The sequence below is a fragment of the Anas acuta genome, chromosome 3 (assembly GCF_963932015.1).
Source record: "Anas acuta chromosome 3, bAnaAcu1.1, whole genome shotgun sequence".
NCBI lineage: Eukaryota > Metazoa > Chordata > Aves > Anseriformes > Anatidae > Anas > Anas acuta.
Genome location: NC_088981.1, coordinates 112,151,970 through 112,296,148, shown reverse-complemented (window position 1 = coordinate 112,296,148; position 144,179 = coordinate 112,151,970). Strand labels below are relative to the sequence as shown.

The window sequence follows — 144,179 nt, the reverse complement described above, 5'->3', positions numbered from 1 at the left end:
AGTTTGCTTCTGACAGTAGGCAAGGTCTTGGAGACATTAGTGTAGGATGAGATCACAAACCATCTGGAAAAATATGAACTGATAAAAGGAATTAGGATCATTTCTGGAGTGAAAGTCATGTCTGACAAACCTGGGGGAATTTTTGGAGACAAAACAGAGGGCATATGAGAGGTGACAGAGAGAGTTTTAAATGCCTTCTGTTTCATGAAGGTCCTTAGCACTTTGCCAGCCAGTGGATATGTGCATTGGAATGCTGCCTATGGAGCCCATCTTCACTAAATAAACAGAAGTCCTACACAGTGATTGAGAGTAGAGCAAAATGGCAAACGTGACAGATTAGAAGAAAAAGTTGTTCATGAAACTACTTAGTTTGACTATGCTGCTTCCTGTGTCTTGTTCCAGAATATTGCTCAGGTAGCAAAGCGTACAGAATAAAAATAGGGAGTAATAGTCAGAGACCTGGGTACTATAGAGACCAAAATTCAGTCACCTCAGTCTTTGTGTTGCTTGATGACAAATTCAGATACCTGTCTCCAAAAGGTGTACATAACAGAAAGCTACCTGTGGTTATTGCCTAGCTAATGGAGAGAGGGAAATACTTTTAATATCAACAGAGTACAACCCACTATTCTTAACTGAACATCTCTTGCCCTGAGAGTACAAAGAAGTAGAAACAAACATAGGTAATGACATCCGTGTGAATCTGGATCCATGTTCTCCTGCTGAATGTGGAGTCATGTGCCCAGATTTTATATAATAACAACATAATTCTGACAGTCTCCCCAAGACCCTGATCCTGGGCTCTAAGCAGCCTCAAGGGAGTTTCACTGGCCTACAAGAGTTTCCTGATCACAAAGTCAAGGCCAAGCGTAATAAGGTCTCCCTTTCCTCCATGAAGAAGCTAACCTAGTGTGCTTCTTGAAATATGAAACATTATGTTGCAAGGAGCATGATCTGATTGATGTTCCTGTTCTTTTTCTAACCTTTAGGCTCTAAAGTCTTTCTTTTTTTTTTTTTTTTTTTTTTTCTTCTGTCTCCTGCATTCCTGGCTCCACAATTGACCACATAAAAAGTTTTGTGGTGTTCTGGTCCAAACGTTGTACAAAATGTGAACTCATTACCCCTGGAGACAATATCTTCCACTTTCTACAGCTTTCAGACTCCTAGGAAAGAGATGCTTATTGACATATCCCTGTCATCACTGTCTCTAACTTTAAAGGCCTCTCTAGAAGACTTAAGTGGAAACAAAGTGGTATAGGCTTAGGAAAGTATAGGACTGATCACAGCAGGGTTTGACTGACATATCTAAGTGTCCAGAAAAAATCTGATGAAATTTAATGTTTTAATGAATTTAGGGGCCTGTATAATGAGCTGCCAAGGAAAGTACATGGACTGGTATGCTGTCTGTGACAAAAGTGGGATTTAAATGGACTGGATTTCATCCCAGGATGGCTAGTTCTGCCTTTCAGCTAGCCAGCTGTCTTGGTCTCAACCTTGGGTGAAAACAGCTATAAGAGCTTCATTTCTGGAATGAGGTTATTTGATTCTTTCCCAGATATTTCTTCTATGTGCTGCTTTGCATACCACGGACATGCCTTGAGTAGTGCATTAATTCTTGTACTTGTTCTCTGCATATTGCATGTAAGTATGGTATGCATTGGTCAGGTTCTAGTAAGACAAAGTGAAAATAGGTGTTCCTGAGGGTCTAATACACAAATCTTATGAAGGATGTTAATCATCCTGTGGACACACTCCATTTATAAGACTTTTTTTTACCTTATCTGCTCATTTCATTGTCTGTAATGTCACAAATTTATCTTTTCTTGTGGTTTTTCAATTACTTTCTTTACTTCTTCATGGTGGAAATAACACAACAGTCTCTGCTGCAAAGTGAAAATATTTCTACCCTCAGGATTATACAAAGAAAGTATAAAGGGCAGTTGAAAATTAAATTCTAATATTTTCTCTGAAGTAGCCTGAAAGGAATCTTGTGGATCATCAAATCCAGCCACATGCTACTTCAGCCTCCCACGTAACATAATCTGTTCATAAATTTAGTGTGTTCCTTCATAAAAGTGGTTAGGTTTCTTGCCATAACTACTCCTATGGGAAGGTTGCTTCAAAACCTCACTCTTCTGACAGTTTGAAACCATCTTCTAATGTCTATTGAAATTTATTCATGGCCAGTTACTACCCATTTGTCCTTATGCCAAAATTGTCCTGTACTTTAAATAGTCATATAATTTTTCTGCTCCTGTTCTGATAGTTAAAACAAACATCTAGTCTCATCTCTGAATTTCCACATTCCTAAGATGATCCCAGTTGTGTTTCTCTGCGCTATCCCTAAATCGGGTTCATCTTTCTTGGTCACAGGTGACATGAATTGTTTCTAGTGTTCCAGAAGTGAATAGTTCTGTGTCTGTGCAACAGTACTTACCAAGCCTACAGTTTCCAATCTGGTTCAACTGAGTGAAGACATATCAAAAAGTTTCTGATTTTAGCCAGGCTGGATTGTGTAATGAAAACAAGTCCCAATATGTTTTCACAGTACATTCAGCTCCGTCTAGATGACAGACAGCCTTAAGGGGCTGTAATAAAAGCTATCTTTTTCCATCAAGTTCTCATCAATCTACATTAGGATTTAAGTGCCTTTGTCTTTGATTTGACTAGAATGCAAATTGCATGTTTGCATCTGAACTGTTTAAGAGTTATGGCTCAGGGACACAAACAAGTTACTATACTTTAGCAAGCTACTATGTGCCAGCTGAGCTGCCACATTTGTCTGTATTTTTTGCAAATGTGACATAATGCAATACAGTTTAGCTCATAGTCAAAGAGGTTGAAGACATTCTGTATAAGATGTTGGATGCTGTGGGTGAGGATTGGAAGTCATCTCCACAGAATGACTAACTTTAATAAGCTCCAGACTAAGACACTCATATTTAGTGATCATGTCTATCCAAACTTCTGTTACAGTCAATGTGCATCTGGTCAGCCATGGAGAGATGTAATAGGTAATGTTGGTCCCTTGTTTGGGACCCATCTGGTCCCTTGTTTGCTAGTCAAGTGGTCTGTCTTAGAACCATCACAGAATGTCCTGAGGTGGAAGGGACCCACAAGGATTATCAAGTCTGACTCCTGGTCATTGAGTTCAACTCCTGGGACTCTAGTCAACAGAGAGGGTGACCTGAAAGTGAAATCATAATCACTTATCTTTACACGCCTGTGTTAGAATCTGACCCACAACTTGGAACAATGCAATAATTCTGACACATGTCCAAGTGTTTTGGGTGGAGTTGAAACTGGCATGTTTCAATGGTCAACTGCAGTGATAATTTTAAGTATTTTTAACATGCTGTGTCTAGACAGTGACTACAAGCAAAATACTGCCCTACTTTCTAGTGCTTTTTGAGACCAAGAGATTAAAAATGTTCTAAGACTTTGTGGTTACTGATACTGTATGCTGGATGGGGACTGTGGATACTATGAGATATCTACATGTAGGTGTCTGAATTCACACTCTAGTTAGAAGACACCGAGTTGACAAGGCCAGCACAGAAAATACTTCAGCTCTTACAGTGTATATATGTATTGTGTGATTCAGCATCTCAGTGCTACCTAAGGTATCCTAAAGTATCTCAGTTGTGATATCCTAAAGTATCTCAGCCTTTGGTCCAGCAGGTCCTGTGTCCTGTTCAGCAGCCCTTGCCTGCCTGCCCAGCTAACCGGGGCATTTCACAAGGTGGAGTAGATCTCCATTACCTATCACATAACCTTGGAAACCTACTTGTAGATGTCTGTACTTATTGTAACTTCAGCATTAATCCCAACCTTTGCATATACTCAGCCTCTATTGCAAACAGGCCATGCTCTGCTTTCATGTGAGTGATTGAGAGCTACACCCAGCCAGAACCTTTGGAATAAAACCCCAAAAAGATGAGACCTCTATGCTTCTCTTCACATCTAGAGGGAGGTTACTCTAAGGATAGATTCCTCTGTTGAGCAGTACTTTCATAAAACCATATATCCTTCATTATGCATAGTGGACTCTTATGCTTTCAGAGTTTCCAGTCATTACTTCATTGCCTTGCACCAAAGGATGGGGACTTACTGATGTTTCTTGCATCTCATATCAATTTCCAAGCAGGTTCTGTAAGTAAATGTTCTTTTTCTTTGCTGTCGTTGCAGTTCTTTGAAAGAGTTATCCAAAACTTTAATCAAGTCTTTATCCAAAGGCTTTAAATCAATAAGTCAGGTCACAGTTCAGAGTTGAGAAATGGTTTATATCTGCAATATGTTTTCTGTGTGCTTCTAACTAACCAAACTAACCAAACCAAACAAAAAAAAAAAAACACCATCACCAAAAACAAAAATTAACAAAGATTAAAAAAAAAAAAAAAAAAGAAAAGAAAACAACCAAACAACCACACAAAAATGTTGTCCTACCTTCCCACCATTTTCTACAAATTCTTATTTTCAAAATGGCTTGATTAGATTTCCTTGAAATATTGCAACACAAAAAAAATTGCTCCCCAGCTGAGAACCTTTTATATCAAGTTTCAGTCCTTCTGCTGTTGCATTTTAATTTTTTTATTTTTTTTTATTTTTGTTTCAGGAAAAGTTACAAAACCCTGAAAACAGGAGGGCTTATAATGAAAGTGCTGGCAGGGCCTTAGCTGTAGCATTTCCAGATGTGCTGTTGCAATTAGGGCTGGGCAAATAGATTTGGATAAAATGAGAAGTGACCCAAAGTCTTTGCTGAAGCCTTGAACTGAATCTGAAACTCTGGGGGGGTGAAAATATTTAATGTTTGGTTGACTTTTTCTCTTTCTCTCTCTCTCTCTTTTCTTTTTCCCTCTATATCCTATCTTGAGATGGAACTGAACATGAAGAATGTTTTTGTGACAAATAATTTCTGCTTCTAGTCATAGATAAACTGGGAAGTACAGAGCTATTCAAAATCAAACCTTGTTTCTTCTCCCACATTTCTAGTACTGATGTACTCATCTCCTTGTTTCAAACACCTTCAGATTTTGGAAGCTTTAGAGCAGCCTTCTAGCTTAACCAAAACTAAACTCTTGAATTTGCATAATTTCAGAGTTTGCATTCAGATTTGACTCTGATTTAAAGCTCTGCAGTGCAAGCTCATCTCACAGTAACTGAAGGATCTTATTATGGCTTCAGATAGGCATAAACACACATCCCACTTAAGGCGATAGGAATCCCAAGTAAATATCCACAGAAAGATGGTCTGATTTCTATATTTCCCATACTTTTGTACTTCCTGGTTTCAGTCTGGAAAGAAACTGATATCTTCCCACATGGTGCTGTGGGGTTACTGAAGTAGATTTGCTGTTTTGCGTTACATATGGACATGTAGCATAGGGACTCAAGAAAGGTAAGAGTAACCTGAAAGAGCATCACTTGCACATGTCCTTTGGGATAGAGGTTCCGTCTCTGATATGAGCTTTGCATATCAAGATTTGCAGAAAGCAAGAAAACAAAATTAATTCACATCAGGTGTGACAATAAAAGCTGGGGAAGGGCCAAGGGATCTTTAATCTTTGAAAACAAAGACGGTTCATTGTACCAGGGTTTATTTTTCCATGATGTCACCTTGACTTGTGTTTGAATGCACTGCTTAGATTTCCAGCAGGACTTCCACAGTGAGGAACACAAATCCCTGTGTGCTTTTGAGTTTTCTGAGTCTTGTGTGACGTTCTACTTTTGATATCCATTTTGAACCTAGATCTCAGCTAAGGTTTCCTATTTTCTTTTAACACCCTGGAACCCTTGCCTGCCATTACATAACTGTAAAACAACAACAACAACAAAAACAATGGCAAAAAAAGAATTATTGAGTAAGAGCTCAGCAAGAACTTCTGGGTGCTGAGGAAGTGATGTTTGTGCCCCCAGAGGTGGCACCTTTTCCCTGTCAGATGGTACTCAATCTAGTGTTATGGTATTGTGTTAACTGAGCACAGTAACTGACTTGAAAGAGTCGCAGCTCAAATGAGAGTTAAATTTGAAGATCGGCCTGCATGCAGTGAGCATTTCAGCTGGGGGGAAATTTAGGGGGAAGGCAGTAGGAACAATAGCAAATGGATGGGAATGGGAATTTCATTTACTCTGTGTTGCCTTTTACCTAGATTGACAAGGAAGTTTTTTCCCTTTTGGCAGATGCCCCTGAACAAAAGCCTGATATTCAAAGCCTGCCCTAAATGTAAAATACTCTCATTGTTTCTGTGTCATCTTCTCAGTTGTGAATATGAGAATATAAATGTGAGTGAGACCTGATACTGTCACACCCCTCTCTTGCCAGCACTTGCAATAGAGTGATTATGTGATATGTGCCTTACCATCAGTATCTCCTGAATCTGCCCTTCACAGTTACAGTTCACTAGCTTCCATCTCGTCATCTTCAAGGATGTCTCAACTTGGCAGCTCAGGTCCTCAGCGCTGGAAAGGGTGTTTTTGTTTCATTTTGTTGTTTGCTAGAGATGTTCTGCCTTGCAGAGCTGACAAAATTGTTGCACACTTCCAGATATGTAAAAAACACACAAATCCTCCGGGATTTACTTCTCAGCAGCGCTTATCAAACTAGGGAGAAAGCTGGATCTTTGGATTCCTGCCATTTTTAAGCTCTGAAGATTATTTCTGGTTACTGAAGTTTGACCTCTGCATTTTGAGCTGGAGCCTGTACTCCCTGGCCTAAATCTAAACCATTCTGTAGCGCAGCTGTGGTTTTCTTCCTGGGTCAGCAATGGCTTAAATCCATGCCCAGCTCAGTAAATTGGAAATGGCAGAAGAAGATTTTAGGGTGGTGTCCAGAGAGGAAGACAAATACATCAATCTCAGATAATTGCAGCTCTTTTAAAAAATTTTAGGATGTCTTGAACATGTGTTCATATATTCATGTATTTCACATATTAGGATAGAGATAAGGATACATGATTAAAATGGTTCCCTTCAGCTCTAAAAACGTGATGGTTTTCCAAAGGGTTTGAAAAATTGGCTAGCTATGTTTGAGGAGTGCTTTGGAAATCTCATGGGGGAAAAAAAAAAAAAAAAAAAAGAGTTATGTTTATTCAAGATATTAGAAAGAGACAGTATAAATACTTTGCAATATAAGCCTGAAAAATAGTCTGTGGGTAGCAATGCATATGCTACTTAAAATATATGTTGTTTATTCTCTTCCTCTTCCTCTTCCTCTTCCTCTTCCTCTTCCTCTTCCTCTTCCTCTTCCTCTTCCTCTTCCTCTTCCTCTTCCTCTTCCTTTTCCTTTTCCTTTTCCTTTTCCTTTTCCCCTTTCCTTTTCCCCTTTCCTTTTCCCCTTTCCTTTTCCCCTTTCCTTTTGCTTTCTCTTTCATTTCTTTTCTTTTTCATTTTTCTTCTTCTTTTTATTCTTTTTTCTTTTTCCTTCTCTTTTCCTTTTTCTTTTCCTTTTTCTCTCTTTTTGTTTGCTATCATCATCCATGTTGAATTACAATAAAAACCTGAATAATGACAATTTGTAGTCTGGTCATCTGTCCACCTTAAAAATCAAACACAAAACAGAATTAAATATAAAACTTTCTAGCTATTGTGAACATGTTGCAGAATTCAAGTATAATGAATAGAACCAGATCAGATCCTTAAAGAAAACAAATGTACATATTTTTGCAGTTTGACTGTGACTATTCCTAACTACTTTGTGACTATGAACAGCAGCATACCCTGTTTTCTGTAGTCCTGTCTATGTCATGTTTCTTTAGGTTTTTCATGAGAAGCTTGTATATGACAACTCAAAAACTCCGTTGAAATCTATGTATGACATACAGATTTTTAGCCAATTTTAAATGGATATTTAATTGGACTGTATTTTTTCTTGCAAATTTATCTCAGATATGTTTTACATTTTTCTGTGTTTTTATAAATTGAGATACATAATATTTTAGTTTCATTTTAATGAAACAGCATTAAGATTCCAGGAATTTTCCTGGGAGTCAATGCTGAGCCAAGTGATATACAAATGTCAAAGCCTTCTTTTTGCCCTGCCCCCCCCACCCTTTTTTTTTTTTCCAAAGATAGGCACTGAATTTGGTCTAGGTGTCTACAATCACTCTAGTGTTTCATGACTTAATGCGGATAAAAGCTAATAGCTGCTGTTGCACAATTTGCTAGTCTAGAATTTTCTGGAGTGAACTGGAAAAATTGTCTTGCCTATTATAACCGTGCTTAAATTTCATTTCTTGGGGACCATATACAAAATTATCTCTGTATAATAAAATAAAAATAAGAACAAGAGAGAACATTTCCAATGCTTTCTGCTCCTTTTGTACTTTATATGTATGTTATTTTCTTAATAGTGCTTGCTAGGTAGAAACATAATATCATCAAATAGTGATCTGACTTGTCCTTTCTCACAGGAAGAGAGATGAAGCCTAGAATAGGCTCTCAAAGTGCCTAAGTCCTATGCCTGCTTTTTATCCCAAAATAGTTGTATTGAACTGTTTTATTTGAAACAAAAGTGCTCAGCATTAATTTAATGGCCCTTGCTGAAGTCAGCTGCATCATCAGCAATGCTGAGTACATTCAAAGACTTGAATCTTGAGTTTGGTGTTTTTCTCTCTATATAATATATAGTTTCATATATATCATGTCAAAAAGTAGGATTTGTGTCTTTTTACCTATCTGGACTCATGACATTGGAATCTGTGGTCCATTTCCTACAGGCAAGATGATGCAGCCATCTTGTTCTGTACATACATGTATAGGAATTTAGTAACCTGGGTATGACCAGAGCGTGCCAGCTGATCTCAAAGATTATGCCCTGCCCATGTTTAGATGTTTTCTTAGTGTTGCTACTTAGTCAGGAGGTAATGTGGTGCCAGGTTTTTACTATTGCAGAACTATAGGGAGATGTCAAAGACTTTGAATTTTGATTTTGGCTAAACAAAGATGTTGTCCCAAAATGCATGATGGACATAATCATCACCTACTTTGGCCAAAGGACTCGTGGAATGACTTCTTTCAGTGTTACGCAGAGCTTTCACTTGCCCATTGTGGGCTGCCTGTCATCATGATGAGATGACTGCAGATTCAGGGAGGGATAGAATTCAAGTTAGGTGGAAAAATCACAGGACCACTGGTTTCATGGAACAGTGGTCATCAGCTGGAAGTTCAGTTGGCAACCAACTGCTAGCACTTTTACTGAGGGGTCAACACTGGAACTGATACTGTTGAATAACTTCTTATGGACTCATGATAGCACAAGAGAGCACCTCAGCAAGATCATGGATAACATCAAACAAGAGAAAGTTTTTACATGGAATAAACCCACAGAAAGATTTGGAGAAGTAATTTATTATTTTGTTGGAGTTTGGCTTTAAATAAACTTTGAATCTAAGGGATGGGAGCATTGTTCCACATTGTCTCTTTGTAGAAATCCTGAAGAACAGCTCAATAAAAAATAATATTATGTTTTAAATGGATCTTCAGGATTTGCTTGGTTATTTCATCACTGAATCAAAACATTTGTGATTGGGAATCACTGGGCTTTTGGAAATGGAGAAGCAGGAATGACATATTGCTGTCAATAGAACAAAGTTTCTTTAAAACAGTCCAGTGTAAAAATGAACTCTGAAACTGCTGCTCATTCTTTCTACTCCTGTTCACAATTGTTTTCCCTTGGACTGAGGATGAACTGATATATTTTACAGATATTTCTAAGGTATATGCATTTTTGTAACAGGAATTAGGCAATAAAAACTGTACTCTGGTGTATGGTTATATTTAATATTGCTATTTATGAAGCTTTTTTTTTTTTTTTTTTTTTTTTTAAGCGTGAAGAACATAATATACTTGTGAATGGAGTGCCAGCACATGTGGGACTATAGAGAGTGGAATTGTCAGTGGAAATCTCTCCTTATATAGAATCTGAAGGCCAGACTACTGTTGATCAAATAGCTTTTTGTATTTCTTACCATGCTAGTCAGATTGGTTGCAATCTTATTAACTCAGCAACTGCATTGCTGAAAGGGAAACATGATGAGGGCAAAACTTCAGATGGTTTCAAGGTGCTGGTGACTTTTACAAACTGCACAGGCACCTTTTAGTGGTTAAAGGACGTGTTTATTTCTTGCAGTATTGGTTTGATTAAAACTGTTCCTCTTGCAAATATTTAAAGGGTGACTTTAAAATGGTGACTGAACAGCTGCAGGTATAGAGCCAGTCAGGTCGTTTTAAGCTGCCTTTTCCAAGTCTGTTTGATGAAAACATTTTTTGTGTTTTTGTGTGTGCATACTTGCAATGTTTGCGGATGCATTTGTTAGGGTACCTACCACCACTTTCATATTTACTGGTCTTTATGGCCTTGTTTTTTGGTGCTTATAATACTGTCATACTTCACCTGATGGAACAAAAATATTGGAATTTCTTTTTTTAAACTTGAGAAAAATAGTTATGTTATTTCTGAGAGCATAGCTGAGAATGGGAGAAGGGAGAAGAGGTGGAAGGAGAAGGAGAAAATGCTGCTTTGTGTGTGAAATACAGGGATGACAAAGAGGCTACCACATAAAACTGAAAAGGGAACACAATCTGGGACTGAATGAAAAGACGAAGAGCAGATTAGTGCAAGAAACTTAGATATAGAGGATTGCTGAAGTCTAATGGGGGTCTGGGGTGGAGACAGATGAGTAGTGGAAATTCCAAGAGGAAAAGGAAAAGACATACAATAAAAGGTTCTGGGAGAGGACATTATGGGCCTCATTGACTGAGAAGATTTAGGGATCATAGATACCAGGACATCTAGGAGCACAGCTGTGAGGACTACCACGAGACTGGGACAATGAGTCCTGAGAGGAAGACAGGAATGGCCTGAGACTGTGACAAAAAATGCTGAGAGTGGAGAGACTGGAACTGTCTAGAGGAGATGAATGGGACAAGGAAAAGGGTGATAAAAGGGCAGACCTGGCATTGCCATAGAGGATATGGGTCTGCTGAGTGAACTTAGGATGCTGAGGCCCATGCATCCATTTGAGTATGTCTGGCAGGTACATATCAGCTCATTATTTGCTGATAACTCTTACAGCTTTCAGAAGTCCCTCAGGGCTACTCACAGCAAACAGAAAAACTACTTGAGTTTGAGTCTGGAATTCATTTAATCTGACATACAGCTCCACAATCTGAGTCAAATTCCTGCTATAGCCCTATGGGAGAGGAATAGGTGCTTGAAAGGCATTTGTTCATCCAGATATAATCAGCAGTCACCTTAATTCTTTCTCCTTCATAGGCTGTGACCTTTTCTGGGGCTCAGTGACAACTGTTGCTGCAGCCCATGAGGATGGTGCCAGAAGCCTGCCAATGCACTGATGGCAATATCTCCAGATGATTCTACATGATCAGATTTCTGCCCTGTATCTGACTGATAAATAGCTTTGGGAATTAAAGACAGCAGATTCCTAAGCTGAAAGACTTCAGGAATCCTTGAAATCACAAGTGCTGCTAGAATATAGCAGTCAAGTCAAGTCCCTGGTGACTGGAAAAAGGAAAACATCACTCCCATATTTAAAAGGAGTAGAAAGGAGGACCAGGGGAAGTACAGACCGGTGAGTCTCACTTCTATGCCTGGCAAGATCATGGAACAGATCCTTCTGGAAGCAATGTCAAGACTCATGCAAGACAAAGAGGGAATCTGAGAGCGACAGCACGGTTTCAGCAAGGACAAATGAGATGTTCATATTGCTGTCATTTGCTACATTTTCAGGTGCTGTGGATGACTTTAAGGATGCCAGTCAACAATGTCTTACAAAGGGGATGACAAATGCAAGTAATTCAGTCCATGGAACAATTGTGTGTGGCCCAAAAATACTTGAAAGAGTCTAACTGCTTAACAGACCCTGTGGATCTGCAGTGAATCCTACACAGTGCAGTGTCATGCAGAAGTACCAGATAGGGCAAAACACCATGAGAATGTGGTCACATTGACGAATCTCCTCAAAGGTACCAAGAAGAGCCAGGAACATAGACAGCATCAGCCAGCTCTTGGATCAGTGCTAAGTCCACTGGTTCACACTCAAATTTCTGTCCAAAACAACAAACCAAAGAATCATTCAGCTTGTTACACAAAGCCAACATTCCTCTTCTTTCTTTCTATCATGAAAGAAACTTCATAACTTCAGCAGTTAAGCCAAAAACATCAGCTGCAGCATCCTTAGCTTCTGAAACCTCCTGCTCCTCTCAGCAAAATGTCTTCACTGCCTGTAAAAATCCCATGTCCAAGGGCAGACTGGAAACATATGGCACAATCCTGTGTATGTATGAATTTACCACAAGAATAAAGATCACAAATAAGGCCAAGATGACTGTCTTATCCATTTGCATACCTTTCACTTGGAAACTTGCTGAAAGCTTCCCCAAATTTTCTGCCAGAACAGAAAAGATGCTTGGAACTGTATTAATGCATAGGAAGAGAGAGACCATGACCCAAAGGACTGCTAGTGTCAAGGAACCAGACAAATGGAGAAAAAAATGTTAACTCAGGAGTCCCTTTTATTTCCTCTCCTGCAAGCTGCCCCCTGCTCACTGTGTCCACATACTTTCCCTGCTAGTCTCTCTGTCCCTTGCCTTCGGCTGTGTGTTATTTGGGGCTAGGAGTATTTTTCTGCTAAGTGTTTTCACAGTTCTTGTCCTGGCAGCTCTCTAGTTTGGGTGTGAGGCTGCTAAAAACAGTAACAATACTATCAATAGTAATAATTATCCCATTTTCCAGTTTTGTATTTTAAGCTTGAAGTCATCTTTCTAGGCTCAGCTCATATTTGTGGGAGCTCAGTTATTTAATAAATAATAATAATAATTCCAGAAAAATTGGCCCTTCTCCTGTTTGCTTTGTGTAGACAATGATTAGGTCACAAATCACTTGGTCAGATAACCCGCTTGTTGAGTTCCAAGACAAAATCAAGACACTGTGAACATGTTATTGGGTTAAAAAATATTTCTGTCATGTGTTTGTAGTGACAGGTAAGCTAGATTTTATTTTTTATTTTTTCCAGTTCTCATACTGAAAACCTGAGGGTGGCCGTAGAAATCACCATCATTTCCAGCAGAGTCCTGTGCCTCCAGTTTCTGCAGAGAAACTCATTTGGCCAAGCTTCAAAAAGGAAAAGGGTGTGGGGAAAGGAAATAATAATTGCTACAGCTATCAATGTCTCTGCCATTTGCATGCTGGAACCACTCCAAATAACTTTGCTTCTTTTGGAAGTCGCTGTTTACTCCAGTTGCTTTGTACTGTGCTAATGGCTCCAATAAATTCAATGCTATTCCTACAGCTCAGGGTGGCTGTCATCTGAGTTTATGAATGTGAGATTTGTTTGGCTCTCCCCCCCATGAGTGATTGGGGTTAGAAAGTGTGATTATATTTGGGCAGAGGGAGAGAGATGCTGCTAGAAGGCAAACTGAACAGACATTGTGAATATTTATTTTTTTTAGATGGAAGGCAGTTGTATTTATGTGCAGTTGTAAAACAGAAAAGATATTGGGTTCTGGTGTAGGAATTATATACTAACTCTCAAAAATGTATACAGTGAGAGCTTATAATAGAAACTTATTCCAGCAGATTCATTTTTTTTTTCAACAAACACGTAGATTGGCATGTGGAGCATGCTGTGCTGAAGAGATCGAAGCTTGATTGTGGTTTCATATCTGGCATTCCTGAGTGAACAGAGAACTGTGCTCCTTATTCATAGTGTTTTGGACTGGGGGTAGGAGAGGGGACGCTGCCATGCAGAATGGTTCTTGGTTTTGCAGTGGGATGGGAAGCAAGAGGAGAAGAAAGTTCCGCTTTCCCTCATTTTAACTCCTCTGCTCTCTGTGGATCTTTTTTGGATGTGGCAGCATTGAGGTAAAACACAAGGAGAAAGTGGAGGATTTTGTCCTTCTAAATCACATTAAAGCAATTAGTTTGCTAAAAGAGAATTAATGAGTGTAATTCATTAAGATAAGACAGGAGCTGGCTCTTCTGTCTCTATGCGTTGTGTGGTCTTCCCATGAGCAATCAGGAATGGGATTTGGTAATCCATGCTGAAGGAGAGCATAGTGTTATATGTTTATAGCTTTCAGGTGAGCAAAGTGTTTTCAGCTTTTCAGTTTCTGCAAGGCTGAGGCCTTATTAAAGAGGTGGCACTTCCAATTTGTAGTCAAAAAACCTTTGCCTTGTCAATACCCTGCTGTAAGTGGCCTCTTGTGATAAAACACATAATCTGCCAACTGCCAAAGAGCCATGAAGACATGGTCTAAGTCAGGATGTCATTGCTATAAATATATAAAATCCTATTGTTATGTTAATTACTATCTCTTTCTCAGGATTAAGGAAAGAATATTGTCATGCCATGAAGTTCATCAACATAAAGATTTGGACAGGTTTTGGTGAGACATCATGTAGCACAACACTCTAAACAGACTGTGCTGGAAGTCCTAGATAAGGAACTGAGTTTTGAGACTTGCTCAGGGCTTCTTGATCTTTCAGTGGTGCTAAGCTCTCCCACTGCTGAAACTTCCCACTCTTAGTTTAAAGGGACTGATTGTGGTTGTAGCAAGTTTTAATGTTTTGCCCATTCAGATGAAATCTGATATGACTTTAGGCTCCACACTTTATTATTAGCTAAGGTTTTGGATGACAAGAAAAATCTCTTGCACTGAAAGTAGATGTCCTGATCTCATACCATTTTAACTTTTTTTTTTTTTTTTTTTTTTTAACATGATAAAATTGCTGGGGCTTTTAGGCTGGCATCAATTAATAATCTATGTTTTCCTATCCTTTCAATGACCTTATCTCAGCCCTGCTCATATTGCTTATAGAAGCAAATTGAAGATCCTTATTGGGATGTTACTCCAAAGTGTATGCAAAAAATATATATATATATTTGCTTTCCTTCTTCCTACTGGATTTGGTGAGTGATGTGCTGCTGAAGAAAAGCTGGCTAACACTATAAGCAAGGGACCTTGAGTACGTGCACAGCAAGACACCTGGGGAGGTATTTGGAAGATGAAGAAACTCAAGACAGAAAGGCCCAGAGCTGAACTGATGAATTTGATATATTCCAGTGATTTTCAGACAAGCTAAGATTCATCTTTTGCTGTAATACATGATGTCATCCTCAGTTCTACTTTCTACTCCAGATCTCAGATAAGATATTTTTCATTAAAGCTTTAGATTTAGATAGAAACTATATGTGCAACTGAAAGAAATTGAACACTGCCCCATTAATGGGATTCATATAATCTATCTACAGATTCCCATAGTGTAGCTCTGTCTATCTAACATAGCCACCTTAGATCACCTAAAAAAGAGTGGAAAAAAAGTGGCATACCTAGGAAGTGATTTTTGAAGCCTGTTTTATATCACTTTAGGCTGAGAGGACCAGAGCCTTGGAGGAATCAGTCCATTCCTGTGTCCAAGAAGGAGAGGCAGCCACCAGCTGTGTTGCAGGATCTGAGGAATCCCATCCTTTCTGTCAGGAGTCTCAACCCTTTTATAAAATGATTGCACTTCCCCTTAAAACCACCATGGTATTTTGCTACCATTCACACTCTGTGATGGCTTCAGACATTGGCCTTCTGAAAATCTGAAAACTATATATAAATTTAAGAGTAAATGTAGTCCAGGCCAACAGAAGCCCATTCGTGCTTGAGCTCCCATTGCTTTTTCACTCATAGCTACTTCTTCTCAATGTGAGGGAAAAAGCACTAAACTCCGCTGCAGTAGACTAAAGCCAAGGGCTTTTACAATCCTTTCAGTAGGAGACTTTAGTTAGAGAGTTTTTTCAAATTTTCTTAACCAAACCCAAGATGAATATGAACACTAAACCTTTCAGCTAGAAATATTTGAGTGATGTCTGGAAATATCTGAAGGATGCATTCAGTGCCCTAGATTAGCAATCAGCTAAAAGTATTCCTGGCTACTCTTAGTTTTATTCAGAACTTACTTAGCTTGGCCAGGTTCTGATGTAATCTATATTCAGATCAAAACAGTCAAGTTTGTGGGAATATCTCACAATACAATGGTGATTGTCATGTCTTATTTTTCTTAAAGAGTGCATTTCTTATTGTATAGTGTATCAAAATAGAGTGCTGTGTTTTAACTTAGCCCTCTGAAAGACAATATGGGGCTGTGTATCCAAAAACACAGAACTGACATATTTAAAGGGGTAAATGATATTGAGTATTCACAGAAAAAAAAACTACAGAAAAATTAAAGCAGTCTGCTTGAGTTTCCATTGAACATATGGATGCCAGATTGCAATGGTGAAAGCCTTCACATGATTTGAATACTTCGACTTTTCACAGTGGCCTAATTATGATTAAGAACTGCCCTCTGTAACAATGTGCAAATCAATAACTCGTTTCTCTACACAAAGAGGAGGAGAGCTCTTTAGGTTGCTTGGCTGGCCAATGATCAAGGACGTTGTTCTTGAGCACTGATTACCCTTCATGGTATGTTATTATTCATGGAAATATTGCTTCCCACTCTTTTAATGGTGACATCATGAAATTAGTGAAGACAAGCCCCCTTTCTCAGCAGGACAGGCGCCAGGATCGGATGCAGGCATGACTGACTGGTCCCAAGGCAGATGCTTTCTGGTTTCTAACTGCTGCTGGAAGGGGCTGTTGCAAAGGCTCGCTAGCAAGCTGGGATGGTGCAGGACTAATCTCAGCAGCCCACTGTAATCATACACTTCACTGTTCGCTGATCACAAACTTGCTTTCACCATCTTCAGAAAATGAATTTGTGAAAAACAGCCTCGCAAGGGAAGAATAAGTGGATGACCTGCAGTTTACTTGGCCTTATACTAAGTGGGAGTTTTAAATTCCCGGTTCTTTCTGGGAATTGAACCATAAGTAAACCATTACTGTCCCATGCAGAAATTATAGTTCAATTTGATAAGAAGGTTTAAACTGCATTTGGCCAAGTGGAGTTAGCAAATGTCTGGGTTGGGTCCAGACCATTAATGAATAAAGGTGAGAGAAAAGCTGAAAATAAATATAAGTGCTTGAGAGAGAAAATTTCAAAAGAAAGAGCATCCAAGATAGACTTGCAGACAAGAATAGGGAAGCTTCTGAAGGCTTAAATCTGGAATGATCACAGAAAGATAAAAATGCTCAGCTGTAGTTAATGAGAGAGAAACCTTCCCATCCAGCTAAGAGTCATATCACCTCTTTAGAAGGTGACTATGGAGGAGCTGAAGGCAATTACCTTACTAATTTTAGCAGCTCTGCTGTGTCCCTAAAGTTAGACAGGATGAATATGGTCTTTGGAACCATATTTGGATTACTTATTTCCAAAATCTCTTAGTAGCATATTTGAACTTCCAAGCTTTTACGTTTGTTTCTGTCTTTTGACTATGTAGTAAATGGTCTAAAAAGCATGGATTAGTCTGAGTTTGGGGCTAAGCCAGAAGCCTGCCAAGAGCCTGTAGCAGGATAGGAAGCTGTCTGGATAGAACCCCGATGGAGCTCTGGTGGATCTGATTATGAGGATTCCTGTAGGCTTGCAGTGTCCTGCAGAGTCACTCCCTTCATTTTTGAGATTGTTTCTGAGTGATGTGTCTGCATCTGTCTGTTTTCCACTGACCACCTTAAGAAGACAAGTTAGCTTTCAGGTTTTGTGCACTCAACACCATTCCCAAGTCCTGACTACCTGGCGCTGCACACACTCACTGCTCCTAAGCATTCCTAAGCATTGAGTATTTAGCCTATTTCATAAATGTTTTTTTTGTTTGTTTTTTTTTTCCCCCACAGTTTTTCTAATGAGGTACCAACTCGATATACAGATGGGTTAGTGCACTACTGCCTGAGCATGTAGCTGCATGGGCATCACTTGAATGAACAGAACTTTGCAGATTATGGGGAAATAAGATAACTTGGTGTGATAAACCCTAGCCAACTTTTGGGGGATAATTGATTTTACACTTTAACCCTGCCCCCAGCAACTCTCACTGTTATTTTCTCTGCATTTGCTGCTTGATTTCCTCTAATACCTCTTGTCACTGGGGCTATTGCAGTGACTCAGACCCCATAGTTTGCCCCAAGGACAGCTCCTAGTATCAAGCATCCTCTCAGGGGTGAGCAGCTCTGAAGAGCGAGTTGTGTCCAGCAAGCTGCTTCATACCTTCAGTCCCCAAATGGCTAGCTCAGCGCATTTGACCTTGAGCATCTGGCTATATATAAATATATATATATACACTCTAGACAGTTTGCTCTGTACTGCTTACAGTGCAGCTCCATTTAAGCTCTGTGTTTTAAATGCTTCCCAAGAGCCATGGTTTAAATTGAGTGGAGTTGACTACTTATATGAAAAGCCATCTTCTCCTGACTCCCATCCATATCCTGGCAAGTGTCTGCCAAAAATATTATTTCCACCCCCTCCTCTCATGAAATATGTATATAAAATGCCCCTTGAATGGTCCCTAAAAAATTCATAGTCCCTGACCACGTTATAGTAATGAGCATGGTGGAACGTAGCGGTGTAAAAGATGCTTTGTGACTCTGACAGAGATGATGCCCTATTCAGGAAATTAATATACAGGAGAAGTCTAAACATACAGGCAAGATTCATGTATATTATTCTGTAAGGGTTATTCATGTTCCTGGAAAGAGTGCTAGGGCTGTACTCATTTACAATATTTAGCGTGCTTGATAAATATTTGCAGTTCAAAGTTAGAGAATATATACATGTGTATGTATATACATGCATCGAAATATACGCATATTCTGCTATGAAGTAAGATATCTGAAACTGCAATTCTCCAGTCTTTTAATTGAAATCTCATTTAGTAATAAGAGACTGGTAGCCCTGTGGTCGATAAATGAGCATTTTCTTAACAAAAAAGTGACTGGGTTTGACTGAATTTAGAATTTATAAATATTTCTCACACACAAATAATAAATAAATAAACAAATAAATAAATAAATAAATAAAGGATAAAAAAATGTTCTGATTTTTCATTCTGGCTTTGCTGAGAACCTGGGGAAAATGTTTGTTTGGTATTTTTGTTTTGAAATACACAGATGATATCAGTATGAACTCTGTAACAGAGATTTTTGTTTAATCCCCAGCAACTCCACAGGGAACTGGGAAACTATCAATTATTCTTCCTATCAGCTTTCTGTCCCTAAAATAGAGATAATTGTGTTTCTTTCTGTAGGGAGCTGAACTGATATTCTTGTCTTATCATGATCTGATTTCTAAATTTTAAAAAGTTTTCAGCTTTCAGTAAAGGTCAAACTTGCCCTATTTACAATGAGGGAGATTGGGGATAAACTAAGGAAGTATTATCTGCTAAGGGGGCGTGGGGATAAATGACTCATTATTACAGTAGCACTTAGGAATCTTATCTGAGTTTGCAACCTGTTGGGGACAGCCCTGTACCTATGTATGTGTAACAGGAGACACTTGCTCCTCCAAAGAGCCTTGCAAGTTGTATGAATTCGAGAGGAAGGAAGTCTGCAATTTGTTTTTCTCATTTAAAAGGAGTACAGCAGCGCAGAGGTATCAGATGAATTGTTAGGCATCACACAGGCAGCGTAGGAAAGCCAGAACCTGAACCAACATCTCCCACCTCCCAGTATTGTGTTTGTCCCACAAGATCTCCTTTCCTTTCTGCTGGTGGAGCCTGTGTTCCAATTAAAGATGCGATTTTTCATTGAATTTGAGACCTGTCAAGGAATGGGAAGGAAAAACTTCTAAACAGAAAGCAAGGAGGCAGATGTGAAAAACATGAAGGGAAGCCTGTATGGCCCACGGGCTCGCCTCTTGCCTTAGTCACTATTATTAATACCTCCTTGCTGAGGGAATGGAAGAGTTATCAAATTTACATAGCGCTCAGTGGGAAGGAATCACCTTATCTGAAAGCCACTTCGTGCAGCTTGCTGAGCACCACGTCAGCACAACAATGTGTCAGACTTAATAAAACAAACAGAGAGGGTGTGAACATTTCCACTTTGCACTGGAGCTGCAGACAAGTGAATAAACACCCCTCTGTGCATGCGGGGGCTCGAATTCAGTGGGTGCTGCTCCAAAAGGCATCTGTCTCCTCCACTGGCAGGGACTTCTGAAAAAACAGCACGCAGCATCTCTGACTTCTGTAACCATTGCCCAGCGGCCAGCATGATATCAGAGCTCCAAGAGGCCAAATCAATGCCTGGCTCAACTCCCAAACCTTATTAAGGCTGACTAGAGCTGTTTGCATATCATTTTCCAGTGAAGTGATTTGAATTTGTGATTAGTTAAAATAAATTATTCTTTATTTTTTTTAAAAATCAGTCTAATAAAGCAGGGACTGTAGTTGTGAATAATTTAACTGATGAGTTCTGCGCTCGTTCTTGAATGATTTGCTTTGGGGAAATTCTGCCAGAAGTCAGCGGAGCTGCATTCACTTGCACCAGTAAGGAACCTAGCTCACATTTCTGTCTTTGGACCACTTTATCAGTTCATTTAGAAGCATTTAGGTAAAAAGGGGTTTGTTCAAATTAGTCAATTCCTTCTATCCATGCCTTTGGCAAAAGGCAGTGTTTCCAAATTTTAGGGATTTTTTTTTTTATCAATTTCCACCTTTTATTTATTTATCTTTTAAATTCGATTTCCATCTCTGCTGGATTTAAACTAAAAAAAATGCTTTGAATTTCCAACAAATTTCCCCTTTCAGAATGCCCAAATCATGATGCCTCTGAAAAGCAGGCCCTTAGTGACCTGCTACCATACTTGTTGTGCTGGCACACAGCTCTCTAATTCATGCACTGGCCCAGCTAGGTCCAGAAGAGGACAGCTTGCTTTTGGGCTTGGTTTCCCCACCATTTGAGACTGTCCCCATTGCCCAGGCTCCGAGTCGCAGCCCTGCAGCAGGGAATTGGCGTGCTCCGCGCGTTCTGGCTCCAGGCTTCTCCAAGCTTCCAGGCTCCCTGCTGTGGACCTGGGAGCTGAGCCCAGATTATATCTGTTCTTCCAGGCTCTTGGCTCCAGGAGAGGCTGTCTGGAAGTTTTGGCATCGTTCCCTGCCCTATAGCTACAGACCCTGCAATCCTAAAGACCTTGGCTTTGGGGAAATCTTCTTGGGGGGTCTATCCAGGGGCTGTCCTGCTTGGAAAGCCATCTGTGTGTATTTGATCTTGGTGGGTCTACCCAGGGGCTGTCCCACCTGGAAAGCTATTTGCATGCATTTGAATGGCTCTTTAGTGTTAGAAGAGCTAGTCAATGAAGTCTTGAGCTGTGTCTTGTAGGGGAGCACAGAGCACAGGTCCCCCTCTCTTTCTGTCTCTCACCCTATGTTCTCCATTGTGTTGTTTAAATGATAGCATGTTGGTCAGCGTTTTCTTTTGGGGGTGAGCTGGGTGGGTTTGAAACAGCAAAGACTAAGGTGGTAGATGAATCCTGGGGTCCCACTTACAAGGTGTGAGACTTCATACTCCCAAATGTATATTGCACCCCACTGTCCATTATGATCCAGGGATTTAGGTAGGAACCAGATTTTTGGAGAATCAGAATTATCCTGCAAAGGGATACACAATCTTCAGTCCTCCTAGACAGAGCTTCTGGGGAGAAAAACAGGATTTGTCTTGGATGACGTCTCATAAAACAAAGCACAGAGGAGAGGCAACTGGAGAATTCAGCCTGTGAATTGTAACTTCTGGTTCTGCCTGGCTGATCATCACCTTCCCATATAGGTATGTAAGCACCTAAGTTCACTTTGTGAAGTCCAGTCCCAGGATCAGTTTCCTAAGAATTTTGGCTCTGGCAAATGCTGGGAATTACCTTGTGGATCTCAGACTGGGATTTTGTGTGGAAAACAAATAAGACCCCTTTAATTCCCAATGGACTTCATGAGAGACAACTTCTTTCTCATCACACAGGCCAACCAATGTAATCCAAAAAATCCTCAAAGCTATAAGGCCACATCTAGCGACGTAAGTTCTCATTGTTTTTATTATGAAGTAGAATTCCACCACTAAACTAGCAAGACAACAGCTGATCTTTCATTCCTTTTTCTCAGCCACAAAGAAAGAAAGAAAAAAAAAAGGTAACTACTCCTCCACAGTTCTCTTCAGTGACTTGTTAGCTTCAATGTCTAGCCAGGGCTATCTGGATGTTGACTGAAGTGTTATTTTCCATAAGAAATACTTCCTTTCTATTTACTTTTAGAACAGTCTAGGAAATTAAATGCAAGACGTCACGCATTAATTTCAAATAGAGTCACTCAGCTCTCTGGAAAGTCAGAAAATGGAAACGCCAAATCACTATCAGCTCTAAGATTGCATCACTGTATGTAGCAGTACAGCTCTGAGGAGCTGCAATCAGACATTCACAAGTCAGTGTTTCTCTCAGACATCCCCTGATAGTCCTCACAAAAATGCTTTACTTCTAGATGGGATGGTACTGTTAATCTTTATTTCCTTCAGCAAGCAATATCGTAGCACAGGCTTATTCTGTCCTTGCTCCCCTTTACCTGTGGCTTTATTTCTTATGTGTATTTACTTGGTCAGTTTTTTTCTTGTTTTGGTGAATTGCACTGCAGGTGGACAAGGAACCACTGTGTTCCACTGAAGCCAAAAAAGCAAAGCCTGGTGAGTTCCATGAGTTCCATGAATGTGGACCTACTTTCAAAGTACTCTGCCAAATATGACATTCTCCAGCCCCTGCTGTCTCCGACATCAGGCAAAGCAGAGGTGTTCCTCCTCCACAATGGTGTGACTGTCTCGTAGGCAGAAACACAGAGTATCTAAGAAATGTGGAGGGCAAAAAGAGGATGGGGGGGGAAGATTTTCTTGCATTCGTAAAGAAGCAAATGGCAAAGAGCACTGGCTCTCTGCAGTCAGAAACTGCATTAAAATTGCATTTGGTGGTGGTTTTAGAAGCTGCATGCATGGCTTTGGGGATGGCTTTGGAGCTCTGTGGCAGTAGCCTACTTCCAGACACTTTCCTTGATTTGCCTTGCATTTCTACGAATACGAGGGAAGTTTCAGGAAAAGGGAGTGTCCCTTATTTAGCTGGGTGAAGCCTGGGGAGTTTGGGTTTTCCAGACTTCCCAAAGAAATCTTCACAAGGAAAAATATAACCCCAAGCCCCTGTGCAGTGAAGCCATGGCGCTGTTGAAATGCTGGTGGATGACTGGTTCAGACTTTCCAAGATGAGAGGACCCTCTCAGCACCTCTGAGGGCTGATGAATGGCAGGCCAGTCCCACTTGCTGAGGAGCCAACATGGAAAATCTGCAGGGGGGACGTGAGTGATGGGGTTTGCAGTTTGATGCTAGTTTGAATCACAGTCTGATGAGAAAGAGAGAAGGAACAGCCAATACAAACCATCCTCATCCTGTTCTCCCAGCAGTCTCTCCTCTAAAGCATTGCTCGGAGGTGAGCATACTGGAAATACTATTATTACTCAACTCCTGCTACTGTGAGACCGCCAGCGACTTGTGCAGAAAGAGCCAACTTAAATGACAATAAAGCAAAATCCTTGGCAGCTGTGAGTGTTTGCTTCTCAGTGTCTGAAAAGGGAAGCCTGGCCTGTGCTCCGTGCTCATGCTGTTTTGGAAACTTGAAGTTGTCCATAAGGCATCGTCTATGCAGAAGCCCTATCGCCAAGCAGCGGGAGATGTTGTCCTTAGCTGTGACAAATGATTGCCAGCAGTGATTTCGGGGAAGAAAGAGCAGCTTTCAGATGTACAACATCTAGCAAGCCAGGGAGCTAAGCTGAGCAGCGAGAGCCTGTAGCCATGCAAACACAGTGGTGCCACTGAGATGGGCCAGATCCTGAGAGCATTCACCACGCCACGTGGGTGGCAGGATTTGGCTTGATGTTAATGGTGTCACATGTCATTTCCAATATTACGGGGCCAACTCCTGCAGAGCTGCATTGCACTGGCTGGGACGGAGCGCTGTAATTAGGGAGTGTTTTCCGTACGGTCTGGGTTGCTCCCAATCTGGCTGATCCTACTGATGCAGCCCTCCTCACCCCACTGCGCTTCCCACATCTGAACAGAAAGGGTGATGAACACCTTCCTGTGAGCGCTCATTGTTTTTTCTGAATTAATTTGGGAAGGTCTGATCCAGTTTTCAGAGAAGTCTGGAGAGGCTTTCCGCTGATTTCAGTGGCTCTTGGAATGGTCCCTTATTGCATAAACTCAGATCTGCTATTTCACACTTCATTTCCTTCCATACCCTTGGGTGAAGATCATCAACTCCTGTTGATTTACTGCACTTGAACTTCTCAGGTTTCTCCATAACTCTTTTCTTTTTTTTTTGAAACTTGAAGTTTCTTTCAAGACCACATTCTGATTTCTCTATAAAAATTCTCGGAGAGCAGGAATTTCCCTATTATTTTTTATGGTTGAAGAATAATACACTAAAAGGAACAGGAAAAAAAAACCTTTAACTTCCCTGCTTCTATTGTCTCTAATCGCCTTCCTTTACCCAGTTTTGTTTCATGTTCTTGTAGATGTCACAAAGGTTTACCTGGAAACACCATACTTCTTCTGTGCATAAATATGAGGATACTCAAAATCAGATACTAATTACAGAAGTACCTGATGAACATTATTTCATAAATGTAATTCTTGATCACTGGCCAGAACCTGGAAACAGGAAGATGCAAAGGTCTCATAGTCTGATCTCATACTGGTCACCTAACTTCCTTCTGTTAAGCATAGATTCTTGTATAGCCTGTTATTATATATATTTATATATAACCTGTTCTTTCTCAGTATATTACATCCTGGATACAGAGTACCCCCTAGCTTGGATTCATTTAAAGCTACAATTACATCCTTTTTGCTGATTCAGAGGCAGCTATTTTTGTTCCTTTATGTGACTCTTACACTAAAAAGCTAATAGGGAATAGCATTTTCTTAGCTTGCATGCCTACTTCTGCAGAGATTCAGAACCAATGGCTTTTGCTCTTTCCAGGCTGGCAAAACAAACATAAAGATTGTCAGCTGCATTTTCCTCTTCCTGCAGTCAGTAAAATGTTTATTTTCCTTTCTGTTGTTTCTAATCAAACCCACTGGTGTTTCAAGAGTTGGGACACATAGCCCTGAATATCACACTGAGTGTGTAAGGTACATGGAAACTAAGAGTATCATTTATTCTATGGGACCACATTGGAAGGAACACTACTAGAAACAAGATGATGAGCACTACTAAACACCCTGCCTAGTGCATGTGTATTTGATAGATTATAACCGAATGTACTTGTGGTCTATGACCCTATAGTTGTTATGTGGCTTTTCAGACCAGTGTTAGTGGTATCACTGAAACACTAATTTTTGCCCATGTATCATCCTAACCTCAATGGTTTATAATGCTGTTGTTTTATCTTGAGGCATTGGTGAATGGGATTCCTTCACTGAGTGCAAGTCATTCTCTCTTTGAGCCTTGCTTCCATGTATTTATTATCGTTGTCACAGAAAAGGCTTTCTCCAAGATAAGCAGAATTACCAGCAAAGTTTGCACCTGTACTAGATCTCAATAAGTGATACTGCTGAAAAATATTTTCTCCCTCAGACTGACCCCTGTCATATTCCACCTACCTTAGGGACAACTCTGCCCACTTCTGGTGCAGCATCTGACCTCTGCACCATGAGACAGCAGGGCAGCAAGAAGGGGTAGCAGGTCACCTGGGCTTAGACTGTGCACACCACCTGCTGATGTTGATGCTTTAAGAACCATTCCCTCACAAAGCTGAGGGACATGCAGGAGGAGGAACAGTAAAGGAGAAGTCCTCAGCCTCCTTCTTTGTGTTTTTACATCTTGGTGTCACTGTCAGATAAAGCTGGATGCTGGAACAGATGGCAGGACAAAGTGGAGAGGAAGCTCCCTCCTTTGACTTCCTCATCATTCATGTGACCTTGATATCAGCTGAGGGCCAGCAGCCAAGAAATTATTTCCAACAGCTTCCCAAGCCCCTCTCAGCTGTATCGTACATCCTGCTTAAACCCAAAACCAAAAGCAAAGGTTTCACTGCCTGGGTAAGGAGCTGTTGCAGCATGGACTTAGTACTTGAACTGTCTAATTAGAGCTCAAGCCTGAGCTTGGGTGCAGGCTTGCTATACGGTTTAAGAATATACTTATATAAAAATCTTCATTGAAATATCACCAAGAAGTTCCCTACAGGGAAATGAGAACCTTCTCTATTCAACTTTTTGAGAAATTTATGCCATTTCTGGTGTTCTGTTGCTGTTTAAACACTGTGGATATTTTAGAGGTGATACAAAAAGATTTAAATACCAATAAATCATGTCTCCGTGCTGGTTCCTGAAAGCACAAACTGGCCCTGCAACCATGAAAAGCTGAGGAGACAGCTGCCATTCCAAGGAGCTACCCAAGCCAGCCACCCCTCTCCACCTCCTCCACAAAAGCCAAGTCTTGCTCTTCAGGTACAAGCAAGTGAAGCAGAGATGGCATCCACAGATGTGGTCAATGCTTGTGCTGGTGACTTATCTCCTTGAATCTGATGAAAAACCTTCAGGGCTTGGGTGTGGAAATCTGTGATTAGCTGACAGAGAATGTGGAATTCAAATCCAGCATCTGGATTTGAATCCTGGTAAGACTTTTGCTTGATTTCCTTCATTCATGCATATCCTGTTTGGATCCTAGGAAAGCCTCACTGGGATCTGGATGTCAAGACTGATGTGCATCTTGGTAAGGGCCTGTCCACACCTTTGATGCTGAGGAAGCTTTTCTCTGGATGCAGACTTTGAAGCTGTGCTTTGCTTTCATTTGAAACAGAACTTGGTGGTTCAGCTGCGGAGCAGAAGGGATCTGTGCTCCATGGCTGGTGGACAAGCTAACAGAGATGTGTTAACAGCTGCTAATGTGCTGCAGCTCTGATTTCAAGTTCGGAGCATTGTGTGTAAGAAAAAATAAAATAAAAAAATAAAATCAGACATTAACAGTTAATAACAAGAAAATATTTCACTGGTTTCTCTTTTGACATAATGGAGCAGCAGGCTTGGTGAACCAGGAAAGGGTCCATAATGCAACAACCTGAGGCTGACAAGGAGCAGAGAACAGATGAAAAAGCTCCTACTCAGTCCTTAATTTATAGCACATTTTATTATGTGACACGGATTTAATATGTGAGAATATAACTATCACAGTAACCATTACAGAGGCTCTGTACTGAAGGAAACAAAACTTGGAACTCACCTCAATCTTCGAGGCACCAAGACTGCATCCAGAACCTATTTCCTATTTTCTCCTCTCTGGGTCTAAACCACGTTCACTTCACTGTGGTGAGGTGGTGTAGGAAAACACTGTGACAGTTTTGTTGTGTTGCAGCTTGGTAAACCAGGCAAAGAGGATTTGAAACAGATGATTTGATATTCAATTAACCCCGACAGGACAACGGAAAGCAAGCACATCCACACATCACGAAGGTCAGTGGATATCATTTGTAACAGTGAAACACTGAGTCTCCTGGTCCAATGAAACAAAACAACAGCAACAACAAACCAGCAAAACAATATAACTGCATCCATCCCTGATCAGGGATGTTAGCCAGCAATAAGCAGAGAAATAATGTGTGAGACTTGGCCTTGCATCTGTATTTGCATTAGTGAGACTGTTACTGGGTTGCACATCTGGTGAACCTCAATGGAGGAATGGAAATAGGAAAGGTTCAGAGAAGATTTAAAGGAGTAATTCAGGGTCTGGGAAACACACCTAATAGTGAAGCTGCTTAGTTTGTCCAAGAGATAATTAGGGAGAGATTTAATCTCTGTCTGCAAGGACTGGTCTCATCCTGATATTCTGCCATTCATTGCCCTCAGTGTACTCCGTTACACTTCTCCACCAAGGCTGTAGCTGCACTTGGGAAGCCCTCCGAGACCTGCCCAGCAGAAATGGTTCAGCCTGCCACCCTGAGCTCTGGCATACAACACGGGTGACAGCTTCCCAGCTCACCTCCAGGGGCAGAAATTACTCCTGACTGCTTTGCCTTTTGTATTTGCCCCTTCTTGGCTGTGATGGTGAGTGACATTATGTCCAGGCTTTACTCTGGACATTACTTGCCCTGTGATGGCTGAGGCTGAGGGGTGCAATTCCGTACACCTCCCTATGTGCAGGAGTAAAGTGGAAAAGGCTTTCATGTAGAGAGCCACCAGGAACAATCCCATCTCTCAGCTGAAACCTGAGCCTGACTATGCAGTTTTTCCCTCCACCCACTATTTTGGGATATTTCTGTCGGTTGGTTTGGCTGCAGGCTCTGGTCTCAGCTCAAAGGTAGCATTTGCTGATGGTTGCTGCATCACCAGGAGCCAGTGCCACTTGCCTCTCAGATGACATTTGACTGTTGATGCCTTAGTTTGCAGGCCAGCATGTTTGCTCAGATGAAACTTAGGAGCCACAGCCCCAACCATGGCCTGTAGATGCTGCTTGGAAAAAAAGACAGCACTTTATAGAGTGTCTTCTAAGATTACTGCAAAATTGAGTGTCTTGAGCTGGTATCTGCAAGTGTTCAAGGCAAAAAGGTAAGACTTACCCGTTAGGTTTATATGCCCAAAGTTGTGATGGTTCCTGCATGATTCGATGCTTGGTGGCGTCCCACAAAGTGTCATCCAGCTCTTGCACAAAATGCAGAAATCACTGGGTGAAATTCAATGGTCTATGGTGTCCAACATTCAGACTACATGGTTTAAATATTTCATTCCTTCTGTTTTGCAAAACTGTGACTACTCTAAAAATAAAAACCTTGAACTTCCCCCTCTCCCATTCTGCAGCGAACACTTGGAAGGAGGAAGGAGGCTGGATCTGATTTGGATCTAGGAGGCAGGTTAGAAACAAAATAATAAGAAGCATTAAAGTGAAAACGAAGAGTAGCCAGATCGCTGAATTTTAAAAGAAAAACAAACACACAATAAAGCAATACCTCCAGTGCTTGGACCAGCTCCTACTCCAAACCACCTATCACATCTCATTAGAACAATGTTGAGCGCTTTGGAAAAGAGGTGCCTGCCTAGGATCCACTTTCAAAGAAAACTGCTGGGAGTTTACTTAGAGATGAAGAAAAAAAATTAGAGCTTTTATAAGAACCAGAGAGAGTAGAATTCCTCACTCCAAAGCAATTGTTATATTTTAAATATTCTATTAAAGAATCCATTTTCTTCTTTTTCCTTAAATGGATGGGGATAGGTTTCAACGTACATCTTGAACTGGGCTTTGCAGTGCTAGGATTTCCAGTGGCATTTGGTTTTGATAAACCTCCTTTTTTTTTTTTTTTTTTTTTCCTTTGCCTTGAAGCAGTTTGTTCTCTTGGCAAGAATACAGAGACTGGCAATTGTAACTCACTTGTTGTTGCCAGCAGTAAGGAAGGCTTGAGGTCCTCTTTTTCAGCTGCAGCACGTTTGGATATTTGGAACCAGAGCAGTGAAAAGAGGGGGGAAGGAGGAGGGAGAAGGAAGGGGAAAAAAAAAAAAAAAAAAAAAAAGCCCCTAAATCTGTTCTCTTCTCTACTGTAAATTACAACCCTGCTTTTTTAATTTCCTTTCCCAGCACAATGTTATTCATTCACTTCCAAAATAAACAGGGGGCTTAGAGAGTGAACAGCTTGGGAGAACAAACTGTCCTCTTTTTACAGTCTTTACCTGTCAAGAGCCTAATTAAACACATATACACTGATGGTGAGCAGGGTATAGTGGTCTTTGGGAAGCTTCCGCATCCCAAGGGCTGACACTAGGCTGATCCTGAACTCCGAGGTCTTGAGAGAACCAATAGGCTCTTGTTCACTTGAACCACTGAATAAGGCAGAAAACGTTATTTTTCTGTAAAGGATCTGGTTTTCAAACACAAAACCTTTGGGGCTGGACTGGAAGATACTGTAAAGAAAGACTTACCAGTTGGTAAACCTCTTGAGATCCCTGCTTTGGGATGATAGATATTTTTCCTCAAGAAAAATGAATTGGGAGATAGAAGTCCTTTATTAAAAAACAGACAACATAAAATCCTTTCTAAGTATATAAGTGTGTGTTTCCAGTTCCTGTTTGACACAGAAGGCCAGTCATCCCCAAAATAACCTTATGGATATACAAGAGCGGCACCACAGAGGGATGCGATTTCATGTTCCTCTTGTTCCTACTTCATAATTTCTTTTTCTTCAGTAGGACCCAGTATTTCCTTTAAGGAGGCTGTGTGGTCTAAATGGGAAGTTAAAATGGGACTTGCTTTGAACCGCTCCTCTCCTACCTATCTCCTGACCATAACACACTACCTGTAGAAGTACAATTCATCATGCAGGCAACTAATAATCAGGGTTACAGAGCAGACTGTTTGGAGGTGAGGGTCTTCAGCTCCATCTGCAACTCTGCTGCTGAGATCTCAACAATTTTGAACCCACTTTGCCTATCTTGACATGAAAGTACCATGGCCTGAAGTCTATCATTTTAAACCTGCAGTCAGTGTGGTTGGAGTAAATGGAAGGAAGAGTACTACTGGGCTTGAAAACGTATCCAGAATCTGCCAGGAGCTGTGGGTCTTGGTGTCCTCCAGTGTTAGCTATTGTCCCCAGCCTGGGGATGGCTCTGGGTAAATCACTTCTCCTGGTGAGTCCCTGGAGATGGGGCATGTGTGTCCCTGCCACAGGGGGTGCACCACACACAGCTGGGCTGTGGTAGCTGTTCCCTCAGCTTGTTATGCCAATGGCAACCTTATTGCTGATGGTGACAGGGTCTGGGACAGATCCACAGTGGACAAAAACGATGTGAGAGCCAGCTGTCCAAGTGTAAGAGGAGGGTGCCTCGAAAAATCTATTTTCAGTCTGAATGAAGGAAAAAAGAGCAAAAGGCTATCTTGTTTTTTCCATTTACTGTGGATACTGGGCGCAGCTGAATTTTTAAGGTCATTTTCTTGATGTTTTCTTTCTTTCTTCCATGTAAATGACCAGAGATTCTGGAAAAACTTTTAGATTTTTCCTGTTTACGTAAGTAGGTTGTTGTTGTTCTGTGTTTCTTTTTTGTATTTATATATAAATAATGCTGGAACACAAAATAATGACTGGTTTGTAGAAAAACCATCCGGAAGCTACTCTGTATCCAGACCCATAAAGCAAGAACCAAACAGGGTTGCTGGGTCAATTTCACAGGCAACAAAGTTAAAATGGGTGCAAGGAAATACTTCTGCTTAAAGCATATAATCACCCTGAGGAATTCCCCGCCACAGGAAATCATTGAGGCATAGAGTTGACGAAGGTCACAGAGATATTTTTAAAGGCTCGAATGTTTACATAAAAAAGCAACACATTATTTGTTTCTTCTCACTGGCCAAGAAGATGGGTCAAATATTACAGGGATTCAAACTCTATGCCCACCATGTAAAATCTATGGCCATAAGTCAGTGATTTAGGGTAAAATCTCTACAGTGCATTTCATGATGCACTAGTTAAAAAAAACAACTATGAGCCAAATCAAAATACATTAGTATCTGGAAATACACATTTTGGGGAACAACAAGTACAACTCTGCTCTGGAGTGATATAATGATATTACCATGCAGGCACACCAATTTGTATTAGAATTTGTAGTATTAAATTATTTTAATTTAACCTTAATTTTTCTCACTTGCCTTGTTGTTTGGTTACTAAATATTTTTCCCCCTCTTTGTCACTCATGGTGAAGGAACTTGAGGTCTTGATCTGATGAGGGATCTTGCACAGGGAAAGGGTTCAGATTGGGCTGGGTCCTGCAGTTTACACTGCAGTAAACACAGCCACAGATAACATCTGATTCATAGCTCTCAGGCTATGTAGCTATTTTTTCTGTCCAGATTGGACAGAACTTCAGTAATTCTGTAACTGGGAGATCTACAGTCAACAGCCCTGACCATTGCCTGCCACTAACAATTGCAGTGAGTGACTGGAAAGAGAGGTCTTTATGGAACTGGGGACAGCACATGTCTGAGCATTGTTATGAATCTACTACCATCTTTTAGCCACCTTCCTAGATAAACCTTCTCTCACCACGTCTAAAAATCCTGGTGGTTATGAGTAACTTGTTTGAATGTGAGAGCTCCCACCACTGCTACTGCCAGTGGTAGCAAAAGTGGATCTTTTAACAGACAAAACCTATCACAGAAAAAATAAAAACGGCAGGCAATCAAGGGCTTCAGTGGACTGGAGCCACTACTTGACATTCTCCTTCACCACACTTCTATTGGTACCTTACATTTCAGGAATTAATTTAGAAAACCCAAACAAGAGTATTCTCTCTCCTCAAGGATAAGTTGGCTGCAGTCCTGCATATCTTGTGGGCTGACCTGAGAGCATGGTCCACAGCCCACAAGACGTCTCATCCTCTTGATCTGTAACTGAATCAACTTCCCCACATGAAAGCATTTGCAAAGAAGACTGTGCTGCTGGGTTTATGGTGGGAGGTGTCCTTGGAGGATGAGAAGCAACAGCAGAAAGCCAAAAGTGAACCGGCCATGTGGCCAAGGTCCCAAGCAACCTCGTTGATGACTGCACCCATCCCACTACTTCTTGAACAGGTTGGGAATTCAGTTTCTCAAGTGGTGGTTCAAGTTTCAGAGAAAAGATATAGTCCTCTCTTTTACATCTCATTAGCTGCACAATAATTGATATGCCACGTAATACCTCCTCAAACTTTCCAAAATCTATTGATTCCTTGATGGAGCCTGATTAAGCAGAAATCTAATGCCATTAAACATAAAAAGCTGTACTCCTCTTCATTAGAATCCTTTTGTATCATGAGGAAGCTTTTGTGGTTCATGAGTTCAGGTTCTTGTACAGGTACAAAAACAGCTGGAAAAAAAATCAGTTGGAAAGGGCCTACTAAGATCAAGTCTAACTGCCTGACCACTTCAGGGCTACCCAAAAGTAAAAGCCTATTACTGATGGTGTTGTCCAAATGCCTGCTGAGCATTGCCTGTTCCAGTCTTTGACCACCCTCACAGTAAAGAAATTTTTCCTAATGCCCAGCCTGAGCCTCCCTGGTGCAGATTTGTGTTCCCAGAATCACGGTATCATCTAGGTTGGAAGAGACCTCCAAGATCATCTAGTCCAACCTCTGACCTAACACTAGCCTGTCCTCCACTAGACCATATCACTAAGCTCTACATCTAAACTTCTTTTAAAGACCTCCAGGGATGGTGACTCAACCACTTCCCTGGGCAGCCTATTCCAATGCCTAACAACCCTTTCAGTAAAGAAGTTGTTCCTAATATCCAACCTAAACCTCCCCTGTTGTTCCCTCATGGCTTGCCATTGGTGACCAGGGAGCAGAGGCCGGCACCTCCCTCTCCATTCCCCTCCTCAGGAAGCTTACCTCCCAGGCTGTGTCTCTGTCCAGCATTACTCCATCCCAGGTTCAGCACCTGGCATTCTCTTTTGTTGAACTTCATACCATTGCTGGTTGCCCTGTGCTCCAGTCTATCTCGATCCTTCTGCAAGGCCTCTCATTCTTCCATGGATTTAACAGGACCTCCCAGTTTAGTGTTATTGGCCCGCTTGCTAAGGATAAACTCCACTCCTGCATCCAGATCACTGATAAAAACATTGAACAGGATTGGCCCTTGAAGAGACTGGAGCAATACTGCTGATATCTGGCCACCAGCCAGATGTAGCCCCATTTGCTACAACCCTTTGAGCTTCACCGTTGTGCCAGTTCAGCACCCAGTGTAGCATGAACTTGTCTGCCTCACAGTAGGACAATTTGTCCAGAAGGATGCTGTGAGAGACAGTATCAAAAGCCTTACTAAAATCCAGAAAGACTACATCCACTGCCTTCCCTTCATCCACTGAGCAGGAGGAAATCAGATTGTGAAGGCAGAACTTTCCTTTGATGGACCCATTGCTGACTATGCCTAATAAGAGCTTCATTCTTTAGACGCCTTTCAACAGCACCCAGCACGGTCTTCTCCATAACTTTTCCAGGGACTGAGGTTAGACTAACAGGTCTGTAGCTCCCTGGGTCTTCTCTTGTGCTCGTTTTGTATGTCAGTATAGCATTGTCCATCTCACAGAAACCTGTCCAGACTCCCAAGATCTTTGGTAAATTGTTGAGAGGGGTCCAGCTGTAAGATCCACTAACTCCTTCAGCATTCTGAGGTCAATTCTGTAAGGCCACATGGACTTATGAACATTCAGATGATACAACTGGTCCCTTAAAATTTTGATGGCCACAAGTGATAAGTCACGGCTCCCTCAGTCATGGTCCTTCAACTCAGAGGACCAGGCAACTGAAGATCTATTATTGCTATTCAAAACTGAGGCAAGAAAGGCATTAAATGCCTCTGTCTTTTTCTCATCCCTTCTTTTTAGGTGACCATATTCATCAAATATCAGACCAATGTTTTTCTTAGACCTCCTCTTGCTGTTAACATACTGAAAAAAACTGTTTTTGTCTGAAACCACAGTGGCCAATATCAACTCAAGTTGAGCTTTGGCTTTTCTTGTTTTCTCCCTGCAGATGTGACTGCAGCTCTCCATGTGAAGCCTGACCTTGCTTCACATGAGTCATGGGACTCATCCCACCAGGTCTCACTACGTAGATGATATCATAGCTCTGGGAAAGGACTGAAGTTTCCAGTCTGTCCTGCTTGTTCCTCATGCTGCATGCATTAGTATACAAACATTTCAGATGTGCTCCAGAAGCCTAAATGTACTTTTATAAATGTATGTGTTATAAATGTACTTGTTAAATTTACCACTCTTCCTTTCTCATGTCCTCATGCTAAGTCTAGGTTTGCTCCAAAACAGGGCGAAAGGAGAGAAGCACATCACAATGACTTAAGAGATGAGCTAAATTTTTGCCTCTGAAGGCTTTCAGTCAATTGCGAGTGACACTTATTTAACCAAGACAAAAGTCCTGTGGCTTTGATTTTGTTGTCACACAGCAGCACAGCTCTGGAAAAGCTAAACAAGGGACTGCTTAAACTCAGATTATAACAGGTCCACTTTTTATCCCCTTGGAACAATAAATTGGCTTTAAAAATAAGACAATACCAAATGCTTATTACTCCTGTGGAGAATTAATGAAGCATGGCATTCAAACTATTGAGTGGTCAGACCATATGTTATTAGAAATCGTGGATGGTATCGTATATTGGTTACGGCTGTTATGCATTTGTGATTAAGGCTATGAAACTTAACCAATAAACACAGCTGAGAAATGAGCGTAAACAGTCAATCCATATGAGGCAAGCCAGCCACGTGTAGTAAATGTAGCAAAATGCAATTTAATGAGCCTTGTAGAGAAAACTTGTTACATCCAAGAAACTTTCCCACAAACTAATATTGCCTGAGACCAACTGCTTATCAAAATAATCCTTGGTCTGACTGGACAGTGATTCTATACATGCGGTGTAAGAGATGTCTGACATTAATAATCTCATCGCTCTTGGGATATTTACTGCCAGCAATATGTATCTTCCCTGCTACAGCTTGTAGGGCCAGGCATAGGTTGACTGCAAAAGAGATTATGGTGTTGGTCCAGCCACCTGAGTGACACCAGTCAAGACAGTTCTGTGCCTCAGTTTGCCCATCACCTTAGTGTGATGCTAATGTATCCAGCTCATACAGCTTCTCAGGTTTGTATTGAAAGGCTTTAATTAATATCTTAGTGTAGTGTAAGTCTGATCATTTCAGCTCCTGCATTTCCTCAGTGTCTTTAACACCATTTAGTAGAGAGCCAGCATGTAACTACTAATCATAATAAATTTCTTAGGCTCTTGGATGAATCATCTCTGAGTGTGTACAAAATGCTGCTGGAATTTTGGCCGACTATGGAATATCATTACATGGCTCACATCTACATATAATGCTGGCAAAAGCTGTGAAGCAGGTACCTCCACAGGGTATGGACCAGGGTCGACCCCTAGCCACCATAGTCCAAAAGTAGCATAGCTCATCTAGTGACAGCTCAACAAGCATTGTCCCCAAGTACAGCTTGGGCTCCCTGTTCTTCAGAAAACCATGTTAGCCAGGTTGCTGAACCTCAGTGAGAGCCATCCTTGGGTAATCAGGTGGACTGATTTGACAGAGAATCCTGATTTGCTCAGGACACTTTTGTGGATGTAAAAATAAAATAAAATAAAATAAACAAACAAACAGATCACAGAATCACAGAATCACAGAATTTCTAGGTTGGAAGAGACCTCAAGATCATCGAGTCCAACCTCTAACCTAACACTTAACAGTCCCCACTAAACCATATCCCTAAGCTCTACATCTAAACATCTTTTGAAGACTTCCAGGGATGGTGACTCCACCACCTCCCTGGGCAGCCTGTTCCAGTGCCTAACAACCCTTTCAGTAAAGAAATTCTTCCTAACATCTAACCTAAAACTCCCCTGGCGTAACTTTAGCCCATTCCCCCTCGTCCTGTCACCAGGCACATGGGAGAACAGGCCAACCCCCACCTCACTACAGCCTCCTTTAAGGTATCTGTATGTAGTTATTTGTCAGATCAATAAGACAGGTAGAAGTGTGTTAAGTTGTATTGAAACTTAAGCCAAAAGTCAGGTCTTTAAGAATTTTGGAAATTAGGTTACAATTTCCTGAACTGAAAATGAACTAGTGTAAGGCTGTCATGGGAAGGCCTGCTGAAATCCTCATTGCAGAAAAGCTAAATTCCTATTATATAAACCAGGCTTCTTCCAACCCCTTTTAGCTTTCACATGTTTATTATTCTTACTTGGTTTACAAGCTCCAAAAAAACTTGACATAGATTATTATACAGGACCAAACTCAACGCATCTTGAGATGGATTATTTCCTTCCTTCAGAGCTACAAGAAGTTTGGTGTTGATCACGGTTCAGTATCTTTTGACATGTCATTAAAAAAGCTTACTTTCTAACACAGTAAGACTTCAGTGTGGCAAAGCCTGAGCAACACAGACCTGTTTACATGCTGGCATCTCCAGTACTCTGACCTATAATGGAACTTGCTGTGCTGCCATGGCTTACACGCGATTTTGCTGTTTAGAAAGTGTTTATTTTGACTTACAATACCAGTATGTGTGTAGGTTCCAGAGGGGTGGCTTCATTCTCCACAAGAAACATGTGATGGGTAATACAAATTAAGAGAAAAGGGTTAAAAAAAATAAGTAGAAAATGCAAGGAAAAAAAAATAATAATAATTTAAAAAAAAAAATGTTGAGTGGGGTTTGACATGTTTGTTGTTGTTGTTGTTTAAAAAAAAAAAAAAATCTGAGGTAGAAAACCAATCATTTTTGGAGGGTTTGAAATAATATTTAGGCTGATGTGTGTCTCTGAGACATTATTCAGAACCTTCAGGGTTCCAGGCACTCAAGACAAATGGACTTGTCCTAGTCTGCCATTATTTCATGTAGAAAGTGGGGAACCAGTGTTTTTCCAAACTCCAAATCAGGCTATGACTCAGGTGCTGGTATCATTTGCTTTGAGTAGCAGGATTTAAGAAGATTGGTAATGACTCAACTCTTATAAGAAGTAAACTAAAAACCTCACCAGGGAAGAATTGCTATCAGCAATTGTTACAACATGCTAATACGATGTCATGGTTAACAGAGCCCAGTGAGAAGATGCTACGTAAAACCAGAGACAAGGTCATTACTCAGTGAGTCTGGAGCACAGATGGACCCCACAGATCAGCTGCATTAGGGTTACCGACCCACCAGAGGGAATTGGGTCCTGATCAAAAAAAAACAAAAAGCAAAAAACAAACAACAACAGTTTTCAATAAGATTATCCCCATCCGGAAAATGACCTTCCTGAAAACTTTATCTGAAGCTGTCCTACCAAAATCCAAACTGAGCTGAGCTCCAGTGGCACTACAGCATCTTACATGCAGTCGGATGGAAAGCTGCAAGCAGGACTCATTGCAAGTAACATAACTCTTCTGCTGCACTGTACTGAACTCAGCCTTCTGGATTATTCCATTTTCCAGTGAACAACAAATTATAATACAGCATGTGTTCTGTTTTTAAAGCAATTATGCTTAAATATACTTGTTCTTTAGTTTAATTTTCCTTCTGAAAGCACAGCAGTCATCTTCTATCAACAAATCCATTCCAGAATGTTTTTGCTAGCAACTGTTACTAAGAATTTTTTCATCCAAAGCAGAAGCTTGGGAGGGATATAATCAGCTCTCTAGCATGGCTAGAAACATTTGCCAGTAGCTCAAATATACACTGAAAAAAAATATATCTGTCTTTCAGATGTTAAAAAAAAATAAAAGCCATTGTAGCTTTGGGACATTGACCTCATCTGCTTCTCATCCTTGAAAAGTAGGAGTCGTTGCTGTCTAGCAGTGGGAAGGCTGCATTCAGGCAAGAAGCTCTCTGGTCTAAGCAATCAAAGACCACAAAGCAAGAGCAACCAGAAGAAACCCTACAACTGATATTATTTGTAGGGACATGATTGGGGTCCACCCACCCAAAAATATGCTTAAAAAAGATTTCCTCACAAAACAGAGATTGGCAGTTGATATCTTCTCCTGGATCCCTACTGCTGCTCAGAGGTTCCCAGCCAGCTGAAAGCACAGCTGGATCTGACCTTGAGGGCAGTTTTGGCTGTTTTGGCCAAGTAGCCTTAAGTCTGTATCCAGGAACAACAGCTGAGCATCTAAGAAAGTGGTTGGCAAACAATAAGACCCATGCCTAGTCCTTAGTGTGGACAGCATGTTCCATCTTATTTTGACTTTTAAGGCTTTAATGGTTATGCTGATCACTGGAAATGCTTGCTTCTTCCATGTTTTCTATCTTTTTCATGTTGCAGGCTATCAAGTGGGATAAACTCACTTGTGCTTGCTTGTTGCTGAGATTTTGTGCTTGTCACCCAACCTGTGGACTATACATGTCCCTGTTCCCTAACTTTCTATAAACAATAATGATTAGTCATCCTTTTCAAAGGTCCTGTTCTTATTGTGCTTGCTTGTCTACATGATTCATGAGTTTTGGAATGCTTTTGAGGTTTTCTCCAAGAGCTGTTTCAGGTGACGATGATGTTATCAGGAATAGCTGGAGAAATAAATGCCTTTCTACAGAAAAATTGGCAGGTAAGTGAATACGGAAATTATGTTCAAATAATTTAAGTTATATTTATCATACTCAAATCTAAACATATTGATTTATATTATGGCTTTGGCATCATAAACATTTGATAGGATTATTTATTAAAATTTCACTGCTCTTTTTTGGCGTTCCAAAACATCCTTCTAATGAAATACTTAAACACATGCATGCTACACAATTGGCTGCCTCATTTGGCTTAGCTCTTCAGCACAACTGGATTGGATGAATATTTGCACACCTTTCACAACACAACACTCCTGGGTGTAGACAGAATCAGGCTTCTGAGCTTAAGCTAGAAATGGACTTGGGCAATACTTCCAACACAGAATTTTACTGGGATCCTTCAAATTCCCGTGGCTGAGGGCTATGCACACTCACATGGGGCTTTTGGCAAAGCCTGTTGGGTCTTAAATCTCCACCAGAGAAGTTATACCAGTCTTGAAACTGTCACCCCACTCGGGTCCATGTGTCACACCAGAGGCAAATGAGAGCTCTCAGACTGATGGGCTGCTCCATGGTCCTCTCCTTAGGTTCTGTGTCAGGGTAAGTGGTGCTATGAGCACTGCTATTATATCTGGCTTTGTACCAATCACTGGTAGCAACGAGACTTTCTGATATTGCCATGTGTATCCTGTCATATCCCATAGCCCAGAACTTGACTGTTCTTCTGCTAGCTTGCCTACACTACCAAGAAGAAGCCCAAAAAACTACCCCTTCCTTCTGCAGAGTAGGACCTCATGGTCCTTGTGGACAACAAGTTGCCCATGAGCCAGCAATGTGCCCTTGTGGCCAAGAAGGCCAGTGGTATCCTGGGGTGCACTAGGCAAAGTGTTGCCAGCAGGTTGAGGGAGGTCATCCTGCTCCTCTACTCAGCCCTGGTGAGGCCACACCTGGAGTATTGTGTCCAGTTGTAGGCTCCCCAGTACAAAGGAGACATGGACACATTGGAGAGAGTGCCAGAAAAGGTGATGGAAGAGGTCATCTTGAATGCAATCACGCAATGTATGTGGGACAACCGGGGGATCAGGCCCAGTCCTGATACTCCCATAGCTTGGACCTCTCCAGAGGTCCCTTTCAACCTCAACCATTCTGTGACTCTGTGAAAAGTCAAGATGTGGTTTGAAAACCCTGTCTCAAGCAAGCAGAGAGTTGATCTGAGTAGGTAATGTCCCATTTTCCTGTTTCACTGTTAAGGAACAATGCATCTTTATACAGGTTTCCATAAAATTTGGGCTAATGTGATTTAGTTACCAAATCCTGAAAAAGATTCAGAGCTGGAAATCCCAGCTAGAATCTCTCAGACAACAGTGCCTTTCTTCATGAAGAACTAGGCATCTGGAAGCCCTGTGTCTTGCCCATCTTCCTATTTTCTACATGTTTTCATAGGCAGTTTTATGCTCTGCTTTGTGGCATTGAGTAACCCTGTTTATTCACCTACTCTGCTTACAGAGATGCTGAGTGTTTGATGCCTGGAACAACCCAAGTCTCCTTATATATCTAGTTTTAAGTGACTTCTCTGAGAGTAGGCAGAGAGTGAATGCAAGAGCCAGGAAAGGAAGCCAAGTTTCTTGTTTCATAAGCTCCTGAGTTAACCACTTCTGTTTCTGAGTCAAATATGGAGAAAAAAAAAAGGAAAGAAGAAAAAAAGCATAACAAAAGGGAGTGAGAAGGAAAGCTTTCAAAGAACCAAAACCAACATCAACCGTTCAGATTTCTTGAATGCCTTGTGGTGCCAAACATTTATGGCTTTGAGCATTGCTGAAATTCTCAAAGCTGGAAGATAATTTTCCCCACAAATTTTGTTACTGTAGAATCAAATTCTGCTTCCCTTACTCGTCTCAGTCAGCCCTGTATTTTCCCCAGAGACCAAGAGCCCTGTAGTTTTAAGGACACAGAAAATGGCCAAGTGGAGAAACTAACTTTTTTTTTTTTTCATTTCCTTTTTTGAAATAAATAAATAAACGGAGAAGCAGAGATCAGCAGATGAAACTCGCACTGCTTTCTAAGCTCTTTTTAATAAAATTTGCCTTCCCTTCTGATATAAACTTTTCCAGATATAAACTACCCATATATGACAGGACAAGCTAACACTGAATAAGAACCAGATATAGTGAGAAATTCTCCCCTCAGATCATTTTCCTGCCAGAAAAGGCAGGTTTGCTACTATCTGAATGTTTTATGGAGGTGCTTTGATTCTGGCAAATCTTTCAAGGGACCTAAGCAAGAGGTGTCACTGGAAATTTGTGTTATTTTCTGTTGGCTCAAAGCAATGCTTCTAACTTCTTCTCAGTGAAAGTCTTTAGGAAGTCTTGATGAGGACCTGTGAGCACAACATCCATGGTCTGAGGACCTTTCTGTAAAGAAATATGGTAGCAAGTGGAATCAGGTCCATATCTGATGAGGTGCTTTGGGATAAAAAATAAAAAAATAAAAAAAAATCTAAAAAATAGGATATTCAGATTTAATTTTTACTACAATTTAGTATGAATAAAAGTAGTTTCCATAGCTATTGCTACAATCAGAGTGTAAACCTTTTGAAACAGCCATCCACTCTATTTTCTGGGGAAAGAAAAATACATAAATGACTAAAACCAACAGCAGTGAAGAAGCAGAAGCTTCCTGGCTTCTGATCAGTGAGGGGAAAGAAGAAAGAAAAAAAAAAAAAAAAAAAGACAAAAAAAAAGTGGCTGCTGGGCTGCTGTAAAACACAAGGGAGAGGAAAAGTCCAGTAAAAAAGACAAAACAGAGCTAATGCGAAACAGTGCCCCAGCAGCACTCTGGGATGGAAGGTAAGAGGAGAAAATGGTAGAGCTGCAGAGAAGATTAGAAGAACTGAGAAACCCAAAGAAAACCATGGGGAATTGAATAAAAACAACAGTCTGCTTACAAAAGTAAACACAGGGGGAAGGGAAAATATGCAGAAGGAAAACAGATGCAAAATGAGACAGTGCTCAAGAGATAGAAGGATATGAAAAGATGAAAGCAGTCTAAATCATGAGGGAAACTTGAAGTTAAAAAAAAAAAAAAAAAAGGAACAACAACAACAACAAAAGGTGCCAGCAGCCAATCCCTTGGTGACCCTCATGTATTGAGATGCCTCTGCCTGTATGGGCCCTGCGGGGGCAGGTGGCATTTTATCTACATGGAGGGATTTATGTCCAGAAGCACATTGAACAACATGAAACACAGAAGTGTTGCTGCACTAAGGATTATTTTTACCATCTCCTTCCAGTTTGTGAGTTATGCAGATCTAAGATGGAGTGGGTGGAGAGGAACTCTGAAACCGGGTCAGGGTACCCATCTGAGATCTGTCTTGGAGCCTGGAGCATCCACTGACAGCCTGGACTACCACCAAGCACTTGAGCAGATCCTCCAAAGGGCTGCAGCTGCATGTCTCCTGCATGCTTGAAGCCAGAAGGTCTACAAAATCACGATTTCCAAGTGCAGCTTTGGTGAAGTGTAGGAGTGTGTCCTTTCTGCTGAATAAAAGTACAAAGATGATCTGCCATGGGAAAAAATAAAATAAAATAAAATAAAATAAAATAAAATAAAATAAAATAAAATAAAATAAAATAAAATAAAATAAAATAAAATAAAATAAAATAAAATAAAATAAAATAAAATAAATAAAATAATAAAGGAAAAAAATCTAGAGCTTGTATGACACCTGTTGGAAACCCACGATGGTTCAGAGCACTTCTGATGCAGAAGATTGTCTGATGTGAAGCAGTTTCTGCTAGCTTATGTTGAGAAAATAGGTGTCTTTTAATGGATTTTTTTTTTTTTTGGGGGGGGGGGGTAAAATATTTTGGTAGACCAGGTGCATTTTAACTTTGCTCTTGCAACTATTATTCACTGCATACCTTTGATGTGCTGACTCTCAGCCGTGTTGAGTTTCTCAAACTGCTATGAGTTTTGGGTCCTGAGCAACATGCTAATGAAGAAGCTAGCTCTGCTTTGAGCATGGAGTGATGAGGCAACCTCCTGTTTTCTCTTACAACATAGGTGACTCTGCGTTTCTCAATGGCTGCTTGCATCGCCTACTGCCAAATCCACCCAAATGTAAGAAAGGGCACCCCTGTTACATGAGCCCTGGTGAATATGAGCCAAGGTACCAAGCTTGTGTATATTTTCTTGCTGCTCCCATAAACTGATTTACAAATTTATCTCTGCAGAAGGGCTCTTGGACAGCTTGTGAGGCAGTGTAGTTGGAGTCCCAAACCCAGTTATTGTTTTGCTTTCTTGCACATCATTACACAATCCATAATTAAACTCAATGGGTGTATCTGCCAATGCACAGAAAACACAGATGCTCAAAAGAATTAAAAGGAGCGGGAAAACTCAAATATTTACAAGGAATTATTATCGTATTATAGGTAATTGTGCAAGGAGGTTTAAAATATTTCTCTCAGCTGCCTGTCTTCCTCCTCAGACAGCTCAGAGTTAGGTGAGTTAGTGCAAACTGACTTTCATTAACAATTTAAGGTAATGCTTGAGAGTGAGTAGGCAAATGTTTCCTCTGTCTCCCCTGCTGCCATACTGCAAACTGCATCCAAGAGAATAGGGGTGACAGGGTGTGAAAGCATCCAAGCAGAACTTCCCAACTTGTCCACCTGGCTGTGCAGGAATAGGAGAAAAGGGAGGCTGGTGTGACATGTAAAGGGAAGCAGCATACAGGGGCTGGGCTCTCCAGGCATTGTTTTGATGGTGAAGCAATTTGGCTTTGATTGTGGTCTCATTAGTGGTGACAGCCTGGCATGGCATTTGTCTGTGGTACAGAAGATCAGACTGGGAAGCTTTGAAGGGGCTCAGAACTGTGATTTCATGTGCAGTGATCCGGCCTTTGTGGAGCTGCCCTGTGGAACATGAGCTGGAAGACCAAGGGCATTTTGGGCACAGGGTCATTCAGATTGTGTCATCCTCTGAAGGGTACTTAAAGGGAAGGGAGGTCTTAGGGTTTCCTCTTTGATCTTTCTGCTGGGAAAGCATTCATGACAGGGCACAAAAAGCCTGAGAATTGGATCTTAAAATTATTGTTGATGGTCACCATGACAGGCTATGGTAGACACAGTAATGATCTGTGTCTATTTTGTCAGACTCTATGGCATGTTTCATTGACTTGTCTGCTTCAGAGTTGAGTTTCATGAGAATCATCTGAGACTCATTGACAACATTGGTTAAAAGAGCTAATGACTGAATGGGTCTGGGAGGCTAAAGATGCTCTCAGAGGGAGAGCTCAGAACTGTGGTTTTGGGTTAGTGATACTGCACTAGGTGCTGCTGCTTTTGTTATTCCCATCTACTGAAGAAGAGGAGGATTTACAGACCACACTCTTTATCTTTTTTCAATGTTCATCTCTCAAAGAACTTATGTGTCTTTCTCCAGTTCATTTGATTGACCTCAAGGACCACTCTGGCAGAGCGACAGCAGATACCATCAGCCAGAATTGGTGGTTCCTAGTGAGCCTGAGACGAAAAAAAACCCTTCTACAGTTGCTCACCTATATCCATTTGCTCTCACTATGCGATATCAAAACTAGCAGAAAAATGGTTGTACATGCCAGAAAAAAAAAAAAAAAAAAAAGAAAAGAAAAAAGAAAAAAAAAAAAGGCCTAGTACAATTTCCTTAAAAAAAAAAAATCCCCTTAGGACAAACCCTCAGAGACATATATAATTTCCTCACTCCGTAAAATTTCACTGCTTTGTCCTGAACCATAGAGTTTGCCAGGAGAATTTTGGAACAAAATTAAATCTTCTGTCCAAAAACAAGAGGGGTAAAATTCCATTTTTTCCTTTCTGTTTTGTTTAGAGGAAGGCCGCAAGTGGTTGCTTCTTGTCAGAACCAAACTTCCTCAAAGCCTAAGCCTCCTAGAAATGGAGTTTTGGATCCTTAAAGAACATCTTTCAAATCCAACAGCATCGGGATTTGGTATTTAGGTGTGGGCCTATTAACAAATTAGGACTGTACATGATGCTAGGTTGAAGATCCAAGCTTGTCCACATGTTCAGGGAGTGATCAGATCTGTGGTTTTGGTTTAGCTCCATCACTAGTTAAGAGGGAGGAAAAGTAGTTTGGACTTCACTGATAAAAGAAGCTCATGCATGAATCATTTTATACCGGTAATGTGTTAAATATACCGCAGCAGATTCATATGGCAAGGAAGTATTTTAAGCATTGCAGTGAGTTAACTGAAAGGAGCCATAGGAAATATATACCAGAAGTTAATTTTTTCCAGTTCTTTTTCAGCTCTGCACCCTGCCTGCGTTAGCTCTTGTGCAGGATGGCTTATTTTCACTTAGTACTGTTTTGGAATCATTATAAAACACAACTCGTGCACCGCAAGAACCCAGGGAGTCTCCTGGCTTATATTTTGCAGATGTCCATAATTTAATTGGACCAGCAGGTGACTAAGATTACAGGGTCACTTTATGAAGGCTATCAGCTTATGGCTGAACATGGGCAACTCACAATAACACATGGGGACTGCTGTACCCCCATTTGAGCCCTGCACTCAGCCATTTTCCAGCACGCAAGTTGTGGGTATTAGATGTTCTCTGCCTGAAATCTGTCTGTCGTGGCTGAGTTACAAACCCAAAGGTGCCTTCTAGCCCTAAAAATGTGTCAATCTAGTGAGGTGGTGGTTTTGTTTAAAGGTAAAGCAACCCAGGAAACTTTCAGGTCTGGATGCAGAGATTGGTGATTATGGAGTTTATCCCGACGTTTATTAGTTGTTAATGGCAGTGCTTCCAGAGAGTTAAGTACTTCTCAGGCAGCCCCACAGCATCTTTGGCCTGCAAGACCTGGTAGCTCAAGAACACACAAACAGTAAAGAAAACAGCAAAAATAAAAAGGGATTTTAAAATATGTGTGGATGTTTTTTTCCTTGACATTAAAGCACACTCAAGTCATTGTTAGTCAGATGGTAGGAGGTAGTTTCTTAGAGGTGGAAAGGTCCACGGGGAGGTGAGCTGCAGGCTGAGCTAGCTGAGTGCAATGAGGTCAGATGGAGCTGGGGCTTGGTGTTTCCAAGTGTAGTGAACATCAAAACCAACAAGGATATATCTAAAGTCTGGGCAAGAAGAATCATGCCCTGGGTGATGAGTCTGAGTGACAGCAGCAGAGGTTGTGGCTAAGAAGATCATCAGGGAAGAAAGGAATGGTCACTCAGGAAGTCACACTGAGAAGTGTAGTCTCTTAGAGATGCCAGTGGTACTGGCACCACCTGTGATGGCCAGTGATCCTGATCCCATGGGAATACAGCTTATTCCTCCCCACTACTAAGCAGAATCCTGAAAGTCTGAGTTCCCTTTGGGTGGTCCTTCCTAACAGTGTCTGGTGCTGAGGATGGAGGAAGGATTTGGATGTCTCTGTGCTCAGGCCAGGCTGATAAATGACATCCAAAGACAAATGAGCATTACACTGCAAAGTTCAGTTGCTCGAGCCCAGTGCTGACTTAACCAGCACAGGCTGAGTCATGTCTGAGCAGAGCATTTTGCTTGCCAAATTATTATCTTGACTGTTACCTCAGGAGCTGCCATATGACACAAAAAGGCTTTTCCTCTTCTTCCAGGAGAAGAATTTCTTCCAGCAGATAAGAGAAGCTCACTGTAGGGATTCTCAGTGTGGCTGAGACAAATAAATGAATGGGCAGGAAAAAAAAAAAATGCAGCTAGCCACATCACTGTGTCTTTCAATGTATATTTATTTAATTTCTGGTTTTCACCTAACTCCAGAAACTGAAAATTTAACTATTAACTCTTCATCTGCATGACCTTGGATAGGCTTTTTAACCTCTGTAGGCTTTCCAGTGTGTAAAGAAAAGGTACTAATGTTAAGTAAGCTCATTAATTGCAGAAAATCTCCCTATGGAAATAATTTGTAGACCAGAGAGAACTATATTATTGTTCAGTGTTGTCACCTATCACAAAGGACTGTGTAGAAATCTTTGCAAATATTAATATGTAATTTATTTTTGGTTATCTGAGATTTCAGAGTCATCTAACACCACATACCTCAGACCATAGCAGTGACACTGAAAGCAGAACTCTGGTCATCTGGATCCTAATACATAGGTTGCCATTCCCATCAAGGCTAATTTACCTAAAATTATTTAAGTTATTTGCAATCATTTATTTAAGATAAAGGAGACTGCTACCAATGCAGGTCCTTTGACAGACCTGTGAACACTTCAGGCTAATCCTGCCAGGTGCCCTACATGTTGATATACTCCTTTCATTTACTTTTATGAGAGGCTTACCCAAGCTGCTCTGAGAAGTGCCAGCAGCACAGGTGCTCATCTGATAAAGAGCCCTGCAAAAGCCCTCCTTCTAAGATGAACCCAAAACAAAACACAAAACAGTTGATAATCATAGATGTGCCAGCTTTGGTCCTAAATAACTGAATCACACAGGATCACAGAATGGTTGAGGTTGGAGGGCACCCCTGGGTGCCCCTATCCCCTTTTGGGGCAGCCTGTGCCAGGGCTCCGGCACCCCTGGGCCCAGCAGTGCTGCCTGAGGGGCAGGGGGAGCCGCCGGGGCTCCAGGCTGGGCCCGGGGCCTCTGGGCCTGGCCCTGGGCACCGCTGAGCAGAGCCCGGCTCCGGCCTCTCCGCACCTCCCTGCGGGTACTGACGGCCATGGGGGAGCTCCCCCGGAGCCTCCTCTGCTCCAGGCCCAGCAGCCCCAGCTCTCGCAGCCTCTCCTCACAGCACGGGGGCTCTGGGCCCGGCAGCACCTTGGTGGCCTTCCCCTGGACTCATTCCAGTAGTTCCATGTCCCTCTTGTACTGGGGAGCCCAGACCTGGACCCAGCACACCAGGTGCGGCCTCACCAGTGCTGAGGAAAGGGAAGGATCACTTCTCTTGACCTGCTGGTGATAGTTTGCCTCATGCAGCCAAAAATACCATTAGCCTTCTTAGCAGCAAGGATACACTGCTGGCTCATGTTCAACTTGGTGTCCACCAGGACCCCCAGATCCTTTTCCATTCATTAAGAAGGAAGTAATCTAAACACTGATGAGTCTGGTGTGGGACCTCTACACTAAACACAGCAGCAGCCCCAGAAGGGGTGGAAATGGCACCACTCGAAAGTTTTACAAGTGCTTGAGAGAGACAAGGGCTTGTAAGAGCCAGGCGAGACTCCTGGAAGCTAAAACAAAGCCGAGTGCAGCTCAAAAAGCACTCCCTGTGGACAGACCATCTTTTCAACACAGCCAGAGATTACCCATATGTCTTTAAATCCCATTGCACGCTACATGTTGCATTGATTGTGCGCAGCAGCTGAGCACTGAACAAATAAGCTGCCGCTGCTGTGCTGGGTTGGGGAACATCCTGGTGTTGCTATGACATTTCTCGTCAAGTTTTCAGCCTCAAATGGATCCCACATGGGGAAGAGCATCAGGCTCCATTGGCAAGCGGGAGATTTGGAGGCTGGAGCCCTCCGTGTCTCCTGCTCATGGAAACAAAACATCTTTTATGCTTCCTTCCGATCAGGACAAGTAAAATAAATCTTTGTGTGACCCAACCAGTCCCCTGCTATTATAACTGGCACCTGGAGGGCCACTAAAACATGGTACCACCACTGGTGAACAGGCACTCTCCTGTTCATCTTTTATTTTGGTTTGCTGGTGGCACGCTGGGAGTTTGCTACTTCGTTCTTAGCCTCCTACTGCCCAGGGACACTACCAGTAAAACCCCAAAATGATATTAAAAGAGGGAGGCTGGGCTTACTGCCAGCTGTTAATGAATGTGCCTGTGAGCATCACAAAGAATAGGACAATGTAACCGACCCAGCCTGCTTGCAAACCAGGCTCCGTTGTTCAAGAGGGCACAACAAGCAACTACAGGAGGCTAAATAAACCCCACTATTAGCTTCTGCAAGCTATGGAAAGCTTCCAGAAAGGTCCTTGGGACTCCCCTGTGCTCCGTGCTGCACAGAAAGGTTGGGTAGCTCTCCAGAGCAAATAGGAGGTGCCCAAACACAGCCAGTATGACACTAAAAGTACACACTTGCATTTTTAGGCTTTTAGGCACCCACTTTGAACACAATGAGTGAAAAGTGTATTTAAGGGGTCAAAGTGCAATTTCCCAGGTGTCCAGGCTGGGGTTGGCTTACATGACCCTGAAGATGAAGGGGTCTATGGTGGAGCAAAGAGTGGGGGTCCAAGCCTTTGGCTGCCACTTCGAGACCTCCCTCCCTCTGTCTGGAGTCCGTCTTGCACTATGCAGAAGTGGCGGCGGCTGCAGCCCACTGGGGCTTGTTCCCTACCTTGAACCACAGCCTCAAGGCGCAGCGAGGAGATGAATTTGGCCATGCCCTGCAAACCAGCTGCTTTTCTGGGCCTGCTGCCTCTTCTGCTGGAAAACGAGAGGCGCAGCGGGGGGGAGGGAGGCTCCAGCTGGGAAGGTGGGGAGGGCGAGAGGAAAACCGGGAGGGAAGTGCCTGAGCAATTTCACAGCACAGGCAGCGTATGAAGTTGCTTCGGTTCGTGGTCTGCACTCTAGGGTTTGTCTGTGGGAAGCCTGCAGGGGTGTTGCAACCTGCCAGTGCCAATAAACATCACCACAAGACCAGAGGAGCTCAGGGCCTGCAATATGAAAGGCAAAGAGAGGAAAATTAGAAGGAAAAATATGAAGTTAATAAAAATCCTTTATCCAATCAGACTCTAAAGAGAGTACAGTCATGGGCTGGAAGCAGCAGCCGAGCGCTCCGAGCCCTCACTTTGCTTAATTACCTAATAGCTTGCAGAACCCCTTCAGCTTTATGAGTTGCACATTTCTTCGCAGCTGCCCTGCCTCGCAGGAGCCATGCTAGTGCTGGGGGAGTGCCTCTGCCCATGCCCCCTGCCGGGCTGCAGTGCGACAGGGCTCCATGGCCCAGATGCTCTAGACCTTAAGGTTTGAAACAGCTAAGGCCCTTTGAGTAAAAACTCTTTCTTATTGAGTGTATAATTTGGCTGCTAAGGGGAAGAAAGCCCTCCCTCCCTGCTGTTTGCACAGAGTGTCCTCTGGGTGGTTTATCTGAGCTTGTAGTCCCAGGACAGAGGGTTGATGATTTCACAGAGATCAGAAATTGTGCCTGTGGCTGCCCAAGGGCTGGCAAGGGCTTTGCTTTGGCTTCCCTGCCCTGCTATTACTACAGGAAACCCCCTTTCCATTTCAGCTCCTGTCTCCCACAGGGAGCAGCTCACAGAGCAGGAGGTAGGTGGGATGCTGGAATATTTCAGCACTGGCGGGTGCACCTGGCAGGGCTGGAGTTGGATATGGACATCAGAGGCACACAGTTGCAGTTGATGTGGGGAGCACCTTGGACCCTGGGCTGACACAATAAATCTTCTGTGCAGCTGAAGGTCAGGATGATGTTGAGATTAATAAAGTTTCTATCTCTGTTAGGCTGATGAGGACTGATGGGTTGTGTTGTATTCCCCTGTGTCATGGGATTCTCACTGCTTCCTAGGTGTTTTGTCCTCTGGTAAAAGATGTTTTTGATGCACTTATCTCTCCATCTCAGTCATGCTGTTAATTTTTTTGTTGGTCATCCTCTATGCTGAAAAGCCTTGTGTTCCTGATGGTGTCCTTGGGCGAATATGGTAAGCTGAGACAAAGTTTTGAGACCTTTCAGAGCTGAACTGTGTGGGACAACAACCCACATACCCCATGCCAGTTCTGCCAAACAACTCTCTTTGTCCCTATACGGCAGCCAAACTGAAGGCACAGGTAGTTCACAGCTCCTCTGCTTGTCCTAGCACTGGGTTCTGCTGATAGCAAGGGCACAGCAGAGGTCGTGCAGGCAAAAAAAAAAAAAAAAAAAAAAAAAAAAAGCCAAGCTCTGCCTTTAACAAGTTATGAGAAGTTGGGTAGAGCTCCCCGTGCTGATAAAGGACTGTTTGATACCTGCTGTCACAGCATGTCCCAGAATGCCCACAGAATTAACCGTGCTTGAAGAGTTCTCTAATCAACACAAGGTTATTGACCAGGAGCCCATGACCAGAGCTCTGTGGCTATGATTAACAGCTTGCTCAGTAGGGCAAAACTTAAAGGCACCACTGGTGCACTTGTCCTCAAAGCTGGGCAATTAATTCTGGGCTTTGTTCCTAACCCTTTCTTTTGGGGGGAAGGATGTGTGCCCGGCTAGCTATGCAAACACACGATGGCTTTTTCAGAGCTCTTAGAGCCAGAGGGCAGCAGATATGACTGACGTGCAGGGATAAACGCTGACCATCTGGGAGGAGCTGATGGCTTATTTTGCAGCTGAGCACCATTAACTCCACCTGGTCATTAATCCCCAGGAAATTGAATCATACCACAGAGCTGGAGAATAGAGGAGTTGAGCAGGCCCTGTGATATCTTATCTGACCTCCTGCAATGTGCCAACATCAGGAATCGTCTGTTCCAACATCTTTGGTGTTACAATCTTAAAAAAAAAAATGGAGAAGAGGTGGAAAATGAAAAGAAGAAAACAAAAACACGTGTTGAACAAGAACTGTGGTGTTGTTCATTCAATTCATTCCCCCACTCTGCTTGCAAGTAGGTGCTATGTGACCAAACAGGGAGACTTCTTTTAGCACAAATCCTCTCAGTGAAAAATTGGGCTTGTGCATCTAATTTCTGTTTCTGCCTTAAAAAAGTCTTTCTGCTCTCCACCTACGATACGTTATTGCCCAAAGGTGATAGGCCCTGTGGTTATGGGCTTGTGCCAGCCATGTGTCTGCAGGGTGCCTGCACCAGCCATAGCTGTATGTTCCCACACCTCTGAGGTGATGATGGTTGAGCAGTTGGTTGCCTCTTCTCCTTGGCAATTGTAGTTGAGCACACGACTGCAGACATGTGATTGCAGTTTGGCAAGGCTTGCCTCTGCTGTCCTGCCTCTGCTTTGGCATCCTCCCACTCAAAAAACAATGCAAAAGGTAAGTGCAGTTCTTCCTTAGACACCTGGATAATCAAAGGATTTCAAAACACCCCTACCAGTTGTGGATGCTGCCTTATCCCCATTGTAGAAAAGCCTTCACCTGGCTTTTGGGGTGTTTCCCAAGTACCTGGGCCTTAAGTATGAGGTGCATCATGTACAACCAGCACACCAAGATGCTGCTTGCTGAGCACTGCCATGACCCTGAAGTGTTGTGCTTGCCCAGAGAGCCCAGTACAAGATAATGAGCTGATATTTCTTCTGTGGGTGAACCCCACTATGTAGTCTTCCCATAGGGAAAAAAAAAAAAAAGGTTATGTTTCAAAAACAGACCCAGAATTTTTGTTCTAATTGGAAGAAAAATGGCAAAAACTCAAATTAATATTGTTCCTTTGGTGGATATATGGAAAAAGTTCACACAAATGCCTTTTTTTTTTTTGTTTTTCTCCCCTGCATTTCCCGGCTCCATTTTCCTCACCTGTTCTGATTTGGGCTCATAGTGAAATCATTTTATCACACATGGAAAATATAAATAAAATTAGCATTTTTTCATACTAATTTCATGCATATTTTTTGAAGTAGAAGCTCTGTGGCTTCCATTTAATCCCAAAGTCAATTTTAAAAGGAACATAGTCAAATGAAAAACTTCAGCATTCAAAAAGAAACTGAAAAAATCAAAATGACCTGGGAATAATAAAATATAATAAAATAGGGATCTCTTTTCTGTAAGTATTAAACACAGAGAGAAAAATGTTCTAATTTCCCCAGACTGTGTTGTGTAGAAAACTTAATGTTATGGGAAGAAAAGGCTATTCATGGTTTTCTCTGTTGCAGACAAGGATGATGTTAGATACTTGCTTAAGTAAAGGTAAAATAAATAGTTTATTCACAGATGGGTTTTTGATTCAGTCCAAACATTTAAGCTCAAGCTGCAACTGATAGAGGCTATGTAAACCTGGATTTTTCATGGTCTTAGTGCACATTTTGATTCTTGTTCCTATTTTTCCAAAACATCTCAAAGGCCCACACTGGGCACTTCGGAAAACCTGCCCGTTGTCTAATTGGGGTCTGAGCCCTTTTGAAAATGTATCTCCAGCTGGGAGAGCTGACCACTTCTGTGAATCTGGAAAAGGTTTTCAAAGGGAATTGGATGTCAAGTTTTGAAAACAGCAGTAGGCATTTAAATACAACTGAATGTTTGGCTTTAGGTGCTCTGAGGAGAAAAACCCTTTCTTCTGTTCATTTAGTCTTTTTTCTTTTTTTTTTTTTTTCTTTGGTGTCCTCTTAGATTGTAAATCATTCTGCGTACAAGCTGTCTTTACCATGCAAGTGCGCATCAGAGCCCTGCCTTTAGTTAGAACAGCTAACCATTGCCAGAAATACTTTTAAAAAACATTGATAATCATCCCTTTCATGTCTATAAATAATGAAGGATGCAGGATTCAGACATAAATTGACTTTAATCTTAATTAGCCCTATTTGCGTAGTTTGGAGCCAGGCAGTATTGCAGAAGATAACACTTGTGCGTGCTGCTTAATGAAAATAAAACCTGGAGAGTGAGTTGGAAATGAACTTGGTTGCATGGCCTGAAACTAGGTTCAGTGTTGGGTCTGACACTCATGACTTCAGCAGGGCTGCATGGATGAGCAACAAGTGCTGGTTCAGGATGCAGCGAGTGCTGGGCTGAGTTTTTGGATGAGCTGACCACGTGCGAGGGTTTCTGGAGACGGGGGATTTGCAAGCTCCAGACACATCTCAGCCGCCGCATAGGGCCGGTCCATCTGCGGCACGGTGTACGCTTACGTGGAGCCGGTGGAGCTGGCTGCCAGCTCTCAGCAGACAGATCAAACCAGCACCAAGCTCGATTAGTATCTGAAGGCCGGATGAAATTCCCTGACGTTACCCCTTAAAAGTTTCAGGTGGGGGATAAAGAAAAATCTTGTAACTCGAAACCTTCTGATGTCCAAATTGTTATGTTACATAGGAAATCTCCTTCTTTCTTACAGCCCCTGGTGGACTTTCACTGATGAGTGACTGGGCCATCTGTTTAATTTCACCATTAACATATGTGTCGTGCAGTTAGAAACGCTTCCCTCCCGGCGCTGTCCGGCTGCCCGTATCTGAAGTGTAGCTGATTTTGGTCCAAAAACCACAGCAGGGTGTGTAATTAATAAGGGTAATGTTGTGATATGATAAGTGCCGCAGTTTAGTGTGTGGTTGAGCCTATTGTTAACCCCAGAGCTGTTAATTTCAGACTAATGTTTTAAGCTGATTTACATGAGAGATAAGCAAATTCGTCTGCATTACAGCAATAAGACTACTTAGCACTTATCCAGCTGCAGATCTTAAAGCACTTTATAAACATTAATGAATTAAACTCTGTTCAGCGAGGCTGCAAACAAAGATGCAGTGTTATAGCCACATTGCTAAAAACATAATCCAAAAGCAGGGAAGAGAAAACACTGTTTAAATGACACAAGCTGAGAGCAACAGCCTCTGTTTTTTATTTCCAGTTGTAGAAAACCTATTTTGGGGTTCGGTCCTTCTTTTGGCACCTGAGGCTAAACTTCCTATAGCTTTGGCTGTTCAACAGAAGGTTTCTCTTAATTGCTTCATAGTGAAATACGCAGTTACTGAAAGTCAGTGCTCGAAACATACTGCAATAAGTTAGCAAGAGGGAACGGGTGAGATTTTCCCATTGTGTTCCAGTCTAGAATAGAAAAATGTCTTGTATGTCCCATTTATCTCTGTCTGCATCTTCTCTGTCTCTACTCGACAACAGCATGAAAAAGTCTACATTTTTGCAGCAGGCAGTAGGGGTCTGTTCCAGCTCTGTGTAATCAGCTCACAGAGTCCCAGTGTTTTGCGGTGGCTCTGGATCAGACCCCAAGGAAAAATGTTCCTTCCTTATTCAAAGCTCGGTAGCCCCGCGGTAAGCTAGCCAAACCCAGGCCCACATATCCCATGTGTCAAAGATGTTTTAGCTGCCCTATAGGAACAAAAACACTGATTAAACAGGACTTGCCCCTGTAGATTTTACAGTGTGTGTTGGTGCCCTGCAGGCATTCTTTCATGGGATGATGGGCAGTCCTCAGTGCGGCGGCTTTAATTGTTGTGATGGGGTTTCCTAGCAGGAATGAGGTTTCTGTTAGATGTGATTACGGTTGCTTGTGCTAGGTATTTGACTATGCAGCAGAAACGGCAAATAGGAAGTGTGAAGTCCCAGCGACCTGCAAATCAAATATACCCACAGCCAGAGGGAGCCCGTGCATGGGGGAGCATGCAAGGAGATGGACAAGGGGAAAGAGAGGAGCTGCAGGTGCAGTCCCTCCACACATGGAGAACAATCTGAGGAAGATTCAGGACAGATTTATAATGAGCTCCTTGCCCTGCATTGGTGGCATTCATCTTTTAGGTACTAACTTAAGTGGCAGTGTTTCCTAAGGCTTGGGTGACCTACAGTTGCCATCTCTGGCCACCAGCATCACATAATTGGTGGTTTTAACACACTCTGTCTTCATTTACACATCAGACTGGGCTTGTGCTCTCCTGTGAGCTCTGAGGATGGGTCCTGTCACATGCAGCACTGAGTCAGGAGCTGCATCCTCTGGTCATGCCCCAAAGGCCATCACTGTGCAAAGCTTTTCCTTCATGTGGTGTTGGCAAGGGTCTAATTAGCACAAGGGCATATTAATTTACATCAGAAAGTCTTCAGGCAAGTCTACTATCATTTTGTTCTAGTTATTGAGAAGGGAGCAGCCAAGCTGGTAAAATCTTACTGAAGAGGCTGACCACCCTGTGCAATGGGGCCCATAACACTGCAATCCTTGTTTTCCTCAAATACAGGATGTGTAGGTCCTTCGCTGGAGAACACACTCATACCAGTGTTGTTTTTTTGCTCTTAGTCAGCATAAGTTCTGCAGAAATCCCAATTCTTGTTGGCTGAGGGTCTTGAGGGCGTCAATCATGATTCATGTTTGCATGGAGCACCGTCAGTGAAAGCACAGGACACTTCCAGCTCCAGGTTTTTAATTGCTAATGTTAACAAACAAGATGTCTTATTGATCTTTGTAAAGAGGTAGGGACCCACAAGGAAGAGGAGAGCTGCATTTATCTGGCTGGCATTCCCTGATACTTGAGCTGGGGCACACATCGTAAGCCTTTTGCTCACAGACAGAAAGTAATGAATAACAGGAACATTCCTCCTTCAGCTCATCTGAAAAAAAAAAAAAAAGAAAAAAAAAAAAAAGTGTGCCAAGAAAACTCCTATCTAGGGCCTCCTAGACACTTTCCCAGTGCCAAAGGATGATCTTTAAACATCTGTTACAACTCTGCAGATGAAAGGCTCCCAAGCACATTAGTTTGCATGTTCAGTCATCCTATCTCCGAGGGGAATGCGCTCATCGGCTGACAGAGCTATCTGCAGGATGTGCTCATTCGTGCTGCATCCAGGTACTTGGCAAGCGAAGCGGGTGACGATGTTCTTGGCATCACACCTGCCTTGTGTAATCAGCCGGGGCGGCAATTTCCACGTTGCTATCTCCCCCTGCCCGGGGAGGAGAGCTGCTGCGAGCTCACAGCTGGAGCTGGCCAAGCCAGCAGCTCGGGAGGAAGGATTTCGTCTCCCACGTTCAAGGCAGAGCTGTGAAAAGACTTGCGCTCATCAGGTTTTCCTCTCTGGCTAGACTGAAGTAGCTTGGCAGATGGTCTTCAGCTTCTAAAATGTGTTCTCCTGCCCTGGGAGGGGTGGAGGTGACTTGCAGGAGGTGACACGCAGCCAGGACACCGTCCTTGCCCCACCAAGTGCATTTGTAGCTTTCCTGATTGGTGTCAGAGCAGCCTCAAAAAGCATTAAGGCACTGCCAGGAGCTGAGTCCAGCTGTTATCATCTGTTGGTTTGCTCTGAGTGGGAAACCCACCTTCACATGTTGTGGTTCCTTGTGACATCAATCCCCATCACCTGTTAAAGGGGCATTAAGTGTCGTAAGAGGCCAAATAGTCACACAAATCCTTTCATATCTCAGCCTGGAAACGGTGTTGCTCACAGCAACTGAGTACGGAGCCCTGGGACCCACTGGATATCTCCAGCCTCTGCTTGTTGTGTAAATGCTACAGTGTTATGGTAGCAGAGGCATCCTTTCATCTGCCACCAGGATATCAACATATGTCATAACAAGTTTCCTAACCATACTTTTATACTAAATATGGTAGAAATGATCCCAGAAAAGTCTTTTTTTTTTTTTTTTCTGAAATTCTGCTTCTTGGTATTTGCCCAGCCAGAAATGTTTGCCATATGCAAAGCCTCCCTGGCCAGCTCTTTCAGGTGAGGAGGCACCAACAAAATAGGGCTGCTGAGATGCCCTGGGGTCTGTGTCACATGCACTGTATGGGCTGCTGCAGGGAAAGTTAACATTCCAACCAGACCCAGTACAACGTTCAAGCTGTGCTTTCTCTTACATAAAGCTCTTCAGACAGCTCTCTCTGCTCCTATCTCTTCTCTCTTCATAGATTTATTTCAAAGATAGTGTTTGGACCATTCATAGGCCAAAGTCCACTCTTCAGTTCAGTCCCCTGCCATACATAGTAATGAGTCCCCCTTAAGCCTGGATTTAAGAATTGTTGTGTGGTGTGGGTAATTATCTGCTCAAAAGCAGGCAGAGACCAAGGCTTGGTTTCATGCAGCACACTGGGGAAATGCCACATGAGCAACAGTTTTTGCTCACCAGCAATAGGGTTACACCAGCAATAATGGTTTAGGGTTACAGCTACTTGCTTGGAAATGAAAAAACATTGCTTCTTGGGCCAAATGCTGATCTGTTTCTGCATGGTCATGGGACTATCTACTTCAGAACAAGGAGGTGCAGAGATGGGGCAAAACTCAATCCTAAATCTTACGAGAGCTTCAATTGTTCTCTCTCTTTTTCCTGTCTCACCCCATTTAATTCAACTCCTGCTTTCCAAATTTGCAATAGCAAGTTATTTTATATCTGTAGACACAAATCCAAATCCTGATCCCATTAAAGTTAGTGGCAGAACTTCCAATAACTTTAGCTGAACCAGGACTTGGCTCACTGTGAAGAAAATGTTGTTCTAAAGGCAATATGTACTGCCACACAGATTCAGACACCCATAAATCCATCAGGGCAATGAGTACTTCCATCTGCCACCCAGCATTTGGAGCCGGGTGTGTTAACAATATGAGCTAGAGAGTGAAAGTTACCAGCAAACGCATTTCTGCAACCATTTCTCCCGCTCTTATTAATGAGTTGTGTTTTTTTTTTTTTTTCATTTACTGGCAGAAGGATAAAGAACAACTTCCAGAGCCCAGTGGTTTACGTCTAGGTCAAGCTTCTGGGACAGGAGCTTGGATACCAGGGTTATGAACACCTTAAAAATGCTGCAGCTAGACCTCTTTTAAAGAGGTTGGTTTGGGTCTCTGGGTAGCTGAGCTCATTTCCGAGCTCTGCCACCGACCTCCTGTGTGTCCTAGGGCAAATTGTCTGATCTCACTGTGCTTTGGTTCCTCCACTGCAGCATTCCTCACTTCCATCCTTTGTCTGCCTGTGCAAGCTATTGGATAGGGCTGTAACACACGTAATAACTGTAATAGTGACATCAATAATGACAATCTGATATATACCCTGCATCAAATCTCAGCCACCCGCATCTGGCCAGCTGCATGCTGGCAGGGCTTACACAGCCAAGCTGCGCACACACAGGAAGCCTTTAGCTGGGGAGAAAAACAATAAAAAAAGAAAAAAAGGAAGAAAAAAAAAAACTTTCCCTTTCCCAGTGAGTAATTTTAAGGACTAGACGGGTACCAAAGCCAGAGTGAAACCTGGAGGCAATTTCGCCAGCATTCGAAAATGAGTTTCATTCAAGTCCATAAACGTGTTTGAAAAGTCTGTTTTAACAGAGGCCAGCGTGCCCTGGGGTGACTCTCTTTAAAGCGCTTTGTTTGGCTAATAACGATTTGTAAATGCTGTCTGTCGGAAGTGCCGCTGCCACTATCTTGGAAACGTCTCAGCTGGGAAACACAGGTACCTTGTGTTACACACGTGCTTCAAGTGTTTTCCCTTGCAATAATGTCTGTTAGGGCTGCGAGCCTGCATGGCCACAGCTGCCGGGGCAAAACGATGCTCTGCTGGGTGAGCACGGACTCAGACAAGATTTGGCCATCCCTTCCTCCGGTGGCACATGGGAGGCCTCCAAGGGGAGCAGGTGACACTAAGCAGGAGCCTGGGGAGACAAACATCTTGAGAAGCTCATCAGATCATTTCTCAGGGAGGGCTTTTTGTCCCTGGGAGACCCCTGCTGGAACCACAGCAGGAAGGTGCTGTTGTGTGAGCCCGTTTGCCAGAGGAAGGACCCAACTCATGGCATGGGCAGTTTCCCTCTGGGATGGCGAACAACACTTACAGGTATGCCCTGAGCAAAGCAAAAAGGCCAAAACCACCAATCCTCACACTAATTGTCCAAGAAAGGATAAAAATTGGTTATTTCAAAGTCTATATCTGTATTTTGTGTCTGTATGTATTATGAGTTAAGACCCCCGAGCGCCTTTAAGAAACAGCCGGAGTTGTACCTGCTGCAGATATTTCTCACGTATGAAGCCATGCTCACTGCTACTTACCTTTAAAAGCCCACAATTTGTTTTGTCTACAAGCTCTGCTTCAAGCCTCAGGGTCCTTTCGGAGGATCCGGCCTCATCTTCCAGGGATCCGCGGCACTATTTCCGCCCCTCAAATCTACTCCAGCAGCTTCAGTTGGGATAAGATTACAACGGCCATCAATCCCGCCCTCGTACTTCAGAGCACAAGCTAATCACCATGGAGGGGAAGGAAGCAATTTTCTTCACACTTTATTACGGCCCGACCACGTACGTTACGGGCCTGGGTGCTGCTCTTTGTTTGGCTTCCTCACGGAGCATCCGTCATCGGCCGCTGACGGAAAGCCTGACGGAAAGCCAGGCTGGACAGACCACCGCGATGTCTGGGCGGGATTCACCCGGCCTGACTGCAAGTGTCTGAAGCTTGGCTAATGCCAGATATCCTTCTCGAGTCGGTGGAGGGGGTCAGGGGATGATTCATCCCATGCTAAGATAGGTGTCCCGGGCAGCTGAGATAAATCACCCTGCGGAGGCCCCAGCTCTTTGCGTTGGCCGTAGGTGGAGCCCTTATGTGAGATATTTAACTTTTAGATGGCCAAAGTGGAACGGGGTGCCTCCCTCCTGCCTTGGCCATGATTCTTGTACCCCTGCTCCTCTGCAGGATCCTTTCCTCAGACAGATGAACTACTGGAAGTTGTGCTTCTACTTAATAAAAAGCTGCACCGAGCACGCTGCCTCTTAGCAGATTGATGCCAGGACACTAGCACAATATGAATGAGAAAAGATAATATTAATAATTGCTATTTTGGAATAGGGAGGGTGAGTGCACACTGGAAGGGGCTTGCAAGATGTGCTGTCCCGAAGTGATTGCTGACTGACATGGGGCGAAAGAGGGGGAGAAGTTTTATTAATTATTGTGCTTAAACCTGAGTGAAATGGCAAACATTGCTGCTTTTAAAACCTCCCAGCTGTTCCTTCCTTTGTTCTAGTGACTGCTTGGAAGTTTGAGCAGTGATAAAAGCAAGGACTCTTAAAGCAGTTTGCAAAGTTGTAGGAGACTTTAAACAGCTGGTATGATAAAACGCCCACATTTCCCCTGACAAATGTAAGCTCCACCGGTAGCTTTTAGAGAAGGGTTTCATACCAGAGCCATTAAAAAAAAATGGTTAAGTGTAGAGGTGACGTCCTGGGTTTTCCCAGCTCAGTGAGGATATATCTAACCAGCCATTATCACACAGGTGCACGTATATCATTCAACATCAGACATCAAGGAAAAATAATCGCCTGGAGCGAGAGAGTAAAGTTCAATGAAAGTTTGAAAGCATTACACACCAGCACTCCTGGAAGTATAATCAGGCACTGAAAAAAAATGAGTCTCGTGCTTTTGTTTGGTTGATGAGTTTGGGTTTGCTGGCTGCATCAAATGAGATCTCATACAAATCTGTCTTCATTAGACTTCTTCTAAAAACAATTGTACATTTCCTGGAAGCTCATTAACAGGGGAGCATTGCCAGGCTCTCGTTCATAATGGCCTTGATTCAGCAAAGTACTTACACACGTGCTCTGGGCCCAATGATTTATAACAGGGGGTCTACAATTCTCCCAAACTTTTTCTACATTGTAGATAATACGAAGTCCAACTTCCATTTGTATTTTCAGTGAAAATTCTGTCAAATCCTCTTATCTTTGATCTGATCACTTTTATGTAACGTGTTTAATTTCTGTCTAACTATTATTCTAATAGTGAGCATAAAGCCATGCTGCACTTAAAATTGTTGGGGACTCCACCTCTGCATCTGCTGATTCCTCCTTGTGTCTGCTGGAATACTTCAAATTCTACTGCAGGATGGAAGGTGTGCACGGGGACATCTCTGTCATTGCCCTGGGTTGTTCTACCCAGCCAAAAATTCAACACAAACACTTGAGTTAATTAACTCTTAGTCTAAATGTCTCTTTTCCCACCAGTAATATACATTTCTTGCATTTTTTTTTCTCCTGCATTCCTCTGCTGTAAGCTGTTGCCTGTGTTGAACATTCAACTATCTTAGGCATTGCATTGAGCCTGCCTCCTGAAATGCATTGCAGGATAGCTGCAGACCTGGAAGGGCATTGAGTTAGGTCATTCTGAACTTCCCCAAGTTATGTAGTATGTTCTGACATCAGACAGTTTCAAAGTACAGTGGCTTTTCCCTGGTTTGCTGTTTGTGTTTTTGTTTTTGTTTTTGTTTTTTTTTTCTCAAATGAGTTGTAGTAGAGATGTTGAAGGTGTTGTAGAATGGCAAAGTTATGAGTAGCGCAGGTCGTTAAGCTCTGCTGGATGTCCTGCTTCAAAACATCAAAAGCCTCCAAAGATTGCTCAGGGTTCTTCTGGTTTTGATCATCCAACTCAAGCACCTCAGTAGAAGAAAGATTTTCAGAAAGCTGTAAGTTCCTGCCTTTGCAAACCCTCCACTTGGTTGGGCAGTCATCTCTCCTTCTTCTCTGCATGAATATCTCACTTCTTTCAGCTCTCAGGTCTAGGGGATGGCTCCTCAGTGGAATGGACTGCATCACACGAAAAGAGAGCTGTCTCTCCACCCTAACCCATTGAGAGGTCATCTCACCCCCATGAGGTCATCCAGACCCTGAATGGCAGCAGGACTGCTCCCAGCTCTGGCCAGCACTGGAATGGCTGTAAGCAAAATATTAACGTGTTCACCAACATCTTATCTGTCTTCCCCTATTGCATCTTCCTTATCAGAATAGATTTGCTGTTCCCTACTGAAATGTCATCCAACTTTGGTCTTCTAGTGGAAGACCTTATCTTAACCACTCCTAAGGGAACAGTCTCTACTGATGCCACGCCCAATTTATTGCTACTTCACTGTTCCTAGTACTGCAGACTGATAACCCCAATTGTGATTTAATCCTCACTGCATATTAGGTGCTGTATAAACATGTAGGCAGAAGCTACATGTTTTTTTCCCTCCGAAATTTCTATAATCTAGAGAGAGGAAATGAGGAGGTGCAATGATTTGCAAGGCAGTCAAGGGAGCTCCTGCCAAGCCAGGAGGAAAACTCTGATCTCCTGGCTTTTGGATTTGAACTTGACCTCGCCACATCTCAGTGCCCAGTCGTGAAGCTTTGATTGTGCTGGGGACCACATGAGTTACCAGCTAGAGATTTCCCACTGAAATTCTGCGGGAGGCAAATTGCTCCTTGCGTGATGCATAGTCCAATTACAGAAAATGTTTTATGCTGCCAATCTTGTAAAGTATCATCACTGGCAGCAGGGCAACCAGCTTCAGAATGGGTGGATTGTGCTTCCAAAAGCTAATTAAAATCATTAGCAACACTCTCAGATCGGTTGCCAGAAGCTATCCTTCATGACAGTAACCTCATATCCCCCCTTGGCTGCTTGGGTACATTTAAGAGTTACTCTGAAGTTTATTATCTACCTTTTTAAAAATAATTCATGGTTATTTCATGGTAAGTAAGGGGAGACATCTTAAAATGATTATGTATACCCAGATAAGCAATAAAAATCACGGAGGTCAAGAAAGAGAGGGCCTACTTTGGATGTTACAAATGCTCTGTATCTGCTGCTAGGTTCCAGCCCAGAATGTCTGCCAAATCCCCTGAAGTCAGATATCTTTGTGCTTTCTGCCTGCTGCAAGTGGTAGCCACATCACTGCTCAATGGGAAGGGGCAGGAAGGATGAAAGGGCAATTTTCAAGTAGAAAATAGTTCTCATTTGCATCTCCATGCACAATGTCACCATTTAGGAATTTTATTTTTTTTTCCCTGAGTTTCTGATTTTCTCATTCTCTGCTTTTCCCAGCTTCGTATCCTTTGGAAATGGGTAGAAATGGGATCTTTGTGCAGGCTAGTGGATGTGTATTTGGGATATGGATTAAAACTTTGGCATGGATTTATACTGCTTACCTGAATACTTGTGTTAAGAGTCCAGCTGCTCTGAGTCCCTGGACAGGGGAGGGTGACTCAGTTCACTGAATATAGTCTATGACCCTCAATAAATCAAAGCAGTACTGCTCCCCTCTGAACCCTTACTGCTCTTGTCTCTTTAGAGTCTATTTTAATGGCCTGTACTCTATCGTATAGAGCATTCCCCTGGTACTGACATCAAGCACTTTGAGATTTGCAAGCCACATTACACCTGCAACGTGCTGGGTGAACCCTGCAAGAGGTGCAGTCGTTTTGGATCTGCTGAGAGCTGCTTGCTGCGAGCACGTTTGGCAGTGAAATTCAGTGGCCAAAACAAAGGATTTGGGGCTACTGTGAGCTATTCTTTGTGCAGCTGATTGCTTTCATAGCTGAGGAAATTTACACTGGAAACATGGTTCTAATCATTAAGTTCGTTTGGATATTTATTATGGAGTGTTGGTTTAGTTCTGTAATGATAAATTAATTCCAGTTTTTCTTCTAGTCTGTTTGCAGAAAATTAACTCTTACTGGGAGAATCATTTCTGTTCTGCTTTCCAATCTCATTAACTCTAGTGCTTTCTATTAAAAGTATTTATCCATCTATGAAAAAGCACAGGATTCCAGTGGTTTCTGCATATTTTATATATTATATTCTATTTCATATATATGTTTATCAAACTAGTGAATATGAATCTATGAATCCAAAGTGATTAAACCATGACCGAAGTTGCTTAATGACCCTCTGGTTGTGCTCTGACTTTTTAGGTGGGCTGTTTTGTCAGGCCTTGTGCAGCTCTCCCAGAATCACAGTCCTCTTATTCTGCTACCCTTGAGCAAAAATCACAGTTTCCATTAGCAATGATTAGTAGCAACTAATCTTGCTGAAGAACCGATGTTGGCTGAGCACAGCCTGGGCTGTAGGAGGGTGCCCAGGTGAGGAGGAGAAGACCCACAGGACTATTTGGCCACAAACAGAGGCTGATTTATGGAGGTGCTGACACTAGTCAGCATCTCAGGGTGCACAGCATCCTCCTGGGCACGAAGCCCCAGCAAGCTGGACCCCATTTCTCTCTTCAAACTGCAGTGCTTGCTGGCTGTCAGCACTGGCCATCGTTGTGACACTTGCTGCAGGGTGTGGGTCTTGCTGACGGGTTCCTGATTGAGATTTTTTGGCTTTCCTTTCCCCTGTCTCCTTGTGCAGGAGGCTGTTGGCAAGGCTCTTCTGGTCTCACAGGGGTGGCTTCTCCGTGCTGAGGAAGCACTTCCAGTGCCTACAAGAATGTTACTCTAGGCCTGAATCCAGTGACCTTTATTGAACTTCTGCTCTGTTAGGAGAATAAGGATAGAAATAGGAGGAGAGGGGATTTAAAACCATTTGAAGGAATGCTTTTCCCATATGGTGCCATGGGAGGGGAAGGAGAGAACCAAAACCTACCCTGCTTTAGGGCCACATATTAATTAGTCTTTGGCTAGAGGCTCAGCTCTGCTGGTACTCTGTTGGTATGCAAAGAGCAATCTTGAGGGAACCTCCTCCATCTGCAGTAACCTGCAGTTATTTTGGTATTTAGAGTGCCCTTAGGAAGGTGAAGGGAATCCAAAGCTGTCCTTACCCAAGAAGGAGGAATTCATTCAAGTGATTGTCTTTGATTAAAGGGTTAACCCACTTTGCTCCCTGGCCTGCCGTTCAGACCTGCTTCCTCTACCTGAAGGTCTATTCTCTGAGTGTTTCACACACTCAGGACCATCACCAGGAACTTGGAAGATGGGGCTCCCTCACAGCCAGCTCAGTCTGTGAGCATCTCTCCTGCATATCAGTGCTGGTGATTTCAGCCCAGCAAAGAGCTGCTGTGGATGCTTTGACTCAAATAGGATCATAGAAACAATGTTCTCTATGGCTGGCTCCTACAGTGAACATTTCCAACGGTGATGGAAAGGGATGGGCCAGATCCTGCCTCTGTCTGAGGAGATGTAACCTCTCTCTCCCATCCGGCCAGCTACAGAATAAAACACTCCTTCTTGGTCTTTGGACCTCTGCAAGATACTTGGGCACGGGAGGAAAACGGGTATAAGAATGCTTTTTGTTGCATCCTCATCTGGGAGAGGGGCACCCTTAGTCTCTGCTGCCCAGGCAGATTAGGTACTGCAAGTTACATTCCTTGGCTGTAAAATGAAATTAGCTCAAGAACCTAGTTGGGAGGGTCGGACTGCCTCCTGCCCGACTGTGGGCTACTTGGCTGCAAGCAGGAGCTACTTGCTGGACTAGAGGTGTCTAAAACCATGTGTGAGTGCTGATTGCCACCGTGAAGTTTGCCCCAAAGGCTGATCAGTTGTCATTTAGTCGGGATCCCTATCTGCTTGTTGGAACACAAGGTTTTGGAGGCAGTGTCTGAGACAGCAGGACAAAAAATATAAAAATTAATGCAATTCCATGGCTTTAACTGGGTTTCTGCTCTCCTGGAATCTGCTCAAACTCTTTGAAGTACCCAGTTCACCCCAAATATGCCCAGAAACAGAAAGAAAGATTTTGCAAGCCTTATTCCTGCCATGCACCATGCACAAAGGCTGTACCTGCAGTGGCTGAGCCACACCACCCAGTGAGAGCCAGCCCTGCAGCCATCCTGGAGGGAAGCAGCAATCCAGCTACATTCATCAGCTCCTGGTGAAAAAATACAGCAGCTCTGTGCATCGTTCACCTAGTGGCAGGCTGTTTTCAAAAGTTTTACAGCTTTTTTTTTTTTTTTTTTTTTTTTTTTTTGTAGTAGGAAGCGTCCTTTGAGCGAACATAAGACCATTTGATGTTACAATAAACCATTCTGTTGGCTCAAATCAAAGATGAGGCACCGAGGTGTTGTAAAAATCTTTGAGTCAACGAAAGACAGCTGGTTGAATCATTTCCCAGATTTTCATATGACTCATAAATTTGTTACATAGTGAGGAAATTCCCTGAAAGCTTTTTGGCAGGCACCACCAGTCTGACCAGTAGCTAAGAAACACATAACCTTCCAGTTATAGGGGGGTGGTGGTGGTGGGGAAACAAAGAAGGCTCTGCCTTCAGATTTAAGTGTGGGGTCAGTTTAAAATGTGTTCTTGCCACCAAAGCCAGCATCCTTCAGCACAAAGAAGCGGGAAGATTTAAGGAATATCTTCTCAGTTGTAATGCATTTGTCCCAAAGATTCTGCCTCCTCCCTCTCTCTGCTTCCACCTACAGACAGGGGTGCACACATGCACAAAGACATGCATGGGCAGGCTCTGTGGTGGTGACCTGGTGGTATAGATACATGAATATCAATCCGACTCACAAAATTAGCTCCTGTCCCTGTTAACCAAGAACATGACAGAGCTCATCTGGTTTCCTTTCTTGACCAGTAGCCCAAATCCTGTCTTATTTAGCCGTGTAGCTAATGGCAAAATTGTAAATGCTTCTATCACCAAGAGCCACATTTATTTGTATAGTCAGTGGTGAGAACCCTGGAAAACCTCTGAAGAGAAAAGTCCATCTGCGCTTGTCTTTCTTCAAATACCTTCAAAGTCTCTCGTGTCACCACTGACTATCGGAAGGGAGGAATGACTTCCTCCAAGAGAACCAAGTCATTAGACATCTACAATTTTGGCATAGACTGAGGTCTCACTGAAGTGGACCTCAGCTCCCTCATGTAGTCTCTCCAGTTTGAAGTGTGAATAAGACGCAGAGACCTTCTGCTTTAATATGATTATTGGGCCTAAATCTTTCCTGGCATCTCAGAGACCTTTTCTGAGCCTGGAGTTGTCTCCACTACCCCAGAAAAATGGAGCATTATCCCCAAAACTCCTCCAGTTTCAGTCATCCCTGGTGCAGACATCTGCATCTGAGCTACTCATTTACCTCTTCTTCATAGCCAAAGGAGAGGAGGGACATGTTCCTCTCATCCCAAGTTAGGAAAGATGAAGCTCCACCCTGAAGTGGCTTTCCATGTCCCTGGCATTGTATGGATAAGCTCACAACAAATTATTTTCATGTCCCCATGATAGATCAAGTATCAAACACAACAATGAACATGTTGAAAACTGTGACATGAAATACCAGGACCTCTATCATAAGACACTACCAGGCAGCTTTGGGTTGCTCTGTTAGGTCTCCAAACTTTGTGCTTAGCTATCTTTTGAGAAACCATGAGGGAGGACATCTGTGGGGCTTGGTGTGCCAACCTCTTGGTGGAAGACCACCTCGTGCTGCGGATATGGGTGTCTCAGGAAGCAGCAGAGAAGTCACGGTGGTTTTGTGTGTTGGGGGTCGGTCATCTCACCATGGTTCCCCACCCCAGGGACCATGGGAGGGCTCCATGCACCACCAGAAGCAATGGGGTTGCTTCAGAGGGCATGAAGATGATGAGGGACACCTTGCAGAGACTAGGGGACCGCCAGAGAGATGTGGGCTCCAGTATGGGAACCGTGGAGCTTGGATAATTTTAAATAGTGCTTCGGAGGCTCTGTGAGTTGGCAATCTGCCCCCAAGGAGTTTGCACGTGTTTAATTAATTAATTAGGTAATTCAGCAGCCCCAGACAACCAAGTGTAAGACAGGCAGAGGCAGGCACATGGACATTTAATGTAACATTGCTCCGGCTCCCCAAATCCTGCCCTGTGTAAACAAGCTGAAGGAAACACAAATGCCATTTTGTTTCTTCTCTGTGAAAAACACTTGCAAACTCTGACCAGCAAGAATGGATTGCATTTCAGGCACTTGTTTATTCACCCGAAGCTCAAAAGATTTAAGAGTTTAAATAAAATGTCTGAATGAGGCTCCGTGGATGTGAGCCTCTGAAATGCTCTTTTTAAGAGACAGACGTCTGACGCCTCGGAGAAGCCTGTCAGTGGCAGGGAGGGCTTTAGTGGCTTCAGTCGTGTTCAATTAAAGCTGATCAGGGCCTCGGACTGGTTAACAACACGGAAAATCATGCCCAGCACAGCCCTCCAAAACATTTCTCTGTGCCACATATTTGTCACAGCTTTAGCTTCAAGTTGCAGCCTGAAATACATAGCCAATCGCCAGGTTTAGGAGTAAAAATGTTCCTAGGAATTCAGAAACTTTACCAAACCGTTATACTGACTGCTTTCCAGATTCACTGTTTTGTTTTTTTTTTTCTCTCTCTTTCTTTTGGTTGCTTTAATTTAGTAGAGGAAGTGAAGGCAAATAGTTTAATCATAACCATCCCTAGGGGCAATTTAGAATCATTTTCTCATTAGTGCATATAATATGCAGTATAAGTAATGTTCAATCAGATGGCTGCTACAAAGGCCTGTGCAGACACTCCAATGAAATGCACTCCAGTGCTATGAATAGCTGAATGAGAATAATCTTGTCTTTTTGCATCTAGCCTCTTTGTTGGTGGGTGAATTGGATTTTTTCTTTCTCTTCTTCTCCCTCTCCTCCACCCCCTCTTTTTTTTTTTTTTTGGTGGGGGTGGAAGATCAACCTTTGTTCCAAATATAAGTAAAATCAAATTATAAAAGTGGAGAGACTGCAAGACTATTTAGACTCCAGGGAATTTGAGCCAAAGGCAGGAAGCATTTGAAGGGGGATAAGAAAATAAAAACACAAGAGAACAGGAAATACGTGCTCCATAAAAATGAGTTAATTGGGAGACATGTCACACATCCACAAGAAGGGTCCAACAGGAGAACTTGAGGATATTCTGAGGGAGGAAAGAGCTTCAAAAGCTCCTCCTCCCCCCAGATCTATTCAGCCTATGAAGCAACCCAACTTCATCATACCACCTGGTGTGGGTCAGGCTTTCCACTGGATCATGGAAATGACCCCAGTTAAAAAGCAAGCCCTGAAGAACCAGGGTGGTGGTTGCACATCCCTCCTGCAAAGCTGACACAACATGGGATTACAGTCCAAGTCTGTAGATGGGTAGGTAAGCAACATCAAAATGCCTAGCAGTTGGGTGGCCAGGAGGCTCCATGATCACCCCATTGCTCCTATCGTCAGGGACAGGCTGCTCAGTGACAGCTACATCCCATAACCGGGGGCTCGTTGACCATACTGGCCATAATGGCAAGCCCAAAGAGCACTGCCTTTGATTTCAGCTGAGGAAAGTAAATATTTTGCTCTTTCTAGAGGAAGTTAGCAGGATTCCCGGTTGTGTGTCTCTCGCTTCATTTCCCGTTAGGCTTCATTTGGTGCTCAGGGTGGTACCTGCTGGCTTTGATGGACCCTTTCTGGCAGAAGGGCAAGCTCTGGGTTTTCCTACTTTCCAGCTGGCTCCAGGGCGGTGGCTGGGATTAGATGTTGTCTCTTGGATATCAAAGTCTTTGCATAAAAATATGTGGCTTCATAGTGCCTTCACTGGCCTGTTTTTTATAGGCTGGAAGAGACACAAGTACTGCTCCCAGCATCCACAGAGATCAAAGGTATGAAATAGGACTCCATAGCAAGGGGTTTTGCAGATCATTTTTCAGGAGCATTCAATGACGGTTTGAACCTCCCAAGTTTCACTTAATTCTTCATAACTGAATAAAACCAAAAATTCAAAGTGAAACTCAACCCAGAAATCCACGTTCAGCTTGGTTTTGGATGGAAACCAAAGGAAATCATTTAATCCCAACATGGTTTCCACCAGAAGCTCGGTATTGGTCTGGGTTTGGTTGAAACTCAGCTTTTGCTTCCCTTTGCTGAACAGTTCATGTAAACTATGGGCTAAGAAGAAACAAATTCGGGAAATACTTGTGTATTTTCCTTTAACGGTTTTTAAAAATATCTTTTGAATTCTATCAAACACATCAGTTCCATGAATCTCCAGGAAATACATCAGTCCAAATGCTCTATAAATTGAAAGTAAGAGAAATTTATCACTGTCTTCCACACAAATACAGATATCCTAGCACTGGAAGAACTAGGAACATGTAGCCTGCAAACTTGCCCTATAGGAAGAGAAAAAAAGGCAGCTCCAAAGTATATTCTGTCTAGATAGACAACAATGTAATGCCTAGACAATGTGATAAACTAATTTTTCCTCTCATTTTTCCAATGTCTGGAGGAAGCAAAAGCACCACTCTTACTGCTACAGCAGGCTTGGAGGATGTTTTCTGGACTCGTAAAAATGAGGGGCTTATACCAATGTCCTGTTGTGTAAGAGGCTCTGCGTGGTTAAAGACAAATCTAGCTATTGTCTTATCTCGTGGGTCATTGCAAGAAAAACTATTAAATATGATGGGACCATTCAGACAGTGTGCTAATAGTGACTAGTGGGTATTGAAAATAGAAGTTTCTTATTTTAGGATATATAAATCCCATGAGAGACTGTCATACTATGGCAAGTTTACTAGACAGGCTTGTCTAGCTCATATCCTCTAGACCATGAGAACATGATGTTTCATAGCAAAGGACAGAAAACCATAATTTATACTTATGGGATGAGCAGTCCTGTGCAGAAGTATTTTGTTAAGCCAGCAATTAGGGGTTGCCTGAACTCTGAAGTATTTGCTGCTTTGAGCTCATGGATGAATTGGTTTCGGTAGGTCTGCAATGCTACTGTAAATCAGTATTTCCCTTTAGGCATGTTGGCTGACAAAAATACTTGTTGCCAGAGTTCGGGGTATGATTGTTACCCCATCGGGAGTGCTCGGCATCTGCAAGCTGTGCGCAAGGCAAACTCACACCTTGGAGGGATTTCATGGAAATTTCATGCTCACTGACTTTTGGGTTGTTTCTCCTCATATTCCTCATTAATATATTCCCCGCTAATAAATCCTTTCGTTGCTCAACCAGCTCTGTAGAAGACAAAAGTACTGCTGGGGGAATGTTTGATTGCAACATTTTTTCTGTAAAAATAATTATAAGCCTATAAATTTGGAAGGAACTTGGCAGAGTTAAAGACTCCACAGGGATTGGGTGCTTCCTCGTTGGAGCCTCTTGAAACGACTCGGATTAATTTTGCCTTTGCAGTGGTTTGATTAGCTCTTGTTTCAAATGTGGTTGAGCTTCAAAACAGATTTCTGTCTGTGCAGCTAACCTGTGTAATAGCACTTGTTGCTCCGTTTCGCATAATTTGATGTATTAAGTACAGTACATAAGCATATTTTAAAGACATGACATTAAAAAAAAAAAAAAAAAGATTAAAAATGTAGCCATGCACACATGATGTTGTTGTGCTTCTCTCCTCTGACTGTTTGCAAGAACATGATGTGTTTTGGCCAGGCCATTGTCAAAACATACGCAGATTAATTACCATGGCCATTTGTTCTGTTACAAAAAAAAAAAAAAAAAAGATAAAAATAACTCATGAGTCATGACAACAGCGAATATTGTGGAGCCAAATCCTGCATCCTGTTTGCCATTTTCTAGCCTCAGCAGAGGAGAAAAGATGTGATTTTGAGAAATGATCTGGTGCTAACTATAGTACCTCTGCAGTGTTTACACAGCGAGGGAAGTCGATGTCTGGCATTGCCACGACATAACGACAGCAGAGATGGTTTGGGAGGAAGGTGTCCTGCGATGGGGTGCTGGATGGGGCTTGGAGGGCTCTGTACATCAATAGATATGGCTGCAGGGCAGACACGTAACCTTAAAATACTTCAGGACTCAGAAATGAAGGGAAAGCCATGGCTTTGCATGTCCTTCAGCACATCCTTGGCATTTATTAGAGTGTGGTCATTGGGTGTTGACCATGTGTTTAGGTGCTATGTGATGAGGACCTTCAGTCTTAAGGCGAACTTTGGACATGTTTCCCCATGAGGTAAGATAAATAAATAAAATAAAATAATAAATTAAATTAAATTAAATTAAATAACACAAATAAAAATTTTCTTGCCCATTTGCTGGTAGAACCTGACCCATTCAGAGCCTGCTGCCCTTGTGTCACCTCAACGGCATGGACTTCACCTCTGAAGCATTTCCAGGGCTATAGATGAACATCTTTGCAAGAAACCACTGTAGCTTCCCAAGGAATTTTGTCACCACCTTCCATGCAGTCTTAGAGCTTCAAATCCACCAGTGGTGCTGCCCACAGAAATACCTCAACGCTGCAGAAATGTCACAGAAACATCAGCCGATGGTTCCTCCTGCCACAGGCCCCTTATGCTGATGCAGAAGGAGGGACACAACGGTGGTCCTGCAGCTTAGTCCCAGGGGGATGGCTCCCTGGTGAGTAGTGGGCTTGCCAAAACTTGGCTCTGGGAGTACAAACGAGCCCCACCTTCCCTTCTGCCTTCCACAAGAGAACAACAACTTGCTAAATCAGCTCCACGTCTTGGAATATGCTGTGAATGAAGATTTGTGTGCATGGAAGAAGAAATCAGTCAAATCTCAGGTACGGTGCACTAAGCCAATGTGCTGATAATACTGGCAGCAAAGGGAGCATTTAAAAATGCAGGCTAGACAAGCTTGACACAACCTAAAACCTTTAAACTGTGCTGGAAAAATAATTCACTGCAACGCTCCGTTTGGAGAGGTCTAGCTGTCTCGCAGCCATAAATGATCGTCTTTTAAGAGAGCTGAGTCTGTGACAGATTAATCACGCCGTCCTACCTGCTTGCACCGTGCCAGCATCTGCAGAGATGGTCACGGACTCAATGGATGCTCCCTTGCGAGGGAGACACGAGCCAGCACAGGTCTGGGGGCTGCATGTGATAGCAGGTTGATGCACAAGGTAGCTCTGCAGTCCACGGGGAAGGCCACAATAAAGGCTCCTATCACCTTACCACTTTCCATCATGCAGTTGCAGATGCAGCTGGTGAATGAGCAGCATGTTGGACCAGGGGAGTGTAATGTTCAGCTGGTGGGATGCTCCCTCGTATCACCAATTCTCAAGCATTAGCAGGGGCCAGGGCCAATTGTTAATGCAGTTAAATAGGAGGCTGAAATTCATAAAAATATGCCTGTACTCCACCTTAGGGGTAGAAATAGGCATGTTTAGTTTCCTGGCATGGATGCGTCCATGCACTGCAAGCAGGACCCTGCACCCAACAGGCACTGAGCAGCTACAGGCTCTGCAGACAGGTCCAAGAAATGCTTTTTTTATTTTTTATTTTATTTCCATTTAACAGTCACTGGATATATTAAAGAGCCATCAAGGAAAAGACGAGCCCCATAAAAGTCTCCTGACCTCTCCCTTGCAGTGCTGCTGTCTGCCTTGTCTGGGGAGGGAGGGAGATGAGCTCAGTGCCTTGCTGCAAAATTGGGCAGCTCAGGGTCCAGGCAGTGTAGCTAAACAGGGAGCTCTCGGGATGAGGCTCTTCAAGCTGAGGGTGTCCCTGCTCTTGGTCTTTACTGGGCCAAGTAATCCTCTGAGCAACTTGAGCCAGAGATGGCCAAAGACCAAACACGTCACCTGAGTCCTATCATCTCTGGGGGCATGGTGATGCCAGACAGAAGGCGTTCGAGGTCAGCCCTGCATGTGTGACACAAGCAGAAAAACATCAGGATGCACTTCTTTTTTTTTATTTTTTTTTTAATTTCCCTGGCACACGTCTCACGTGTCAGGTCATTTCTTCACACACCCACAGGCGTACACTTCAATACAGTCCTCATCTCCCTCCCTTCCTCTTGCTTTGCCCCACAGCATCCTCCTTCCACCCTGGGGCTTGGAAGCCTCTGCAGGAAAACTGCTTCCAACTATGTGCTGTGACAGGCGCCCAGCCACCGTGCAGCTGCTCTTGGGCTTCTGCTCCCCAAACTCACAGGATGGGTGGGGAAGGGCTGCTCCAGGCTGCAGGCTGCCTCCAGAAGCAGTCACCCCCCTGGGAGTTTGGAGGTCAGCTTTGGATGCTGCCAGCAGCAGGCACGGGACACTTCTGAAGGGCTAAATTGATTCACAGGAGGTGAGGGAAGGTCTCAGCAGGGCGGGTCAGGGCACTCATCCATGGCGTTAATGCAGGAAGGATCTAGCAGCTTCTTTGGGGAATCTCCACAAGGATCTTGCATGTGCTGTGCCCATGCAGTGGGCAGCTCTGGCTGTGGCTTCCGATTCCTCCCCATCTTACTCCTTTTTTGACCCATTTCTGACTCAGGCTGGTTGTTTGTCACAAAATATCAAACCCTGAAGGAAGCTGTCCAAGCCTCCTTGAAGCACTCTCCGTGGTTTTGGGCTATTACCATGATGGTTTTGGGTACTGTGGCCTCAGCAGATCAAAATGCTTCTCCCACAAGGCTAAAATCCCTGTGAACCCAGCTTCCTAAGGCAAGTTTCCTCTTGTGTTAAGGGCAATGCTCAGCAGGGTCAGACAGGTGCAGCTCCTTGAAACCAGCACAGAGGTGCTGGATCGGTGCTCCCGAAGGAACCAGAAGCAGCCTGGGTGCAGTTGCTGGGATCAATGGGATGACTTAAGTCCTTCAGATGGGACTTAGAGAGAATTTAGCTTCCAAAAAAGCTTAAAAAAACAAAAAAATGCTCCTGTGAAAATGGCCCTGACCATGTTTATTCTTACACTTGGAGGCCTTTGGAGGTCACGGTCTTTATCTCTTTCTTTCCAAGGCAAGGAAAATGGGAAATTTCTCACTTGGGAAAATCTGCCCCTCAGAAATGTTGCTGCCCTGCTGGATAATCCTTCCCTGTAGGTAGGTAGGTGCCTCCCGACCTGCCAGCATCCCTCCACCTCTCCTCGCCAAGTCTCCATCATCATTTGTGGTTATCTTTTACTCGGTGTTTTAGACGTGCGCCTGCCCGGCTCAGGCTTGCTCTGTGAACCCTTGTGCTTCTTTCTGGCTGATTCAGCACTTCTTTTAATCCCTGTCACAGCCGCCCCTCGCGTGGCCGCCTCGGCTTGGCCGCGCTCCTGTGCTCACTCGTTAGACTGTTGGAAGAAGGGAAGGCAGGAAAACACTTGTGTGTTCTCTGCTGGGGCACAATCTGCGTCCTGTGGTCACCGGGTGACTGTAAAATTAAAACAGATCCTCGCTGTTAACCCAAAGGCATCTGCAGTAAAGGGAAGGGAGCGAAAGGCAGTGCTGGAGGGGTTGTTTTGCTGCTAATAGTACATTACGGGAGCCACTAGGAGATTGGATTCACAACTCGGTCACTGCCCCCACGATTAAGCTCACCACCAGATTAATGTGATTTAGGACTAGGTGGGATATTTTGTGTTGGTGCTAGATTCAAGGATGCTTTTTGCCCGGACTTCAGTAGCGTTGCCATTATTAAGGATGACAGAATAAAATCCACAGGACGTGTTGTAGCAGGCCTGTGACATACATGAAATACAAGCCTTAATGTCCTTTCCTTCCCCAAGGTTTTCTAAAAAGCTCTTTACAAGGCTTTCTAAAAGACCCTCCTCTCACTTTCTCCTTTTGTGAGGCAGAGGATGGGCAGCTAATCCCACTGTCCCAGCTAGAGACCAGGCAGGAGGCCTGAGACAAAAAATCCTGCCTTCACTGGAAATTAGGATGCCTGACAGAGGAGCACACAGCCCAGAAAGAAACTATGGAGCCAGTAAACGGTAAGGAGGCAGAGTTTTGGTACACCAGAACCCCCAAGGCTGGATTTAGACGAAGATGAAGCAGAAAGCTAAACTTTTGGATTTAAGCTGCAGAGCTGAGACCTGTCAAACTCCCCTCTCCCACTGCTCTGGAGCCATGCTAGGCAGGCTTAGCATGGACAGGGAGGTTTTGTGTTCTTACTACAGCCAGTGGAGTAACTTCTGATCTCTGAGAGCTGGGGACGTAGATATTTAAGGAACTCCCTCCTCTTTTTCCACAGGACTTATTCCTCCTGAGTTTCGTTGTGCTTTCCTCTAAACTTAAAGCAAGAAGAACAGAATTGGATCTTTTCATCTAAAGCAGCAGGTAAAAAGGAATGACAATCTTTGAGGTCAGTGTTGTAGCCAAGATGAATTACGGACATAAAAGAAGCATGGCTTGCAGGGAGAATATCTTTGAATAAAACATTTGGAAAAGGGAGATGAGATCTAATCAAAGAGCCTACCTGCCCCCAAACCCTTGAAAATCTTTGGATGAAGCTCAGGCCAAGGAGGGACAGACCTGTTCTGTTCTGGAGATTGATTTGGCTGAGTCTGAATTAAGAAAGAAAAGAGGGAGAGACAATCTGTGGAATAATTTGGCTCCTATTTATAATCATTTTATGGTCTGTCATGCAGATCAATTAACGTAGTCAGTAAACTTGCTCTTTTAAGATCTGGCTACAGTGATGGTCCTGCCCAAGTCTTAAGATAATTCATGGATGTTAATAGATAAGAGAGAGACAGCTTTGAAATCAATGCTTTACATGTACACAAGGGCTAGACACTATCAAGATCAGTGCAATAATTAGTTAAAAAAATCATAAGCTGAATGACTCCAGGGGTGCCTTTGTGTCTGAGGTTCAACCGGTGGATTCAGTCCCTTTAATCAGAATTAGTTCTGGAATAGATTTTGCTGGCCATTGAGCTAAAAATGTAATCCTGGCTGGCTTGTTCAGCTTTATTAAGCATCTATGACTATTTTTCAAAAGAGGATCTTTTTCTTCTCCTGACAAAAAGGCTTATCAAATACAGACAGGAGAGGAGAGGAAATCTCAGCTTCATTGAAGTTGAAGCCAAATCTCCCATTGACTTCACTGGGGTCAGGATCTCACCTAAGGTGCACAACATGCTTTAAAAAGTTACTGGTGTGATAATTATACAAAATAAACCCCACGTTTCTTTTAAGGAGGAGGGAAGGGAGTGGGAGAAACGGGAGGAGAAGAAGAGGGGAATCTAACACACTCTTCTGTCTGATCCTATGAGGCATTTACCTGTAGCACATACTTGGCAAAAGATCTGATATATGAACTGGATAAATAAGAAAACAGTCTGTGTTTCCTCCCGTCACATGTCATAAATGCCTTCAATGTGCATAAATGATCTGAAAAGAGGTACTTGCATTTCCTTTGAGGAATCTTTAAGGAATCTGAATCCATCAGAACCACAGTTGTAACGTGGAAACCTGAAAGTGATCTGATGAGGCAGACCCTGTCTGAGCTGATACGTGAAAAACTTTTGACTGACTTGAAAGCAAGATCTTTCTAACCCTGACACTAAGGCATCTCTTAATGAAGTATAAGAAAATTGACAAAACATTTCCAACAACAGGCAAATAAACCCTCTAAGAGGAATCCCAGAAGCTGCAGAAGCAATGCTGTGAAGTGCCCGCTCCTGTATCTATTCACCTATCGTAGCACTCACAGTTGCAAGCAAGGTAGTAGGAATTGGTTAGAGACGTTTTTCTTAATTGCCAAGAAACTAACAAGCTGAAAGGGAGAGAAGAGGAAACCTAACAGCAGTGCTTGCCTGCAACCAATATTGAGGTTCCTCTTTTTAACCCCTTCTACTCCTTTTCACTTCAAAGTCATTAAGGACCTGGTTCAACATTGACCGTATTAAATTTTTTAAGTGATGGGATGATTGCATGTACTTCAGTGGAGCTATAGGGATGGATTGGCTTACATATACTTTAAGCATGTGCTTTATGTCCTTTTCTGAGTCAGGGTCTGATCTTGCTCCCGTGGGAGCTAATGAAAGCACAAGTCTTCAAGACAAGCAGAACCACATCTTCTGTTGTTAGTAAGCAAAGATCCAAGCTGCAGTCCTGGACAGGCAGAAAATACAAGTCTGGAATCAGTTATAAGGACACTTTGCTTTTAGATGAGTATCTGGCTATTTTTCAACACGCATTTCACTAAACGAAGAAAATGGGGGAAATGCTATTTGATACTTCACTTTAAAACCCTGCTTGGAAGACAGGTGTTGCTTTGAACCCGCAGCATGGAAGATAACTGCAAGCTGGATTCCTGAGATGAATGTGAGGCAGATTAAGTCCAGACCACAATAATGTCATCTTCTCCAGCAGCATCACTGTCCTGGGAGATTGAGGGCAAGCCAAAGTTCGCACACTAGTTTAAGACGCTGCTAGCTAGTTTGCAGCCAAAACAAAAAGTTCAATCATGGGTTTTGATGCCTTTTATTTAGAAATCTATGGTCGGGCTGTGCTTGCAAAATGCATTAAGTCTCCAGCGTTTACCACCAGGGGCTCAGATACAGTAAATCACTTAAAGTGCCTGATTGTGGGCAGTTGCCTCACATTAGCTACTTGGAGCACTGCAGTCCCTGTTTCAGGCACTTGAATCAGACAAAGACGTGGCACAGCCTCTGAAAGAGGCAATTCTGCCCCACTTCCACGTTTGTTTGCACTCTCAACCTTGAAAGCTGGCCCAGCTGGTGTCCATGCAGTGGATTGGACAAGTGAGCTGGATTAACACGTTTTAAGCCAAACATGCTCCAATGCTTGTCTCAAGCAAAGGAGAGTGCACAAGCAGAGAGGGCAAATACAAGATGTTCGGTCTGTTGGCACCCTAAAGACCCTGCTGAAGATAGCCAGGGAACTACAGCGAGTCTTGGCCATTGCTGGCTGGAATGACTAATTACAATGTCAAAACAGGGCTCATTTCCCTGGAAATCTGCCATGTTTTGGAGGGCTGCCTCCAGCTCTGTTAGACTTCTCACAGGGAACTTAGAAAAGTCTCCCCCTCTACTTCAGCCCCTCTTTTTTCTTTTTTTTTTTTTTTTTTTTTTTTTCTGTAGTTGCTATCTGCAGGGTATGGAGGAGACACTCAGCTGTTACAATTTACGCTGCCCCATTACCTCTGCCAGGTACCTGCTTCCAACTGCACTGAAGTGAGCGGCGGTCTTATCAACTCCCCCGGCTTTGAAACAGGCTCCAGCTGCGGGATTGATCCAACATGTAAACGCCAAGTCTGATTCCAGGAAGGGAAGAAAATCATCGGCTCGAAATTCTTTAAAGACTTGCAGATAGATCTTGGCATGCTGAAAGGCAACGAAGGAATTTCTCGGGGAGAATGTTAAATAATTCGCAAAATTGTTAACACACACAACACAACCCCCATCCCACCTCTGTCACTCCATCGGGTTATACTTTCCCCACTGCAGTAAACCATTAACTAGCTCGCGCTGTTAATGGTTAAACTTACTATTGTTCTTGGAAACAAAGACCAAATTAGTAGCTAAACTCATAAGGTTGAAATAAAAAATTGTTTCTGAGGTGTGCTGGTTACTCTGCTGTCCACTGAACATCTGTATCCAATAACCAGGAGTTTTAGAAAGAGATTCAGGGAGCATTGTTTGGGATATAGACTGGGGCTAAGTCCAAGAAGGGGATCTAGAAAGCCCGAGCTCCATCCCTGCCTGCTGTTGGAAGCACCGGTGGCTGTTAGCACCCAGCTTTGGTCAGACAAATTTCCCAAGTGCTCCAATTTGGGTTACCACGCCAGAATCCCTTGATCTAAGGGTGTCCTGGCCAGGCCCTGCTGCACTCCCATCTCTACAGCACCCCTGTGATGTTTTAGGGGCTATTTCAGCGGATTTCAGCCTCCTTGCTGACACCTTCAGGGCAGGTGAAAAAGCCAAAGCAAGGTACAATCAAACTTTGAGGCAAGAGACCTCATTCAATTGTCTTTGTTTCACTGTGGAGATCAGCAGGAATTTCAGGACAAAACCTCTGACCACAGACAGGGAAAACCACAAACTTGCTTAAGCATAACCTACTGGAGAAAACTCCTGCAGGTGCCTTTCAAATACAGCAACATCAGAGATCCTTGATTGCAGCAGGTATGCATTTCAGGAAGGAAAAGTCTTCTCTGACTTATCAGTCCTTCTGAATTTGCTTCTGAATATTTGCTAGGGCAGAACGTTTGAATACCTGTCCAGCTCTGAAGCTGTCAAAAGTACAAGAGACATCAAAGATGCTCAGCTGCAGCCTTAAAAAGAAAGAAATAATTGCAGTTGTGGTATTGGTAAACCTACAAGGGTTTTTTCCTTAATATTTCTAGCTACCACACAACCACAAGAACTGTCATGATATGCATTTATGTAATTTTTCCTTTTGGGTATAACCCATCCAAGCTAAAATACCCCATATGCTGGAAGATTGATGCCTAATACTTTTTTCCAGATGTGCTCTGGTTTAGTTAAATATTTAACACGTTTTTAGAAGTATGCAGTCTGTAATTGCATTAATACTTCACAAGAACGATGTCCTGGTGAGTAAGGGGAAAGACATTCTAAGGCTGGCTGTATGACCTGCTCCTGTCAGTGATCAGTAGAAATGAGACAGGTTGCACTTAAAAAAATAATAATTAAAAAAAAAAAAACACTCCAAGATTGTCTTTGATCACTGGACCATTCTGGATGGCATTTAAGCAGCTACACATCCACAACTCTGACTGCTCATGTGTGCAACTTGATGTATTAAATTGCTGAATTCTGTGCTGTTAGTATACAATGTTACCTTTTTCCCTATGCATTTCCTCAAACAATTGCTCAAAACACCAGAAGTACAAGAGTTGAAAGTAAAACCAATCCTTAAAGAGGGATGAACACCTCCACAAAAATAAAACCTGAAAGCAATCCTCTAAATTAGATGCTTGACTAGCAAATTCTAATATTAAAAGCATTAGGAACAATTGGTAACATTCTGAAAAACCAACTATCTAACGTCAGTGTGTTCTGGACAAGCAGTACTGAGAAAAATTTGGGTAAGGTTTAGAAAACTGTGTGTGAACAGAAAAAGATTCATCCACCCCCTTCAGTAAAGCCATCCTTAATATTCAGAATAAAGTCAGAGTAGCAAGAAAATGAAATTCTGTTGAGATGTGGTCACAGAGGAGAGGAGGAGTAAATAGGGAACTTTTCCCCACCCCACTCCCGGGCTGCTCTGGGAAGCAAAGCACGCTGCCGAGTCCACTCTCAAGGAGCAACAAGAAATAGTGCCAAGGACCTCAAGAGTGCTACCTATGGGATCAGGATGCACTCCAGAAACCCCTACACGATGTGCAAGGTCTTGAGAGGCGGTATGGCTGTGGCTGCAGTAGTAAATTGAACAATATTCAGCCCTACAACTCAGGTCAACCAGCACAGCACGGACAGATCCAGGCCATCAGGCTACCAGGGCTGGCTACACAGCTCCTGCTTATTAATGTCTGTCCCTGGCCCACCCTAATTCACAAACCATGTCCGACAGATGCTTGAAGATGCTGGATGATCACAGCCAGCAAGGAGCAAAGGACAATTTTAAGAAATGTACAGAACAAGCAACTGATTACTACCACAGTGGCAAGCCAAAGCACAGTGCAGTTACACTTACTGTCCATTATGAGCATGTGAATATCCTGATATAAAAACTAAAGTTTTGTTGCAGGCACAGAACTACGAGCACTTTTACATGGACCAAAATTACTCTCCACAGGTCCTACCTGTTACAAATGACAATTCAGAGGAAGGAAGGAGGAATGGGGGATGGAGCACAACTGTGGAAGAACAATAAATTATCAGAAACATGAAAGAGACCTGGGCTGGGGGGGACTCCGTTTCAGTTAAGACAAGCATTTTATTTCATAATTATTTTTAACATTCCAGGTTTATTCAAGAGACATTACTCTCAGGCATGTTATCTCATACGTCTTAAGACTGATAAAACACTAGGAATAACGTGACAATCCCAGCAAATGAAGACATGGCTAAAATCATATCAGAGTGACTTCTTTTAATAAAACTTTGGACATTTTGATCCAATGTTTTTTAATCCTGGACAAGGCCATTCATATCGAGAGCATTTGAAATAGTCCATCAAAGGAACAAAAGTTGACAAGATACAAACAGCAGACTACACTTGATTTCTGTGACTGACGGCAAAAGCTGCTGGAGAAGTATCTGTACACTTTAAAAATGTTACATCAGCGACAAAAGGAATTTTGTGCTTTAATACTTTGCTTGAAAAGTCTCTTTATCCAACATGAAATCAGCAAATCTCTGCTGGAGCTCCTTTTCTCTCTCCTGCTGCCGCTGCACATCTTCCTTTAGACACTGAAAGGAAAACAAACAACCAGTCACATGCCTGAAGATCATTAGCAAAGGTTGCATTTTAGTTCCATCACAGGAAGCTGAGGTAGAAGAATGCTAAAATTACTTTAAAAACTAGAACAGTTAATATGAAGTATCAAGAATCATGGCCATCTTACTTCAGCATCCTGTTTTTGACCGCAGCTAATACAAAATGCTTCAAAAGGGGAGATTTCAAATTAGAAACCAGCCGCAAGCAGTGCCCTGTATTTAAGAGTTATCTATTGATTCCTCTCTTTCCTGAGTTTGTCCTGAACCTTTTTTTAGGTAACCTTCCTCATTAACACAGCATCCTGCAACAAGGCCTTGTTCCACTAATGATGCAGCGTGTGAATGAGAACTACTGCTCGTTCTGAAACTGCCAGCTGCTAGTTCATGGGATATCCCTTCACTCTTTGAGGCTGCTCCTTCCTTCTCAAAACCATACTGACCAGCTAGAGCCAGTAGGGCAGGCTGCTGTTACTCAGCAGCATTGGTCCAGATCACCAAATGCAGAGCTAGTGGCAGGACTCGCAGCAAAGAGCCTGAGCTCCGAGGATGGCTCAGAACTAAAATTACACTATGGCTGCTCAGCTTCTGAAACTGAGAGCTGTGATGTCGAAAGCCAGTTCCAAAATGGGGTTCTTCCCAATTTATAACAGTTCAGCTATCTGCAAGTCTGGTAACAACAACACAGTTAAGGGAGGAACACAATCAACATGTGAAAAGAAAGGAAATTCTCCAGTACTCTGAACTAGCATTTGGTCAGCTGATTTTGAAGGTAATGGGAGGCTGTGCACAACTTTCCAATCTACCCTGAGTTCTGACAGTAATTAAAACCAAAACAAGCCGAATTAAGATAGACATGGAACCTCTGCTAATACATATTGCAGAAGATTAATAAAATATACCACATTAGAAATAAAATAAAAAGAAAATGAAAGTACACACTAGTAGATTAGTCCCAGCTTGTAACATGTCACAGAATCTTTGATATTGAAGTGAACAGCAGAGTTTTTTTTTTGGTTACAAGTATAATTTAAGACTACCAGTAAAAACTTGGTACAAACTCAGGCTGTTAACTTCAGAGTCTGTGCATTGTAAAAAACATCTTTTCCACAATGTCTGCATTTGATCTAAGGTATCACATTTATGCAATCTCACCTCCAGTCTCCTTGGGATAGCAGCATCTTCATGTTTCTTCAGCTCCTCAAAAGTACGTAGCTCCAGATGAGCCTGTTCAATTTGGTCCCACAAATCATTCAACTGTTTGATGAGGCCCATTGCTCGAGACTGATAACCACCAAGCAAAATCTTCAGCTTCTTTTCCATCTTGGCAGCCCTCTTTGCTTCAGTTGTCATATGACCTCTGTTTATCTGTCAGAACGAAACCAGGAATTGTTTTAATTATCTGGAATCCAAAAGTTAAAAAAAAGAGGTAGTAAAAATCTGCAGAACACTGTATTGAGTTGGAGTTCTTTGATTTCTGTTAACAGATCATACACTGCGCATTTTACAACAACCTAGACAAGATTTATGGATTAAAACCTGTACAATGCATGTAGCTAATTGAAGATGAAGCCCACTAACCATAACAGAGGGTGATTACACAGTATGAGTACGTTTTTTAGAGACAGGAATTGTTGCAGTTGTGAGCTCAGTAGGCAGCCAAGACACACAACAGCTTGGTATGCCACCTCCCAGTCACACAGGAGATCTGTGCTTTAGTAAAGGCAAACTAAATGAAGAGTGTGTTCTTTTTAAATTATATTCTTTATCTGCAAAACCAGATGTCTTTCAGTCCTTCTACCCCAACAGGATTAATCTAAATCATATTTTGCAGAGAAAAAGAGGCAATCAGGAGCCTGAATGCAGCTCTGGATCCATATTTTTGTTGTAGAAAATCACAATGGAAATGTTCACACTGGTCCTGCTGATGAACGAATGGCCATGTCACGGCACAGAGGCACCAGAAGGAACCACAGAAGAACCATCAGAACAGCAACTAAATTCTACCACCTATCTGCATGTGCTTTCTTAGGACAGCCAGATGAGGAGACAAAGGACTAAGAGTAAATCCCGATGATTTGCAGAGGTGGGACAGGATGGAGATGCCAACCACTGTTGGCTTCTAAAGGTACGAAAGGCATAATATAAAAAAAAAAAATCAACAGTAATGAAAAAACACCTCAGCAACCCCCCAAAAAAACCACTGACATGATTAGAAGTCAATAGCTAGTGACCCTTCACTCCTGATAGCATCATAAGGCATTCCAGGAAAGAAGACTGCTGGCATTCAGATGTCTGGGTAGCTGAATGCTGGACTGATGACTCCAGTACACATCTTTTGTTTTGTGTTTGGGACTGTGTGAGTATGAGACTGCAAAGAAGTGAATTGGTTTGGGCTTAAAATAAAGTCACCTCACCTATCTACGAGATCTCCCATTCAGATTTACTGCAGAACCGTAATGCTGCAACCTTATTCCCTCCTACGACATACTGAAAACCCGGTAACTCCTCGGTGGCCTCTCAAGTAACACTGCTTTTTCACAGGGCTTTTCCCTTAAGAATCTCAGAACAAGAAGGTAAGATTATCTTTAGTGAGCAGACGAGCACTGAGATAGCACAATGAATCAGCTGCCTAAGGTCAGTGGCAAAAGCCAGAAGCAAAACCCCACAATTTACAAGCCAGTACCATACACAACAGATGTGAAGTGATGAGATTAAAATGTGGTATCAAAACCACAAAGCAAGTGGCATGTTAGAAGTGAAACTCTCCTTCCTGTATCATTCTGGTAAGTGCTGCCTGGTGCATCCTGGATTTCAAAGTCTTGATTTCCCCATAGTTTTCCCAAAGGACTCCACGTCAGTCCTCTAAAGCTGTAATCCAGAGTTGGGATTTGAAACCGACAAGTGATATAAATTATAAAATTCTGCCACCTGGGATACAATGCAAATAAGCCAGTGTGATCACGTTAACACGTTATAAGTGTTTCATTCAACATTTAAAAATAGAAAAGGCACCGGAGCCCTTTGCATATTTTTATACTTGTATTCAGTTAGGCAAGGTTGAACGGGCAGGCAAAGAAAAAGCTATGGGCAGTTCTGAAGCCTGATAGACAGCACCGAAGAGATCCTTAACTCTTAATACACAGAATATACCTCCGCAAAGCTGGGGGGGAGGTGCAGCATTTCACATCTCTGCACAGGGACATAAGGGCTCCTGGTCGTTCTTTTACGCTACCTTCTTAAAAATATTAAAAGCATAAAAAGAGTTCACACTTTTCAGAAAAAAAAAAAAGATTCCAAACTCAACAAGAGGATTTTGGGCTTCTCACATTTTGATTTTTGCCATAGTAACAAGTATACTAGCATAGGAGATGAAGAAAAATGCTTCACATTCTCAACTGTTAGAACACAAGTCTACCTCAGAAACACAGTGGCTAAAGTAACTATCCTTGCCTCATTTCCTTTAGATTACCATTGGATTACCATTGATCAATGAGAAAGAAGTTTTTCTCTGCTTTGAACCCCACACACCATGCATTACCCAACATATCATCTTTTTACCTACAAAACTAAATTCTTTGTGGAAAAACTACTTTATAATCTGTTATACTCTGATGCTACTGAAGTATGCTTTATTACGCAGCTTCACCTTTCTTTAAAATGCTTCGCTCCTTAACAATTTATTCACTCGTTGAAAGCAGGTTTAGTACGTGGTGCAGAGATAAACAAAGTGAATGGTAAAGAGACAAAACTGTTAATGGGGGAATGAAAGAGAATTTTGACCTTCTAGGCTGCCTAGTTTGCTCCTGGGGAGACAGATGCAGACTGCTACACTTTTCAGATTTTGTTTGCAATGTAGTCTTTCAGTATGCCCAAGGTGCTTTAAGCATACAGAAAGGCGCCTCTTTTTCAATATTTATACAAATCTAGAGAAAATTAAATAAATAGATTAGGGATTTGTGAGGATACTCTCCGATGGAAAAGTATGAAAGCTTTAAATGTCTTCGCTGGTAAATAATATGCCATTACTGCAACAACAAATACAGCTGGGCGGCAAATGAACTGCTTTCCAATTACTGCTCCTCGATGAAAAACGCGTGCTGAGAATTCTTAGTATTTAGAGATGGTGGAAGAGATGGATGCACAGGCAAAGAGAATTTTGTTTATAACAGAGATCTAATGTAACCCAGATTGCTCCACATTGTTTCAGTGTTAGAGATGATAGAGTACTCTTGGTGTGAAATAGAACTCCAATCAGAATGTCGTCATCCTAGAATAGGTTAAAAAATAACCATTTAGAAAAGTTCCCCTGCCTTCCTAAACGAAGATCTCTCAACAACCCAATTTTCTAACCCAATGTTAAGCACTGAGGACCTGAGGACATGGAGATAAGCAATATCGCCATTGTACACAGAAGAGATTAGAGCAGGGCACCGAGCTCAGAAGCTGTAACTTATCTGCAATTTTCACCAGCAGTGGCAGTACTGGGTTGGTCTCACACTTTTACACACTTCAGCTGGGACTCACCTTGCCTGGCTTTGGATATCCCTATCTCAGCACGGCACCCAAGCTCCTACCATATTCAGGAGAGACACTGGCAGCTCTAGGGCACAGCTCCCCTGATCCACAGCCTCAGAAGAGGACTGAAGTGATGCCACCAAAGTCCTTACTCCTCTCTGCTGACTAGGAGAGGAGCACGGGCTGCCTGCCCCAACACAAATACCCAAGGCCAGGTAGATCGATCCCACCCTAAATGCCTACTGCTTTAATCAACAAGTTATGATAAAGCATTCTTTCTCCAAGAAAAACAAAAACCAGATCAAATCAAATGCTTGTTAAAATATCACACCCTGATGATTTAAGGATTCTGAAGTTTTCAGACACTGAGAGCTGGATGTAATATTTCCAAGTTTTTTCTGGATACACATTCTTGCTTTTAGCTACTACAGCTCCTTAGGTTGTACACTGCTATTCAGCCCTTGTTTTTCTGGTCAATTCCTTGTCTATCTTGGATTATCACAGGCCATGGGCCTCACTGCTGTGTTAAAAAAAAAAAAATCTCTCAAGTTTTGAAAACCAGAAATAACAGCCCTTTCTTCCTCCCCTACTTACAGAGAAATGTGAACACTCACCACCTTTCCTCCTCTCTCCCAACTACAAGATTTTAGGACCTACTACAAAAAGGTCAAAAGGAGGTCTCAGCTTTTGTAACAAATACTATTTATTAAAAATTGCTGACTTCTGCATTAATGCCAATAACTGCATATAATTTTAGTTCAAGCTTCGTAAAATTTTAAGGCTCAGATACCCAGCTAAAAATTCCAAGCAGTTATGAAGAGGTGTGTTTAAACAGTAGTCTACATTATTTGCTTTAAGCTAAGAAATGGATTTCAGTAAAATCTGACAACCGTTTCCCTCATGAACCTAGCAGAAAATGTAAAGACATTTCAAAGATTTCTCCACTTCATTATTTATTTTGTACGACTTCTTGGCCAGCTTTGGCTTGGTTGACTTTTGTACCAGCTTTAGCAAAACGGGAATAGCAAATACAGACACGGGATAAAATGGTGCCCGATCTTAGGGGAAGTGCCTTCCCCTTCATGCTCAGTAAGACTTGAACTAGAAAACAGTGTCCAGTTTTTAACACTGGATCAAAGAAAGTCCAAAACAGAGTAAAAGATATATTCACAGGTTCATAAAACCATCATCTAGAAAGGGAGACTAGATGAAAAATATATTTTTTTTCATCTAACAGCAACACAGAAAATAGCAGAAGACACAACAATATGTTTTAGATATCCAGAAGATCTTTGTGAAATTAGTCTGGTTTTATATCCACTTAGAAAGGAGAAAGGATTTGAATTTGGCAATGAAGTTTGAGATCGATTAGTTGTAAGGTTTAACCAAGGACAACAAAGAACAGGGAAAGACTGCATATGAGAACAAGCATCCACCAGGAAAGATTTAGGAAAAAAACTCCAATGAAGGTAGGGCTCAAACACGTTTAAAACACATTTTTACACTTCCTCGTCTTGCCAAGTCTATCAAGGCCAAGTCTACCCTTCTCAGTTCAAAGGATGTTTTTTTTCCCTTCATTGTTTAGCTTTCATTCCATTAAACTTGAAGCCTCCTGCAATCCCTAAACAGCAGCAAGCACTCCTGTATTCTGCTTGATCATGCCTGATGGACAAAAAAAGCCGAAAGAAAATTGCTCTATGTTCTTACCAGAGCCATAGTCAAGAGTAAACCAACTTATCCCATGACCTTGGAGAATCAACACATCACCCTAAAGCTGGTTAGCTTGTGCAGAGAGAAATCTTTTGCCAGTTCCTCTAGTGTGGAGGAACAGTGATACGGTTTAGTGGAAGACTGGTTAGTGTTAGGTCAGAGGTTGGACTCAGTGATCTTGGAGGTCTCTTCCAACCTAGATTATTCTGTGATTCTATACAGGAATACTCCCAACACTGCTCTAACTTCCTGCCTCTCCTCAGACCCACAAGCAACCCTCCCATGCTCACTTCTGCTGGTGGGAGCTGGATCAACTTAATTTAAATAGCAGGGTTTGTGAACTTGCCTTGTTTTGACTTGGTAAGCCAGAGCAGCTGAAAGGAGTTAACGAGCAGCAAGATGAAGAGATGAATGCCATGTCATGCTGAGCAGCTTTTGACAGCATTTCACACCATCCCTGAGCCAATGATGACTGTAATGCCCTCTGCACAGAGGTGATCTGCCTTAACGAGCTCAAAAGGTACACTCTACAATAGCACATTTTTTAAAAAAGTTAATTACTCTACTTAAAAATATTCTACTGCTTACTGATCATTACCATTATTATTTACTGATATCTGCAGAAGGCCATTCCATCCGTCCCCAGCTGAAACCAATAACCCAAGTGCAATCTCCATGTGAACTGTTCCAGAAATCACAACACCTCGCTTTCAAGCATCACAACAGGAGCTGGTAGGGCTGTGGAGTGATGGTGCAAGGTACGTAAAGAGCAAGTGGTCTCACAGAAGTTCATAACATCCAACTGTCTAGCTTTACAGAAAGTTACTGGCTAAGTTTGTAGTCACTGCTGATCTACAAGAATGATTTCAGAGATTTTTTTTAGCTGTAAGCAAACATAGGTTATTGCAGCATCCAATAAGATAATAGGGCTGCAAGCCAAATACAGGTAACTTCAGAAAGCATCACTGCAAATCCAACATTCTCAGACCAGCCTCTTCCAGAGGCGAGGCAAAAATCTTGTGGAAGCCCACGCCACAAACCATTAGCAGGCAGCCCGAGTCCCTCTTCGTACACAGCAGAAGCCCTGCAATGAGCTTACCACAGTCATTAGCGCTCCACTCCAGCAGCTACCACTACACGAGCATAAATGCAACAAGTTACTTCACAAGCAGCAACTCCCACTGGCACAACATCCACAGGCTCTGACACTACTCCACATTCGGACAGGCTCTGTAGATGTGGTGGCTTGCACCAACAAACCGTATCGATTTTTCCCTCTTTCTGTCAAAAAGCAGTTTGCAAAAGTGATGGTGCGCAAAGACCTTTAGCAATGACGAGCTCTCTTAATGCTGAACTTTATTCCTCAGCACACGGGTTCCCATTCCAAACTCCATTTTCACATGCAAAACCTGATTTCACCAGGCAACGCACAGGAAGTCAATTGTTTTAGGCACCGAGGAAAAATTTCCCCATACTAGGAGCAACTGGCCACAAAAAAGTAACTGCTACGCAGTTCAGGTTTATTTTTACAGAACTTTTTTCTATTCTCCATTTAAAATGTTTTGGCAGAACTGGACTGAGGACATGAAGTAAGCAAATGGAAAAAGGCTTTTTTCCACACACACGAGTTACTGAGCCCCCAAAACATGACCTTAGAAGAAAGGCAACCACAACATACCGGTCCAATTTGAAGACGAATTTCAGACGTAGGCAAGATCACAGAAATAAGAATATGAAGAACCCTCTTACTGGCAGTCATCTGCTTCCTTCCAAATGTCCCCAAGTAAGTCAACAGTAAGAAAATTGCTATAAAATCAAGTATTTGCATTTCTCTCTGAAAATAACAGTTTAGCAGCAAAAGCATAGTTTTGTTTCTCAAAGCTGTTCAACTGGCAGCCTGAGCAATGTCACCTCTGTAAGCCTTTAAGTCCTAGAGAACAGCCAAATTTGAGTAAAACTACATCTGCTTTCTTCCTGCTTGCTCACGGTGATGAAGGTTTCAGAGTGGGGTAGAGGTAGAAATGTAACTTATGGGGAAATCCAAGGACTTAATAAGTCAATTTACCTAATGGAAAGTTAAAAATGGTTTTTATTCCAGGCTTGCAACAAGCACAGATGCAAGGCTCCAGCTCCATTCAGCCAGCTGTGAATTGACGATTACTTTCCAGGTATTACAAAGCACACCTAAGGCTTAGAGGTTTTACTCAGCGATTTCCAGTCACAGGTCTGCAAGTGCTTTGCAAACACACTTCACAGAGCTCCATAAGGTAGACATCAGTCCTGTTCCAGTGACAGAGAAACCGAGGGAGACAGTAAGAGCTAGGTTTGTTTCAGTTATCTGAGGTGCTCTAAGGTGCCTCTGCAATCAAAAAAGAATAGGAACCCCATGAGGGAAATTCAACCCTCAGGCGGACCAAGCTGCTCTCAGGAGGAGCCTTGTCTCCCTACCAAAAACACAGGGAGCCTATGGCAACGGCAGCTTTGTTTGAGTTGGGAGGCTACAATGAGCTGTATTGAGTCGCAGCTCACGGGACTTGCTCAAAAATAGGCAACGAATAGCCACCTGCACGAGAAAGAGAGTGCATAATTTCTGGCTGTATCCATTTATCTTCCCTGGCAAGGCATTTTTTTCTCACTGTACACAGAAGTTATCCTTGGCAACAGACAAACTTTTATTTATCATATCATAGGTACGGAGGGTAATTTCATTACAGACCTCACAACTATTCCTAAATTCTGCAAGCAAAGATGTGACGTGTAATAGCCTAGGCTGATCTAATAACCAGCTGCTATGGAAAGGGGTCTGCTTCTTAACCTCAAAATAATTCGTTTTCTGACAGTTCAACAAACTGAATCAGGTTAATGCCAAGTTGCAGCAGCACTGGTACAAGATCAGAGGTAACAGCAGGGGGCTCAGAGAGAGAAGGGAGCAGCACTGATGGGTTTTGGCATGAGCTGAAACAGTGGAGCATCCTAGCTACAACACAAACTGCATGCTAAGCATGCTGGTACATAGTTAGAAGTGTTTTCACACAGAGGTAAAGACAGTTCCTAAGAGATCTGCTATCCATCAGTGTTGCCCAGGAAAAAAAAAAAAAAAAAGTGTATTCCCTATAAAACTGGAACACTAAATAGATTTGCAACCCGATGAGCAAGTGCACATTAAGCAGATATCAGGCACTGTACTAGTGGTCTTGCATAAACAGCCAGATCTATCAAACTCTGAACAGCTTGACAGTGGAGACCACTGATAAGCCTCAAATGTGTTCCTCTGGTGCCAACTACATTTCAACAAACCTTGTTTAAAAAAGAAGAAAACACTTCATAACAGCACCACAATAGTACAAATGAGTATATGTGACCAGAAAAGCAGAGCACCCAGGGATTCCACCAGAGTTTGAGTATTTGAGTTTTATGAGTAACTTCTCAATTCCTAGTCTTACATAGTTTTATTTTCTACAGGTGTTTTCTTAGAAACAGCACGACTGAAAATCCAAGACAAACTGCAGTCTTTAAAAGCACATATGCTAGAGATAAAAATACAATCTCCAATAACCTAACAACTGATACACCTTGCAGTGCAGCACAATCCATAAATCTCCAGCTAAGACACTGGTTTGCAATGAAAATTAATTCAGAGGACTTGGGCTGCGATCAAAAACTGGCTGCTTCGGTCTGGTGCATTACCAGCTCGTTCATGGGGACAGTGCACACCGTAGTTACACAACCAGATATTGCAAATCCTGCTGTGGGATGGATATTTTACTATGCTTTGTGTACACAATGAACTAGTTTCCTCCTCTGTAGACTTTCATGAGGGATGATTTAGCAATCAACTGAAACGAGGACATAACTACCACAATGCTAAGAAAAATATTTGAATATTGCAAGCCAATATTATGAACTCCTTTCAAATACAAAGCAACGCTGGTAGGAAGTTCCTGTGTTCTGAATTACAAAGGAAAGAACTAGTTTGTTAAACAGATGCCTCTACTGTCTTGTTGCACCTGATAAGCTTCCTAGCTTAACAAATATCCCAGGTAGGAATAGTTTGCTTTATAAACACGTTGCTTGGAGGAGAAATAAGTATGAGATGCTGCAGAGAAGTGGTTACTCAATGCTACTGTGCATGAGAAAACTCCATTTCCTGAAAGGCCTAATCCTGCAGGGCAGCTAGCCTCAAACAAACGTGCTAGACCTCCAGAAGTTGCTGCACAGATCAGAAAATCCCACCTGGATTCAAGCAAATCTAAGCCGTACCCCGACTCAGAGCGAGGTCAAAGGGATTCACTTGCACAGACCTGAAGCACTTGCTGTTAAGGCAAAAAAGTTCACATACTAACATCTTCCCACTATAAAGCTATGTAAGTAACACGTTCAAAGAGTCTAAAATCCTCAAACAAGAAGAGAAATGAGAAGTACAATCACGTGGCTGTACATTCCACTAGGAAAACCATCAGTGCATTGCGCCTTCCTGCTGCAGATGCCTGGACAGGGTATCCAGCCAAACGGAAGCCGTCCACAATTGCTCCGCTTCGCTTGCTCAAGCCCATCAATAACAGCACAAATCTGTTTGTGATATCACCATCAATTCCAGAGAGATAAATGTCATGTCAACATACACGAGACTGCCACCACTAAATCACTCAGGCAGCGAGAACAGGCCAATTAGAGGAAGACGAGCATTTGTCCACACCATCAATCCAGCCAGTAATCTCTGAGCAATGAAGACAGTGCTAGAAATAAGTTGCCTTTTTTTTTTTTTTTCCCCTCTCCAGAGGATCTGCAGGGTGTTAGCAGTCCCATATGGAAGTATTAGACAGTGACTACCCAATGTGCAGCTGTCTCCAGCAACTCCCACTGAACACTGTGGGTTTTTCCTACCAGACTCAGTGCAGTCGGGAAGGGAACAGGCAGCCCCAGAAGCTGACCAGCATCAGTTTCTGCTGCTGGCAGACTATTTTAGTTTCCATTCTTCTCTCAAAGGAAGTTAAGAGTACAAGCAAATATCTCAGGGTACTGAAAGGAGAGCTAATATCACTGCTTTTCGTTAAGGTTGTCAGATACTTCCCATTAAGAGAGCTGATACTGCTGATACTTCAACTGATACTGCTTTTAGACAATTTTACTCGGAAAAAAAAATCAAAATGAAGGTGAGTTTTGCCATTTCTGGAAACAGAGTAGAAAAAAATGTCGTGCTTTTTTTCCTGTTGTACACTCATTTCTTCATTAAGCTGCTACACTTTTGATTTATTATTAACTAAACTCAGCCAATGACCTATGCTGAAGGGCCTTCTAAAACAGGTCAGGCAACAGAGCTGCACTGAATCGCAGTTTGCACACACTTGGGGAAATTTTCAGCTCAAATTTAACTCTGTCCACCTGCACTCAACAAAAAGCAGTGAAAAGCAAAGCAGGACTTCCACTGCACCTGTAGCTAGCTCTGCTGGCCCCAGCTCATGACTCGGCTGGGGTTTGGGGTATGTTGAAGGCAGCCACAAGCTTGTTCTCCCACCTTACTATGGCACACCAAGCAATGACACCTTGCCTAGCAGAACTCAAAAGTCCCAGCTAATCTGAAGCTGGTAGAGAATCACGGAGCCTTGTGATCGCAGCAAGTGATCACAGCCAGAGCTAGCCAGACTTTGTTCACTCTCCCTTCTGTGGAACCCCACGCGATGTTGGTAAGTGAATTAGAAGTTTTTTCTTGACAGACCCTCCAATTCGTACTGCATTTCCTAGCTGACTACAGAGCAATGAGCGAACGCACCAGGAGTTTGACAAAGGGATGATTTGATCTGTCTTTGCTTCAATACCCTCAGCGAGCACGCCACTGGCAACTTCTCATTCAAATATTGGGAGGAGATAGACTAACAGCACGAGGAAGCCCACACAGAAGTAACCAATTCAGACTTCAGCAATAATCTGCAGCATAAAGGCACTGGGCCACACACTGAACAATGAAGAGAAAACAAAATATTCAATAGCTACTCATTAAGCAAGCACCATCCATCCTGTGCAGTAAATGAGTCTGTGGAAAAAAAAACTAGGCTGTAATCACGAAATTAAAGGCTGTCTCATAACACATCTGCGTAGGCAAATCAAGGCTGCCAGAGGAAGGCTGCCTGTGCATTCCCTAACTTCAACCGCTTGACTTTGTGACTTTAATAATAACTCACTCTCCTAATGCAGTTTGGGGCGTAAAATATTGAAATTTCAAAAGCGTTCATACGCAAATTAGGTACAGCCCTCAGCGTGCTGGCTCGAGGCCAGCGCAGCCCCTGCTGCCCTGTAAGCTTGGGTGCTGCTGTGCTCAGAGTTTTTCTTCTTTACTTTTTTTTTTTTTTTTAAATGGAAATGCAGCAGAGCAGAGCTCCGAAGGGTGCAGTGACAGGCTGACAGCCTTCGGCAGGGCGATGGTGCTCTCTGCTGGGCAAGCAGCAGCACGACAGGGGCTTAGCATCAGCACGGATGTGAACGGCTCGCAGCCCAAACAGGAGGCTAACAACTGGGGAAACTACGCGTGGACAAGTCACGACCAACAGACTTCACAGAACACATGCTCTTTCTGTATCTCACGTGGGAGCCAAGTGAACATTCAGCCTTTCTGGTTTCCCTCTCATGTAATTTCTGTGGCAGTATCTGTTTGAGGATGTTTACTTCCACCAATGGTAGCTATGTTGATGCTAAATACAGAAGAACTTAAAAATTTGAGTTTCCTTTTACAAAGGAAGGAAAAATGCTCACATGCCTACATAACTTAGAGAATCTTTTAGGCTAAAATGGTATTTTGGAGAACAGTTGATGATTTACTGCAAGTGTTTTGTGGGAAGAAACTATTTAAACCTAGCTTACCTTTTATCATAAAAGCTGCGTACATTTGCATTTTTAGTGGAGCATTTGGGTGACGGTCTAGAAATCAGTGTCAAAAGGTTTGAATTGCTCTTTTTTAGTTAGTGCACTATACCTCAGATGATCTCTTCCCCACTAACACCCCTAACCGATCATACCGGGAAACTGCAAGCTGTATGTGCAACATATACACACACAGCACTGCCAACTGCTGCTGAACCAAACAAAAGCCTCAAAACAAGGAATCACCCAGTCTCAGTAAACCCACTGTTGGCTTAGTGGAGTCCTACACTGTGTCACAAACCAGATCAAGAAGCTGCTCCAAGTAGTACAACCCATCTGCAAAACTCTTCTTTCTCCTCAGATGAGGGCTCTGATGGGATTTGGATGGGTGAGTCAATAGAGTTCGTGTGTATTCCTTGTAGTTTACATTTCAAACAAACTCTCAGAACCCTTTAACTGTGCAGTTACACTGCATTCTTCCTCCAAGAAACATGACAGAGGTTGGGAGAGCTCAAAATAGAGGAGCTCATTAGAGCTGGAATGGAAGATAAGAAACAAATTGGAGGATGAACATGTGAAACAGACTGTGAAGTAACTCAAAAAAAAAAAAAAAAAAAGCAGCAACCCAGGAAGGGTAACTTCATCAAATCTTAAAGCCTCGTTAAGGCTTGTGACTGCTGCATTTTGAATAAATGAGCACAAGCAAGTTGGCACTGGAGAACGCTGCCCTGTACAGCTCAGAAAGCAGCAGGAAGGTCTCGTTTCAGTTCTTGCCCCCCTCGTACCAGTGCTCTCCCACAGTGCTCAGACTGCATGCAGGCACATCCGTGAGATGTTGCCATCTGACCTCTGTCATTCTGTGCTTTTAGGAAGTATTTGTGAAGCAAACACTGACACCAAACTCAAGATTTGAGTTTTAAATGTAAGCATAAATAAGCCTTGTACTTCCTGGTAATGGAGAAACACAAATATCCACTGTTTTCATTTTGGGGGACCACTGGAATTGGCTGAACCTTCACGTATGTAATAGTCAATGGCAAAGTATGCCATAAATTTCTATTAATCAGAAACCAACTCGATTTGAAAACTTGAGAGGGGTTTGGGACAGAGGTTGTTTTAAAGCATCCTTCTCTGAAGCATTTTGTACTGCCCACTACCAGAGACAAAATGAAAAACCAGAGAGAGCTGGTATCTCATCCACTAATAGCAGAGATTAAGAAACCTGCAAACAAACCGCATGGAACTACATGAGAGCAGAGGCTGACCTCTCCAGGTGAGAATAAAGGGGTGACATGAGCAGTCAGTCTTACAGCTAATAGTGCAAAGGGACATTGTGCAGGAGAATACTGTAAGAATACTTTGAGAAAAGGACAGAAGGCAATTTGAACACCTCAAGAACATCTATGAAGACCCTAAGAGAATTTCTTAACAACCTTTTCAAAGGAATCCCACCAAGAGACCTAATTTATAAAGTGACCGATACCTCTTATTAAAAAAAAAAAAAAAAAAAAAAAAAAAAAAAAAAAAAAAAAGGAACAAGAAAAAAAAAACAGATGCAAAAGCAGACAAAAATGACACTGACCTCAAGTCTCTTCTCAAGTGACTCTATCCTGTCTTTTTTGCTGGCCAAGTTAGCTCTTGTGTAGCGGCTCTGTCCGGGCAGATACAACACTTGGCTGTAACATTCCTCCCACACCTGGTTATAAGCTTCACTTGAGAGCTCTCCATGCCCCATTCCTTGCTTTACCACTTCCATCTCTTGTGCCAGTAGATCCTGTGCCTGTTGGAAATGATGAGAAATAAATTGCAGTTACAATACACAGGGACAAGAAAATTCCTCTTGTTTTCAGTCCTTCAGCGCACATTTCATGGGGGCAGTTTCTCTTTGCATACCAAAAGCTCACCATCAGGTTAAGCTAACTACAAAATCTAACACAGATGCTGTGGATTATAAATGAAACCCAGGCTAGAAGGCTACTCACAGCACAACTATCCCTCATTTTATATAATTTGGCCAAACCTGACATCACTCCACTGTAGCTAATGAAAGCTATGGCACAACCAGATATTTCATCTTGCTGCAGAAGAACAGAGATAAAAGCAGGGACCTTGAGGGGAGGGAGAACTACACAGACAGAAGCAGCTGTTCTATGCAACAAAAATCACTTTTCATTTCCTTTTGCTTGCCCTTCTCCACACAGTGTGGAAAGTCAACTTTAAACATTAACGGATGAGCTGCATAAGCTTTTATGCAGGAAAAGCTCCTCTAACAAGCACACACTGTTTGTAGAGAATTACTACTGAGCTAGGAGCTTTCTCCTCTTACCAGTTCAGTTTCCAAAGTACATCACAATTAATGGGAAGGACCCATGTTGTTTTCACAACTCATAATACTGACAAAGAATCTAACCCACAGAGCTACACAGGCACCAAGCTCTTCACGATTTATTTGCAACTGAACACGTAAACATGTTTGCTGATCTGGATTTCGTTGATTACAAGTGGGTCTCCACCCTTTCAACAGGATTTACAAGCATTCTGCTAATTTCTGTATCACCAGCAGATATCTCAAAGGATGCTGACCTATATTGTATAACAGGAAGCATGTACTGTCCAGGAAGCATGTATTTCAAAGCATTGCTAGATTAAATCACTCCAGAGATACCAGGGAAAGAAAAATTAATCACTTGTCCTGGATGGTCAAATCAGATAAAGTAGAAGTACTCCAGCCACACCTGACAAAGTTGCAGCTTACATAAATTCAATTTCAATTAGCAGCTGTTTGTACACTGCAACTACTTAGACTAGTTGTGACAGCAAAACAGCTCCACAGCTCACAACACTGCATATACCATCACTGCTAATCCTTCCCAAAAGAACACTACATATCAGGAAAAGAAAGGAGCATTTTTTGAAGGGATTTTAGTAGAACATGCTCTAGAACAAAAAAAAAAAAAAAAAAAAAAAAGGAAAGCAAACAAACCCCAGACAGGGTTACGGATAGGAATACTACTTGGCCTGAATTTGATTTTAAACAAACAGGGAGTATTATTCTAAATGTTAGAGAGCAAGTATGAAGAAAGAACTGCCCATCAGTTAAGAGAGAAAAATTTCTAGGGACTCTGAAGGAAATTTCCAGACAAAAACTACTGGACTGTGTAACAAGTCCAAATGAAGTGACAGCAAACTCCGTTCTTGTTGTACTTCAAAACAAACAAGAGAAGGCACTCAGAGGCTGATCCTAAGGGAACAATTTGACACTGTCCGAGCAGTGAGATTCATGATCTAACTGCATTTTCCATCTTTAATTTCTCCTGCTAAGGAATCTGCAAGTGTAATCTTTCACTTAATAGCAAATTAAAGTACATACTGTCCAGTGTTTTTTTATTTTAGACTCTTGATTCATTGGTCAGCTATGGTCAAGGAGACAGATCTAAAATCTGCTTGTTTATCTGTAGAGTCACTTTAAAGTAATAAGGGATTTAGGATCTGAGCTACCACAGCTCTTGTCAGAATACAAGTTACAGATAGCAGGAGTCTGCATAACAACACATGATTTGGTGGCATGTGATTTTGTCCTTTTCAATCATTTTTATTCCTGTAAGCATTTCGTAAAAGGTTACTGGCACAACTTCACAGGTGAAGCTCTTTGAAAGAGCTAACCACAGCCTTGTGTGTCTAAACTGTCTGTCACTTGGCAGCAAGCACAACATCTGTAGATGTTTAAATAAATGAACAGCCCGAACTGGAAGCCTCAGTACAAGGATATTTAGCTTGGGATTACAACGCAGAAGAGGACAGAATGCCTAGACACTCTCATTTTGTCCAGTGACAACCTGTTCTGCCTATTCAGCACTTTAACCAGGGGTACTTTAAGATCAGTTGCCACAGCCCAGCAGGCTTTGCAAGAGGCACTGCTGTGCTGGATCAAGCCTGAGCGGCATCATTAAACAACCCCATTTGCTGCTTCAAGTTATAAGCTAGCTACCACTGTCATACTTCGTCTGCACTGCTATGAAGAAAACAAATGCTTTGTAATCCTGGCTTAACAGTCAACACAGGCAGCACAGGGAGGATACCACATGGAATTGAAGTGTCTGTACTTTAATATCACTTTATAGGTCAGGCAAAGTAGAATTTGATAAATGTGGAGGGCTTATAGCTCCTACTCTCACTTCAAATGATAAACAATCACAACACATTCAAAATTGTATCTAGAAGACTGTGTCTGTGGACAAATACATCATTATCATCCTGCTGAGTGTTGAGATGAACATTAGCTCATAAGAAAAAAAAAAAAAAAACAAAAAACATACACTTAAGTTACCCTTACAGCTCCTCACACAATGCTCTGGAAATTTCCCAAGTCTGTACAGGCTTGAATCCACTTTCTTTTTCTTTTTTTTTCAGGTCAGGGGTAATTAGGCTGTACAATTCTCACCTTCTTGAGATCCTCTTTGGAGAACTTCTCGTAAGGATTTTGTTCCAAGTAAGCCATATGTTCTGCATTGTTGGTTCCAAATCCTGGGCCTTTCCCCTTCTTACCGCTAGACTGGTCTCCAAACGGATGGTGTAAAAGATCAAAATGAAGCATAGTAATCATCTCCTTCTTTATTAGCTCTTCACTTTTCTGCAAATCTGTTAGAGGTGGCTCCACATTCAAGGGTCTCAATATTGTTTCATTAACCTGCCCAAGAATAATAATAAAAAAAAATCATAAACACCGTATTACCAAAGAACACATTAAATTCATATACTTCTATTTAAACATGATTTTAAATCAGTTAAACCACGTGAACAGGTGCCAGAAACCCTTGCTGCATGAAACAGATACAGCAACCCAAACCCAGTCGTATTTTTGGCTGCAAGTATGAAATACCTTAGAACATTTTCAACATGAAAAGCTGAAATCAGCATAGTCAAATAAGGATTTCATTCTTTCATGATCTACCTAGGCTGTATTTCCTCCTACAATGGTTAAAACCTGCATTGTTTTCTTCAAAGTGAATTTTGTTTCCACTTACTTCTGAGGGACGTGGCAGATTTTTCTGAACAGCTTTGTGCATTCTCTTCAGTTCCTTCGCACGCTCTGCCTCGCGGAGAGCCTAGACAAACAAGCTAAGTGTTACTCCAGCTGCTGCAATACAATCGGATGCTTCTTACAAATACATGTGATAAAAAGAACTAATTCCTGCAGCAAAAGTTCCTTGAAGTACTAAAACACAGAGAGTAGGTCACACTTCGCATGACATAATTTACTGCGACTCAAGTTAACAAGAAGACTACAGCAGACTAACTGTGACAGCGATCCTAAAAAGCTATTTCAAGCCATCATATTTTTGTTCATCCCAAGCAGACTTAGTCCTTTAAAAATTTTTCCACATCAGGTTTTACTTCTGCTCTAACTCTCCAAATAGGAAACCTGCCAGTAAGAGACTCTTAAATCTTTGTCCTCTTTTACGACATACTTCAGTGAAACAATACTTGTGAACATATGAAAACATGAGATTTCTTCTTACATACTGCTTTTTCTCCTTAAGTTCTTTTTTTTTTTTTTTCATACAAAATGAAAAGGAAATATTGCCTAAAACTTCAGGGATGATGACCAATACCTCCGATGTTCTGATCCTAGACATGTAATGCCTCCATTTGAAAGGCAGTTTGCTATTATTTTAGTTGATATTAGAAATTGATTTTTTTCTCTATTCCACACACCTAAATTATCCATGTTTATGCAGACTTCTATTATTTTATTACATGCAACAGATGCCTATATGTGCACAATTTGTTCCTCCCCAAATGGGACGCTTTAGGATACACTTAACAGATATCAGAGCATAGTTTGTGTGGTCTTAATTGTTTTGTTCACTTGTTAAAACAAACTATCGCTTTCTCCAGGCTTTAGTTCTGGAACAACAACAACAGAGACCCATGCACAACTTGGCTGCCTGAGTAATCCTGTGGTAACCCCCTACAAATGGGGAACAATTCACTCCTTAGTAGATCTCTGAGTATTCCACCAGTCTGCCTGAATTTGTATCTATTTTATAAAACAGTAACTTTTAACCCTGAGAATATAACCTGAAACTGAAAAATGCACAGTACTCACATGCTTAAAATTAAGCACATATATCTGCTAAAAAAATGCTTTTAATTATATTTTTGAAGGAACAAAAGGAGGAGGGAGGACATGCACATGTTTAAAGACTATCACAAAAAATGAGGCATGCTACCTAACATTGAAGAAAAGGGTTCAGAGAGAAAACTGATTCTGCTTGTATGTATGTTTTCTGTGCTGCCACCACAGTAAACAAGTACATTTTCATGTTATTCTGTAGAAGCTGTACCACCTCCACTTAACATGTATGACACTATGAAACCATAAAATGAACATATTTTGTTTTAAAGAAATAGCACTATCTGCATTACATACACCTACCTGCTTGCGGGCTTCTATATCAGCCGTATCTTCCACAAAGGCTTCATCTACTTCATGTTCCTCAAGTTCTTTTTCTGCATTTTCAGGTAAAACAATCTCAAAGTCGTTCTTTGGAGCAGGAAGGGACATGAGCCCGAGGCGCAGGTGTTCACGAGACTCCCTCTCCTATCAGAATATTAATAAGATGTGTTTCTGAATTCATGCATTGATGCACAGTATGACAAAATTCCATTCATCTGCATCAACAGATGTAAACAACACACAAGTAATACACAAATCAAATAAAAACAGAATTTTTGAGGTCTGAAAAAAGGGGACACATTACTAATCCAGGCTAGCCTATATACCACTACCCAAAATTTATTCACATAACATACAGAGAAACTTTCTGATGCTAAAGGACAACTTTCAGCTTTCTTAAAGACAGGTACTGAAACATACAAATATATAAAGTATACAAAACAACAGCTTGGCGCCTTCCCCTACCAGTAGTGTCAGTACAACAGTGGAGACTCATATATTTGCCTTTCCAAAATTGAAAATACGTGAAAATGCATCCATACTGATGATGGACATGGGGCTATTTGTAAGGCTAACTAGAATTTTTCTCACAGCAGTTGGTCACGTATCTGTGGATTGCTGCACAGGACAAAAATGACACAATCACCACTGGATCCGGAAGTCAGTGGAGTCCATACAGAAACAAAATCCCCTGTTTTCCTTTCTTATGACAAAAAGGCTAAAATAGAACCAAAATACAAATAAACCTTGTCCTTTAAGCTGAAAGAAATTCTGAAGTCAAAGAGTTATTTCTGTGAGAAGAACATGCTAAAAATTCGAAGAGGATATTCTTAGCTAGGACTAAAAAGAAACACGTCAATAGCTCTGGTGGGAGATATGCAAAGCCACCATTAGGGCTGCAGAATCAGCCACATAAAAGAAGTTCCCAAGGTGCTACCCATTAGTTATATGCCCTTTTTATGCCAAGTCTAATTGGCAAGGTACATCTGGCTGCATCTCCAGGAAAGGAAACATCTGTTGCCAAAGGTGATGAAAGAATCACGATGGACTCAGATTAATGAACACCTTAAAACCAAGTGCTCCTTATGGCAAAAATTAAACTCCTTCAGCTCAATGTTGTCAACAAGACAAACTGATTAAAAGACCCTGTAGGTAAACCGGGAAGCCAGGATGATGAGGAATTTGAGGAATGAGTAGGACTGCAAGAAAACTGAATCTTTAGATATACTTCCTGCTCAGCTTCAAAGATAGAAGTAAGACTGAAACTTAACTACATCTTCTTTGATGAATAATTCTGGTGTGCTTTCACTAAACACAGTCAAAGCTGTTTTAACTTGCAGTATCTCTGTTCTTTCAAATAAATTCTTGACAGTATGACAATGCAAAGATTTGATTTTATCAGGTGATAAATACAGACCTGTAGGCAAATGGTAGAAATAGCACTTGTTATAAAGTTCTGGTCAGAAGATGAGAAATTAAAAACCTGAAAGTTAACAGAGCATTCACCTCCACTCCGTATACAGTTCTTACCAGTTGTTTTGCATAAGATGGGTCACTATAGTCTGCCATCCCCTCTTCTGGGTTGATGTTCAATTTATCACGTAATGGAGTTCTACCAGGAGTTGTACCAACCACAGGCTTAGGAGTTAGTCCTCCACGAGGAGTTAAGCCTTCTTGTCCTTGAGAAGGTGTTCTAGAGGAAGTGCAAATACAACTTTGATTTGTTTTTTTTCCCCAAAAATATTTTTACTTTCAAACATCCGAGTGCTGCAGAAAGTTACACAATACAATTAACACATTCAATCCAGTTGCATGTGTGAGGCTGTGAAAACATAATATGCAATTAAAAGAATCAAATAAGTTATTTAAACCTATCAAAGTGTACACAAGGATCTTTCAGGCACATCAACACATTAAGAGAATCTTTAGGAACTACATCAACCCCCAGCACTGCTTTTGAGGAGAGATTACCCAGTCACCAGTCCCCATTCTGGGATACAGCAATCAGGATTTAATTGCAACCTCTGACCTCCCCACCACCTGGGGCAAGCCATTCACTCTGAATTCAGATGGCTTAACAGCTGTCCCATCTTACAACCTAATGAATTGCCCCAAAGACAGGTCTTTGCTTTAATTGATTATTGAAGAGATAATTGTATTATACTAATCACTTTTAAACACCCAAGGTTAGGCAAGATGGAGTAAGTTTTAGATTCTGTAGGCCTCAATTGCTACTTCTCTAGACTGACAAGAAATATTGTTTTCCATCCTACTGAACCTACTGCATGAAAGAGTGTGACTGTATCCAGGGCCATGTCTGTGCACTTTACAAGTTTTCTCTTGGCCACACAGTGTGAGAAACACAACATTAAAAAAAAAAATGGTAAGACACTGGTAAACATCCCAAAGAAAACAGGTTCAGGAAGGGGTAAAATTGGTATAAAAAAACCTACGCTATGGTACTCATCTGCACCTAAGTAAACATGTTCAGGCAGCAATGAAAACTGAATGTGCTGTAGAGAATAACCCTGGCAGAGACAAACAGGACAAGATGGTTTAATACATTATTTCCACTACTAGTAACTGTAATTCTGCAGTGCCAGTAAGATGCCGTAACAGTGGATAAACAGTTGCATACAAGGCCTGACATGCTCTGCTAGTCCTCTTCTAAGGGATACCACAGCGCCTTATTAACTGAGCATGGCTGTGAGTGGCCAGTGACAATTTTCTTTCACCTGAGGCTGTTCAGACTTTTATGAACTCTTTTAGAATAACAAATACAGACAGTAACATTTGCAGGACGATACCCACAAAAAAGCAGAAGAAAAATCATTTTGTGTTTTCAAATGACTGTTTCATAGGATATATTTACTTTGTTGATCATACTAGCAAAAAAATAAAAGCTTTATGATAACTTTTCAGGAGAAACAGTTTCTAGGTAAGTGGATAGCTTTTTTCCAGTTGTCTCAGTTACACACAATGTTTAAATACCCATTAAATTTTTCAACATGTAAGATTCAACTTTGTAATTCTTACTACTATGACCTGACACAATAAAATCTAATGGAAGGCAACAACTTCCATAAGGAGCTTACATCAAAATATTACAGATTTCATGACATCATAGGAAAAATAGGTGTACCTAAATACTTCCTCTATTTGCCATTAGACAATGGCTCTACTTTACTACTGACTGCTTAAAAAGTTAGAGCTTCCTTTTATTTATTGTTAACAACCTAGTGTTTTTTTTTTTCCCCTCTCAAGGTCTTGGATTTTCAAACTGATATGGAACTATGAATTATAGCAAGCCAAATGGACACAAAGCTACCATACTTACACGGGCAAATCTGAACTTCAGAAGCTAAGAACACACACAGAAAAACCCAAACCCTACACCGCAGAAGACAAACAGACAAAAAAAAAAAATCAGAATGTCTTTAGAATCAGAATGTTTTTTTGATATAAAATAACCCAAATGAGCAGCCAGATCACTCTGGGCCAAACCCTATATTCATTCTGCACTCCACTGACTCCAACAGATCATTTGTGTAGATCCAATTAAAAGAGCAGGGCTTTCGCATACAACTTTTAAATAACAAAATAAAGCTGCTTTTGAAAAGCTGCCATAAAGGTCCCTTTTATTTCATTCTCCGCTTTTCCTAACGGCACGGTACAAGTATAAATAGAACCTAAGTTGAAAAATTTGACAGACAAAACGTACAAAGTGTAATATTTTTTAGCTCTATGCTATTTGGCTTTTGTGGGATATATATTTATTCAGGACCCACTCTAAGAGCTAAACTAACAATTCCATACTATTTAGATTGGCAGTATAAGAAATATTTTATTTTGGATATATATGGCTTATAAAATATTTACCCCAGCTTTTCAAAAGTTCCAAGTGGGTTTGGCTAAGGGACCTCCCACACCTTCAGCTCAGAGGTAATACTTTGGAAAGGCTAGAATCCACACGCAGAATGACATGCCATCTTACTATTTATACTCCTGTATTACTCCAGTATAACTTATATTGCTCCAGACCGCAGAAGAGCTCATGTTGGACCAAAATTCCTTCAAACTATACATATACAGATGAAGATAATGTGGCTGAGCTTGCAAAAGACACAGAAAAGGAGAAAGTTGTTCAACAAGAGACTGAAATAAAAGGGGGTTAGAGTTTGTTTTGCAGCACTGGTCATATCCTATTACTTTACACATTGACAGCCGCTTCCTTCAGTCCATCAGATACGTGCTCAGCCAAGCACCCGTTACAAAAACACATTTTTTTTTTTTTTACCTGAAGGGCGTGGAAAGCACAGTATTTGGAGTCTGAACAACCTGCCTCTGGGGAGTTACCCCTGAAAAGTCACTTTCATGCAAGGGTGTGTTAAGACCTCCTTTCAGGGGGGTATCCACATTGGTGAGAGCCATCAGGTTCTGTGCTTCCTGTGGAACAGACAGCACAGACAGTACATTAACCAAGACTTTCAGAATCACTCTGCTATACATGTTTCACAGATTCAGTATCAATAAGAACAGCTGAAGGGCTATTTGAATATCAACCGGTTTGTAGAAAATGTTTAACCCTTTTTAACACCAGTACACAGGTTATTTACAAACCCTACAGTTCTCCTGAAAGCAATTTTAATCTTCATTGCCAGTCATATATGTTATCAATTGGAATTGCAAAAATGAGTGGGTTGACTGATGTTTCAAATTCCTTTGGTTTGTCAGACTACATAAATTTGCAAGATTCATTAGTGACTCAATATTCAAGTCATTATCAACATGTTATTTTATTTTTTTACAAAATAGCAGCAATGATTTCATTTAGCCATTTCCTGGTGCTACCAGTTTTTAAAAGAACTGAGACATTCACACAATCACTGCAACACGAATGTAATTCAGAGTTGCACAGCTAGGGTTTTTAAGAATCCTCATCTTAAGTGTTTTTAAGCAAATAAAGTGCTAGAGAAATATTATTTTATTGTTTTAGTTAATTACTTTTGGTTAATTGAAAAAAAAAAAGCTGGATACCAAACTAAGTTAAAAAAACATAAAATAAATTGTTTAAAGGATGTGAGTTACACAAAGAGGAACTATACAAGGCACCAGGAGAATGGTTAAAGCTAAACTTGCTAAAAAACAACTGATCAGATAGAAGTGGGTCTCCATCTATACCTTTCAGTGTGTCCTGCAGATCATGTACCAGTTCAAACCCCAGCAACATACAACATCTAAGGAATGCTTTGGTGGTACTTACATCTTTTATTCAACTGACCACTGCACTAAACCCACGAGATTATTCTGTCTGTTTATACTCTACCTGCAGGATCCTGTCTTGTGCTGCTGGAGTTTTCGGAGTCCTCAAGGCTATGCTGTTGTTGGTCACATTGTATTCAGACAACAGAGTGCTGGAAGCTGAGTTTGTAATTCCAGATTCCTCAGCAGTCTGGCGTGCAATCTCACTCGCCTGGCCGACTTTTACAACTTCTTCAAGTTCTGTATCAGATATCTTTAAAAAGAAAACAACCACAAACACATTATCTTTAGAAAAACTAAACGCCTGTTGTACATCAGAAGGTACTTGACATTTGTTTTAAAAGCACTACAGAACAGTCTCCTCACACCATTACCCACTTCCCAGGTGTGTACTACATTAGTGCCACTTGTATGCTGAAACTAACTAAAGAACAAAACTTCTGTTTCTAAAATATGTCCATTCCCATGCACAGAAGGTCCAAACACATAATACAACACATCTCCCTTGACATTTCCCACCAACTCCACTTGAAAAAAATCACTCCAAGATCAATCTTCCACCTAGGCTTATGGGTTTTGGTCAGGTTATGCCTTCCTGCAAAGAGAAAATCCCCAGGTATAGTAAGATGAATATGATCACAAGATCCAACTGACAGGACAGAAACTGCTGATTGGCACTGGGCATTTAAGTTGTTTATTGATCAATACGCTATTTACCTGAGGTGCTGGAAGCACTAATTTACTTCTTTTTTTTGTGAACTCTGACACCCCACTGGTCTGTAGAATAGCTGAAGGCAAGTCTGATTCTTTTTTCCGCTTCATATGCTGTTTGTCCTTTTTGCGCTCTCGTCCCTCCCTTTCACTATTAATACAGAGAAGAGAATCATTTTAGAACAGCTACAAAGTAAAACAAAGAACAAAAAGCCTGTACCCTAGCAAAAGTTGGATATGCTGAAATAAAGCATGTTTTGGGAAGAGTGAACTGACTTGTGGTGTACAAGTTAAGTGATTAGATAGGGTCTACAGATCTTGCTGCAGAACCTACAACAGAGTGTAATGCTTCTACATTACAGAACTGGGCAACAGGTGGTTGTTGCTTCAGCTACAGTCAACAGGGTCATGAAGCAAGACAAAATGCCCATTCAGGAATTTACACAGCTAGAATCAGTGGGTCCTATTCCTCCAGCAGCTGCTAAAGGAAGAATATTTTCTGTGGAATATGGGACCTAAGTTCTCAGCGTTTAATGAATATGGTATTTTCTTCATACAGCAATGGGGTCAGCCTGTGAGATCATAACTTAGCAATACATAGCAGTTTGAACCTCCTACCAGATTCTCTAAACTAAAAGCCATACATAAAGAATTAAATATACCACAAGCTAATAAACCAAACTGCACGTAGTACTGGACCCACCCTCTCCGTAAAAAGCACAGGGCAGGAGGAACAGGGAATGCAATTCTACAGTTAAATACGTGCCATGCTGCTGCTGCTGAAGATGTGCCTTTGACTTCTCAACTGAGCGGTTGGAGATTTGTGGCAGGGGAAGAAATTAAGCATTTAAGGAAATTCTACTTAAGATTATTAATTGAATTATTACATTATTTTCCTATCAAAAGTACTACTGCAATAAATACAAGTTACTCCTATAAGCAACATTAATAATGTTTTGACTTGGAGAAAGGACTGCAATATTATGAGTAATCTACTGCTATAACAAAATGAACCTCAAACTCAAGATTTCCATATAAAGAGCGCCAATGTCTATAAGGTCTTCTATTCTCATGCAGAAAAGGTTAATAAGATCTTTTAGAAAGATGAAAAAAAAAGACATATTTTTTTTTTCTGCACAAAAAGGTGCAGAAAAAGACCCGCATTAACATCTGTCACGTGGAAAACATAATCCCTGCCCAAGTTCTATTTCAGACACTTCCAGGACCTAGTACGTTTCGTTATTATTTATTGTATTTATCTTTATATACTTATATATATGCCAAATACATGCTTATATATGTATAACATATGTATATTGTTTATAAATTTATACACTTTTGACTATACATTTTATGTTTTGTATAAATACGTTATATGATTTATTAATATATATAACGTACATAAAATATATATAAGCACATACATATGTATATAAACACATAAGCATGCACATATTTTTTGTGTGTTTGTTGTTTTTTCCCTCAATACACTGTTCCCTCCCTAATATAACACATACTTACGATCTTAATTCTCCATCCAAGTCTTGCTGACGTAGCTTTCTGAAATCTGCATCCAGAATCTGGTAGTTTTCCTCTGATGTATCATAAAAACCAGGTGCGGGTTTCTTTTCAAATGGAATTTCTGCATTATAATCCACACCTCTCTTCTTTTTCCTTTTTTTCTGTATCTCAATCCCAGCAGCTCGAAGTTCTCGTCTCTTCTGAAGAGCAGCAAGTCGTCTAAAGAAACAGTAATACTGTGATTTGAAGTGCCTACCCATAGGTGGCTCCTCTATCCCAAGAGCTGGTACTATCATCAACTGCTGGTGTGATAGCGCTGCATATATGCATACGATGTGAGTGAGTTCTTGCCCTAGATAACAATGAAAAAGTCTGATTCTGCGATGACTTAAGCCTGACTATGTATACATTCTATATGCTCCAGAGCCCACAAAAGAAGAGCCAGCATCTAAAGCTAAGCACAAGCTTACCTAGCTTCTTCCAGCTGCTTCTCTCTTGCTTTTCTTTTCGCCTTCTTTCCCTGCGTATTAGCCAGACGAGCTCGAGCTTCAGACAGCATTTCAAGTTCATCTGCAATAGTGTAGATAAATACAATATACTTAAAAATAGCAGTAAGGGGAAATGTGACATTAGGGTTAGAAAGCAACGTTTAAAAGCTGAATGAATCAATGTTTTCACAGGAACTGTGCATGATCGTTAAACTTCAGTTTTCTTCAAGTTGTTCCAATATATTTTCTAATTAGCCTGATGAAGCAAAGATTTCAAGTTAAAACGTCTACTGCTAAAAATAATTCAACTAATTTCTACAGCAAATCAAAATATATTTAGAAAGCGGCAAATTGACTGCACTAACAAAATGAAATATCTTCATGTGTGTCTAGATCCATGAGTACTGTATTGGTTAATTTATTAATATCATTTCCAGCTAGATCCAAGGGTGCTGTATTTGTGAACCTATGACTGTTCAAAACCACCACCGGTCCATTCATACAATTTTATCAACGTGCAATTCTTTATTCCTAAAATTGTAATGTGCAAGGAAAAAAGCCATGCACTGTTGCACTTCAGTAGGGATTCGACCAGGAGGTATCAGCTGGTGGGAAAAGATGAAGATACAGAAATAACAATCATCATGGGCAGTGCAGTCGTTAAAGCAACAAAGAGGAAGTTGAGGCAAGAAATGACAAAAACAAATGGGAAGGCAGGAAGCCTACCAAAAAGAGAAGATTGAAAAACTAGAACCAATTTTCCAGACACATAAATAAGATAAAATACATATGAAAAAGAAACAAAAATATCTCTAAGGAGGAATTAAAAATAAGGCACAAAAAACACCCAGGGTACAGAAGCTGAGCAAATAGAAAAAACAAAGACAGAAGATATCCGTCAAAAGCAGTGAACAACTTCTTACCTTCATCCATATCGATAGGATCTGGCCTGGCTGGTTTGGTTTCTGGATTTGGATCAATTTCTCCAGGTTTAAGTTTCCGAGGATCGTCGGCAGTTTCTTCCTCATTGTCTCTCTGAGCAGCTTTGTCCCTAAAAGCACATTGTGTGTATGTCAGAACTGGCTTTGTATTCCCACAGGTGCATAAAAAGCAACCCTTTCTTAAATCTCCCCCAAAACAGATGAAAAATTAAGCTTGTACCATGTATTGTAATTAAACTTGTTATCTAATAATTGAAAAGATTATGAACATGGTAAATTTAGATAAATAACGTTAAATTAGATGAGAGGAACCAACCTAGTGTTATATTACAGCAATAAAATATTATATAAAATACAATACTGACAAAGCCGATGGTAGAAAACTTGGCTCCGGTAACCTTTAACAATGAGGACAAGAAATCAAACCTCGTGGGGAAAAAAAAAAAAAAAAAAAACACTTGAGATGCCTCTTCCTTGAAATTAGACACACTAATTGAAAAGAAACAGTCCTTAAGGGCTTGATTACAAAAGGACTGTCACCTTCGGCACCATGGGAGAAGCAAATGACATATCAATACAACAAATTCTGCACATTTTCCTGCAATGCACCTCCAGCAAAGCACTGTAACTCACAGCAGAAATTCATAGTGCTCCAAACACTGTGCGGCAGTTCTCCCAATAATTGGGGCAATAGTTCTCCACTGGGTTGGCATTAGCTTGGCCAGGTGCAACAGTTTTTCCTCTTCTTCCCGTGACCACTCTGTCTTTTTGATGCTTGGGTCTAGCCATTCGTACCTGTTCAAAAGTGAAAAAAACAAAATGAGGTACAATTCCAAGTTATCCAATGATTTGTCTTGAATTATTTCAAAACAGTCTTTCCCCAAATCATCACAATGACATTTCAAAATCCTGTTATGCGTATTTCAGACATGTTTGGGTTTTTTTCCTATACAAAAGGATATATTACTACACGGTATTTTTATTAAAAAAAAAGTATTTGAGCTTTAAAATGTATTTTTAATCCAGTAATACAGACACTGACTCCTAATCCATTCCCCTGTTCTATTCTAGCAAAGTAAGGAGACAGAAATTTAACTCAGAAAAAGGTAAAAATCTCAATAACCAAAGTTATCAGAAATAAGCTCATTTGGTATGGCTTTCAATGACTGATTCACTCACCTTTAACTGTGCCAGTACAGTTAATTTATGAAGAAATATTTCAATAAATACGTGTACTACTTCAGAAACTAAGCCAGATCAGCTGGATTTTGAAATGGGTTCATGCAGCATCTATTTGCATTAGTTTTAGGCTTCCAATTTTTGACATAAACTGAAATTTCAGTTTCTAAACATTCATCCTCAAGCCAAAACTGCCATTGTCAGAAAATTATCTGAAAGAGAGTTTAGTACCTGACAATTGGACTCGATCCTTGTGGGTCCCTTCCAACTCAGGATATTCCACTAATTCTAATTTTACTTCATTGGAAATACGCGTTTTCATTTAAAACATGTGATACGGAAAAAGAAATCATGTACACACTTAACACGATCCTGCATTTGCTGACAGTCACTGACGAAGTGAACATTTATACTTTTGTTCCCATTACTGTTAATCAACAGCAATTTGTAATATCTACAATAATAGAATCAAACAATCTTAAACTATTGTTCTATTGTGGACATAAATTCATCTGCAGTAGCTTCTAAATTGCCACTAATTACGAACCTCACATTCTGAGTAATGGCATTTGTCACTTACCATCTGGCTTTGCACTGCTTTGCTGATTTCCTGTGCAATAAGGAAGCAATACGAGACCACTGGTTTTTGCCATATTTCATCACAGCTGCTTTCAGAATTTCATCCTTAAAACAAAAACAATTTATATTGTCATGGATCGTGAGCGCTCACAAAGCAGCAAGGCTGAGCTGAAGCAGCCAACACAGTGGGTTTCGTGCAGTTGGCTGAGCCAGTGCAAACAGCATCGCTGCTGCTTTTCCACATTCTACTCTCCAGATGAATGAGGATTTGCATTCCAAAGGCCGCAGAAATCAATACAAGGGATGAAAAAGACAAGAGATGATTACTGGGCCTACTTCACAGGCCTGACAGAGTTCCAAAATGATTAGTTTCAGTGCTCTCTTTATGCACTTTTTTTTAAAGGTTCTGCATTTCTTCCTTGAGAACAGCAATAGAGGTAGAGAAGTGTTTGTCCTTTTGGTGATCGCACAACATTTGGGAAAAAAACAGATACCTTTAGGTGACTTTTTTTAAATAACACCATAAAATTACCTTGTCCTCTTTTTTTTTGCACAGGTTAATGCAAATGGAATCTATCAATTGAATATGCTGTTATGTATAGATATGCTTCATGAAAATGAAGGAACCTTGTACTAAGTTTCTCTTTTCCAAGTAAATCTTAAAATACATCACTTCAGTGTTTAGAGTGTTACACCCACAAGTGCTGATCCTGAAGCCCATAAACTTCTGGGGAAAAATAAATGGATTCAGCCTGGGAGCCAGGCTGCTCATATCCAACAAGCTGCTGGCACAGTTCTGGATTTCACAGCGTTGGGTACCTGTTTTATATTCCAGAAGTCTCTCTCTCCGTTTCCCCAGATAAGCGGATTCACAATTTTTGATGTCTTCAAAGGTCAGAAAGCAGAATTTTAAATGCCTCAAAGCTATTCTTATAGCCTTGTTCACCACAGATGTTTCTCTTCTGTACTCAGTTGTGTTCTGAATCTGTTCAGCTGCACAATGCAGATGCGAGCCATCAGGGACAGATGCTCTGTCCAGCACAGACAGCTCTCAGAGCACACAGCAGCTGTAAATAGATGAGGAGCTCTGGCTTGAGCTGCTACCCGAAACAATTCAGGTCATTTCTATGAAAAGCTCAAAATTACCAAAATGTCTCTAAATCCTCTCTTGTTTTTTGAATTTTACATGGTGTCTTGTGCCATGCTGCAGCCACACCGATGACATTAGCAGGCTTTTTGCAGGCAACCAGTCACTGTCCTGATGACCTGGTACCCACTGCTCCCACTCTGAATATCCATAATGCTGTACATATAATTGAAATATTAATTTAAAAAAATAAACACTAAAATGAGCTATTTCACCTCTGATAAATAAAAAACGGGTGAAATGATGATCTGTTTCTCTTTATAACACCACAATTAGCCAATAATGGCTGAATTTAAGCCCAGGGTAAGTGCATACGACTATTCCTGTCCTCTGTCAGCCTCCAGTGCAGCAGCCTCCTGACACAGAGCTGGTACAGCACAAGGGCTTCAAGGCACATAAAGTACATAAAAGAGTTATTTTCTGTTAATTTTTCTCACTGCTTTCTGAAACTATGTGCATGTCAAGTGTTCAGAGTACACAGTGGCACAGTTCTGGATTTTACAGTGCAGGGTACCTCCTTTTGAACATGCCATCTAATAAATACATTTCAAAGTCTTTATTTTTTGTTATTATTTCCTTACACTATCACTTGCAGTTCTGAAAGCAAGTGATGTCAAAAATGGGAGAGAGTTTTGTTGGTTTTGGAGGGTATTTTGCTGTTTTTCATTTTCCTGAAGGAGACACAGATTCCTGTGTACAAGACACTCGGGGCTGCAGATGACGATCCTGTACACGTCCGCACCAATTCCATCTGAAGGGGTCTTCATGGGGAAGAGATTCCCATGCCCTTGCTTTCCCAGGGAACAAAACCCCTCCCTGTGCAGTACAGAACATGCTCTAGGACCATCTTTCCAGGCTAAACAGGCCCAGTAAATGGGCCTAGGAAAATAGAAGACAGAAGGGAGACCTCATCATTGTGTATAAATATCTGAGGGGAGGGTGTCGAGAGGATGGTGCCGGTCTCTTCTCAGTTGTAATCTCTTGTAGTAGCGTTCAGTGACAGGACAAGAGGCAACGGGCACAAACTGAAGCACAGGAGGTTCCGTCTCAATATGAGGGGGCACTTCGTTACCGTGAGGCTGATGAAGCACTGAGACAGGTTGCCCTGAGAGGTTGTGGAGTCTCCTTCTCTGGAGATATTCAAAACCCACCTGGATGCCATCTTGCGCAATGTGCTCAGGGTGACCCTGCTTGGCAGGGGGTTGAACTAGGTGATCTTCAGAGGTCACAGAATGGCCAAGGTTGGAAGAGACCTCCAGAGATCATTTCATACACACACACAACCCCCTCAAACAGGGTTACCTAGAGCATGTTACACACATCACCCCTTGTATTTACATGTATACCCATTATCCTTTATCCTATCACTGGACAGCACTAAGAAGAGTTGGGACCCATCCTCTTTACATGGTCCCCTCAGGTATTTATAGAGGTTGATAGGATCCCCTCTCAATCTCTGCTAAGCTAAACAGGTGCAGCTCACTTAGTCTTTCCTCATAGTATAGATGCTCCAATCCTTTAATCGTCTTTGTAGCTTTACGGTGGACCCTGTTCTACATTCCCCTTGTACTGGGGAGCCCAGAACTGTACACAGCATTCCAGGTGTGGCCTCACCAGTGCTGAGTGGAGGGGGAGGATCACCTCCCTTGACCTGCTGTCCACACTACTCCTGATGAGGATACCGCTGGCCTTCATAGCAACAAGGGCACACTGCTGGCTTGTGGTTAACTCATCCACTAAGACCCCCAAGGCCCTCTCTGCAGGGCTGCTCTCCAGCAGGTCAGCGCCCAGTCTGCACTGGGTTGTTCCTCCCCATGTGCAGGACCCTGCACTGAACCTCAGGAGGTTCCTCTCCAACCTTGGCCATTCTGTGATCTCTGAAGACAACAGAGCCCACACATATCCCTCAACTACTGCGCAGGTGGTTCATCTGTGGTGCAGAGGCGAGCCTACTGAGCACGGCTGAGCTTCCTCCGCTCCCCAGCACGCAGCCTTTGGGCTGCCCACAGGAGGGCTACGAAGGTGATGAGGGTCTGGAGAAAAAGGCATGTGAGGAGCAGCTGAGGTGCCTTGGTTTGTTCAGCCCAGAGCAGAGCGGGCCGAGGGGAGGCCTCATGGCGGCCTGCAGCTCCCTCATGAGGGGAGCGGAGGGGCAGGCGCTGAGCTCTGCTCTCTGGGGACACCCCAGCAGCCGCCGCCCCCCCCCCCAGGCGCCATGTTCCGCACCACGTGACCACCCCCCCCGCCCCTCCGCCCGCGCCTGCGCAGTGCTGCCGCGCAGCCCCTCCCCCACACCGCTGAGGGCTGAGCCGTGAGGGGGGCACAGGGAGGACTGGGGGGGGTTAAAGCAAACCGGGCCCTACCTCGGTGTTCCGCCACACGCCGCCCTTGATCATAATCCGCGGCATCTTGGCGGCGAAGAGGGGCCCGAGGGGCTTAGCGGAGAAACGAGCGGCGGGACGGCAGCAGCGGCTGCGGCGGGGCCGGGCCTGCACCCAGCGCAGGCGCCGCTCGCCTTCTGCGCATGCGCGGAGCGGGGAGGGCGGGGGCTGCGCGGCGAGGGGGCTTGCGCATGCGCACAGTGGCGGGAGGGGGGAGCGGGGAGAGAGAGCGGGAGTTGACGCTCAGCGCATGCGCACAGCGGTGCCCGCCCCCCCCCGCGGGGAACTGCGCTGTGGCGGCGCTGAGGGGAGTGGAAGGCGGGAAGGATTGGAACGCCTCAGCCCTCAGCTCGTCGGGGCGGTTTCTGCTTTCTCTTGCCGTTTCTTTCTCCTCTGCTAAATAAATAATAAATAATAATTTTTAAAAAACGCGTACAGGGAGGTCGTCAGCTCTTAAAGGAGCTCTCAAATTCCTTAAGTTGTGTCAAATTCCCGAAGGGATAAGAAGGGGGGGGAGAGGAGGAGGCAGCAGGTGGCCAGGTTTCACCGACGTTCATGGTGTAGGAGCAATTAGAAAAAAAAATAAACTCAAAACCAAACCAAAACAACTGCTATTTACATTGACACACTGTAACTGAAACAAAAATTGAGATAGCAAGGCATGGTGACATCCAGATTTTAACTGCCGTTAAATCTGCCATCCTCCTTCACTCAAGGTTTTGTAACCAAATCACTTCATCCACATCAGTTTCTGACCCCAAAGTAACCCCTACAGCCCCCTCCCCCTGCAACAGGGGGACCAAGCCCCACGTCCCTCACTTCTCTTCTCCCTGTCAGCCTTTCAGCCTTTTACTACCACCCCAAATGTGTGAATTTTGTGTGGAAAATGTGTCATGGACAAAGCGTCCATCCTGCCAATGTCAGGGCAGTCCCTGCTGTCCGCCCTCACAGTTTCAGAACTATACTTCTTTCCTCATGCTCCTTAGCAGGTATTCTTGCCACCTTCTTCCCCAAATTTTGTCAATAAATCCCCACACAAAGGAAATTATTAAAATAAAGTAAATTGTATGCAAAGTGGTGTTGGTTCTAGGTGGGTGCTACATTATCCTTGTAGATATCCTTCTATCCTGGCTAGAAAGGCTTTCAAACCCTCCAGAAGGGTTTATATTAGCTCAGACATTGTAAAAATGGCTTTACCAAGAAGTCCATGGAGAAGGAAGGTTTCGTTACTAGATTGCAGTTACCACTGCTTGCATGAGCAGCTGAAGGAAGTTCCAGTATCCCAAGGGTTGTAGTAAATGGAGTTTTATCAGTCACTAGTGGGTTCCCCAGGGCTCCATTTTATGCCCAATTCTCTTCAATGTTTAGATAAATAATCTGGATTCAGGAGTCAAGTAAATACTTAAGTACTAAATAAATTTGCAGAATATACTGAATAAGGAGAAGCTGTTGACTTCCCCAGGGGCAGAGAGGCCTTGCAGAGATCTTGACAAATTAGAGCTGGGCAATCACCAACTGCATGAAGTTCAACCACAGCAAGAGCCAGATTCTGCTCCTGGAACAGGGCAGCTCTGGTTGTACGTACAGACTGGGGGAGGAGAGACAGCATGGGGAAAGGCATCTCCATGCTGGAAGGAGCAGCATGGGGAAAGGGACTGGGGGGGTTCTAGCTGACAGCAAGTTGGATCTGAGCCAGTAGCAAATCCTGGCAGCCAGGAGGGCCAGAAAATTAAGCAAATATTTTGGACCAAACAGAAAACTTCACAGGATGTTTTAGGAGAGGCTCAGCTTCTTTTTTAAAAAAAGTCTAGAAGGACACCTTTAGCTACCAATAATAATTTTAAAAGAAACAAACAAACAAACAAACATGGACAGCCAATGTCCTTATTTTAAAATGAATATGCCTTTGTATTCAAATACCTCTGACTTGACAGACAATCATTTTCAATGCCCAAACATCCAGTGCACTGCATCAAGAACAGAGGGGAAGCTCAGGAGTCATGAAATACTTTACTGAATCTTTTATTAGAGTCAATCACCTGGAATATTTATTTTCTACAAACTCAAGTTCCATCTGAAAATGTCTTCTACTCCTTACTTGCAACTAAAAGAAACTTCTACTGTTAGCGAGCCCTTTTTAGAAAAATTTCTATAGCAAATTTATCACCCTTAAATCGGTCTCCTCCTTCTCTGTTGTACAACATAGTTTTTCATAACTATTCTTCACATTCAGCTTCCCTATCTCATATAATGTATGGGCTGCAATTCTCTTTACCATTTTTGTTTCTTCTTTGCACGTGTTCTTTTGAATTTTTCAAGTGATCAGAACCATACAGTAAGCCAGGTAAAAGTTCTTCCATGCCTGCATGATACCATTAATATTTCCCAGAAACATTCATATTAGGATAGTGCTTTTCTTTCTCACAAGTGCATCAGCTGGATAGCTCAATCATTTTGAAATCTGAATCCTTCTCGTTTCCAAATAGTGACTTCCCAGCTTATAGTAAAAACATCTGCAACCACTGGGGTTCACAGACACAGATACTGACTTGTCTGACTACTGAAACTCGAGAACTAGATCACTTAATAAATACCTTTGTTGGTCTGGCCTTAAATACATGCATCAATTCATGAGCTTCCATCCACTCCTGGAAAACTGTTTTCCTACGTCACCAGAAAGCTTCAATATATTATCTGTATTTATAAAGAAAATCATAAACTTGAGCAAAGTAAAATAGCAGTGGCAATTTCATGTTTACATCGTGTAAATTAAACTGTAAGCTTACTCTGCTGTTCTGTGGTCTGAGCTGCAGCATTAGGGAAAATAAGTATTATCCCAATTATTCAAGAATTATGAATTTTAAGAATTATGCAATAATTCCCAATATGCAATTCATTTTCTTTCCTTACACAAGAGGGTAACAGCGCTTTTATAAATCCCACTGAACGTACAGTCAGTGCTGTCTGCGCAAAAGTTTCTATCACCATACAATTCCATAGGACAAGCATTTGCCTAGATTTGAACACAGAGTGGAAGAAACATCCAGCTCAGCCTTCACCATAACATATAAAAGTGCCGTTTGGCTTGAGCAGTTCTTACACGTGATATTACAGATATACAATAAATCTCTTTAACAAATAAGTTTTACAGTTCAAGCTAGGTGCTAAGGTTTGCAACGTAAATAGAATTTTTTGCTATATGTCACCAGAAAGGCTCTTCGAAAAGAACATTATCTATTCTAAGAAACAGAACACAGCTGACTACCAGCCTGAGAAAAGCAAAGGCAGTTTATACTGAACTAATATTAGCCATCTACATAAAGCTTGTCAAGATTAACTTAAGGATTCTCAGTATCATAAAATATCTCATTCCGGGTATTACTACTTCTGTGAGACTACTCAGAGAATTACCCGGAGCAACTGCATACTCAATGAGCTGCCTAATTCATATTTTACATATACACACATGTACAGAAAACATCTTCCTATCCCTGTAACCTGTAGTGAGATTAAATTCATGTACCTGTAATTTTTTGAGACACTGATTTGTTCTCTTGCAGGTGTTACAGGAGAATCCGGTAGCAGGGAATAAAACTCAGAGCAGATGGGAGTAAGCCTCCAAACCTACAGACGATTCATAACTGAAAAATTATTACTATACAGCATGATGTGCACTTCCATCCCTCCCTTTAAACATTCTTTCAGTTAAACAGGTTGTTTTGTTTTGTTTTTTAAAGAAAATAAATGGAGCAAAGTAACTGTTTACACAGACGAATATAGGCCAAACCATAACTTTGACCTCTTGGAATATAAAGGTTACCCAGGAATGAAGAGGCACCTCCAAGATCTTCTTCAGCACAACCTACACTAGAAACTAAAGCTCCCAGCAGAACCTAGAGCAAAGAAGCATCCCGAGTTTCCCTCTCTTGACCAAAACACTGCACGCACCCGTTATCAGCCAGCATTTCAAGTACAGCAGAGGAATGTACAACAATGAACAATTCTGAGACACGTACAGTTCTCAAGACCTGAGTGCCAGCTTGCAAATCTCAAGCTTATCTACCAAGGTCACGTTGCTGGTATTGTTCTTTGAGAAGCTTTTTGTCAGACAGCACCACATTACAGAGCTGTAACGCTACGCTTGAATTTTTTTTTGTGCACTTTGGCATGCTTTTGGAAAGCTCTTTTATCTACCGTAGAAAAGTCACACTTTCTGCAGTACAGCTTCAAGTGAGTCAGCACGTGGCGCTTCAGGTGGCTCGACGTGCGGAAAGCGACGCCACACTGCATGCACTCGAACGGCTTCTCCCCGGTATGAATTCTTAAGTGCTGCTTCAAGTTGCTGTTGTGGACCGTGGTATAGCCACACTCTTCACACGTGTATGTTTTGACAGGGAGAGGTTTTTGCTCGTAGAGACACACAGCAGAGGAGCTTTCGCTAACTGAGTGCAAAGCCAGGTGCCGTTTCAAGGACAGCCATTTGTCTGTGGAGTAGTCACACTTCCTGCACTTGAGGTGCTCCATATTAAAATGGATCACTGTGTGTCGCTTCAGGTGACTGGAGGTGCGGAACTCCTTTTGGCAAATGCTGCAGCTGTAAGGTTTCTCACCTGTGTGAGTCCTTACGTGTAGTTTAAGGTTGCTTAAAATGTAAGTGGCATAGTCACACTCCGCACACTGATAGAATCGGGGCTCACTCTGTGCCAGCAAATCATTTCCGTCATCCCTCTGGATAGCTGTCTGCTCTCCATAGACTTCTGAACCAAGCATGTAATGGACACTGCTTGAACCCTCCAAGGAACCAAAACTTCTTTCTGGACACAGACCTATGTGCATTTCAGGATGCAATCCAAGATTCTCCTCTAAACGGCTATCCATGTAGAGGCAACGGCCAAATTCATACTGATTCTCTACATGAAGAAGCCTGTGTCTCTGCAAATGGTTTGAAGTTTTAAATGTCTTATTGCATTCTTGGCACACAAACGGTCCTGTATCTGCGTGCATTTTGAGGTGCAGCTTAAAGTTGCTATGAACAGCAGTAGCATAATCACAGAATTGGCACTGGTACGTTTTAAACGTAGACAACCTGGAAGGCCACGTATCCTCAGATGTGTAATATGCAGCATCTTCATCATCTTCAGCTTGCCAATCATCATCTTTGAATTGCCACTGAGAGTAATCAGGGTTGAACAGAGGGTCTTCTTTGCACACTACAGTGTCCATTTTGTATGAATCCAGAACTTCTGATCTACTCCCAAAAATAGGTAAAGTGTTGCTTCCATAGCTGCTTTCAGGAAATATGTTTCCAGAGTACATTTTCTTATCCTCCTGCACATCATCTGCCTGCTCAAAGTCTACTTCTGAAGCCAGCATTTTACACATTCCCCCAGTGAGACTATTATCTTTCTCAGAAGCACAGTCCTGGGAATCGCAGTCAAATTCAAACACTTCGCTTTTATATTCATTGCTCTGATTCGTATAACCACTATCAGTCACCTTAAACTGTTTGTGAAATTTCTTATGAAAGCTGAGATGTCTTCTCGTGTAAAACACAATGTTACACTCATCACACGTGTAACTCTTTGAAGGTCTTCGACTTCTCTTTCTTTCACGTACAAAGCCGAGCTGTGGCCCTTGGCATGTTCCTTCGCCTGCGTGCAATCTTCTGTGCCTCTTTAACCCGCTGGTGCTTGTGAATGCTGACTGGCAGAACTCGCAGGAGTACGGTTTAGCCCCTGTATGTATGTAGCTGTGCCTCACCATGCTTGCAAAATATAATGAAAAAAAGGTACAGAACCTGCATTTGTACAGCTCATAGCCAGCGTGCCAGTACATGTGATTTAACATGTAGGATAAGCTAATGCAGGTGTAATCGCACTGGGGACACTGGTAAGGTGGTCTCTCTTGATGCCCCTTCATGTGATGAATAAAAATCCTGGGATTTGATGAACCAAAAAGACAAAGTCTGCAGGAAAAAATAACTGGAACGCCCAGAGATGTAAAGTCCCTTTCAATTTTGATGAAAAACTTCTCATATTTGCTTTCTTTTTTCTTGGTCTCTGATTTTCGTTCTTCAGTTCTTCTTTGTCTAACTTTTCTAGCATTCATTCTATTTTTTCTTGCCTTTTGCAACCTATTCATTTTCTTATGAAACTTAATGTGGTTCTTCAGGTTGACAGAAAAGAAAAAGGTCCTTTTACAAAAGCAGCATTTATGAATTTTTTTATCTTTATGAGCTGAATGAATGTGTCTCTTCAGAAGTGCAGCACATGTATATACAGAACTACAAAACCTGCATTTAAAATTTATTTTTTCATGCTTATTTATAGAACAAGATGCTTTAGAAAAAGGTTTGATGTTCATACTGGGCCATGCTAAACCTTCTTGCTGGCCCTGTATTTCATCTGGGTTTTCATGAGGAGAAACAATATATTGTTGCTGATGTCTTTTTTTAGAAAATGGTGTTAATGACTTATAAACATGCTCTTCGGTCGCATTTGATTCATCAGAAATAGAGGCATTCATCTCCAAGTCCCCTAAATCTTTCACCAATTCTTCTGAAGTAGGGGAATATCTATTAGCAAACAGAGCAGGATGACTCTGGGTAGGTTCCGGTTCTTCTTTCAAGATATGTTCCAAAACTGAACTCGGGGCTTCAAATTTACTTCTCTTACTTGCTTTGTCGTTAGCTTCATTACTTCCATTGAATGAAGAATCAGTATCTATGGGGATAAAAAGTCATACGCATGACATGTCATACAACAACCGATGTTCAGAATTAATTGGTAGCAATAATCCCAAATAGCCGAATGTATATCACCTTGCTATACATGCACGCTGTTCACCTTCATTTTCCTATCTCTACTTCTCTCCTAATGTCTCTCCCCACTTGCCCACAGCCTTCCTCCAATATTTAAATCATGTTTGAAGAGAAGAAATCCTTGTTGGATTCTTACTGGAAGGAAATCCTTCTTTCACTTCATCTTTTCACTCTTTTGTCTTCTCAGAGCTCTGAATTTCACAAGACAAACGTAATCTATGCAGACTTTTTGCAGAGCCTTATGCCAGAATTGCTGTCGAAGCGCTGCCACTCAACTGCACTAGGGCTCAGTTCTTCAAATAGCCGTTTGCACGGTGCACACATGATGCTCCTTTTGCTATCCTGTCTGTCAGGAGTACAAGTAGTCCTGCTATTTCTTTATGCCTTTTCTAGTACCTGACAGGAAAATGAGAAGTACCCCAAATTTATATTTTCAGATCTTTTCCCCCCTTTTGTCTCAGGCAGCCCTTTCACAAAGTGTGGCAGATTATAACAGTACGAATTTCGTTCCACTATTTTTCACATCAGTCGTCCATAAAAGAACCATGCATACTCATCTTTTCCTGCTGCATATGATAAAAATCTATATTAGAACGATTAATCTAAAATAAATTATTTTGAATTATTCCTGTTTTTCCACCCATTTCAGGCTTGAGATTTACTGGATTTCTTCAACCCCCGCACTAATCTTATTAACCAGTTACCTTCCACTTTAACAGTTGCCTCCATCTCCGTGAGGATTTCCAGTTGTTTCTCTTGGGTTCCAGCAGAAAGAACATTTGCAACATCAGCACATTCTTCTTCATCTCTGCACACTGCTGCTAATGCCAACTGTTCACAGGTGTTGACGGTCACATCTCCACCCTCACTGTCAGCGGCCGAGAAGAGAGGAATCTTCTGACAAGCATAATTATCAACACCTTTCCGATCACTGGTTTCATTTATCTCATTAAGGTCTGCTTTGCGAGGTGACGTCGGCAATACATTCAGATTGCACTTATCTTTGCTTGTGTCACACTGATCACTTCGGGATAATGTCAACTCATTACACAAACTCTCATCAATCCGTTTTTCTTCAGGGTATTCCATACAATTATCCTTATTTGCAGCAATCTCTTTTCCTTCCAAAATGCTTAAACCACTACTGGCATCTGAAGGCGCTGGGTCGCTTTTTAGGAGAACGTTGGTACTGAAGCCTGCCTCCTGCTTCAGCTCAGGAACAGTCACTGCTTGCTCCTCAGCTTCATTATAGAGACAATCCTCATCGCTCAGCACTAAGATTGTTATCGGGAGCATGATTTCAAAGACATCCGACTCTGAGAAGAGAAACACACGGCGTTAAGAAGCAAACAACTTTGACGGCGCAGATCTCCACGCTGCAGCCCGTGGAGGAGCCCCCGGGGGAGCAGGTGGCTGTGGCCTGGAGGAGGCTGCGGCCCATGGAGAGCCCCCGCAGGAGCAGGCCCCGGGCCGGAGCTGCAGCCCGCGGAGAGGAGCCCACGCAGGAGCAGGGGTCTGGGGGGAGCTGTGGGGGACCCGTGCTGGAGCAGTTTGCTCCTGATAGACCCACAGCGCGCTGCGCATGCGCACTCCCGTTCCGCCGCCATATTCTGTCCCCCCGTCTCCCGTCCCCTCAGCCCAGCGCGGCCCGCCCCGCCTCGCCAGCCGCTCCGCACCCCCTTACACAGCACGTACCGCTCTCCACCGCCGGAGCGAGTCCCGCCGGGCCCAGCCCCGCCGGGCCCAGCCCCGCCGGCTCCTCCGCCGCCATCCCCGGGCCCAGCCCGGGCGCAGCCCGCCCCGCGATGCCAACGAGCAAGCCCCGCTCCGCCTCCATTACGGCCCCACTGCGCATGCGCACAGCGCGCAGTTCCTGGGAGGGGAGGGGGAGGAGGTGGGGGGTGGTGTCGGCTGATTGGAGGGAGCCGCGTGGGGGCGTGGCCTCATGAGTGAGGCGCGGGGTGGGGGCGGGGCTTGGGCTTGGGGGCGGGGCCTAATTGTGGCGGGCTGCCCGCCTCCCTGAGGGGGCTGCGCCCCCGCACCAAAATGGCTGCCTGAGGGGTGGGTGCTGGGCAGTGCCCGCCCGCGGGGAGCTCAAATGTTTTGTAACATCTGTCCCGGTCCGTTCTGTTTAAAAGGCAGCGAAGGAAATAAATCGAGTTAAAAAGCAGTTCAGTAGTGAAATCAGTCACATTTACCCTAAAAACATATTAATATACATATATCACGATAACGTATCAACTGATCCCATGAGTTCTCAAGTGCTGCTGGCAGCAAACCCTCAGTCCCTTGTGCATGCTAACGGGTACATAACCATGCAGACTGGTTTGCCTGTACGTGCTGGTAGCTTTTATTCCAGAAGCCCACACTTAAAAACAAGGTGGCTTGTCCTGAAGGCGGGGCTGCAGCCTCCTGTTAACAGATGGTGAGGTGAAACTCCAGCTCAGTTAACAACAAACGGCTGAAATACCTGCCTTTCGCCAGCCGTTGCAGGCAATATTCCATCCCGTAAATTCAGTCTGTGTGGCGCAGGTGGCATGGTGATATTTTCAAATAGGAGCGACAGAGCCTCTATTTTTGACAGAGCCTCTGGGCTCTGTCAATAAATAAATAAATAAATACTAAAAAATAAAGAAAACTACGAATTAAGCAAAGGTGAGAGGAATATTGTGTAATGAATCTCGTACACAGTTAGAAGATTTGTGAGCAACAGCTGCCAGGATGGGCTGGATGTCTTGCCTGGACTTTTGCCTGTCATAGCAATCCATAGGACAACCTTCTTTTCTTCCTAATGGGGGGAAAACAAACAAAAAAAAATATTACCAGAGTCTTCCTGCCAGAACTGGCTGAATCGCCACAAGAGGGCTCTGCGGCCACGAGTTCAGTCTAAGGCTCTGCAACGAAAAAACAAAATGAAAATACATGGGAGATCGCAAATAATCTTGTCCCCATTTAGCCAGTCCTGTGGAAAGGGAGGCAAATAATGAATTTCAAGTAGAAAGTGAGGAAAAATACATCTCATCAGTTGTGATTATCAAAGCTAAGAGGTAATAACCCACACACTTGCTCTTCCCATTCACAGCTGTCTCAAAATGCACAAAACCCAGCTGTGAAAAAGAGACTAACCTGCAGGAGATCCACTGTGAATAGGATTACTTTTTGGGCTATGAGTCGTGTCTGAATTCTCAGTGATGTGTATGTACACTGATATCTCACAGAGATTTGTGTGTCTCAGATGTTTGCTGAATCGTTTTTCCTGAGCTTATCCCAAACTTTTTAAAAGGAAAAATTAAAAAAAAGCACAGCGGTTTACAGCCAAAAGGGATATTTGTCACAACACAGACAGCTGATGCTTCTTGTAACCTGAGTCTGCATCTGAGGAAAAAAAGAAAATGAGGAGAAAAAAAAAAAAAAAAAAAAAAAAAAAAAAAAAACACGTAACTGGGAATATTCTGGCTCATATATTCTCCCTGAAGGGAGATTAATACCTATTTCAATACTTTTTTTTTTTTTTTTAAAAACAAAGAGGAGGTGGGATACATGTGACCCTCTGCATTTTTATCTGTTAGCATTGTGCCTTGCTTTGCAGAGCACTGTTTACTTGCAGCAGACTGAATGCTGCTGCTGTCTAAACATTATTATTGCACTATTTAGGTTGCACTCACCACCTCCTATTTCCTGCTCCTGCTTCCATTTCTAGGAGTGGCTGTGTGTTGTTAGCACTCACACAGGTACCGGCCCAACCTGACGTTTGTAAATGCTGGCAGGTCGCAACTACAAGTCTCTTCCTAGGCATTAAAATGTACTGTTTAAAGCCTCAAGACAAATATGGTCAGCTGGAGGCACTTTCAGATCATCATCACTAAAAAAAAAAGAAAAAATGACTGGATGATTTGGGAAATAAATCATTCATCTATCAGCTAATGTAAAGAGGGAAAAATTCTCCCTAGAAGGGTTGGTCAGTAAACTATCGGCTGTTTTAGGACTGTGAGCCAGGACTAGCAGCTTTTAGGGATCCAGGGTGTTGTAATAACAAACGGAGGCTTAGTAACTAAATAGATTCATTTAGTGTAAAACCTGCTGGGTTGTTCTTCTCCTTTTCAAACTTTTTTTTTTTCTTCTCCTCCAAACAGCCTCAATAAACTCTGTTCCAGAGGGAAGAGAAGAAAACACATCAGTGAGGAGCTAGGCATTGGCAAAGAAATGAGCAGCACTTAGGGACAGTGCCTTCTAACACCAAATGCCCACAGAGAGATGCAGCAGGGAGTGGAAGTCACATCAAGCCCCACTGCACTCTTCACAGAATCACGGAATGGATGAGGTTGGAAGGGATCTCTGGAGATCAACTGGTCCAACGCTCAGCTCAAGCAGGGCCCCCTAGAGCATGTGGATGTGCCTGATGATGAAAGGGGAGATGGGAAAAGGAGCTGTGCTGGGAGGAGCTCAGTGCTAGCACACTGGGCAATATAGCTGTCAAACTAAGTCTCCCCTGAGCACATGTAAACTGATTTTTCCAGGGGCTCAGCTATGTCGCATTTTGGAGAACATCATGAAAACAGCCAAAGAAGCAACATTGTCCCCAAGGTCACAATGTGGCTAGATGTCATGTTTCTGCTTCAAAGCACAGACATGCTAGAGCTTTTCAGCAGTAGTGTAGGACTGATTGGATTTTTTTTTTTTTAATACACAAAATAAGGTACTTCTCAATATTGATCTTAGAAATAACTAAATAGTGTTAAGTGAGACTTTCTGAAAAAAATATAAATGTGAAGTAAATGTGGTAAAGGAAATTTCAACTTGAAACTTAAAGGTTAGCAAGATTTTACTGTGGAAATTGGGAGGAAATCTTACTATAGGATATTGGTACCTCTGCCTATGGTAATAATTTGAAAGCCAAATACTAAAATGCTGACAGTTTAACAGAGAGTAATGAGCCATCACTTGTCAAAAATAATATTGTAGGAAAAGGTCAGCTGTTTTGAAAAGCAAATTCCTGTGGATTGACAAGGGTAATCATAAAAATAAGTGTATTACTGCTTAATTGTCAGTTGCTGGGTACTCCACAACTGAAGGAAAGTATGTTTGTTTAATGGAAAGAATTCGGTGACTTACCATCTGTTTGAAGTTTTCTGCGGTGGAGCATGAGAGACGAAAAGACGCGTTTTGCAGACAAGATGCAACCAGCTCTGTGGGTGGAGTTCAGGTCATCATTAAGACACACTGAGGCTCAGTCCAGTTGTCTGCATGTTGGTGCCTTGAGCTGTTTGAGAAGCCCTGCTCCTGCTGCTGGTCTTTAGTGTCATACCAGCCAACCCTGTGACAATGTCCCTCCTATCCTAGGAGATTTGAAGTACTTGGACATTTAAAATGCTGCTAGAAGCCCTTGTATGAACTGGCTCAAGACTTTAAAATGAGATTGAGCTGCACTACTTGTCTACAAGTATACCAGATGTCTAAGCTCCTGTTGTAGTCAGCAGACCCTATAGAATAATTCAGCCAGTCAGTCACTACAGACATGGTGCAGTTACCTAAATGGGGTATTTAGTACCATTTGAGGTGCCACAGGGCAAATGAGACATCTGCATGGGCTGACAGATATGACAGATCTGATGGGGGCATGAGCCCTTCTGGAACAACATCTGTAGATTAAGGAAGATAAACAAGGGCATCTCAAATGGCCTCAGACACATTTATTTAGGCAGTGCAGCCGAGCTGCTGCATTTGATCAACTGTGTCTTTCTCTAGACTCCATCGATAACATTGACTGGAGGCTTAGGTCAGTTGGCTCAACATGAATAACAACAGCAAGTTCCTTTAGTTTTAATCTGTCCCTAATGGATTTAAAATAACTTTAAATATTCACATTTATTTTGCTAACTGGAGGGCTTTTGGCATGGACTGATCATGTCCAAATTATGAAGTTCTCTTGCCCTTTGAAACTAGGTGGCCGGATCTCAGTGACTGGAAATTGTCTGTCCATCTGCCTGTCTGCCAGGCTCCACCAACAGGTTAAACAGTACCAGCCACCTGCACAGGCTGCAGAACTCAATCCATCTATACTGTAAATAGTCAGCAAGATACTGGCCTGGCTTGGATCCAGGCAAACTAAAAATCTCCTAAGCAATTCCCTGGCACAATTTGGGAGTTAGCATCGGCCAGGGACAATTTCCCAGTACAAAGAGTAAGACAGGGAAACAAACAAGGAGAATGACCAGAGAAGATTCATTTCCTTAGTAAATCAGGAGAAAAACTCTAGCACCAGAGAAGTCATTGAGAATCAGGATTAACCAGGATTATTACCAAATAAATTGGAAGCGTGTCAGTCAGAAAAGCATCCACTTTTTTCTTCTCTTTTGTCCATGCTTATAATAATGTGTTACCTCACCTATCTACCTTTCCATAAGGCATCGTTTAAACTAAACACCTCAGGCTCTCCTTATCGGTATAAAGAAACAGGCACCCCACTGTGTGATGCAGCTGACCTTTAGATTTCTACATTAAAAGCAGCTGAGTTTTTCATCTGGAAATTACCTGTTATAGAGTCTAAAGGGAGTCTAGACCAGCTTAGAGGGCTCCCATCCAAACCTACCTCTGCAATTTCCTGAGAGGCTTCTATCTGTAAACTTAGGCCACTAATCACAAAAATCCTCATCATCAGCAACTAAACAGACCCATTCAGCACAAAAAAACTTCAGAGTTAAGACCTTTGTTTTGGGCTTCAAAAAGGATATGTCATTTGACTACACAAAAAAGTGTTTTGTCTGAATACAACTCACTGATAACTATTATTATTATTTTTTTTTGCTTCAAAATCTTGCTTGAAAATTTCCTCTAGAACCTGAACAATATGCTATTTAGATGTGGCTTTCAGAATTTTAGTCAGTGTGGTTACTTTTCTGCAGTTGAGGGGAACATCTCGATTGAAAACAAAATGTTTTTTCATGTTTTTTTTTTCAACTTTGTTGTGTAGTCTGCAGCTGCTTCATAATCATAACAAAAATCAACTATAATATTCACATTGTCAGGAGTGAAAATGATGAAAAATGATGGAAAAGGAGAAGCTTGTTATGTTTGCAACTTTTCCCTAGGTAAACATGTCGGGTCTGTTGTAGCCTGTTTCTGTAATTCCCTTCCAGCTTAGATTATTCCATCTGAAAATAGTTTAGGTTATACTTTTAATAATGGAAAAATACAGGGAGGGCTTTTTATGTGATACAAAAGCTCTCTCTGGTATTATTTTTCCCCTGCATGTTGCAGAGTACCAAGTCTGACTGCAAGCAACTTTCATAAATGGAACGACAACATACTTTTTATTTTTTTCCCCCCATCAGTTTGGTTTGCATAAGTGACAGTTATACAGCACGTCAGAAGTGATTGAGGCTTTCACCAACTGGCATGGACTTCTCATTAGAGCAGAACGATTACTAGGGTGACTTATCAGTCAAAAGGCATTATATTTGCCATGGCTATGTTGTAATTAAACATAGATCACAACCCACAAGCAAGAATTGGTCTGGTAGAAAGAATACATTTCATGTAATGCTGAGTTGAAGGAGCTTTTCAAGGAAAGGGTCTAGGATGAAACTTGTTTGGCCCATATGATTTCCCTGAACTATCCCAAGGCCCTACCTTGTGCTTTCCCAGAGACCCACATGCAATATGCTATAGGAAAACACTTAGTTCTTTCCCTGGCATAAAAACAAAACAAAACAAACAAACAAACAAATAAACAAAAAAAAAACAAAAAAACAAAAAAAAAAAGAACTTTTTTGTTTGGTTGGTTGTTTTTTTGTGTTTCCACAGGGTCATTTGCTGTGCCTGCATTTTAGCACATGTTCCATAAGCAGCAAAGTTCACACTGACACACTTCTCCCTAGCTAAAGTACTAAGAATCACTGTAATGCACTTGGAAGCAAAACAAAACATCTTTGTATTATACAGACTTCTCAACGTAGATGTTACAAAAGAGGGATCTCATTTTAGAGATGGAGAAATGAAAACAGAATGGACCATGCTATCCTATATGCTAGCCCTATATCCTATATGCTAGCCCATGCTATCTCCTTGCACCAGTCCCCTTGCCTCATCCTGCAAGGCTGTGCACAAGAGAGAAATTTTACTTACTGCCTCTCATTAAAAAAAAGAAATAATTCTGCTCTTTCACATGTTAAATAAAGTTTTTAGGCAACACTGAGAGAAAAACTAATTTTCACCTGACCTAAAAATACAAACTAGGCTCATTTTTTACCAATCTGTATTCGTGCCTTATCTTTTTTTACCTTATAGAGTTGTTGAACACAAATGTTCAATTCTTATCCCAGAGGAAGCCGCATTTCCCTAATAGTTGGTACGAGTCCATACATCTCAGATAAGTCTGTTAAGTTCACAAAGTCCTTGGAGATTTCCAAATACTGCTATTATGGAAATAGCCATTGTTGTTCTTGTTTTTAATAGCTGCTGACAATCATGAATATTTTGAGGACAAGTGCCAAGTTAGAAGCTGTGTTCCTGAATAGACCTTTTAAACTACATAAGGACTCTATTACAAGGTTGGGGTCACTTTTTGAGAAGCTTTATGTTGATTTGTCTGGACTCCGAGAAACATCTGGTGGAAGCAAATCAGGCTTACACAACAAAGACTGGCAGTCATCCTTACATGTCTCCTTGTGGAGTCAGTTTATAGCTTTCACAGAATCACAGAACGGTCGAGATTGAAAGGGACCTCTGGAGATCATCTTGTCCAACCCCCTGGTTATGTTGAAGATGTTCCATGCTTCATCTTTGCAGGGCTTTATGGAATTTACTTGAGCTGCCTGAAACTGAGCTTTTCCATTTCATGACAAACGTTGAAACTTCACAATGTATTTTTACTGTCAGGATGAAAAAAAAAAAAAAAAAAAAAAACATGAATAAAAAACGTGCCCATTTAGAAAAGTGTTGCTTTAAAAATAACACATACACACATATGTAATCAGACACATGGAAAGATTCACTGCAAAATGAAATGGTTGATTCAAAACTTATTTTTCTTTTTATCTTTGGATTAGTTCTTTATTTCTTGATATAGCAGTACTAGTGGTCCAGGATGTGGCTTATCTTATCACATTGAGATGAGATCCTGTCAGGATATGCTCCAGATAAAGATGTTATTACAGGGTAATGGATTGGGTAATTCTGAATATTGTGGATGGAATTCAGCTGCAGTTTTAGGATGTCTTCGTTATGTAGTGTCTAGGTGGGATCTGCTGATCAAATTTCTGCTATCATGAGGGATTCTGCTCTCATGAGGGTTCTTTAAAGACACAGAGATCTGGGTCTGTTCAGCCTGGAGAAAAGAAGACTGAGAGGGGATCTTATCAATGTTTACAAATATCTTAAGTGTGGGAAACAGAGGGATTTGGCCAACCTCTTTTCAGTGGTTTGTGGGGACAGGACAAGGGGCAAAGGCCACAAAATGGAGCCCAGGAAGTTCTGCCCCAACATGCAAAAGAACTTCATGGTGAGGGTGACGGAGCACTGGGACGGGCTGCCCAGGGTTGTGGAGTCTCCTTCTCTGGAGAAATCCAAGGCCCTTCTAGATGCCTACCTGGGCAGCCTGCTCTAGGGAACCTGCTTTGGCAGGGAGGTTGGACCCAATGGTCTCTTGAGGTCCCTTCCAACCCCTACAATTCCGTGATTCTGCGATTTTCTACAGCCAACAGACTCTGGGTGTAATCCAAGTCACTTGAAAGCAGATACCTACTCTTAGGCAGCTGAATTGCTTTCCAGTTTCTATTGCCTGTACTGACTGGCTCCAGTACCTGTACTGTACTGACTCCAGTAACCATAATGGGAGCCTAGACTGTATTGTGTACAGGTACATTTAGGTTTGAAGCAGATACGAAATGCACTTCTTACCAGTGGGGTAGGAGCTTGCTGAGAAGAAAATAATGGCAAAAATATGAAGTCTCTTGTCGATTTAATATTATTATTTTGGAATATACCTGAGGCCATTTTGGACCAATTATCCAGATTATGAAACCCTGAGCAAGGCTATCTTGTCCCTAAAGAAACTTGTCACATTTTTAAGTTGTTAAGTTGCTATTGAGGACAAAACTCTGTAGTTTCTGCAAAGCAAAGCTGACTCAGTTTAGTTAACCAAGACTGAAAATTACCTGAACCTGTCTCTGCTAAGATCTTGTGTTGACTTGGCCGTTTGATTTAGCAATCAGATATAAAAACACAACATTTTTGAAGCTTGTCTAATGAAGATGCTTGGAGTGAAATTCTTTAGACCACATGTCAATGTCTGAATCTGAGAAAATTACCCCAGGCTCCCTTTATTGTCAATTGAAAGAAAAAGGCATTTAGAGTGTGAGTCATCTGACCTATTTTAGATGTCCATTTTGGAGTGATGAGTTGCAGATGAAATGCTGCTTCTCTTCACTGAGTACCAGAGGAGCAGAGGGCAATTAGCTCAGATGTAGATGTCTAATGGGATTAGATGAACTCCTCCCATCCCCATTTCAGAGTACAATGAGGTTATGCTTTGCTCTATCAGCAAATGGCTTTATCACCCAACAAACACCATGGCCAATATGAGATCTGCTCCAAGACTGATCTGCATGGAGATGGGAGCAGCCACTGGAACTGGAGCTCCATCCCCACTTGAGAATGATTCACAGCTTGCTGAGGTCAACGGGAATCTTTCCATTTGCTTCAGCAGGCTCTGTGAGCCCTGGGGTTTAAGCATACATTAATTTAGCAGCTGGGTGCCACAATTTAAGATAACATCATTCTTCTGTTTTTTATTATTAATGTTTTGCCACTCTCAGAGCAGAGCTGGCAGAGCAAAGTGACTCATAGGCTAGTACGGGGGCTCAGTCAGCCATAAAGGCTGGGTATATGTCAGCACAACAATCCCTTCCTGTAGTGCCTGAGTTTCTTCTGATTTGGTGGATCTAGTCCGCAGCCTTCATTATCACAGCAATCAATATTTAACCCCTCTGTCCATCTAATCCAAGGCTACCACTGGCCTGTTCTTTACAGAGAGCAGCTTCCCCACCCAGTCTCTGTGTTATCCCCTTCATCAGAGACTCATCAGGCTGATCAGCTGGCTCACCAGAAACAGGAGTAAATTTGGGAGTCTGCTTTAAAATGCTTAGCTATATCCTTGTTACGATCTGTGAAGGTCAGGTCACCTCCAGCTGAAGGGAGATGAGACAATGCTTCATCTGGAGGGTGTCTGTCCCTGGCAGTGCCATAAGGGGGGGTTAACTTTACCCACAGCAGCCCACATGGTGCTGTGCGCTGCACTTGTAGCTTGAAGGGCACTGGTATCACACCAGTATTTTGGCTATTGCTGGCTCTCCAACCCCCCTCCCACAAAGACCAGTGGGTCTTTCATTATGGAAGCATTGATCTTCCCAAGCAATCACAACGTAAATTGAGGCCCCACTTCCCAAGACCTCTCTGTTCATCTCTTGCTGATGGGAAGTAAAGAATATTTTTTCCTCCTTTTTCTTCTGCGTGGCTTTTGCTTTTTCCTTTCATTAAGCTACTATTACCTCAAACCTACAAGTTTTTTTTTTTGTTGTTTGCTTGCCTTTTTTTAATTGCTGTTTTTTTGTTTTCCCTCCATCTCATTTTCTCCCCACACCCAGTCCTGCTGAGGAGGGGCTGTGATAGCGTGGCCATGCAGTGTTTAGCTGCCTATCAGTGGTAAAACACAGCGGAGCAGGGCCTGTGGGTGACTGTAGTTTACAGCACTGTAACCAGAACGTGAATCCATCATTAACTGCTTCCCTGGTGTACAATCCTTCCCAATCCATTTATCCTTCCATCATTCAGCCACTTTGAAGCTACATCTGAGTAGCAAGTCTGAGGGATTAAATAAACTACCTCTGGTGATGAGGAGGCTGAAAGTGTCTTTGATAAGAATTCAATGTAAACAAAACTTTTCGGAACAAACTGCATGTTGTTCTTCTCTGCCAAACAGAGATGTTGCATATATAAGGGAGAACTGATAAGAGGAAATGTATTGTTGAACTTCATTATTGAAGCCTGAAGCTTCGTTAATCAACACTAAGTACCATGAAAGGGCATTGTAGCTTTTGGGACAAGTGAAAACTTTGGAGAGATAATATGAAGGTTTAAGGATTTGTCTTAATTTTGTGGCATTGTGGGTTCTTTTGCAACACTTTTACTCACCCCGCTACTTCAATCTTCCTTTTCAGTTTCTGGGAAAGATTGCTCTATCGTAGCTGGAGAATGCCTGAGAGAACATGCTATTGCCCTACTGGCAGAGCCTTACAGGTACCCACAATTTTCTGCCACAGCAAAGTAGAAAACCCATGTTCCCCCCGCTGTTCAAGCCAGTGTAATGTCTTTCACAGTCAAAATGGGATTGTTTAAATACTGATAACAGCATTAGTCCTGATCTTGTTTCTGCGGGAAGAAATTGGTCATTTAAAACTCTTGGGAAAACAATGTTAAGGTTGCACAGCTAAAATACTTCTAATTTTAAATAGCAAGCAGGATTTGTTGCTGCTGTGAGGTCTGAGGAATTTCAGATTTTGGTAGTTGTGGAAACAAGAAGAACATACCCAAGTTTAAAGCCTTAACTCAAGATACGAGACAGTTATGTTCCAACTCATCCTTTGCTATAGCTTATTTATTTATTTATTTATTTATTTATTTATTTATTTATTTATTTATTTATTTTTTGCATTGAACAGCATCTAGTTCAAACATGTCTAGTCACTTCAAACACGGCTGGTTTAAGACAGTTTTCTGGGTGCCCTGTAACATCAGAAGGCACTTCAAATAAGGAAATAGTGTCTGTCTTTTACCATTGACTTTAGACAAGGTCTGGAAGACCAGTTTGAATCATAGCATCACAGAGCCATTAGGGTTGGAAGAGGCCTCCAAGATCACCTGGTCCAACCATCCCCCTACCACCAATGTCACCCACTGAGCCATGTCCCCAAGCACCACGTCCAACCTCTCCTTGAACACCCCCAGGGACGGTGACTCCACCACCTCCCTGGGCAGCCCATCCCAGTGCCTGACCGCTCTTTCTGAGCAGAAATGTCTCCTCACTGCCAACCTGAACCTCCCCTGGCACAACTTGAGGCCATTCCCTCTGGTCCTATCACTGGTTACCTGTGAGAAGAGGCCGACCCCCTGCTCCCCACCCCTTCCTTTCAGGCAGTTGCAGAGAGCAATAAGGTCTGCCCTGAGCCTCCTCTTCTCCAGCCCAAACACCCCCAGTTCCCTCAGCCGCTCCTCACAGGATTTGTGCTCCAGGCCCTTCACCAGCTTTGTAGCCCTTCTTTGGACACGCTTCAGGACCTCAACGTCCTTCTTCTAGTGAGGGGCCCAAAACTGAACACAGTACTTGAGGTGCAGCCTCACCAGAGCAGAATATAAAAAATGTAGGTGGTTATATTTAGCTGAAATAAATTCTGCTTCTAATGTTAGGGTTATAAAATCCATCTAAGTACATGTGACAGACAGATATTTTAATATATTCAGTTACAGGCAAAACCAGATTAATATTATGCTGTCAACTCCACGCACTAAGGTGGTCACAAGTCAGGATCACAGAAATGAGGAATGAAGAAAAAAACATAATTATGGTTCTTTATTTACCTCATGGTTTTTGTGCCTGTTGTATTCACGGTGTCAGAGTTTTTCCTAATAACCATAACGGGTAAAGATGGCCTAAAATTTTGCCTTCTGAATGAATACAGAAATCCTCTCCTAATTGGGGAGACGGGGCCTACAAACAAACAAACAAACGTGTTTGCAACACAGACTGAATAGCAAATGCTCGTGGGGAGGGATTCTCCAAGAGACAAACATCTCTACTTCCAGAGAAGCCAAAGGGTAGCATGGTGGCCTCTGCTGCTCTGTGTAAATAGAACAAGCCATCAGCCCTTCTCCAAGCAGTAGTGGCATAGCACAGCTTGGATCTATAGGCCTAGACCTTCTTCCCTCCCAACAGAGGAGAGAAACTGCCTGCTACGAATGGTCCCTGTCCACTGGCGGCCTTCAAACTGTGCCCAGACATTGCCTGAGAGAATGGTGATCTGCGCAGGCTACAACGCTGCCCCAGAGTGTGCTAGCGATTTAGTAGATACAAAGGAGAAGAAAGCTTTATTGACATCCATAGTTTAATTTGAGGGCATTAAGGCACAGAAAAAAATTCAATCACTTGCCGAACAGCAGACAGGAAGGCTGTGGCAAGGCAAGGATCTGAACCCAGCACTCCCTGGGGCCCTCACCACAAGACTGTTTTGTTTTTTTGTCCCAGGCTAGGTTCATCTCTGGTTTTTCACTGTAATTGACTGCAGAAAGCATTCACAGTTGCTGTTGCTGTTTTTAAGCACGGTCTACTACAGAATAACCAGAACCAGCATCTTAAGAGTGAGACAATATTTATTTTCTAGTGTACAGGAGATTACATAAACAGCAGAAGAATATGTATACAACACCTACCTAGAAATGCAGCAGTCTGTAGTGATGCCTGGCTTTACTGAGGCCTTTTATTTTCTTTCTAGTTTTCCACTGTGGAGAGTAATCAGAAAGGTATCCCAATATTAGCAAAGCATAGCTGAGCACTGTTTGAAGATGAAGGAAAAAGCTGAAAGTTTCTCCCTGCAAATACAGGGGTTATCCACTAAACATTTAAATTACCCACTTTGGTTCCCACTTTTTTTTTTCTAGTCAAGTGTCAGGAGCAATAAGTAGAGCACCTGACTACAAATTGATAACACTTGATGAAATTATTTTTTGCAATTTAAGTGATCTCTTGCATCCCTGCAAAGGTTACTTCACACCATTGCAAAGAGGGAATGAAGTGCCAGGGAGTGAACTCTAAGGCACCTGCCAATGCAGAGTGTGGGGTATGCTCTCTGAGAGCAACATGCAGCTGCAGCTCAGTTAACTTGGAAAAGTCAAATAATTAAAATGTCAGTGCCCAGTATCTAATAATATCAAGAAAGTAATGCAATAGTTTCTGTTCTTTTCCTTGCAATTATCTGTGTCCTAGTCTTTGCTGTATTTCTTGCCTGTTTGAAGCTTGGCTGTTTTGTACAGCAAGGGTGAAACAGTACTTGACTTGAAGGGGCACAAGGCCAAGAGAAGGAAGTTAGAGAGAACAGCTGTGACTTTTCCCACTCACATAAATATAACCTGAAGGCTGAAAAAGGGACCTGAGCATGATTTTTCAAATTTGATAAAGAGCCCAAAAGCGTCAGAGGGTCTTGAGGGTCCTGGTGCTATCCCTGCTCAGGACACTCAAACTCACAGCCAAGCAATATCTTTCACAAGAAGTTAATAGCTAAGGAAGTTGTCTTAGCAGTGGGTTTTGCTAGCATTTGCCAGGCAGGCAGCTGTACTGAATGCTGTCCTTAACAGGGCCATTTTAAAAAGCACTCTTGATGCTACTTTGGCTTATTGTAAAACAGAAGTTCCACCATTCCACCTAATAAGAGATTTGTTATCAATATTTCTCTCTGTTGTGCCTTTGTTTCCCAGTCTTTCTGTCCTCTTTCTCTGTTGAACACCATGTTCCAGGTCAAACAAGGAAACCTGTCCTTTTCATTCCAAGAGAAGCATCTCCATGAATTTCCACTTATATTTTCCACTACAGTTTTTACAGGATTCAGTCTCTCAGCTATTTTTCTCTCTAAATAGTAGTTTGTAATCCTGGCATTTCTGAATTCCCAGTGTGGGTCCATTTAGAAATTAGTAACAGTAAAATTAGCCAAATCCTAATATGCAAGAAAATTGGCCTCCCTCTTAAAACTATTGTTGTTGCATTACAATGGTGCTGAGGGGCGCAAGCCAATAATGGCACCGCATCATTACCCGACACTGATGAGAAATAGTAGGAGGTCAGTGAGACCTTGGATACTGTGCAGTCTCAGCGGATAAATCAGAGGCGGAGAGAGGAAGGGAGTAACTCGATGAGTGTCACACAGTAGGCAACAGCAGGACCGGAGCAGGACCTTCAAGTTCATCCGTAGTGCCATGTAGTTGAGTTCCTCACCGTGCCCTTGAACCCTACCCCACTGTCTGTTTGCACTGGTACCCCACCATATATCACATCCCAGCATCACATCCCTGCTCTGCTGTATTCGTGCCTTTTTGGAGAAGCCAGGAGGTGAAATAGAGGCAGGTACACCTCAGAGCTTCAGTCCTTACAGTGTTTGTAAGCCCAGACAGGGTCCAGAGGCTCCAGGGTGTCAACATAACTAGTTTACACTGTTTGGGTACATTATATCAATACGTACTTCAGATCTGTTCCCAAAGGTAGTAAAAATACTTTGACCTCTTGCCTCCCACTCTGGTAACCTTTTATTTGACTACCTTTAAATATTTATAACAAACTCTCCTCAAAATAAATCCCTCTTTTCCCTCCTCCAGGGAAGCATGCAACACTACACAAGCAAGAATGCAGTTAATAGGCTCTACTGGAGAGAGCATTGGGTGGATTTTACCCAATATCCTCAAAAGGGTCCTCTAACATTTGCTATTCTGTGTGACCCTGTGTGCCAAACATCTCCATTTGTGGCCATCAGAACCAGGGCCTGTTCTGTCCTGTGTCAATTCTGCCAGATGCTATTCCTGATATCAAAAATAAGGATCAAAGACAAGGATGGGCTTTGGCTGTTCCATCAGAATGATGCTCTCAGCCTGGGTCAGGACTTCCCCACAAAAGGCAGAGAATTGAGTTCTGTCATGCAAAGGAGAAAGAAATGCACCTAAATTAGTGCTAGGCCATAAAAAAAAAAATAGAGGCAAAGAAGAAACAAAGCTGGCACTAGTCTTGAAGCTGGGGAGACTGCTGACATGTTGACCTTCCTGCTGCCAGTGCTGCCAGAGGGATCCGGGAAGGTATGGTCCCTACCTACACACCGTGATCCCTTTCTGATCTGGTAACTTCTGATAAGTTACTCTCTGATAACTTTTTAAGATATATTCTGATAACTTCTTTCTATGGTCTGATGGCACAAAGGAATCACGTGTAAATGGTGTACAGGACCAAAACACAAAGGAAAATATATTGCACCACCTCAGAGGAGCTTATTGACAAAAGCTATTCTCAATTAATGGCTGAAAAACTACTTAAACTGAAAGCAAGTGTCCCCTCATGATAATCTGAGCAATATCCAGCAAAATAGGACATGAATATGGCTTTGAAACCCTGAAAAATTAGAAGATAGGGCTGTTCACACTACTGTTAAACTGAGGTCTGGGAATACTCAGCATATTAAATACGAGCAGGTTGGCATTGTGTTGAATTCCAGACAATGGGCAGTGCATTTTATTCTTCTCTGTTCCTGACATAATAGTAATTTTCATTTTTTATGTTAGCACCTTTGGTGCCATTTCCTTCCCACTTACAGTGTATTAGGGCCTGTCTTCTCACACCTTTGAAATAGCTAAAATATGCTTTGCATTTGAATGTTCAATTACCCTTTCCATATCTCATTACCATCTTTCCTTTGTCATGTCAGGCGGTGTTTCTGCTTTGTCTTGTTTTCACATTGCCTCTGAAATTAGTGCCTTTCATTTCAATTTTTGGGCCTTTTTTAAAAACAAACTAACTAACAAATGTGTGTGTGTGTGTGTATACACACATATTATCCCTGAGAGGATAGCCTATTGCTCAGCTGGAAGGAGCTGGCTTGTCTTTCAGGGACATGACACAACCTTACCCCACATACGACTTCACTCATGGCTGCACACCTTGTCCTCTCCTTTCCACCAACACAAACTACGTATCAGCCACAAGCAAACAACGACATTGTGGTTTAATCACTGTGAGCTGCTGCCTTTAGTTCCAAGATACATTTACTAGCATCAGCATGGAAATTGTACAAGTTCTTGTTTCCTCATCTCTCAATCACTGGTCACTCATTTAGTGTCAAGCTGCTATTTACTCTCACACCAAAACAGCAGCAGCTTTGAAAAAAATCTCAAAAGTGAAGAATAAAAGGAATGTGAAAAGTCTTTAAATGATCTTTCAGTTCTGTGTGTACAAGATGGCTTTGGGTTTGGAGTCCATTTTCTGTTCTAGTGTGAAATGAGGGGGTTGGTCTTGGTCAGACCCTAATGGTGATGAGTTATTCTCCCTTTGACTAGGTTGACCAACAGCCAAATATTATACGTAAACATGGTTTTAATGAAGGAGCCAAATTTACTTGATCCAAAGAATTGTTCTTCAAGGGGGCAGCTACCTTTGGTTAGTCTAGAGGAAAGCGAGGGGGGTTAGTGTCCCTAGACCAAATTCGTGCTTTGCAAATGCCTCCTCAGGCAATAACACGCCAGTCAGTGCAGACATCCAGAAGAAAACAATTTACAAATTACTATTCTTGAGGTGGCAAATACCAGCTTAGACGAGATTTGGTTGTTGAAAACATACAACTTCATGAGTAGGCTCCAAGAGTTCAGCTTAAATGCTGATTCTGGTTTTCATAATGGAGGTGAAAGCTGAAAGCTCAGCTAGAGATCTCAGCAAGAAGACGAGCTTCCAAAATTAATGCTGCAGAAATAGCCTAATGGTTAAATGGAAGGAAGCTGTAGGAATTCCTAAGATTCACTGGAGAATGTGATGGAGTTGTCTCCTCCAAGGAGTCTGAAAAAACCTGAGTGTGGATCATGGCAGACTTGTTTTGAAGCAAGGAGAGGGCACACCGAAAGGGCTGCCCAAATGGACTGCTCTGCAGTAGCCTGCTCAACTTGAAATCTAGGAGTCTTCCTGGAAGAGAAGATCTGACCAAAGCAGCCAGACAAAGAGGAATAGCAAAGCCATGCTCCTCTTCCAAATACCTGTCTGTGCTTGCCTGGCATGAATTCTGTGCAGATATGAACATGGACAGACTTTGCCAGAAGTCAGGAGATATCAATGACATTGATAGCTGATGCCAACCCCAATATTCCTGGCCCACACATCTCCAAACCTTGGGACATTTTATCTCTGAAAAATGAGCTACTCCTGGTAAACTGATAATTCAGAATAATTCCCCTGCTCCTACAAATCCAGAGACTTTTAAGCCATCAGAATACTCTTTTTATTATTTTTATTTTCCTTGTGGAGAAGAAAAATAGAATTGTAGGACGTTTTAACTTGGTAGCATCAAGTAGTCAACCTGTGCCCTACTTTACATTGACAATAAGGACTCATTATATATATATATGTATATATGTATATATTTACATCAAATATGTATATATGGTTTCATGATGAATTCATTTTTTGTTCAAAGTGTCACAAGACCTTTCAGAAATGAGTAGGTATTAACTTCATTCTTCCGTCTGTCTAGATTAAAGGGTACTTAAATTGAAGGGAAATTTCACAAAATAATTCTAAAATATGGTCTCCCCAAATTGGGTCTGTCAAGATGTGTAATCTTTGACTGTGCTTTAGTTGTAAACAGATAATCTGGATTGATCTGAAGTGCAGAAAGATAATATGCTGTGTACAACTCGCTATTGTTAAGTGACACATGAATAATGCATTGGGTTCGGGATCAGTCGACTCTTCTGGTTTTAATCATTTATTTTCTTTTATCCATTTCATAACCGAACTGTTGATGTAATCCTACCCCATGTGAATGCTAAGTTCAGGGTTTCACAATAAATGAAATGCCATCTAACCAGCATGAAATATCCACACAGTGTAATCTAAGGTGTCCACAAAAGCTGGAAGAGGATTACGCTCCTGATGCAGCCAATGGGGTCCCCAGGGACAAATTCAATTCTCAACAAAATGTTTTAATTCTGCCTCTGGTTTCTCTTTGCTTGCCTGAAGCCATTTGATGTTTTATTTCAGTAGTGAGAGGATGGACCATGCAGCGAGTGGGAAAGCAAGAGATCTGGCTTGGTTTGGGTGACATCAGGCTCCCTGAGCTGAGCCCTCAGCCTTGTTTTTGCCAAGAAAGGACAAAAAGAAACACTAGGTGAGCTGACCATACAGCACAGGCAAGGAAACATTCCCAAGAATGTTCTTTATCAGAATTATAAGCAGAATATGAGCACTAATAATCCTTTAAAAGTCACATCTCTTCGAATGACTGCCCCTGGTGAATCTGTTATTTCTCAGCTAAACATTTTCACCCAGGATAAGAGCAGGACCCATGTGCAAGTTCTGTACCAGGGAACTAAACATGGCCAATAAGACTCTGACCGTGGCAACAAGTGGCACAATCTGGCCACATCCTCATTATTAAATTCATGTTGTCTTCAAAACCAGTGCCCCTGCTTCTTGTTAGGAATGCTCCTGGGCCAGTTTTAGCCGACCTGTGCCTTTGAAGGACTTGGCACAGTGTTGGTCCAGGCTGAAACTGTGTCAGCGACTGTCCTGTGAATTGAACAAGGTGAAAAGTCAAACTCCTTCACTTCTGTGGTGATCTGGCATTGTTTAATTTACCAGTGTTATGATTTTATGTTCCCTGTACTGAATTAATTGATTGGATGCAGATATCTTCTGCTTTTTGTGCCTTTTGCTGAGTCTGCCAGAGGTTTCTTCCCAAAACTGTGATCAAATGGTAACCTCTGGCTCTTGAACAGGCTACACAGATTTGGTTGGGCTGTTTAAGACTCATGCTACGAGGCATGCTTTTGAGGCATCGTATCTGTCTCTTTTTAGCCTTTTCTGATGTGAGAGCTTCCTTTTATAATAAATATTGCATATTACCTACTTTCCTAACCTAAACCAATACTGTCTTACTTATACCCCCAAGGCTTGAGAAGCATTGAAGCAAACAGCCACGTTCAGCTGCTTGTCTGCCACCAAGGAACATCCAGTGGGGGACATCAGCATTGAACATAAAACGGGTAGGTTCTTGGTGTCCCGAGTTAGGTGTATCATTATTAAAAATATAAAACCAAAGTTTGAATGAGACCACAGAGGGGCAGTCCAGTTTCAACAGGAAGCTCACCTGCATGTCTCACCTGATCAGATTTTTCATGCCAGCAATTTCTGTCATTTCTCCCCTATTTTTGTAGAAGAACTGGTGGACTGTCCCATCTCGTAGTACTTACCTTACTGGTTTCAGATTCCACAGGGCTTCTCCCAACTGGACCGAGATGGGATGTCTTGGAGAAATATTTCAGAAGAGCTTGATCTGCCTCCATAAAAGCCAGCCTTGGTCGAGAAGTAGCTTAGCACATTAAAGTGGCTTTCTGAGGATGGGAATCATTTTGTAACATCTGATGAAAAAGCAGACGTTCCCTCTCTGCTCTCCTCCCCTGTATCTCACCCACATCTAGCTCCTGGCAGCAGGATTTGTGAACTAGAGC

General features: G+C 42.2%; 2 protein-coding genes across 3 annotated transcripts; both read right to left on the bottom strand.

Annotated features, from left to right (window-relative positions):
- Positions 1-81,793: 81,793 nt before the first annotated feature.
- On the bottom strand, positions 81,794-116,209 carry CDC5L (cell division cycle 5 like). 2 transcript variants are annotated; one of them, XM_068678791.1, is made up of 16 exons: positions 116,048-116,209; positions 112,539-112,642; positions 111,413-111,574; positions 110,762-110,889; positions 109,821-109,920; positions 109,351-109,569; positions 107,836-107,980; positions 107,183-107,371; positions 106,154-106,302; positions 103,387-103,549; positions 101,836-102,000; positions 100,421-100,501; positions 99,838-100,083; positions 96,979-97,176; positions 83,469-83,681; positions 81,794-82,289 (listed from the first exon to the last, which is right to left on the bottom strand). In XM_068678791.1, exons 1-16 carry the CDS (start codon positions 116,090-116,092, stop codon positions 82,185-82,187), a joined length of 2,412 nt encoding a protein of 803 aa, XP_068534892.1. In that variant the 5' UTR covers positions 116,093-116,209; the 3' UTR covers positions 81,794-82,184. The 2 variants fall into 2 exon arrangements, with proteins under 2 accessions (XP_068534892.1, XP_068534893.1); XM_068678792.1 differs by lacking the exon at positions 116,048-116,209 and adding an exon at positions 111,959-112,170 and having other exon boundaries at positions 112,539-112,639.
- Positions 116,210-118,071: 1,862 nt separating this feature from the next.
- Positions 118,072-124,754, bottom strand: LOC137854853 (zinc finger protein 11-like). The gene is made up of 3 exons (XM_068678790.1): positions 124,581-124,754; positions 123,590-124,201; positions 118,072-122,787 (listed from the first exon to the last, which is right to left on the bottom strand). The coding sequence occupies exons 1-3, from the start codon at positions 124,738-124,740 to the stop codon at positions 120,185-120,187; spliced, it is 3,375 nt and encodes a 1,124-aa protein (XP_068534891.1). The 5' UTR covers positions 124,741-124,754; the 3' UTR covers positions 118,072-120,184.
- Positions 124,755-144,179: the final 19,425 nt, after the last annotated feature.

What these genes read in the sequence shown, in the direction of transcription:
- LOC137854853 (XM_068678790.1), bottom strand. Translation starts at nt 124,740, where the DNA reads ATGCGCAGTGGGGCCGTAATGGAGGCGGAGCGGGGCTTGCTCGTTGGC. An exon ending in CGCTCCGGCGGTGGAGAGCG is followed by an intron (nt 124,202 to 124,580) that starts GTACGTGCTGTG and finishes TTCTCTTCTCAG; the next exon opens with AGTCGGATGTCTTTGAAATC. An exon ending in GGCAACTGTTAAAGTGGAAG is followed by an intron (nt 122,788 to 123,589) that starts GTAACTGGTTAA and finishes TTATCCCCATAG; the next exon opens with ATACTGATTCTTCATTCAAT.
- CDC5L (XM_068678791.1), bottom strand. Translation starts at nt 116,092, where the DNA reads ATGCCGCGGATTATGATCAAGGGCGGCGTGTGGCGGAACACCGAG. An exon ending in TAGTGCTTCCAGCACCTCAG is followed by an intron (nt 107,372 to 107,835) that starts GTAAATAGCGTA and finishes TTCTTTTTAAAG; the next exon opens with ATATCTGATACAGAACTTGA. An exon ending in ATCTGCCACGTCCCTCAGAA is followed by an intron (nt 100,084 to 100,420) that starts GTAAGTGGAAAC and finishes ATTCTTGGGCAG; the next exon opens with GTTAATGAAACAATATTGAG.